The following is a 105,614-nucleotide window of genomic DNA, read 5'->3' on the forward strand; positions in this document are numbered from 1 at the left end:
GCTCCCACTGCGTGCAAGCTGTGAGAATGATCAGAGTAAGCGGGCGCAGGCCCTGTGCTGGCAAAACTCCACTCCTGGTTTTTGCACACACCATCTCGTCTTCCCAGTACCGCTGCGGAGTCGAGTCCAGAGCTGACGCCCTCGAGCGGCCACCGAGCGGAAAACCCGGAGTGGAACTCCACGCCTTTCGGAACGGAGCCAAAGGGCACCTCGGAGGAGGTGGCCGACTCCGCCGCCCTGCCCCATGCGAGGCTCCGGCCAGCTGGGGCACACGGGCAGAGTTGGTCGCGCAGTGCGGAGGGACCCGCGGGCTCAAAGAATCCAGCCGTGGGTCTCTGCAGCCCTCCCCGCGGGGGCCACGGGCGGGCGGGGCGCGCGGGGCGGCGGCCGTGCCCTCGGGGCGGCTCCGGGCGGCGGCGGGCGCGGGCTGCAGTGCGGCGCGCGGCCGGCAGCGGGCGGCAGCGGGCGCAGGCGGTGGCAGTGGCAGCGGCGCTCGGCGTTAGGCGGGCGGCGCCGGCGGTGCCCCGGGCGCGCTCACACACGCGCTCACACACACACATACACACGGCCTCGTACACACTTACATTCGCTCCGGCGCGCACACGCGGCGCGCAGGCCGGAGGGAGGAGGCTCAGCGCGGCTCGGCAGCGGCGGCAGCGTGCTCCGCGGGCGGGCGGGAGGGCTGGCGGGCGGCCCCCGCTCCCCGGCTCCGCGGCTCGGTGCAGCCCGCGCGGCCCCCGCCCTCGGACCCGCCCCCGGGGGTCGCCCGGCCCCATGCCCTGCAGCGGCGGCGGAGCAGCGCTCGGCCGCGGGCGGCTCTGAGGAGCCCGGAGGGAGCCGGCGACGAGGGGACCATGTACCGGGACCCGGAGGCGGCCAGCCCAGGTAAGCGCGGCCCCGCGCGGGCTGGGGCGCCCCGCACCGGCGGGCAGGACGGCGGCAGCGCCAGGCGCCGTCTCGGAGCCTCAGCCTGGGGCTGCTGTCGGCTGGAGCCTTACCGACTGTCCCCCAGGGTCATCCCAGCCCCGGGGGCTCGGGTTCGAGTGGCAGCGGCTCGGACCCCGACCCCCGCAGTCCGGACACTGCCAGGCTTGATGCCTAGGGCCGGCTTCGCAGTGTCCCCACAAGGACCTCCCCCCCACCCCCCAGCAGCCCAAGGACAACGTGTGTGGCGGAGCGAGGAGCCACTGCCCCCGCGGGAGCAGGGCAGTGCCCTCAGGGATACCCCCCGCTCCCCAGCACCAGTGCCCTGGGATGTTAGCGCTGGGGGACCCCAAGGTGAGGATCTGGTTGCTTTGGGCCAAGATCGTGGGCACAGGGGAGCAGAGTGGCATTGGCCGTGCCAACTGTGAATTGAGAGGGTGCCAGGGGGCAAGTGGGAATCTGGTGCAGCAGCAAGGCTGGGAAGCTTCTGGGGGGTGGGGAACCGCAGGAGCGTTGAAAGGGGAGGTAGGGGTACCTGAAGGGAAAGAGCGCAGTGGCCGGTGACAATGGGGGGTGCCCCGGGGAATGTTCTCCCAGGCTTGAGGAGGGGGAAGCAAAGAACCCCAAACTCACTCCAGTTTCGTCGGGGGTGGGAGGGGGAGGGGCGGCACCCCTTTGCATTTCTCCTCAAAGGGAGTGGCCGCGAGCCCACTGTCTGCTTATCATCCTCCAAGCCCAAGCCAGCAGTCCCTTCTCCTTCCTCGGGAAATTGCTCTGCCATTTCCTCCTTGGTTCCTGACGCCTCCTCACGCAGTGCCCACCTGTAGGCAGGTCCCCTGCAGCTCCTGCCCAGGCTCAGTCCCAGCTTCTATCTGGGGTGCTCCCCTGACTCAGGACCCCCGCAGCCTATCAATTCTGGTATCAGGGTCTCTGTTTCTGGGTTGCTGTCCGACACTGAAAGCACCACTCCAATCAAGGACCTAGTCCCAGATGAAGGGTCTGGTGGGCTCTCTGCTGCACCTGGGGTACAGGTGCTGGAGGGAGGAATCAACCCGCAGACCCTCCACAGAGGGCTCCTCCTGAGATTCCTGAGGGCGGGCTGGTCGGAGGACAGGCTGGTCGGAGGACAGGCTGGTGGGCACCGGCTTCGCCTGCTCTTGCCCCAGCCCGTACTTGCTCTTTCTCCTGGAGGAGCAGCCTCAGCCCGCCCCTGCCTCCTGAAGAGCAGGCTCTCACCCTTGTCAGTTCATTCCAGCCCAAGTGGACTGGGGACCACCTACTGGGCGCCAGGTATTGTGCTCACTCAGCACTTGGGTTTGGGGGGAAAGGAGACTCCTCTTCTCTTCTGGAACCTCGTCCCCTTCCATGATTGTCCTCTAGGTAAGGGCTGCAGGGGCATTGCCTTTAGAGAGTCCTCCCTTCTTCTGGACCCAGGTCACAACCCTAGCATCTTTCCCCAAGAAGAGCCAGCTTCCAGCACCAGGCAGCGGGCAGGGGCATTCTCTCGCTTGGTTCACCCTCTCAGAAGGCAGTAGCTTAGTTGAGAGACCAGTTCAGGGTATGAGGCTGGAAGCGGGGATGCATGAGGACCGTCCCCTCCCCTTGCCCTGCCAGGCCCTCTTCCTTTCCAGTTAGGCCACTGGCCTGGGGCCCTGCCTTCCTCCCTCTCCCCCCTCCTCAGCCCTCCCACGCCTGGGCACTATGACATCACCATTCCTCCCTGCACCCCTGCCCTCTCCATGGAGGCCAACTTCGATGGGCTTGGCATCTTCTGGGCAGAGGGCCTGGACTGGCATCCCATTGGCCTCTCCTTCTCCCTCCCTGGTGGAATCTCTCTGTCTGGGGTTGGGACCTGTCCTGCCCCCCTGCAGCTGCAGGGCTCACCAGCACCTCCGGCAGGGGCACTCTGAGGAGGAAGGGGGCTGACCCGACACACTCACTAGGTGGGGCGAGGAGAGGCTGGAGAGGGCAGGGACTGTTTGCATCCTAGTCATCCAGGAATCCCCAGAGGGTCAGAGACCTCCATTTGGCCTCTGTGCCCACCTCCTATAATCCCTAGAGCTCCAGTCAGCTTCCTCTCTCAGCTCACTCAAGGGCCCCTGATGCTGTTCCCCCAGCCAGAGCTCTGTGCCCCGTTTTCTGCCTAACCCCCCCCTCCCCGTTCCCTTTTCTTGGTGCCAGGTGGGAGTGAGAAATGCATATTGATTCCTGTGTGACTCAGGCCAGTCCCTCCTTTCCCCTCTGGTCCCCCAGGAGCCAGAACCTCTTAGATCCTCATCTTCTCCTCCACCCCCCTCAGGAACACCTGCGGCCTGATCCTGCTTTTTAAAACACTTCTTGTCCCCTCCTCCTCCCCCAAAGCCCCAGACTGGATCCAGAGTGTCCCTGGGGTGCCCTCTCCCTCCCTCTACCTACTCATTCTGCAGTTCCCCACAGGGCTCAGTGTAGGGTTAAGACCTTACCTGGCGGGTGCTCTTCCCTCCCCACTTAGGCTCCTGTCCCCAGGCACTACACACTCTGCTCCGGTGTATTATGAAGAAAGGGACTGTGGGAAGAAACGAGATCCCCATGGGGAACAGGAGCGCAGACCTGTCCCCTCCCATGCACACCCATGGCTCCTGCTCTGAACTCTGGTCCAAACCTGCAGCCTCCCCTCCGCCCTCTCCCTACCCTCAGGCTCTATCTCCATGCATCCCGAAACTGACCTGGCTGGACTTCCCTCTGTCCCTCCAATTGCCTGTCCCCAAGCCGGGCAGGGCCTCAACAGGCCTGCAGGGGTCAGCGTTGCAGTGGGCAGGCAGGACGGCAGCAGGGAGGAGGAGGGAGGGAGAGGTGACCTTGCGGTGAGCTGGTGAGCAAGGCCAGAGAGGGGCCTGCTGGGAGAGAGGTCTGCTCCGGGGGCTGCCCCCAGCCCCAGCCCTCTGTGAACTTGTCCCCTCAGGGCCAGCTGTACTCAAAACCTTCATCTGTCCCACCTGTTAGTGGGATCTGTCCCCTACAGACACTCTGTCAGGCAGGTCATTTCCTGGGGGCATGGGCAACAGTGTCCTTCCCCTTGGCATGGCGGGTCTCCTTCCCAAGGCAGAAGGACCCACAGAGGTGGTCCAGGTAACCCTCCACTCACTGGGCACAAGTTAGGGGCAGAGACTGATGAGGCTGTGTGTATGAATCAGGAGTTAGGGGTATGGGCTACAAGGGCAGATTAGGGGTACAGTAGGATGATCCCCAGGGTCAGGGGCCAGGGCTGGGGTGGGTGTGGGATGGTCCAAGGAGGCCTGACTCTGTCCCATCATTTCACTGACAACCTTCTCTCCCGACCTCCCAAGCTCCATGTGCCCAGGTCACCCTGTCTATACCCTGGGCTTAGGCCAGAGTCTGGTCTCTCAAAAGTCATGGCAGGAGAGGGGTCTGGGGCTGAGCAGGTCTCACACCCAGGGTGGGAGAGGATGCCCTCTAGGGGGCGTGGGCCAGAGTCACCACCTCCAAGCTGTAGAGTTGCTGTGGAGACCTGCCCCTCCTTGGCCTTAATCATACTGCTCTGTGGCCTTGTGGGGACAGCTCCACCAACAGTCTAGGTGCTCAAGAACTGGAGGATGGTGGGGACAGAGATGGCCCCAAAGTCCCTCGGAAAGCAGCTAGAGCAGGCTAAAGGGGGATGGGAACATCCAGGCCAGCTGGTGGCAGGTGAGGGGACAGCTGGGAGGCAGAAGTACAGGTGGGCATCAGGTGAGCAGACTGCCTTAGGCCAGCCAGATCCTGACCCCCTAAGCTCAGGCCTCAGGGACAGTGTAGCATGCCAGTGGGGGCTGCTCCTCCCGGCTCCCCAGCACTGCTGTGTGGGGAGCGCAAAGAAGAAGGACATAGTCCCCTTCTCCCCCACCCCTCCTCCTCCCCACCTTTCCCCTCACCCTCACTCTTGCCCATCCCGTTCTCTCAAGGACTCACCCTCCCTCCCTGCTGGGCATGGAACCCAGGGCCTCACGCACACTAGGTAAGCGCGCTACCACCGAGCCACATCCCCGCCCATCCTCTCAGGGACTGCATCCTTATTGAATCTGATGGACCGTTTTCAATAACTGCTTCCGCCAAGCGAGTCAAACTGAGCACAGCAGGGAGGAGCTGGTGAGGGGGCCACGTGGGGAAGGGGACCCAGTGCTGAGCAGAGGACTCTTGACTAGGGGAGGAGTCTCGGCTTCATGGCCTCAGAGGCACTGAGGCATCTCAGGTGGGCAGAGCCAGCCCTGCTTGGAACCTGCGCCCTGCTCCATGGACAGTGCCTGCCAGGTGGTACTTGTAGCCAGTGAGGTCTGCTTTCTCTCCCAGGGAGGTCACTGGTCTGGCCAGGTGCCGGAGTCAGCCTGTGCCAGCCCCAGCCTGGGTGCCCTCCTGCCTTGCCAGGGAAGCCCAGCCAGTGGTGCCAAGCGAATCGTGCCAGTTCCATGGACATGAAGGTCCCTGACCTTCCAGGCAACAGGGCAGCCTTCCTGGGCCCTGTCCAATTTGTGTCTGGAGGGCAGGGTTTTGGTCTCACCCAGCAGAATTCCCCGAGGGCTGGAACAGAGTTGGCAGACGGCGTGGGACCTGTGGAAGGGGCTGGATGGCGCCCAGAGACTGCGCCTGGAATTCCAGACCCGTTGGTGTGAAGGTGGACTGGCGGTCAGGCCTGCTCTGGGGGGCTCTGCAGCCTCTACCTGGAAGGTCCCCTTGCAAGAGGTGTGTGGCCTGTGGGGCCAGGCTGGGAGCCCACTTGTACGGTGAGCTGGGATGTTTGGGGAATTGATCTGTTCATGTGACTGTGCGTGCAGGGCTCCAGCGCGGGTGGCAGAGGAGGCGGGGCGGTGTGCGCTGCACCGGGTCTCTGTGTACCTACGTGCGTGTGCGTGTGCGGGCGGCAGCTGGCCGGCAGTAATAGCTGCGCTCATCTGAGTGCCGTGCCCGCTGTAAACAGCAGCTAATGAGTGTATTTGTAGGGAGGTGCGTTGAGGTGCGCAGGGAGCTGTGGCGGCAAGTGTTGGGGAGGGCTCCTCCCTGCTCCCCCCCAACGCCCTGTGCTTGGCCAGGCGGAGCCAGTGACCTCTAGGGACACTGCCTGCCCCCTGCCACACCCTCCCACCTGCCTGCTTGGCTACCTCCAACACCTCTGTCTGCAGGGAGGGCCTCACCTGGCTGTAAGCGGGCTTGCGTATGGTTGTAGGATGTTCGTGGGAGCTTCCGTGGGTAGGACACAAGCATCGCCGTGACTGTGCGTGTGTGTGTGTGTCTGGCTGGTTGAGCCAAACTCATCTGGCTCTTCTGTGTGTGACCGTAGTCACTCTTGTCCATGGGTGTGTGTACCCCTCCCCCAGAGCCCTAAGAGGAGGGCCGCCCCTGTCTCAGTAGTGACCCTGATAGCCACAAAACCAAAGTTGCTGTCAGAACATGCACATGCCACGGTCCTGCTTCTTCAGTGTCCTTCCTGAAGACCAGGAGACTGGGGACTTCTAGGGCTGCCCAGGGGACAAAAGGGGTGACCCCATTCTGTCCACTGGAAGAGATAGCAGGAGAGGTCTGAACCCCAGGCTCAGTGGATTCCATGGTTTCCTCCTGCACCAGGAGAGCTCTCTGGTGCTCAGGCCCCCAGGAGCTCCAGGAGAGAGTAGAGGGGTGCTGATGGCCAGTCCCGGCTGGTTAGTGGGGCCTGCACCCTGCCCCCAGCCAGGGTCTGGTGGCGTGAAAGGGGAGCCGGCGTGAGGCCCTGCACGAGGGGAGTGAAGGAGAGAGCCGTGTGGCTAATGTGTCCAATTAAATTACTTCAAACCCTGCTGCGCAGCTGCTCCCGGCGGGGCTCTGGGTACAAATTGGATCCGTCTCATTACCATGGGGTGGTGTCAGCGGGACCAGAGAGCTACGGCCAGCACAACCAGCCCACGGTCGGCCTTCTCAGGCTCGGTCCAGCCTGGACCCACACAGCCCCCTCGAGTCGTTGCTCCCTCCAGCAGCCCTCAGGTTCCCCCAAGCCACCATGTCTGAGAGTGGGGCTTCCTGCCCACCTCCTTGCCATTCCTGACCCCATCCCTGGCAGCAAGGGCTCCTTGGAGCTGCTTCTTTCATGAGGAGTCGGGTGGGGGGTCTGGTGCTTAAGCAGTGCCTCTCAGTCACCCAGCATGCCCTGCCCGCTCTCCTGATAACAGCGATAGTCCCCAGACAGCAAGCTCTTTGGTGGAGCACCCAGTGTATGCTAAGCACCTTATATATGTGCTGTCGTGTGAGTTGAGTCCTGGCAGAGGTGTCATCTGCTACGTCCCCGCAGCACTTTGCTCCACCACTGTGACCTCTGGTTTTTCTCCTCTCTTAAATGCGCATGATGACGGCTCCTCCTGGTTGGCTTGAGGATGAAGTGGGGTAAGGCGGGAACAATCTTTCAGGAGGGCCAAGCACGTAGTAAACACTCGGCTGTTATCAACATTATCCGTACCAAGTGATTGATGTGTGGGATGAGGGTTCTGGAAGCTCTGAGGAGGACATGCCTGCTCCTTCCTTGGTGGAGGAGCTGGGGAGGGCTCCAGTGAGCCAGTGCCAGCTAGTTACCATCAGAGTGGCACAGATGTGCTGCCGGCTCTCTGCACGCAGGGTCTCAGAACACCCTGAGAAGTGGGAACTTGGAATTAGAAGTTGGTCCAGAAACCTGGCCCTGCGGTGCATGTTTGTAATCCCAGCGACTCAGAAGGCTAAAGCTGGAAGATCACAAGTTCAGGGCCAGCCTCAGCGACTTAGCAAGACCCTGTTTCAAAAAAAAGAGCTGGGGATGTAGGTCAGTGGTAGAGTGCCTCCGGGTCCAATCTCCAGTACTACAAAAGAAAAAAGGGACTGTCTGGGATCCCAGCCATGCCACTGCCCAAGATCATGAGCTATGGGTGCAGGGCCTTGGATCTTGAAGGAAGGATAAGAGTTTGCAATGTGAGCAACCATAGGTGAGACTTTTGGCAAGGTGGGGCCCAGTGTGCTGAGGGTCTTAGCCCTTTGAGGTAGCAGGGAGTGCTTGAATGTGGTTGGGAGGGTGACCTTGGGGGACTATAGAAGGAGATGAGGATTGGGAAGATAGGTCGGGCCAGATTACAAATGGACTGCCATTCAGAAATAGGAAAACTGGATTTTTGTTTTAAAATCCAAGGCAATAGAGGCTTTGGAGCAGACCTCTAGAAAGAACTTCCATGGCACAGCAGTGGAGCCTGGAGGCAGGCAGGTAGATGCAGCCAGAGTCTCAGCTGTGAGCTACCTGGGCCTGTCTCTGTGTAGCCCCTCCTTTGTCTTTCACTTGGCTGCCAAGGCATTAGTACCAGGAGATCTGTGGCACCGTGCTGGACTGGGGCCCTCCCTGCCTTTGTCAAGCTTGTGGCAGGTAGTGGGCGGTCAAGGTAACCTGACGCATCAATAAACACCCCAAGGAGGCTTGCCCTTGTACCTGAGGCATCAGAGGAGGCCTCTCTGGGAGAGATGTAGAGCCAAGGGGAGCAGATCCAGGGCCCCAGAGACAAGGTTAATGCTCCCGAGGATGGGTTCTGCACCCAGCCCACCCCGCCACGCGCTCCAGGACCAGACCTGGGGAGCCACACAGCTCACACTCCATCCACCAGGCCTGAGCTCCAGAGCCCCACCCGAACAAACCTGTCTCCACGGCAACTAGGCGGGCTGCCTCCCTCTCCATGCCCACAGCCCCTGGCACAGGGGCCCATTCTCAGCAGGGCCTGGGTACATCTTCCCACTCCCATCGGGGGTCATCCAGGGCAAACGCCCCACGCCAAGGCGCTGGAATATGCACACATGTTGACATTTGGTTCCATGTGCACACTTGATGTGTGTGTGTGTGTGCCCTACAGCAAGCAGCAGGAAGGTGGGCTAGGGTGCTCACACCCTGCAGCTGGGGATTCATTCCACTGGAGTGCGGCAGGTGGTCAGACAGTCACCAGAGAGCCTGATGACAGGATCAACTATAAGCCTCTGCTGCAGGGATCACAGAAAGAAAGCCAGCCCAGAGAAGGGGTGGTTGGGACAAAATTAAGGGCCAGGGAAGCAGCCAGGGAGAATCCCATGGTCCACCGTGTTCTTTCTATACATTATTTCATTTCATCTTCATAGCCGTCCTACAAGGGCACTATCCTTACCACTGTTGTACAGATGGGGAGACTGAGTCCCAGAGAGCTGGAGGGTCTTGCCAGACCATTCAGCAGAGCAGGGATAAGGATTTGTGTCAGCCTCACTAGAAAGGCTAGGACTTAACCACTGGGCTGCACTGCCTGGCACCTCTCGTATCCTACTAGGATCCAAGCCAGCCTGTCTCTCAGCCTGTCTCTCAGAAGAGAACACTAGGAGTTGGTATTGGCTGCAGAGCTGGACTCGGAAGGTGTCCCTAGCGCCTCTTTTAGTGCTTGGGCTGTCCTCTGAAGCCTTTGTTCTCAAGTCCCCGAGTGAAACAGAGGCTCCTTCCCACCCGCTCCCTGTTCTCTTCTCCAGGCAAGGTGGAGGGATCTCTCCCCAGGGGAGACTCAGAGAGAAGGGAGGAGCCCCTTACTCCCTGCTTGGCACCTGCCAGCCCTGGAGGAGCCTGGTGAATTGTCTGTGTGCCCCCCCCAACCTCATTCCTCCCTCTCCAGCCCCCGCCTGGTTGGGGAGGTGCGAAGGGAGCGATTTCACAGCCTGTCAGCTGAGGCCTAAAAATACCCAGGACTCTGAGATGCTTGGGCAGGGGGAGGAGAGAGCAGGGACCAGGAATGGGGTGAGGGGTGCAATGGTAAGGAGCCCCAGTGGCACCACAGTCCTGCCCAGACCCTCTGTCCCCAGATCCCCATCTGGCCCCATATCTGGCAATGACCAAGGAGGGCCAGTGTCCCTAGAATCTCAAGAACTCATCTGGGCACTCAGGACTGAGAGAGGGCTCCTCCTCTGATGGGATCTGTGGGCCCCAGGACCCCAGAGCCTCTGGCTGCTCCTGCTTCTCCCTCCCCACCCCCGGGCTGGCTGGCATCCGTGGGCCGTGGGAGCCAGGCTGTGCTCCAGCCTGCTTCCTTCCTGGAGAAGGTGCCCGCTTCTGTGAGGGGAGAGGCGTGAGGAAAGCGGCGGGGATGGGGGTGCGGCAGGTGTGTGATGTGACGTGTCAGCCACCCAGGCACTAGAGGGAAGCAGAGGAGAAGGGTGTGGTGGCCCACGTCACCACCACGTGGCTATGTGCTGCAGAGTGCCATACAGTCCCCACAAATCAACCAGTGCCCAGAGAGGGGGACACGTGCATGTACCTGCTGCAGTTGGCCTGTTTGTTGAGGCTGGGAATCTGGTGGGCATGTGTGACCCAGCGTGGCTGTGCCAGGTGGAAGCATGAGCAGACACGTCACTTCGTGCAGGCACCTGACAGGATGTGCTTCCGTGTGAAAACGTGATGGCACAGGTGCCCACGCAGAGGGCTGTGGACAGACCTCTCAGGCACCCCACAGGGCGGAGAGAGTCCTCAATGAAATAATGCAGAGCGGGAATGAGAGCAGGGCTCAGGGCCAGAGGTGTTGGGGTCCAGATCTTGGGTCCGCCGTGCCTGGGTTGCTTTGTGACCCTGGGCATTGTAGCCTCACGGTGCTCTCTTTCCTGACTATGGAATGGAGATGACTGTCCCAACTTGGGGCCACTGGGAGGACAGGACGAGTTACTGTGTGTGGACCCCCTAGAACTGGGCCTGTCAGCACCACACAGGTAGGGGCTGTCATTATCCAGTCCCACCATTTGATGGTGTAGGTGAGAGCACCAGGGCCCAGAGAGGGCAGATGACCTACCCAGAATCACACGGGAAGCTAGTGGCGGAGCTGAGTCTGGATATCAGACAGCAGTGCCTTAATATAGGGCTGTGCAAGTCTAGTACTGCCTCTACCCCCTTGGGGCCACAAGAAGTCCCCACATACACAACTGCAGTCCTATTGGCTTCTGGGGCCTAGATTCTACTAGAGCTGGGTTCGGATCCTGGGAGCTCACGGACCTCAACATCTTCAGATAATGCCATATCAGAGGGGTTCCTCAGGGCAGTGGCCTCAATGTGGCTAGTGACCTGAGTTCCAGTTAAGCCATTGGCTAGTTCTGTGGACTTGGCTGTCGCTCAACCTTCCGAGGCTCACTTTCTTCCCTCTCTTGGGATAATAGTGATATGTACTTGACAGGGTTGTCTTGGGGCCAAATAGGATCCTGCAGGTTGTGTCTTAAGTAACTGGCACACTGTCCTTGGTAAGCGCTCAGTGAGGTGAGCTGCATAGTCCTCTGCTCCGTGCTCCATAAGTGGCCACTTCCTTTGCTTCCCTTCCAGCCTCTGGCCACCCTTTTCCCTTCCATTTGCCGCCCATACTCCACAGGGCTCTGATCAGGGACCGGCTGCTGGCAATGGAGATCCATCTTACCTCCTGTGTCCCCCAGAGAGAACAGGACCCACCTCTGGGACTCAGCCCTTGAGCCTTCTGCATCTGGCTTCATCGCCCACTTGCTATATGACCTTGGACAAGCACCATTTTCTCTTTGGGCCTTGATCTCTCTAAAATGTAAAGAGGCTGGACAACACAGATGCAGAGGCACCTGGTCACAGTGCTGTGGGACCCAGGAGGGTCCTGGCTTGGCCCACGGGTTGGCAGGGAGGGAGGTCGGCCGTCTGTCCCCAGTGAGTGGAGCATCTGGGGCCTGAGCCGGCTGGTGGCCTGCCATCATGCCCGCCTGCACCTGTGGCTGCGGAGGAGGGTGTGCAGGCCCGGCTGGCTGGGCACTGACATTGGGGGAGGCTCAAGGACAATGACATAGAGAGAGCCCTTCTTGGGACTCTGGGAGCTGCCACTCCAAGCTGTCCTCCCCCATTCTCCTCCCCCTTCTCCCCGGGGTTTTCCTTCAGCAATTCCTCCTTCCTCCCTGTCCTTCCTCTCTCCTTTCCTTCCCTGGAGTCTCCTAGTCTCTCCCCTTCTCTGCCTTTTCCTCTCCTGTAATCATAGCCATTTTCCAGGTACTGTCTTCCTTCCTCTTCCTCTGCAGGGGGAGATCCCCCCTTCTCTCTCTCTCTCTCTGATTCCTGAGATTCTTCCTTTCTTTCTCCCTTGTAGTCCAGATTCTTTGGATCTTCCTGGCGCCCTCTGCTACTTTGGAGCCTCAGTCTCTCTTACTCTGCTTGGGTGTGTCTAGGTGCCTTCAGCTCCTTGTTCCCTGGCTCTCTCCCACTTCAGAGCCCCTCCTTCCCCAGCATCCCCACCTCCCTTCTTCCAGTTCCTTGGAACTCCTTGCCCCCTCACTTCCCCCTTGGCCTGATGTGCCCTGACCCAGGCAGTTTCCGTGGCTGGTGCTATTACCCAGTACCTCCACAACCCCCACTCCTGTGAGTTGAGAAAGGGGTCAACCCAGGGCCCAGGGACTGGCAGCCTTGCTTCCTAATTAGCAGGAGGTAATTGCCTGGAAAAAAATTTCATTTAGAATGAGACTCTAAGACTCCAAGTTAAAGCTGAGCCAGCTGATGGCCCCTAGGGAGCAGGAGGGGAAAGCAGCCCTGGTCATGGCCTCAGGAAGACCCTTAGGAGATGAAGGTCTCTAGAACTCCCTGCCTGGTGTACCCTTAGGACCCCTGCCTTGGACAAGTGGAAAGCGAGCCCTGGGCGGGCACCCTCATGATCTTCAGCTAAGGTTTGGCTGTATTGCTCACTGCAACTTGGGACAAGCCACTTATTCTTTGGGGTCTTAGTTTTCTCTCTAAAATCAGAGCCAGGTCATCTCTACCTGCCTTGCCCCTCAGTAGCATGAGGTTTAATTCAGACAGTGGCTTTGCAAGCATTTCGAGAGCTGTAAGTGCTGCGGAGTGTGAGGCGTATTGTCTTCCTCCATGTGGCTCTCTACTGAGAACTGAGGAGAGTGGAGAAGCGGAGTGGTCCTGGAGATACCTAAGGGATAGTGAGGCTCCAGAACTTGGAAGGATGGTAAGGTGGATCCAACTGAGTTGCAAGATTAAGGCAGGCAGATGCACTTCCCCAGGTCAGTCTCGATACTCACCAGCTGCACCATCTAAGTGGTCACCTCACCTCTCTGAAGCCCACCATCTTCATCCATAGGATGCTGGACATGGTGCTTCCTCCAACGGGGGTTTTGTAAGCGCTCTTACTACAGTGCTTGGCACATAGTAAGTGTTCAGTAAATGATACCAGACAGATCTTACATAATTCAAGGCCATTATCTTTAGTCCCTGCCTGGATCCAGAGAAGCAATGATTCGGGGTATTGTCCTCAGGTGGTTTTATTTGTTTTGCTTTTTGTTTATGGAAAGAGGGGAGTTTCTACACCCACTTAGGCTAATTTTAAGCCTAAAACTACCAAGTATAACTGCTTCTCAAAGAACTCCCACCTGTAGGGCAGGGAAATCGGGGTGTCCTGTGATTGTAGTCTTCTAACCCAGCCCCCCACTTTTTCCTAGGGAGGGGCAGTGGGCAAGGTTCTCTTTGGATGGGCATGAAAATTTGGGGCCTCTGCCCTACGGGGAGACAAGTTACAGGTCTTTGCATTCATCTTGGTAGACTGGCCCTGCAGCAAAGTTGGTATTGTTTCGACAGGTCTACCCCACCCACCAGGGGGAGGGAGCAGAAGGTTTTGTCTGTCCCAGGTCTGCCTGACTGACCGGAGTCTGCTCTGTGACCTGGGCTGCATGGCACCCAAAGAGGCCAGAACGCAGTCGGACAAGTTGGAGCATGCGGGTGTTGGGCAACAGTGCAAGCTCAGAGTGCCAGATTGCCCCAGGAGCGGTGAGGGGGCGGCGGGGGCCGGGCCGTCTGCCATTCCTTCCCTGCCCGCCCAGCACCACCGCTGGGGACCTTCTGTGCTCCTGCTCTGGGTGCAGTGCGGCGCCGGCCACCAGGAGGCAGTGTGGCGGGCTCACGTGGAAGGAAGAGGGTGTGGTCTTTACCTTAGCAGGGTAAAGAACTGAGAGCTGAGGAGAGTAGAGAGGCGGAGTGGTCCTGGAGACACCTAAGGGATAGTGAGGCTCCAGAGCTTGGAAGGATGGTAAGTTGGATCCAGCTGAATTGCAAGATTAAGGCAGGCAGATGCACTTCCCCAGGTCAGTCTCGATACTCACCAGCTGCACCATCTAAGTGGTCACTTCACCTCCCCCAAGCTGGACGTCTCACTGAGGTCCTCGCCATCTGAGGAAGCAGAGCCCTCAAGGTTGGCTAGTCTCTGCTGTGGCTTCAGCTAGGGGTTGACCAGGGAGGAGCTTGCAGATGAAAGTGGAAACACTGCTACAATCGTGAAAAGATTCCAGTCTCTTGGGTTCTGCTCTCCAGGAGCAAACGCAAAGGGCCACCTAGAGGGTCCAGCGGCATCAGGACCGAGATCTGTTTCAGCACCAAGGACAGGGACAGGGCGGCCGGCGTGGGTTTCAGCACCATGGACAGCACTTTGGCTGGCTGGCTGCAGGGCTCTGTCCTAATTGTGGTGTAAAGGATAGTGCCTCCATAATATACTAAAACAGCACCTACTAGAGGGACTCTGACACCCTAAATCTTAGTGAGAAGGCTGAGGACCAGAGAGGTAAGTGAGTAGACCGAGGGCACACAGCCAGTGAGTAATATAACTTGATTCAGATCCCCATTGGTCTGTCTCCAACCGTCTCTCCCACACCTGGATTCCTCTTAGTTACCTCTCTCTTAAACATCTCTGGGAACTCCATCACATTCTGTCGCATCCTCAAGAGCCCTTGAGCTGGCAAAAATTAAGAACACTCCCCTCCCCCGCCAAAAGCCCCGGCTGAGGATTTCAATCCCAGAATGAACAATTCCTTGCTCCTGTGGCCTTCACGGATCCAAGCCTCAGGTGGGAGGGAGCCAGGGAAGGGCAGGTGCCCTGACCTGTTAGCAAGCCTGTGGCCTGGGGAGGTAGAGTTGAGTCATCAATCTGAGGAACTCTACAGCACTCTGAGATCCTCACATGAAACACAGCACACTCTTCCAAACCCAGCTCTTCGCAGCCGTGTATTATTAATAACAATAAGATGCTGATTTAGGCCAAGGCACAACAATGCATTATTCATAGGAGTAACTAGTGGTCAAGGCCTGCACTTAATCATCACACGTCCCCGATCCTGCCTCCGCTCCGCACTCCTGGCGGAGAGGCCCTCCATCTCAGCTCCTCCTTTCTTGGGCTCCTGCTGCTCTGATAGACATGATCATTTTCATGGCTGCCCAGGCATCTCATCAGCTTTGGGATCAAGGTGGGTGGGGAGGGCGGCACATTCCTGGCTAGCTCTTGGCTACATACCCTTCGGCCTGGGCTCCCTGCTCAGAGCTGACACCTGGCCATGTCCATCCTGAATAGCTTTGACCCTGGTGACTTCCGGCTCAGCAGCTCTCTGGGGTCTACAGATGGCCTGCCCCCTCCCTTCCCCCTCTTTGGAGGCTGAATACTGGGGCTGGATGCCTCAGACCTTCCTAAGCCAAGAGCTCTGGATGGTGGAGGTGGCGGGCAGAAGACTCCGCCCCCACCACCTCCATTAAATGTGACAGTGGATGTGAAACCTCGGTAGAGTGTGCGGTGCTTTGCAAACTGTGCGTGGTGCAAATGTGAGACAGTCTTCCCAAGGCCATTCTCTCTGCTGGAGGAGAGAGCAGAGGTAGGGAAGGTGTGACGAGGCCCTCCTGGTTGACCAGGCCTGGCTCCCTGGTGAGGAGCCGGAGTGCTTGTGGATCCCAACATGTCCCCGTCCAATTTCTTGCTGGAAAGACTCCTGGCCCATCCAGATAATCCTTCTTTCGCTGTTTACTCACTTGGCATCTCGTCTGAATTCTAAACCGTCTGCATCCAGCCGGCCTCTGCGGCCCCTGCCAGCAGGCTCTCCCTGGCTCACTCACGCTTTATCTGTTTTTATTACAGTCAAGGTTGAGGAAGCTTGCTCGTGCTAAGCCCCTATTCTCAGCTACTTGTAACTTTCCAAAACAATTCCCCTCGGGGTTCCTCTTTTGCCAGCCTTGCACCCACCCCAGGTGAGGCTGGAGGGGTTGTGGGGACCTCTGCTGCTTTCTGAAGGACACTCAGAGGGAACGTCCCTCGGGCACAGGGGGAGCCTGGGAAAGGAGCGCTGCCCTTCTCTCTGCCTTCCTTTTCTTTTGTCCTTCTTCCCGCCCATCTCATTTTCTTTTTCCTTTTGCAAGAAAAGAGCTGCCCCGTTCCCAAGGTGGGTGGCCCGGAAGGGGCGTTTCAGGGTGGAGAAAGGGCAGAGATTGCTGCATGCTGCCAAGAAGCAGAGCTTTGCCCGGCTGTCCAGGCTTCGGGGTTTGGCTCTGTGGTTTCTGTTCCTTTCTGCCACCTCTGCTTCTCGCTGGCTTTCCTGTGCGTGCTGGGTCGCGGGGGAGAAGGGAGGACGTTCAGGCAACAAAAATGTCCCTTTTCCCATGCCCACGTTGCCCTGGGGCTGGTGGGTTCTGCCCACTTTCAGTGCCCTTGCGTCTTCCCCCTTTCCCATCTGCTCAGCCTGCGTGTGGAGGGTGCTTCCTGTGACAACCTATGACTCCAGTGTACACTTCCTCCACCTTGAACGTCATCTTGGGGGCTGGCGGAGGAGGCGGGCTCAGGATGGGAAGGTGCTGGCAAACGAGCCCCGACTACCCAGGGCACCCTCTGCTCCATCTAAGAGTGACTGGACCCTCGTCAATACCAGAGAGGGGGCCCTGGGCACATCATCGGGCAACGCCATCCTCCTTCCACTCCTAACCTGCCCAGCTCCAGCACCTATCCCCCAACCTGTTCTGGAACCCTCAGGCAGCCTGAGGCTCAATCTCAAAGGACGCTTTACCAAGGCCAGTACCAGGGCTGGTGGAGGGAGAGTTCCAAGAAACGTGTGTGTCCCAGGGGTCTCTGAAGTGCTTGGGGAAACTCAGCCCTGGCTCTCTTGGGAAATCTTCTGGGGCGGGTGAGGGCCATTTCCCTAGCTGCTCTCTAGTTGGTGCGCATCAGTCTCCTCCTCTGGCCTTTGTCTTCCAAGTGAGTTGTTTCAAGGCATCATTCCCCTGGGGTGGAACAAGAGGGACAGCCACAGACGTTAAGTCTCACGACCTCAGGTCCAATCTTGGCTTTGCCTCTCTTCTGCTGTGAGCTCCTGAGAAGTACTGAACCTTTCAAACCTCAGTTTCCCGCACTGTAAAATGGGCATGAGAGGTTTACTTTCAGAGGGGTGCTAAGAACTGTGGACATGATTTGATGCCCAGCACACTTTAGTTACTGTGACAAAAAGCACTTGGTAAGGAGAGCAGAGCTCGGGATCTGGGGGTACCAGCCTGCAGGAAAGGGGACAGTCTACATCGGATGGTTTGGGGAGCCCCCGCTGGGCATAGGGAGTATGCATGTCTCCATCTAAGAGTGAAAAGACAAGTGAATTCTGGGGAAGGGCCATGTACACAGATGACCACTGTGTCCTGAGGCTTCTCTGTACTGTGGTCTGGGCTGCAGGCTACGGAAGACTCAGCAATGGGAAGACAAGGTTTTATCCCACTGGCTGTCTTCAGGGGACAGGTCTCGTCCCAAGAAAAGGGGATTCGTCAGAGGGTCAATTCTCAAATTTGGAAAAGGAAGAGTCTGCTGTGTCTGTCACAGGGGAGGGCCTCCTGAGGGAGGTGGGCTTCTCTGGGGCCTTGAAAAACTCCATGCCTGTGCTGAGCAGATACTCACCTAGCCTCTCCTTTGTACCTGGGGCTGCAGAGATGAAGGCTGAGACTGGGGTCTCAGTCCTCCAGGGGCCCCCAGTGCGGGAAGGACTTAGAAAGAACTAATTATGAACCCAATATAGTTCCTGGGAGGGCAGAAAGGATTGTGGGAGGGAACAAAGGCCATCTTTGGCTAGGTGCCTTGAAGACAGAGAATGTAAGGAAGGAGCACAGGCAGCGGGAACATTCATGCGAGACCCCGAGGTGTGGAGGAGTGGCCTGCTGTGGGAAGGAGGAGAATTGGGTACGGGTGGGTCCTGCCGTGGAGCAAGGTACAGAATGTCGTCACATCGCTCTGCTCAGAGGGAGACCACGGCAGCATGGCAGGAGAGGACAGGCGCAAGTGCCTTTATTTCTCCCTGCCTCTGTCTCTTCCCCTGTGAAATGGGGATGTGAATGACCTGAGGTGCGTATGAACTTCCTGACAGTGTCTGCCACATCGTATGTCCTCAGTTAATGTTAGCTCTCCGTTGGTCCCGGCACCACCCCAGCAGGGGAAGTCAGGACTTACTCTCTGACTTACTGTCATCATTTGAAGGTAAGCACTGAGATCTACTGGGTCACGTAGCTGGCCAGGGACAGAGCCGAGGCTTGAACCCGGGTCATCTGCCCGCATGTCTCCTGCTCATGTTCTGCTTGGCCTTGGAACGAAAGGCAGAATTTGAGTAGACAAATGATGGCAAATTCATGCAGAAGAGAGTTCCAGGCCAGGGGAAGTGTGCGAATGTCCAGATTCATGAATGGCAGAGTGCACTGGATATGTCATGGCCGTGGCCGGGGGTGTGTGGTGCATTATGAGTGTGAATGTGCACACGGGACTGTGCCGGGTGACTGGCACGTGTGTGTGAGAGCCACACTGGTGTCTGTGTCTGTGGCCTGGGCATTTGTACCTGCCTCCCTTCTGGCTCTCCTCCTGTGCCCCCCTGGGCAGCTGGTGCGCTTGCCCTCAGAAGTCCATTCCCTCTCCGGCAGCTCCCTGGGGCATCCCAGCAGCCAGCGGCCCGTTTGATTCTGTTCATCCATAAATCATGGCTTGCTGAGGAGATGAGAAGGAGCTGGGAGTGGGGGCAGAGCCCTGGCAAGGGACCAACTTGGGTCTGCAGTTCACACCTGAGTCCCAGCCTGGCTTCCTGCTGTTGCCTCCACTTTCTGTCCCCATGCCTCCACCTTCCCCTTCCATGTCACAGATGTTCCCTGATCCTTGCTATGGTCCAGTCTTGGGCCCCTGCTGTCCTGGGGAAGGCCAGAATGTTTCCCGCTCTGCACTTCATTTCACTCAGCACTCGGGGGTGCCAGTTCCGTGCCCAGGTTCCCTGGTATAGGCATGGCATGGTAATGCCATGATAATAACCAGCATTCGTTGCCCGCTTACTCCATGAAGGGCTCTGTGCCAAGTGCTTTATGTGTCCACTTTCCTTTAAACTTTCCAGCAGACCCGTGAGAGCTGTACTGTGGTTAGGCCCCATTTACAGATGGGGAAACTGAGTCACACAGAGATCAAAGTCGCCTGGCTGGGAGGAATCTGAGCCAGAAATTGAGCCTAGGCCATCCAGCTCCAGCCTGGTGCTTTTTCACTCTACTCCATGGTTTGGTTTTTTTTTTTTTTTTCTTTCCTTTTATCTGGTGCTGGGGATTGAACCCAGGGGTGCGCTGCCACTGAGCTATATCCCCAGATCTTTTCATTTTTTATTTGACACAGGGTCTCACTAAGTTGTGAGGGGGCTTGTAAAGTTGCCCAGGCTGGCCCCAAACTTTCAATCCCCCTGCCGCAGCCTCCTGAGTGTGCCCCGGCACCCAGCTTCACTGCCCTGTAAAAGCTGGGTGCAGGCACAGTGCGAGGGGAACTCAGGCGGGAGAAGTCAACTCCCATGGGGCAGATCAAGGAGGGCTTCCTGGAGGTGGTGTTTTCATTTGAGTCTAGAAAAATCAGAAGTATGTTGGGCCAAGTGGGACATGGGGAAAAAGTAGAAGGGGTCCTGGTGTCTGTGTGTGTGTGTAAAAGTGGCTTTGAAACTCTGTCATTGATGGCCATCCCATCTCTTCTTTTCATCTTGTGTGAGTGACCAATGCGATGACAAAAGAGCATTGAACATTCATCAAATATTTGCTAAGCAGCTCTGTGTGTCAGACACCGTTCTTCTCACAGTGGTACTGCAGAGAGCAAAGCAGAGATAGCTCCTATGTTCGTGGGCCCCATAGTGTGGTATACTGTAAGTGACTAATAACTGGTAGCCTCCATTGCTATCTTTACTCCCAGAGGGCTGGTTTTCTTCCACATCCATTCTCACAACAAGCATTTATTGAGCACCTGCTATCGGCCAGGCTTTGTCCTCAGTGCTGGGAATACGGTGGCAAGCAAGAAACCAAGCCCTGCCCTCATGGAGCTGACTTGCTGGAGAGGAGGCCTGTGCGTGGCATTTTGTCCACCTTTGGAGTGGGGCTACCTCCTGGGGTTCACAGGCTTGATCTGAGATCTGCTTGGGGAACAGCGCAGCCAGGAGCACCGGCTCCGCCCACAGGACTCAGAGCGTTAATCCTGATCAGCTGACATGCCCACCACAGACCAGGGTGGGGGGCAGCAGCATGGCTGAGCCCACACCGCACTCCCAAGACACCCCTGAGATTAGGCGAGCAGGCTTGCTTCTGCCCAGCTCCTGGCTCACCCGACCTCCCAGGTCTCCCGATGTCATCTGTCTGCCCTTGTCTGCGTCTCACCCTCAGGGACCCAGGATGTCTCCTCTGCCCGAGGATAGGTTGCAGAACTCAGCCCTGTCAGGCTGACTAGGCCGCAATATTTTCTTTCCCAGATGTTAATATGCTGACAATAGGGGACTTGGAACCATGTATGTCATCTGAGGAAGGGATGGAAGGGCCGGGCGGCTGTGCCTGGAGAAGACTTGAAGGGGACATGAAAACTGTCGGCAAGGATTTGGAAGCCCGTCATGCGGCAGAGCAGCCCCGGAGGGCAGGCTTAGGACCACGGCAGAGGGTTCTAGGGAGACAGTCAGCTCAGCGCAAGGCACAGCAGGCCCACCAGCCATCCGGGAGGGCCAGCCTTCTGCAGAAGCAGCTCCCTGTCGGTGCCAGGGCTGTCCAGGGCATCGTGCATCGGTGGGGCCTGACTCATGACTTCCAAGGTCCCTTCCAGCCAGAGACATAGTGACTCCCTGCTCCGGGAGTGGTTGGCTCTGACTGGCAGGCGAGAACACGCTTGCACCCCTTGATGGTGACATCACTTGAGGGCATGCTGGCCAAGGACGCCTTGTCACTTTTGTTCCCAACATCAATGCAATTTGCAGTGGCAAGCGTTTGTTCCACCCTGCCTTCCAGGACTGTCCGAGGGATGCCGAGGGGGCTCGGGGATCTTGGGGAGGGGAAGAGTCAGCTTCCTAGAAGATGATGGCATTCTGTACATTGCAGGGAACCCCAGAGTCACCGTTGGGAGGGTTTCAGCTTCCCTCAGTAACACATCCCCTTCTTCAAATGGAACTTCCTGCACAAGATGCAAAGCTGAGGGAAACGACGTTGCTGTGGCTGGACAGGGTTTGAGCCTTAGCTGCTCAGCATCCATGGCCATGGCCCCTGGGAGATCCCAGGGAACCCTAGGGGTTCCAAGGAGCACACTTTGAGAACCACCAAACATCCACCTCTAATGGATGGGATGTCAAGGCAAAGAGCATACCTCAGAGTTCATGGTAGGTTTGAACTCAGGCTCTCCCACTCACTAGCTGAATGACTTTGAGCATGTATTTGACCCCTTGGCGACTGGGTTTTCCCTGGAAACTCGTAATGTTTACCTACCTGAGTTGTTGTTGTGAGGACCAAGTTACTCTTGCAGTGTGGAGTACCTGGAATTCCTGGCCCATCCTCTGAGCAAGGAAGGGTCAGTTTTTCCACTGATGTCAGCGGCTTGCCCAGGGGGCTGGACTTGGTTGCTGCAGGTTGTCCTGCTCAGAGCCCAAGGTTGCTGTGGGCCTCGACATTGGCAGGGAACCAGGCAAGGGGACTGCCTGTGGTTTGGGGCTGCACACTTACTTGTACAGGAGCAGGCTGTGTGGGTGTGGCGAGTGAATGGGTGGGGGCTGCACAGGTGGCCTTCTCTTATAGCAAGGTGGCTCAGGAAGTTGGGAAGGGAGAGAGGGGACACAGGTGGCATTCTGGAGAGGACAGGTAGCAAATGGACTCCAGGGTCCTGGAGTGGTGGGAGGGAGCCCAGAGAGCCCTGGGAGCTGGGGGCAACCGCTGGGCCTTCCTCATGGCCAAGCAGGAGGCTCCAGGAGAGGAAGGGAGGGCGGAAGCTAAAACCGCGGGAACCAGGACCAAACAGATATTGTCAACTCTTAATTACCACAATCATTGGCACTGAGAAGCCCACGCAGGCGCCTCTGTAAATAAACCACATCTCCTTGACTTCAGGACGCATGGCGGGGTGCTCGTGGTTACCGTGCACGTGTGGGTGTGCCATTCTCTCCACTCGCTCCCCCGCGTGATCATTTTTGGTCAGGGTTTTGCCTTCCTTACACTTGGTTTGGGCTGATGTTTACAAGCACCTGTGAAGAAGGCAGGGGAGGTGGCTTAGTGCAAAGCCACCCAGCGAGGAGAGGCAGGATTCCTTGAAGGGTGCGGCCGAGCTCTTAGAATGGAAGCTGCAGGGTAGCCCGAGAGCATTTAGGACGTTGTAAACAATGTAGATGGGGTTGGAACGCTGGGTGGGAGGGCAGAGGTGAGCTCACAGGCTATGAATGGAGAAGACAGGGGTGAGCAGAGGCCAGCACAGGGGCCTCAAAGAAAACTGAACTAATGTGATCAGAGGGGTCCAGAGGTTTCCCCTTTCGTTACACATGTGGCTGATGAACCTTGGCCAAACCCTTAAGAGGGACTGTAGGAACTAGGCCTTAGGCCATCTCACTGCAGTTGTCACTCAGTGGGGGTGGGGAGAGACTGGGGACTGGACGGGCAGAAAGCCACGAGGATGCAGTGATGCCTGTAGAGGAATTGATGGACCTAGTGCAGACTGGCTGAGCTAAGGGGCACATGTGGCAACTCCCTTTCAGGGTGTCAGGCTTGGAGAATGATATGGAGACACCAAAAAAGATGCCAGCCGGCACAAGCCTCCCATTTTACAGATGAGGAAACTGAGACATGGAGGGGTGAGGGATTTCCTAAATTCCTCCAGTAAGACAAAGGTGGGAGTTGAACCAGGGCTCAGAGCTCAGTGTGGGGGCCAGAAGGTGGAAGGGTGGGTGTTCTGGGGAGCTTTTGGATGAAAAGTGGCTGGCACTGGCCAATGAAGGTCTGACATGTGCCTGTCCTCTCCAGGGGCGCCCACCCGCGATGTCCTGCTGGTCTCTGCCATCATCACCGTCAGCCTTAGCGTCACTGTCGTCCTCTGCGGCCTCTGCCACTGGTGTCAGCGCAAACTGGTGAGGCTCCTGAGGGCCCCTGGGCGGGGGATCTGGCCCTGCACCCCTTCACCCTGCAGCCACAGGCTTGTGCGCTCTCTCAAGTGCACGCCCCAGATGGACCACTTGCCCGTGGAGGCACAGTTCCATGGAAATTCCTACTATACGCACACCCTGTTTGCCTGGGACTTGATCCCATACATCTTTACACTCAGAGCCACACATCTAGGGGCACATTCATGGACAGCCTTTGGTCTCAGTCATCGCACGCTTGCAACTACACACACACACGTGCACTCGTGCGCACGCGCCCCACCTCCCGCATAAAGAACCGCAGACTCACACGCACAGACTGAGAATTGAGGCCCCTCAAACGCCAGCGCCGCGCCGCTCCCTTCTCAGTCCCCCTAGATGGGCGTGGTTGAGCCGAGTCTCCTGGCCAATGAGGAGGCACCGCCCGCCCCGCCCCGCCCCCCAGCAGCCCGCACATCCATCCTGATTCTCCCCGGTTTGTACAAGCACAAACGGCTTCTTTTCATTTTTAACGAGGGCTGGGAAATTAAAGAGCAGGATTAGGCCATCAATAAGTAACGAGATCGTCTGGAGGGACATTCATCACCCAAGGGCGCTGGGAGGGAAGCCGGCTGAGCCACCTTCCCCGCTCACCCACCCGAAGCCCGCAGCTCTGCAAGGGCCACTGCCCGCAGGCCCGGCTCCCTGCCACTCACGTGGTGTTCCACAGCCCTGCCCTGCAGCGTGGTGGGCTGCAGGGGACCACAGGGGGCGCCCTTGATATATGGTGGGCCCAGAGGTGTCCAAGGTGCGGGGCTTTGCAGGCATCCTCCATCCCGAGTGGAGAATGGTGTGAGCAGGGGACAGGGTGCCACATCGGAGACCCCCATTCTCCCCTTGCCCAGTTCCAGAGGGGCCATAAGTACAAAGGGTAAGGGCCATGGCCAGGGGCACTGAGTGGGTGAGGGCTTCGTGCCCCACTACCATGGAGAAAGAGGAGGAGCAGATAGCCTTGGGAAAGGGTTATGGGATCTTGTAAGGGACTATGAGACCCAAGCAGCCCATTACCTAGCATCTCCTTCAAGAAAGGCAAACTCAGGAGCTGGGAGTCTACCTCTCCATCCACCCTGGGCTGTTGAGCACCAGGCAGCTCTGACCCCTGGGCAAGAACCACAGAGGCCAGACCAGCTCCGTGCATACATGTATTCGAGCTTGCATGGCCTGGCCTGCTCCCTGCCTACAGGTGTGTGGTCCTTGGTTGGCTGCCATGCATTGTTCCCAGGTCCCATGTGTCTACCCCTGTCTCAGAATTTCAGGGGAGGTGGCAGAGGGAACTTGGCCACATGCCTTGGTGTGCAAGGATCCTCTGAGGCCATGGGAACCAGCTTACACTGCAGACCTGTGTGTTACATGACTCATTTGGCTGTTTCTGTCAGTGTTTGAAGGTGGGGGAAAGCAGGCACTGTTGGTGACCTTGCGTGTGCATGGGGGCAGGGTATGTGTGTGATTTGTGCAGAGGGTGTTGACTTTAAGGGCACTGGTGCAACGTGTGTGTGTGCGTGTGTTTTTGTGTCTATCCTGATCCGTGAGATGTGGGTTATATCATCAGATCTTTGTGTGGCTGGAGCTGAGGTCTGCCCCCATCCCCCCAACCTCTCCTGCGTGTGGCACAGTGCGCGTGCCTGTGTGTGTGTGTGTGTGCTGAAACATGCCTTCCAGGACCAGGTTACAACAGACCCCACTCTCAGCCCCACTCAGGGCAAAACCTGGGGACAAGAGTTCAAAGATGACAGCTTTAGGAGCTGGAGGAGGCCAGTGTGCAGGGAGAGCTGGGAGATGCAGAGGCAGCCTCTTCCCTGGTCCCAGCATGCCCCCAGCCACCAGCCAGGAACCCTCCCAAGGCTCCAAGGTACAGTCTGTCCTTCTTGACTCAGTAGAGCATTACTTTCTCAGCCCTCCAACCTGCCACCTCCAGCCCTGGCCCCAGGGGTCCCGGGTGTCATGGAGCTTTATACCTTGCTCCATGGACTGAGCTTTAAAATGCTGTCCCCACACACAGTTGCTGGGTTCTCCTTGCCTGCCTGTCCCCTCAGCAGCAGTGACGTGATACCCTGACAGCCCAGATCCCATTTCCAAACATTAATAACTTCCTTAATCTCCAGCTGGCTTTTTCTGGATCAGCCTGGCCAGCCCCCTCCCTGCTAAGCCCGCTGGTGGTATGGGTTTCTTTGCAGCCACCTAATGTCTCCTGAACCTTCCTGGATTTCCTATTGGCTTGGGTTGCCCTATTCAAGTCCCCCCGCCCCCCCATCAAGCCCTGCCTTGGTTCTTCTCCATAGATCCTCCTGCTGCCAGTGATAGCTGCAGCCAGAGGGGAAGGTTCTCTGAGCTGTGGGAGGAAGAGGGACAGACAGAAGCTCCCAGAATGTCCTGGATGAAGCAGGATCACCAACCCAGCCCAGGCCTGCTGCCTTGGAGAAGGGGCAGCCAACTAGCCTGAGGAGAGGGCGTCGACCAGGGCAGGTCCTCCTATAGAGACCAGAAAGATGAACGGGGCGAGGGGAGCGCCGCGGTGCCTGCAGGAGGGCCCACCCTTCCCCAGCTATTGGAGTGCTGCCCAAGAGCAGATGCTGGGCTCCTGCCAAGGGTCCTGCCGGTGACAGCGTGGCCCCTAGGAGTTCCAGTCGGCACTGGGAATAGTGTGAAATTTGAACTTCTGGGTAATGATGGGGGTGACAAGAGATCTGGGAGAGAACAACTTTTATAGACCCAGAGGGTCCAGCAGCTCTGAATTTTAACTCCGGGTTCTGGCTCAGAGGCGCCAGCCGGGTCCAGACCCTGGGGTGGGTGGGTCCATAGAAGAGGCGCGTCTACTCGATGGTTTTTGAGAACTGCCTGGTGAGTGCCAGGCCCCCTCTCAGTACCAGGGGCAGTAAGCTCTGCCTTCGTGCGGCTCCATTCCAGGGAGAGGGAGCTGAAGCGAGCCACCAGAAACAGTGCAGTCTGGGACGGGCGTATCATCCTTTGGGAGTGCGTCTAGTGATATCACACCATTTCGGGAAAGAGGAAAGAGATCAGAGGGGAAGGGACTTGGCCAGAGTGGCACAGGGAACACCTGACATCACGGGGGCCAAGATCAGGAGCTCCAGAGATGTAAGGGTGCTGGCGGTACAGCGAGGGCCCTCCCCTACCCTGTCCTGGGAGCTCCCTGGCCTCTCCCTGGACAGACAGCTCCTGTGGCCGGGCAGGGGCTGCAGCTGGCAGGAACCCGGGGAAGCGCCACTCTGATGACTCTCATTTTGCTTTTGGGAGGATGAAATAATTGACTGTTGTGGCTGTGGTGCCGGTGCACATGACAGAGTGTCGAGGAAGCATGTGGAAGCATGTGTGTCTGTCTGTCCCCACTGTCCCTACTGAGCCAGGCAGGGGCAGGCCAGTGCCAGTGGGCAAGTGGACCTAGCGGGGGAGACAGTCTCCGCCCCGGGCAGCCTCCACCCTCCGCTGCCTGTATCAGCCTGGAGCGCGGTCCAGACCCGGGGCCCACGGGTGCGTGTGAGGACGCTTGGTGGCAGCCAGGAATGTTAATGGGGCCGGGCTCTGCATGAGCTAAATTTAGAAACCCAAACCGAGAAGGTGAATGGTGCTCACCTTCCTGGCAGGCAGGCCCACTGGCCGCTGCAGCGTGGCCCTTCCTCTAGCTGGAGGACCTGGGTGTCCGGCCCCTGCCCTCCCGCAGCCGCCTCCTCCTGCTGGTTTGAGGGACTCGGGGGGATGTCCGGGGGCAGGCTGCCACCCACGCCCATGTCAGAGTCATGCCCACAGCCTCTTCCCACAGCCCCTCTTCAAAAGGCCCTCGCAGCCCCAGGGAGCCCCAGGCAGTGACGGAGGCAGCATGGGCAGGACTGGGCACGCAGCCTTCTCCCCGCCCCCACTGCTCACGTCACTGGCCACTGCCAACCTTGCCCTACAGGGTGCCACCCCCACCATCTGGGGGTGGTGACGTGGACAGTGTGACGTGGCCAGGCGCCTGAGAGCCGTCTGTCCATGGCAGAGGGAACTGTTTCTGGGAGCCAGGCCAAGGCCCAGGAGCCGGGCAGACAGGAGGAGCCTGGTACCTGGGGGTCAGGCTTGAGGTGCAGATGGTGGGTGGCAGGCAGGTCCTAGAGCCCGCTGGGGCCCAGGAGCCACCAGCCAGGGAGCAGGTACTGCTGGGACTGGCACCGCCCGGTGGTGATGCCCACACACAGGCCCTGGACCATGTTGCCAAGGCTGCACTCTGATCTCCTCCCTTTACCTTGGGGTTCCTGTTCTGGGGAGGGGGGAGAGTCCAGTCCTGGCCCCTGAGAGTGACCCTGGTGCTGTCTCCACAGGGCAAACGCTACAAGAACTCCCTGGAGACGGTGGGCACGCCGGACTCAGGGCGTGGGCGCAGTGAGAAGAAGGCCATCAAGTAGGTGCCAGGCTGCCCGCGTGGGGGGCACACAGGCCACCCAGGTGGGAGGAGCCCCTCCCCTCCTCAGACCTGACCCCACACACGATCCACAGCGTCCCACTCACCCCCAGGCCATGCTCAGAGTCCACTATGCACACTCCCGGCACCTTGGGGTGACCCCAGCACCCTCCTCCTCTGCCTGTGTTCCCCAGTCCCTCATGACATTTCAGAGCCCCCAGTTCCTTTTCCTGGCTGTCCCCACCCCAGCACTGTCACGCTCCACCTCAAGTCTGGTTGCTGGTCCCTCCATCCAACCCTCATATCACACCCCTGTCCTACCCCTGGCTGGTCCCCTGAACCTCTAGGCTCCTCCCCAGCCCCTGCAGCTGGGCTGGAAGCCGCCTCCTACTGGGCTCAGGTTGTTTGCTCAGATCCTACCCATGACTGGAGGGTGGGGCAGACAACCTGGGGACCCCGGCTCGTCCCAGAGCCGGGCCTCACTGGAAGCAGAGCCTTGGGGAGAGGCCCCTCCCTCCCCTGTCCCCACCTCAGGTCCTGCTGCCTCTGACCTGCTCTGGGACCCCGTGTGGCAGACAGGGCTGGCTTCCCCCTGCAGACCCATTGGCCAGCCCATTACTGAGGGTCGCTGGGAGACCCGAGAAGGCCCTGCTCTCCTGGTGGGAGTGGGCAAGGCTCTGGCGTGGAGGCCTTCTCCGGAGGCTCCGTGCCCACCAGCCATCCCATCCCAGCCCTTTCCTCCCTATGGAACCCAGGCTTTCCCTGGAAAGCCCAGGGAAGGATGGGTCACCCTCTCTTAGCCCGTCCAAGACCAAACCTGCTGGCTGAGGGGCTCTGCCGGGAAGCCGAGACCCCCAGCCCCTTCCCTCCTTGCCTCCAGGCCTGCTGCCCCACAACCGCCCCCACCCCGCCCGCGTCCCACGCCCTTGCCAAATGTTTCCTTCTCTTCTCTTCCTGCCGCTGTCCCTCTGGGTCCCTCCTTCCCACTTGGAGGGCCCCCTCCCTGCCCCTCCTCCTTTTTCATCTCTTGCTCTGACCCTGTTTGGGCCCTTTATAGAAACCGCGGTGTGTGTCTGGGTGGGGGGAGGGAAGGGTGGGCCACCACGGCTGGGTGGGCGGAAGGCTGGGAGGAGGCCGCGGGGAGTCTTTGAAGCTGGTTTGGTTGCGTGCTCTCTGTCTTCAAAGCCGAGAGCTGCCAGGTCTCAGGGGCTGCTGCAGAGCACAGGCCCCCAGCTTTCCAAAGGTGGGAGGGACAGTGTGAGGGCAACATAGGGCTATCCACAGCCACTGGCGGGGCAGAGAGACTGTCTCTGCCAGGGGAGCAAAACTGCTTGAACAGGGCGCACGTGCAGAGCCAGGAATCCTGGAGGGGCCCTGAGGAGCAGGGTTCCCCAAGACAAGGGGAGACAGCAACACTGTCCAACCCACCTCTGTACCCTGAGCCCCACCATCCACAACCCAAGCCCACCCCCACCCCGCTGGGCTGTTGTACCCCCTGCCCAGGAGAGAGGAAGTCCCTGCTCATGTCCATCTGACCCACGTTCCCGGGCCTGTGCTATATATTTACTGCACAACTCCTGGTGGGCCTAGGACCTGCCCAAGGGATCATCTCGTGAAGGATTCTGGGAAGCTGCATTCCTTATCAGTGTTTCCTTAACTGTGTTCCTTGGAGCACTTGTGCCCCATAAATGATTAATGGTTTACCATGGCTCAGGGGTTCCACGTGCAATCAAGTTTGGGGAACACAGCATACCCTGTCTCCCTTTCGGTGATACTGATAGCCATTGGCACATTAAAGACTCTGACAAGTCCTGCAGGAAAGGAACCAGTGTTCCCCACACTTCTTTAATCGAGATCCTCTTTTCTTGTGCCAAAGTGAAAAACCCGAGGGACCCTGGAGCTCCATGGAACACAGGGCAGGAAACCAGCCTGGCAACGATGACACTGGAGGATCTTTTTCTCTAGGACCCAGTGTTGGACCACTCTTGATTTTGGAGATCTGAAGGGAGAAGGGGAAGGGAGGCCATCTACCTGCTCCATCTCTGTGACATGCCTGATGCAGGGAGGCCCCACCCACACCTTCCTGTGGTGCCCTGTGGCCAAGGTACCCAAAGGACAGCCCTGATGGGGACCGGTCATTTGTCGAGGGAGCAGCTTCCCCCGGGCCTACCCCAGCCCTCACTGACGCCGTGAGCTGGCTCAGGGCTGGCGCTCTGAACGTCGCGCACGCAGCCCCCCAGGAGGCTTTTCCAGTGTGCACTCCGCACAGTCAGACCCTGTCTACACCAGGGAGGCCTAAGGCTGCTGCCTCCTCTGAGCCTAAGTGGCAGCTCAGCGTCTGTCACCTTTTGGGCCCCTGCTCCTGAGTCTGAGATGCAGAACCAAGGCCAAGGTCAAATTCTCAGTGGGGAAAGAAGCAGGTCCCCCAGAACATGTTTGCTTGGTCATCGGGGGCATGCCCCCACAGTGCCCGTCCCCCAACATGCCTGCCCTTGGCCTGCTGCCTCGGCCCCCTCCAGGCACCCTCCCAACTTCTCCCAGAGCCCCTTCCCCTGTGGGTCACACATGGCTCCCTTCCAGAACGGTCATTTGGCCTGGGAGCTACCTCTCTTTTCTCTGTTCCTTGGAAGCCTAGGAGTCTGACAAAGTGGTGGAGACTCTTGTTCTTGACTTCTAGGGTCTTCCGGCCACCCCCTCTGCCCGCCCAGACTTCTGCCACCTTGCTCTCTTGGAAGTCCCCACATTCTGTACGTGCCTAGCATGCTGGCTCCTCCAGCGTGACAAGCAGAGCAGGAGGGGTGGGGACCCCAAGGTGAGAGTCTCCTAGGAGCCCCGCAGCTCCACTTTGGAAAAGGACAGGGGCACAGGGCAGGGCTGTCCTAGCTGGCCAGCCAGGGACTTGAGGCTGAGGCCCCACATCATCCCCATCCAGAGAAGGGCAGCCTCCACGCAGCCCCCAGAACAGGCCCCCTGTGCCGGGCTTTTCTCAGCAAGGCAAAGGTCGAGGGGCATTTCCTTTCCCGGGGGTCTAACCCCAGCACCACGTCTGTCCTGAGTGGAGATGCTCTTCAGCTCACAGAGACCCCCAATCTCACGGACACACTGCACCCCATTCTCGCCAGAGGGGGCGAGAGGGCAGAGGAGGCCAATGCGGGGCTGAGAGACGGGCAGGGGCAGCTCAGTGGAGAGAAGGGGGAAGAGCGCCGCCAGCCTTCTCCTTTGACAGGCAGGGAAACTGAGGCCAGGAGAGGTCATTGGCAGCAGGATCGGATCTACTTTCCATCGCCTCACCTTCTCCCACCCCCAGGCCCCGCCCCCTCGCCTCCTGCCTGCTCTCATTGTCTCTCTCTCTCTCCCACCAGCTTCCCAGGCGCGAGGCTCCCGTCTGCCCATCCGCAGCTTGCCTCCTCCCTGTTCGGCCTCTCCCGGCCGGCCCTCCAGTGTGTGCGTGTGTGCGTGTGTGCGTGTGTGGGCTTGCACACGTGTGTGCGTGAACAGGTGCCCGCTCAGGCTGTGGCGCCCGCCTGCCTTTCTTCCTCCTGCAGGAGCAGACCCTCGAAGCCCCGCCCTCAGGGTGCCCACCCCGTCCCACGTCCCTTCTGCCCCCGCAGGACTTGGCGTTCTTGTTTCTTCTTGTATCTCCCTGTTTTCTCCCCTCTCTCTCTGCCCCTCCAGCGATCTAGACAGAGACTTTTGGAATAACAATGAAAGCACAGTGCAGCAGAAATGGAGTTCCTACCCTCCCAAGGAGTTTATTCTAAACATTTCACCCTACGCCCCTTATGGCGACCCACGACTGTCCCTCAAGTGAGTGACTTTACCTGGTTTGATCATATGTACAGTATCCGCGCACGCCCTCCTCCCCGTCCCTCCGGCCCCCTGACTTCCTCCCCTGCTCCTTGCCCCCCCAGCCCCCCATGGGCAGGCTGGCCATGGAGACGAGCAACCCCTCCTGCCCCGCGCCTGCCTGCCCTGTCCCGCCCCTGCCCCAGGGCCAGCCACGCAGGAGAGCCCCCTCCGCAGCCACCTGGCCCCAGCTGCCCGCCCGCCCGCCCTCTGTGCAGTCAGGATGGGGTTGCCCGTTCGGTCCCTCCCTCTCGGTTGTGGCTCGCTTTTTCCTCCCTGCTGTGTGCTGCTGCCGTGGCTGCTGGTGGTCGGTGGTCGGTGGTCGGTGGTCCGTGGCGGTGGTGGCGGTGATGGTGGTGGTGGTGGTGATGAACTCTGACTAACATGGCTTTCTCTCTCTCCCTGCCTGGGGGCCTCCTGGCCTGGACAGCCCGCTCTTCCTCCGTCGTTAACCCTCCGTTGTCCTGTGGGATAGAGTTGGAGGTGGCTGCCCTCCCCTACCCCCGCCGCCCCTGCCCCAGGCGGTGGGGAGGGGCCCCCCTCCATTGTCGTGGTGCGTTGTTCTCCGACCCCAGCCCACCCGGTGCCCCTTTCTCCTCTGCAGGCTCCACTGTTAACCCATCTGCAGTGCTGATGTCTCTCTCTCTCTCTCTGTCTGTCTCTTGTCCGTCTGTCTCTCTCCTTCTCTCTCGCTGTCTCTTTCTTCCTTTTATCTGTCGTTGTTCTCCTCCTCTTCCACCCCTCCACCCCCACGTGTGGCCTGTCCTCTCTCCCCCACCGCCACCCCCGGTGCCCTCTGGCCGGGCTGCCTCGTGCATGCCTCAGTGGCACCCTCCTGTCGGGCGCCAAAGTGGCCGCCGTGGCGGGGCTGGCGGTGGAGCGGGAAGGCCGGCTGGGGGAGAAGCCGGCGCCGGTGCCACCACCCGGAGAGGACACCTTGAGAAGCGGCGGGGCTGCCCCCAGCGAGCCGGGCAGCGGTGGCAAGGCGGGGAGAGGCCGCTGGCGGACGGTGCAGAGCCACCTGGCCGCAGGGAAGCTCAACTTGTCCAAGTGAGTGATGGCGCCCCATGGCCGCCGGAGCCGCGAGCTCAGGCCTGCCCCCGCCAGGGTGGACAGCGGGACCCCTGGCATGCCCGCTGCTGCCCCCAGAGGTGCCGTCCTCGGCCTCTGGCTCATTCCATTCCTCCGTGAGATCCTCCCATCGCCTTGCCATTGGGCACAACTAACTCAGCCATGCGGCTCCATTTCAGCCTCTGGCGGCTACCCATCCGTCTCTTCCTTTGCCAGCACCAGTCATTCCATTCTCCCTGCCCGGAGCAGCTTCATTTCAGTCCTGGGGCCATCCCACCCTCTTTGACTGGCCACCCCATCTCAGCTGTCAGGCAGCAGGCCCGTGGTAGTGGCACCATGAGACCACCCACCCTGTGGAGCCAGCCCACCTCAGCCGTCTCTGCCATTCATCAGCCCCTGGGCATTTCCTCTTTCAGCCAGCAGATGGCTCTAGACCCAACCTGGAGCCTTTCCATTCTGGACCACCTGGTGACTCCATCAGCCTACCCCAGTCTTGCTTGTACCATGACACCATCCGTTGCAGAGTTTCACCCATGAGTAGCCAGCCGCCCCATTGGCTCATCTCATCTCAGCCATCCCCACTGGCTGTCCCAGTCTTGGTCAGTGAGCTGTCCCACTGTCAGCTGCTGGGATTGGGTGTTCTTGGAGGTTGGGTTGTTGAGCCCCAGCTAGCTTCTCTCCAGACGCCAGAGGATGGTCTGGATGTCAGGCAGAAGAGCTGTCTGAGATTGTCAGTCAGTCCCACTCTCGGGTGATAGACATAGGCTAGGGTTGGTCCCTATGATGATATGCACCCTACCCCCCCGGGGGCAGGGTTTTCTCATCTTGGCTTTTAGGAACGTCCAGTTCCCCACAGTGGAGCCCTTCCAGTCCTAGGTCCCTCCACTGTGGCCATTCTCATGCATGGCATGTGGGCTCCACTTTCAGCTAGTGGAACAGCCCCGCTAGTGGATCAGTCACCCCCTTAGCATGCCAATAGCCGTGACCCCTTCTTAGCCCTGGGCCTTCCTGTTGCGCAATACGGGCCCTCCTGGTTCTCTTTACAAGTCCCACCAGCAGGACCACTGAGGGCCACCAGGCTGAGGCGTCCTTTGCTTGCTGGCTTAAGTGAACCACGTCTACCTCTCCCCTCACATCCGGCCTCAGGAAAGTCCCAGAGGAAAGCCCCACACCCTGCCAGAGTTAGATCCTGTGCCCCACTCTCCCCAGGTCGCCCTGACCAGTCTCGAGGCTGGCTAGGCCGCCATGCCATTTGCTGGCTTCAGGCCTGAAGGAACCAGTTTTAGTTTCCTGTGACTGAGAGGTTGTAAATTGGACTAATTTTGGATGTGATAGGAAACCAAAATGAGGTCAGCAAGGAGGAGGGGGAGGAGGCCGCCAGTGTGCTGTCCTCCCTTTGCCTCTGCCGGCCCCCAGGGAGCCATGGGCCTACCTGGCCAGCCAGACCTGGGCCTGCCCCTGGTGATAGCCCTGATTCCAGGCCTGAGGCAGGCAGGGTTGCTGCCCCTCCAAGACTGCAGCTGAAACCATGTTTTGCTTTCTTCTTTCTCTTTCATTCTCTCTTTACTATACTCTCTCTCTCTCTCTCTCTCTCTCGCTCTCTCGCTCTCGCTCTCTCTTTCTCTCTCTCTCTTTCTCTCAGCCCACAGGGGCAGCCTAACTGTTGTCTTTTGGTTCCCAGGGTAGGTTCAGGGGGTGAGCAAAGCTGAGGTCTGGCTGCCGTGGTGAACGTGGCTCCCAAAGGCCCTGGGACCTCCTCTCAGGTACTCACAGGGGTGCTCAGCTGCCCGGTGGTCCTGGACCAGGGGCCTGTAGACATCTTCAATAAAGGGCCAACTAGGAAACGCTTAGGCTTTGCAAGCCAAGCTGTCTCACACCGTTCAACCCTGCTATTGTAGCCCGAAAGCAGCTACAGACAGTCTGTAAACTCACGCCAGTGACTGTGTTCCAGTAAAACTTTATTTACAAAGCAGTGTTGGGCCGGATTCAGCCCACAGGCTACAGTTTACCAACCCCCGCCCTAAGCACTTGGAGTGGAAGAGGAGGTTTGAACTCTGAAGTGCAGGGAGGAGAAGCAACTGACCTGGAGCTGTTCAGGTCAGGCTGTGGCCCGGTCTCTGGTGCTCTAGTGACAGCCTGCCTCTGGCCCTGCCTGTGGGATGTGCTGAAATCTCTGGTCAGGGCACAAAGCAAGCAGGTTATGTCCAGGGAAACCACAGACTCCTGACTTCAGACTCTGGCCTGGGAGTGTTCACAGATACAGCACTTCCCCTCACCTCTGTGATGGAGGTGACTCAAGTTGTACCATTGTTCTGAACTCCCATCGTACAGATGAAGAAACTGAGGCCCAGAGGGGCGAAACTTTCCCAAAATCTTGCAGTGAGTAAGTGGCAGAGATGGCTTTGATCCCAGGTCTCTGACCCTACACTGCCTCTGACCTGCCAGGTCCAATTTCCTGCCCAGCTTCCCAGTGTTCTCCAGAGATGCTGGTGGACCTCATGAATAAGACAAGATAGTTCCCCCAGTGCACTGTCAGAACTGGGAGAAGTGGCCGATAAGTGGTTCCTGGGACTTCCCCTCATCTGTCCTCTTTCCTTGGTCCCCTCTTCTTGACCGGGAGTCATTCCCAAGCTACCAGGAGAGGATGCTGGGCAAAGCTACGCCCCAGAGCCTGACTCCTGAGGCAGCCTGGACCTCAGAGCAGAGGTCTGCGGGCCCAGGACTCCTCCCTCCCCTCCAGGGACAGATTCTGAGGCTGGCTGGCCACTCCACCTTACCAGGCATTACTAGGCCAGCCGGGACGCTGGCCTGGATTTCCTCACGTCTCCAAAGGGCAGCAGTACGTAGTATACAGAGACAGGCTGTCCTGGTGCCCCTGTGAGACAGCACAGGGAGCAGCAGCAGCTCCATTCCAAGCCCACAGGCAGCCTCGGGCCCAGGGACCTGCCTTCACCACGCAGCCGCCGCCCTCAGGTGGGCAGAGAGGCCGGCCCAGACAGGAGGTGTCAGGGCGCTAGCCGAGCGGGGCCAGAGGGCAGAGCGGTGGGGCCGACCTGGGGGCCTCAGGGCGGGCACGCGGGCCGTGTGGCCTCCTGGGTGAGGCAGTAGCAGCGATGGCGGCAGCGACAACTCGGATGGCGGCTCGGCGAGGTCCGGCTGAGCGCGCCCTGCGGCCCTCGGCTTCTTTCTCCTGCACTGTGATCCCTTCACCTGCTTCTCCTTTCTCTCCTCTCCTCCACCCGCCCCAAGTTTCGAGGACTCCACCCTGTCCACGGCCACTACCCTTGAGTCTATCCCCAGCTCCGCGGGAGAGCCGAGATGCCAGCGACCCCACACCCTGATGCGGCAGCAGAGCCTGCAGCAGCCCCTGAGCCAGCACCAGCGGGGCCGGCAGCCCAGCCAGCCCACCACCAGCCAGAGCCTGGGCCAGCTGCAGGCCCACGCGGCCTCGGCACCGGGCTCCAACCCCCGGGCCTATGGCCGGGGCCAGGCTCGGCAGGGCACCTCGGCCGGCTCCAAGTACCGGGCGGCCGGGGGCCGCAGCCGCTCCAACCCAGGCAGCTGGGACCACGTGGTGGGGCAGATTCGAAACCGAGGCTTGGACATGAAATCCTTCCTGTAAGTCCTCCCCTTGAGCGGGCCAGCCCCCGACCTTCCCCTTCCAGCCTCCTTCCCCCCAAATCTCCTTGGGAGCCGCTGGTCACGTGCCATCCTTGGGCCTCATATCCTTGGCCGAGTGCCAAGCAATCTCAGGGGTCCCCTCGGCAGCCTCCGCGGCTGGTGCCCGAGCATCCCTGTAACCTGAGCTACCTCCACTCTGAAGACCCCAGAACCTGCTCGGGGCTCAGAGAAAGTACCCACCCCTCCAGAGTTAAATGGAGACGTTAGACATGTCACAGAAGTCCCTGAGCCCCGTCTCCTCCCGGTCAGTCCCGGGCTGCTCTGGGCCTCCCCGCCAGCCTCACCTCTGCCACGGTCCCATCTACCCCTCTCCACCCTGAGGCCACTCCAGCTCCAGAGCCCTGCCCTCCTCTCTGTAACCTGACTCTGCCCCACACTTCCTCCCTCCCTCCCACTTCCCCTGTCCCTGCCATCAGCCTTGTCCCCTATCTCTTCGACCTTCTCTAGTCACCTGTCCTCCAGCGCCTGCCATGGCTTCCCAGGGTTGCTTCTTCCCCATAATGCCCCATCCCCTGAGGACAAACCTGAGATGCTCCCAGCGCTTCTGGATGTGTAAACCGCAGCCTTCTCTCGAGCGCACAGGCCCAGAAGGAACCCGCCACCAGCATCCATCCGACCTTAGCCACTTGCCCGGCTGTTAGCACCCCTGCTGCCTGCCCTAACCCGTGGGCCCCTGCCCAGCAGCCTTCTGGGCACCTGTACTCACTCTCAGCCCAAGGCCGGTGCGGCTGTAGTGCCCAGCATCACACCCTCCAGCCTAACATGGGCTTCCTTCCAGGCTCTGGGGTCACTCTGGGGTCTCCCCTGAGAGCCCTTTTCAGGAGCTGGTGACCAGCACAGTAAGCCTGGGAGAGGAGAAAGGGGGGAAGAATGGTAAGCCCAAGACAAAGGCCCAGCTCACTGGGGCAAGATACTGGGATCTGGAAGGCGTACAAACTCCTCAGAGCATCTGTCTATCCAGCTCAGAGTCCAGCCAGAGCTTCCAGGATGGACGGGAGCCATGCCCCTGGAAAAGGCCCTTGGACAGAAGAACCAGCTTTCCAGGCTCATGCAAGAGCCCTGTGGCCCCAGCCTAGCCAGGTGCTGGCTAGTCTCTCCTTGACAAATCAGAGTGGCCTATTTGCTGACCCTTCAGAATCCCCTGGATCCCTGAAGCAGACAAGATGCCTGGCAAAGTCTCCTGCCTGGGATGGATGTGGTGGCCCTGACGTGGACCTGGAAGACTCAAGGAATTGGTCTACAGGCCCGCTGGGGCCCCACGTCCCTCTGCTCCTGCTTCCTATCCTTACAGCCTCAGGCTGTGTTCAGGATCTCCCCAGCTGCAGGAAGAGCCCTGAGTACCAAGTTCTCCTTGCCTCACCTTCCTTGTCACCCAGGACCTGATGAGTGTCACTCTCCTGCCAAGATCTGTGCCTGCACTTCTGCCACACAGCAGCGCTCCTTCCCCTTACCTGCCTCCAAGCTCACCCCACCTCTCAGCCCCACCTCCTCTACTTGCCCATTACGGTAGCGGTCAGGACTCGTGTAGCCTCCATCACATGTTCCTTTTTCCTTTCTTCTTTTTTACCCTAGCCCTTTAAAAATATAAAAAGCAGCCAGGCATGGTGATGCATGCCTATAATCCCAGTCACTCGAGAGGCTGAGGCAGGAGGATCGCAAGTTCAAAGCCAGCCTCAGCAATTTAGTGAAGCCCTAAACAATTCAGCGAGACCCTGTCTCAAAATAAAAATATTCAAAAGGGCTGAGGATGTGGCTCAGTGGTTAAGCATCCCTGGGTTCAATCCCCAGTACCAAAACTAAATGAATGAATGGATAAATAAATAACAAATAAATAAATAAAATATACAAAGCATTAGCTTGTGGACTGTATACAAACAGGCCATGCACCACCATTTGCTGACCTGTGCCATGCAGTTCAGGTGGCCCATTTCTGAGACTCTGCCCTTGCTCCCAATACTGAGGCCCCTTCAGAGTGTCAGATTGGGAGGGCTGTCCACACCCTGCAGGACCCCACCCTTTTGTCAATGAGTACAGCTCCCTCCAACATGGCCAGCTTCTCTCCCAACTGTCTGGCTCCTGCCCCTTGTCCCACCCTTGTGGCCCACAAAACTGCAGAGAATGACAAATTGGGTATTTATGCAGAGGCCGCTCTGTTTTTTAAGAAGAGCAAAAGGAGTATCTGAAAAATGCATTAACCGGGGAAAAACATGTTGTTTTCGCTGGGTTTGCCTTCCCCCAGCTCACCAGCTCCTGAGCAGCCAAATGGAATTTTACCAACTCTGAAAGTGGACCGGTGAGCAGAACAAAGGAAACAGGGTTCATCCTTAGGGAAGTGGCAGAGTCGCTCCCCAAAAGTTAAATGCAAGAACAAGTGTCAGCCTGCAGATCTGTGCCCAGGACAAAGACACAAAGACAAAGAAGGATCCTGCAGCTCCTCAGCTTCCTCCGGGTGCTCAGTCCCTGCGGAATCTTCCTTTCTCCACAACCCCTGTGCTCTGGTCACTTGTGGCAGAGACCATTTCTCACCTGTTGGAGTGCCCTTTTGGGGAATAATACCAGCAAGCTCTTGCCTTCCTTCAGTGGTTGAAGTGGTAGATTCCTGACCCAGGATCTTCTCCCTTCCAGAACATTCCATCCATCTTGTCATCTTTCCTTTGACCCTTCCTGTGACTGGCTTTCCTGCTTGCCCCATCCGAGAACGCCTCTTCCTTTGTTTTCATGAAAGACATAAAGCCAGGTGAGCTCCACAAAGCAACCAGAAAGTGCTCACAGACTCCAATGGTTTTGAGAGGCAGCGGCCACCTACGCTTCCTTTTCTTCCCAGGAAAATGCAGGTGACCCCAGCAAAGATCTTGGGCAGTTGTCCAGTGGTTCTCAGAGAATGCACCATACCCAAAGTGTGCAGCGTGATCTCCGACCTCGGACTGCTGTCCACTCCAAGATACTTGACCTTCTCCTTGCCTGCCCACCCATTCTGCCCTGTGTGCCTCTCTCAAAGCACAATCGCTCGCTGCAGGTGCTCCAACAGTCCCGCCAGGCTTCTCCGCATCTTGCCAAGTTCCTGCACCTTCTCTCTGCCCTTGCTTTTCCGTGCCTTCTGGACTGCTTCTCCAGTGAAAGGCCCCCAAACAGGACCCACATTCCCTGGCGGGCATTCCCTGGATCTCTAGAAGGGGAACACAGGAAAGGGTCTGCTGTGCCCAGTATACTACATGCCGGAAGGGACTTCCATTCTCCTCTGATGGGTTATGTATCTGGAAACCTGGGGCTTTGTGTCCTTAGGCCCCTCCTGGCTTCAAAGACATCTGGTTGACCATGACCCAGAGAGGTCTGTGATGGGCTTCCATGAGCACAGGGTATTGTGCTCATTGGATTTCAAGTTTCTAAGATGCTGCCCGCTGAGAACCTGAACCCGCATGCACAATCCTAGATCAAAATGGTGACAGCCCCTCCCCCTTCCCCCAGGGACCCAGGTGGTCAGAGCAACGTCAGCCAGGGATGCATTTGCCTTTAAAAATCTGCCATGTCCCAGGACCTGAGCTCCACCCCCAGCTACCTCTACTTGTTCCCTTGGAACTGACCTGCCACCGACAATCTTCATCAGCCCTCTGTCCAGCCCCTTCCCCCTGTCACCCCCGACAGTCTTGCTCTTGGCCCGAGGCAAGTGGGGTCCCAGGCTGCGGACAGCTTCCCTCCGGGCCCCCTCCCGCCTCCCTACTCTGTCCTACCACTGTTGACAGTACTGAAGTTTTTTCCTCCTTGCAGGGCAGTTTCTTACGCTTTTTTCTTCTCTCTCTTTGTCTCTGTCTCTGTCTCTCCTTCCCCCCTGCCCCTGCCCGTGGGGCCTCCTGGTCTCGCCCCGGCTGGTGGGCTGCCTGCCGGGCAGGGAAGGCCGGATGGTGGTGCTATCCTTGGTCTTAGGGCTTTCGGAACAGGATGACTTTGCCAATATCCCTGACCTGCAAAACCCAGGAACCCAGCAGAACCAGAACGCTCAGGGGGACAAGAGGTACGAGCACGGGCGAGGCCCACGGCGGCGGTGGCGGCAGAGAAGGAGGCACCGAGAGGCCGCCCGCCTTGACCGGCCCCGGCTGCTGGACCAGGCGGTGGTGCCTTCAGTGGACGCTGGAGCAGGAGGACGAGCCCCCTCCCCAGCTGGTGCCCCCTCACAGCCACCTTGGTGGTGTCCCTGAGGCTATGAAGGGACCATTCTGGATCAAGCCTGCTCCCCAGCATGCTTGCCCGGGCGGGCCGGGAGCAAGCCCAGCCTTCTCTGCCCCATCTCCCTGCTTGGCTCCCCTCTGCTGCCCCCTCCATCTTTCATCTCTGCCCCACCCCCGACCCTGAAACCCCGTTTCCCTGGTGGTTGATGGACTGCGGAGGGGATGTGAGACCAGCCTGGTCTCCCTCATCCCCGCCACCTCAACCCCCCTGCTGGGCTGCTCAGCCACGGAAGGGGGCCCTGGTGAGGAGGGCAAGGGGCGTGGGAGAGGTCTGGTAACCAGAAGGAACCAGAAGGGCCGTCCTTGAGCCCGGGTATCAGGAGGAGGGAGTGGGGTGCGGGGCCAAGAGCAGCTGAGGCAGCTGCTGGCGCAAGAAGAGGCCTGGCTGTCGGGCCCCAGGGTCGCTGCTGCCTGCAGAGGCTGCGCATTTACACCTCCACAGCCTGGGCCATCAGGAATTCAGGGAAGCGGCTCCTACGGGCCCCTGTCTCCAGGAGGCGGTGGGCACTGCTTCGTGGGAGGGGGAAGGTGGGAGGTCTCAGAGTGGAGGAGGCAGCCCCCAGTCCGAACCATCCTGCACCTGGTCCAGCCTCCTCCCCACACCTGGCCTTAGGCTGAGCTGATCACACACCTGTGGTCCCAGGGATGAGAGGAGGGCTCGTCACCTTGGTTAGGTTTGCTTCCCTTGAGATCAAAATCCTGTGGGAGGACAGAGGCCCAGCAGCCATGACACCTGCCCAAACTGCTGGTTCGGCCAGAGCTTCTCTCTACAATGGTGGGCAAGTCACAGCCCTTTCTGTGACAGCTTCTGCAGCTGTCAAGTCAAGGACCAGCAGGGTGACCTCTGGGGAGCAGCCCTCTGGCTCAGACATGCTGAGCTTCTAATGAGGAAATGGGCCTTGGGCCGGAGCACTTGCCAGATCCTGTGAGCTGGACAGGGACTGTTTGGACAGGTGACCCTGAGCTTACTAAGAGGCCTTTAGGGGCAGGAAGGGACTGGCCCAGGCTGCTGCCAGGGGCCGGTGGGTCAGGGAAGAGTGGATAGCCCGAGACTGCTGGCTGGCCGTCCCTCCCGAGGCTTCTGGAGACCAGCCCTCTCATCTCCTTCCCACCGAGTCCATGTCGCATGTCTGTGGTGGGCCGCAAGCCCCTGGAGAGTGGGAGGGGCGAGTGGGGACTGTCCTTTGGCTCCGTGGCACCGATGATGTCGGGCTTTGGGCCCACGTCTGGGGTGCTGGGAGAGGCAGAACCTGCCACTCCCAACCCACTGGGTCCTCCAGGAGCTGGGGCTTCCCAGTGCTGGGCTGCAGGCAGGCCAGAGGGCCACGGGAGAGGGGCAGGGTCACGGACGAGAGGACGCAGGGGTGCTAGAGCCCTCTGGCAGCCTGCTGAGAACCTGAGCCTCTGGCTGGGGAGAGGTGGGAAGCGTGAGGGAGCAGCAGGCTGGAAACGAGATCCCCCCACCGTGCTGATCGGCAGGCGCCATTGTCGCCCGCGGCCTATTTTTACCTCCTCGCCACTTAGGTCTCACTCCATATTTTAACGCACCCATCCCTTCTGATCATGACATCAGCTTGTCCTCTGCCTTCCTGGGAAAGGGGGCTGTGGAGGTGGAAGCCACCGGCTCTCGCCCCACCCGACCTGACTTTCCGAGTGGACACCTGCCATTCCCACCTGGTCATGCCCACCCATCCTGGGAACTCATTTCTCACGGCCCATGGAGCGTTTCCCCAGTGGTGGGCCACCACAGGGGGGCCGCAGAGTCAAGTGCCTCCCCCAGCAGGCTCTCCCCATCCCAAAGCTTGGCGTGGCCACCCTTGCCGGGGCCGGGCATCTTAGGTCCCCATCCTCTGGGCTCCAGTAACCTTGACCTTGCAGTATGGCTGGACACCTGTCCCTCTTCAGCTTTCCCCTCCAGACCCAGAGTCCGCCCTTCTGCCCCCACCCCACCCTGCCCAGCCCAGCGACCCCATGGCTCTTGTTTGGGAGAACATGCTCCTTTGGCCTCTAGCAACAGGCTCATAGGAGACAGGACCCAATGAGAAGGAGGAGCCTCTGTAGGTCCCAGACAAGGTGGCAGTGTGGCCATCCAACCACAGGAAGATGGGAGGGCAGTCCCTACCTCCCATCCCTTCAATTCCAGGTGGCCCCCACACCAGGGTCCACAAACCCCTGCTCCTCTAGGAAGGACCTGGAAGCCTCTTGGGCCTGGGAGGGGAGTGGCCGCTGGCCCCAGGCGCACAGCCGGCCTCACTCATTCTGCACCACCCACCCACCCACCCACCTCATGCGCTCAGCCATCCTCTCCATTGCTCCTGGGATCCAAATGGTTTCCACGTGGCCCCGCCCCCCGCCCAGTGGGGGCAGGGCGGGCCAGGCCACCCCCATTGCTCGCCTCCTCCGAAGCCACCATGTTCCTCTGCCCCTGTGTGTCCCCTGCCTCCTCTCTGCCTCTCCTGTTGGCCGCCTCGCTCCTCCTTGTCCCTGTCCACCCAGCAGCCTTCTCCACATGTCTCTGACTAACCTTTCTTGGCCTCTCTCTCTCTCTTCTCTTCCTCTCTTTCTCTCTCTGCCTCCTTCCTCCCATCTGCTCCTCACAGGGATGTCCCTGGGCCAGTGACGGGCCCCTCGGCCTCTCCCTCTGCCTCTCCCTGTGCCTTTTGTCTCTCTGTCTCTCTGTCCTGTGACCTCCGACAGCTTGGGTGGCGCTGACCATCTTTCCCAGGCTGCTTTGCAGCTGTGCTGCCGCTGTGGCGTGGCCAAAATAACTCGACTTCTCATACCTTCAGCAGTCAACCTCGCACTCTCCTCCTCTCCTGCTCTATTTTTAACCTGACTTTACCTCTCCAGCTATTTCAGTCTCCTCTTCCTCCCCGCGCCTGTCTGCGTGAGCACATGTCCACGCGTGTGTGTGTGTCCGTGGGGGGGGGCCGCACGTGCGCCCCGCGCTGCGTGCGCTGCTGTGTCCGCGCCTCTGGAAGGGGTGTCCAGCCTGTCAAGGGCCGGGTGGGGGTCTCCGTGTTGTCGCAGCAAGGCCAGGTTCTTACAGCAGGTGTATCAGCACCTGACCTTCGGGGTGTCTCTGTGTCTGCTCCCTCCTCCTTTCTGTTTCAGTCTGTCCCAATTCATGTGCGCTCCTTGGCATGCCTGGGTGTCCCTGAATGGGTTTCCTCTGGGGATCTAAGTGTGCCCATCACTGTTGTGTCCTCACGGCTGCTCTGGTTGACCTGCCCGACGCCCATGCCATTCTCTCCCTGTCCCCCGGGTGTCTGCCAGCCTTGTGTGTTTCCGTGTGTCTGTGTGTCTGTGTGCACGTGTGTGACTGTGTGCACACCCTGCTATTGGGTCCTGGCCCCTCCCCTCCAGGGCCTGGCATATTCCGTGCATGTCTATCTGTGCCTGTCGTGGCCGCCTGTGTGCTGGTGGCCGGTCTGTACTAGAGGGCTGTGGCTTGTGTCCAGCCTGTGTGGCTGAGTCTGTGACTCTGCTCTGAAAGCTGTTCGACTTTAGCCTGCCCCAAGCCCCCTGCTGCCAGTCCCCCATCACCTCCTCGCTGCCGACCCCCACCTCTCTTCCTCCTCATGGGACAGTCCAGCCTGGTCCCCGGGCAGGCTTTTAGTAACCCTTCCCAAGTCCCAGCTGAATGGAGCCCAGGTGCCAGGCCCGGCCACTGAACAGAGACGGGAGCCTCCTGGGAACGGCATGGAGTGGGGTGCACTCAGGGTTGCCTGGGGGTCCCTGTCTTTCTTTGATTCCGGGTGAGAGGCTCCTCAGATGTGCAGACGTCCCAGTAGGGGCAGGGTGGGGACTGGGGAGCACAGGGGCATCAGCTCGTCCTGCCCAGTAGGTGCCATCCAGTCTAAATTCGCTTCCGTTGGATAAAATCAGAACCTCAGTGCTCAGTCGCACTGGCCTGATTGCAAATGCCCCCTTGCCTTGTGTGGCCAGCGGCTACTGCCTCAGACAGTGCAGACAGAATGCTTCGTTTGTGATAGAAATTCTGCCCGAGAGCTGTGTGGACAGTGGTGGTGACCTCACCTGGTCTGGAGGGTGGAAGAGCACCTGTACTCTGAATAGCCTGAGCAAACAGGTGGGGCACCTGGTGACAGACACTGACCTGTTTGCAGAGGGTAATGACGCATAGAGGCACCTGGCCTCCACCCGGAGCCTCCCCAGTGAGCCTTTCAGGCTGGGGGGACAGGGCAGAGCAGCCCTCAGCAGAGGGGTACAGGCTCAGAGACCAACCATGCAAGTCAGTGACTGGGCGCTAGAAGGTTTCTGGGGAACACAAAGAGTGGGATCTCCACCCCAAACAGCCCCCCAGGGTCAGTGAAGGCAGAGTCACTGGGACAGAGGCTGCAGGGCGGAAGGGCCCTGAGCACGAGGCTAGGGAAAACCAGGCCTGCTGATGGACAAGAGCTCTGCTCCTGCCTGCCTGCAGAAGGTGGCAGGGGCTCCGGAGAAGGTCCGAGAAGGTGCTGCTGCGGGTCCAGGCCCATGGCGCCCAGCCCAGCCCAGCTCCGGCCTGCCCTCATAGGGATTCCCTCTCCCAGGTTGCCGGCAGGAGGGAAGGCGGTGAACACAACCCCAGTGCCAGGACAGACGCCCCACGACGAGTCTGACCGCCGGACCGAGCCCCGCTCCTCCGTCTCGGACCTCGTCAACTCCCTCACCAGCGAGATGCTCATGGTGAGAAGCGGGCGCCTGTGCCCCTCGGAAGGGCTGGGCGGGGAGGCAGGTGTGCGTGGGAATCTGAGGACCTGGAGTGGGCAAGGGACCCAGCCTGAGAGCCAGGCACAGTGCGGTGACCGTGGGACCTGAGGGAGCAAGGCCTGGGGTCTCTTCCCGGCTCTTTCACCCAACAACCTCTCTGGGCTCAGGTTCCTCACCTGTCAAGTGAAAGTAAGAAGGCCGACCCTCGGTGGTGCCCCTTCCAGACTGAGAAGGGGCCTAGGAAAGCCTGCTCCTGGGACACGTTTTGATGTCCCTGGAAGGAAAGGCTGGGGGGTGGCCCTTGGGGCAGAAGATGTCCCCTGCCTTGGAGTGGCATCCCTGGAGGGAAGGTCTGGGGTGGTGCACCCAGCCGAGGCCATCTCGTACCCCCACGCCAGCCACCTCCCCCGCTTCCCATTGCTGGGAGGCTCAGAGAGAAGAGGAGAGCGGAGCCCACCGGTCCTGGTTCTTGGGAGGGCCCGCTGTGCTGGGGCGTCTCCACTCCGCGCTGTGCGATGCAGATCCTAGAGCTTCACCAAGGCCAGGTGTGAGTCACAGGGCGCCCCCTGGTGGCAGCAGCGAGACCACTTGTCCCTCCTGTACGTTCCAGAGAGCCCCTAAATTCGGCCGCAGGGGTTTACAGCAGGCATCAGTTAAAGCTCTGGCAGCTCAGAAGTCCCAGGAACCAGTGCCCGCTCCCGTCCTGCTGGACACAACCGGGGCAGATCATTTCCTTGGTCGCCTTCCCTCCGTAGAGACAGGGAAGTGGGCTTGGGGGACTCTGGCCCCTGCCAGTCCTGACATCAGTTCAGAGTGCCCTCACCCGCTACGCTGGCCCCACAGGTGCCACCCTTCCTGAGGCCCTCAAAGCCTCCAGCCCCACCCCTTCTGCCGTCTAGGTCACAGCCAGCTCTAGCCACGCCCCCACACTGCCCCTGGCTAGGCTGGCATTTCTCAAGTTCGGGTTATAGACCCCAGGCTGCCTGTGAGAGGCAGCCTTCCAGCGGAGATTGGCAGAGAGTCCACCTTTCTGTCGGAGCCGGGTTAGGGCAGCCGATCTTCCCCATCCCAGATCTCCCCTCGCCTACAGCCCCCACGGCCTGGCCTGCATTGCCTCCCATCTAGGCGGTCCTGGCCAGCCTCTGCCCTGGACGCCCCTGGCCACCCCACCTGCCTCTCTCACAGCCCCGCAATCGGTTATGTTTTCCAGTAGCCAGGTTCCCAGGAGAGACGGCCCTTTCCCAGCCAGCTTGCCTGCCCCTTGCTGCCCCAGGGAGGGGCTGACAGGCGTGGCGGTGGAAGGCAGGGCAGGCCCACCTCCCTCTTGTGGTCAGCAGATGCCCGGGGTGGAGGGCAGAGTCTAATAGCCCAGCCTTATGGCAGAGCCGGGTCTTCAGCATTAACAGTGACGGTAAAGATAAGCAGGCCGAATAAGCCCGGACTCCCACCTGCAGAGGCCGGGAGTCAGAAGACAGGAGTCAGGCACCCAGAGCTGACCAGCACGGGGGAGAGGGTGTCAGGACCACCCAGACACCGGAGGTGCCCACGCCCTGGCCCAGGACCTGGTGCTGTGAGGGACTAACTTCTACTGGGGGCGGGGCTTGGGCGGCACCTGCCGGGGCTGGATGGGGGCGGCCGGCCTGGTGCCGTGGAGAGAGCTTGTCGGGGCTCAGGGCTGTGGCTGAGGAAGGCTGGGCGCGGGTGCAGAGGCACTGCCTCTTTCCACAGTGAGACCCCCCTGGCCAGCCCAGGACTGCCCTAGACCAAGTGACCCAGGACCTCAGGTGGGGCTGGGGCCACCGGGGCTCTAGTCACCCACAACTCCACCCCCACTTCAGAAGGAAAGGGGAAGGCTAGTGGCCCTGCCTACTCATGCAGTGTCCTAGGCTCTTGGTCCCTGGGCCAGGGGACCAGGCTGCAGAGCAGGACAGTGGAAGGAACATGGACTCATTTAAACCTCCCGGGAGCCACGCAAGTCCTGCCCCCTGGTACCCATTCTGCAGATGCAGAAGCTAAGCTCAGGGTGCAGAGGAGCAGATGGAAAGAGCACAGGGAGAGCAGAGCCTGGGTGGGGGGTCATCCTCGAGGGCAAGCCTCCCACTGTGAGGGAGGGCAGCAGGGGCCGCTTGGCACCCCACCCACGGTTGGAACCAGGGGAAAAGCTCCAGGTCTGGGCAGGACCCGGAGCCAGGTGCAGGGTCCTCAGGACGGCTGGCACCTCCCGGGTGCAGGTTCAGTTCGCCTTCAGTCAAGGTGACTTGAGGCAAGTTACCCACCCTCTCTGTGCTCCAAACCCAAACTGGGAGTAAGGAGTAAGGGTGGAGCCCCTGGCACAGGGCAGGGTGGCAGGCGACTGGCCTGTACCTCTAGTGACCATCATTTGTTGTGATTTGGATGCTTCTCGCCTGGCACAGGGAAGGCTTTGCTGGTTGGGGGGAGTCTCGTATCACCCTGGGGTGTGAGCCTGCTCTGGTGGAAGGAGCAGGCCTTCAAGTCAGAGAGGGTTCATACTGCTGTGCCATCTTGGACATGTGACTTAACCTCTCTGAGCCAGTCTCCTCAACTAGAGAGCGGTGACAACTGCCTGGCCTGGCAGTAAGAAGGTGACATAAGAGTCGTCTGCCATGGTAGGTGTACCCTGTCTGCATCAATATTACCTGTATCATGAAGCACGTCAGAGCCTCTGGCCACCACTGTAGCCAGGAAGAGGGGGACATGGAGAAGGTTTCTGCAGGGGAGAGAAGACAGCCACCTGGAGCTTTGTCTGACCTGTGGTACCCTGGGTCCCACTCCTGCTCCCATCTAATCAGCAGAGACAGGGATGCGGGGGCCAGCGGACTGTCCGATGGGTCTGGACCCCAGCAGCTGGAGGTGGCAGGGCTTAGGGCCCAGGGGTCCCCGCTGACCCTAGACTGGGAGACCTCCCCCAACTGCTGCCGACTTTTCCATGTCAGGATGGGAACCCGATTCCCGCCTCACCCTCCGCGCTGAGCAGATAGGGACTGGGTGCCTTCCCGGGTCCCGAGCCGGGCACACAGTCCAGCCATCTGAGGCACTTTGGAGACAGTATCCATGCCCAGACCCACCCCAGCAGGATCCAGTCAGACTCCCTGGGGACGGGGACAGGCAGGTCTGAGTTTCTCATTTCCCTGGTGACTCTGCCTCACAGAGACGTCACCCTAGGGACGCTTGCCTTTCTCGTTTTGCGAATTGCATCACCCAGCACCCCAGGGAGTGGCTTGCATCAGGTACACGGCGGCACCTCTTGAAGCTGGAGCCGCCCCCTCTGCCTTGCAGCCCAGGCTTGGGCCACGTGTCTGCGGGGCCCACAGGGCTAGGGACAGAGGAGACCCAGGGACCTCACATGCACCAAGGCTGGGCGGCCCGGCCTGGGGAGGTGAAGGCAGCTGTGGTGGGCAGGCAGGATGATCCTGGACTGTGACAGGAAGTGGGAGAACACGTGTCCACCCGCAGATCGGGGTTCAGAAGAGGGGGCCGTTTCCGGCTCTGCCTCCCTCCCTCCCTCCCCAGGAGACCTTGGCCAAGGCACTTGCTTGCTGGCCTGAACATCTTCCTCCAGCCCTGAGTGCTGATGGGCCACGCCTCCAGCCGGCCCCGCACGTGGCCATCGGGAAAGGGCAGCTCGTGGTAGCTGGACCCGCCTCCAGTGCAGAGAGGCCTCGCAACCCTGCTGGGTTTCAGGGGGTCCTGGGCAGCAGGACTCTCCCCAACCTGCTGCCTCTTGCCCACCCCCAGCTGTCCCCGGGCTCGGAGGAGGACGAGGCCCACGAGGGCTGCAGCCGAGAGAACCTGGGCCGCATCCAGTTCAGCGTCGGCTACAACTTCCAGGAGTCCACGCTCACCGTGAAGATCATGAAGGCCCAGGAGCTGCCGGCCAAGGACTTCAGCGGCACCAGCGACCCCTTTGTCAAGATCTACCTGCTGCCAGACAAGAAGCACAAGCTGGAGACCAAGGTGAAGCGGAAGAACCTGAACCCCCACTGGAACGAGACCTTCCTCTTTGAAGGTGAGACGGCGCCGCCCTCCCTACCCTGGTCACCTCGCGCCCCACCCCACCGCACACGCGTGGCCCTGGGCACAGGCACGGGCGCATAGGCACGCTTGGGGGCACACAGGTGCACAAACCTGCAAGCCGGTACAGGTGTGGGCACACGGACAGATACGTGTGCACGTGAGTGTGCTTGCACACGCCCAGGGTACGTCTTGGCCCAGTCAACCTGACGCGTTTTGTATGTAGCTGGGTCAGGTCTCAGGAGCCAGGAGGAGCCAGCGGCACATCCAGAGGCCAAGGCGGGCAGCTGGCGCCCCTGGCTTCAGCACCGGCACAGCACTCATCCTGAGGAGGGTCGGACAGGCAGGAGGCACCCACAGCATTCAGCAATGGAGTGCCCTGGGGCAACCGGAGTGCATTGTTAAGAGCACAGGCTGTGGCCAGGCGGTCTGGGTTCAAATCCCAGCTCTTCCACTTACTAGCTGTGTGGCCTTGGGCAATTCCCTAACCGTCTCTGTACCCTGGTTTCCTCATCTGCAAAACAGAAATAATAATGGTGAGGATTAAACAAACTGTTAACTCTTGCAAAGCACTTAGAACTGGGCCCTGCACTCAGAAAATGCTGATAGCAGTTTGTTAAACACATTCTGTTGTTGGTCTCCAACCCCCACTCTCGCCCCCTACCCCAAGCTGGGACAGGAATAAGGGCGCTGAGCCATGTCCTCTGGCTCCAGGAGGCCACTGAGGCAAAAGTCCTTCCCCTCTCCTGAAGGCCTGTCTTTATGTTTTAGGTCTGAGGAATTAATGTGACCCGGAAGCTGGGTGCATGCTGAGGAGCAGTTTCTATCCCAGGGCCCTGCTTAGAGAGGCCATAATTCTTTCCCAGGAGCCTGGTTTTGACCAGTGAGAATAACCCCCTGTGATTTCCACTGCCTGGTCTCCTGATTTCCAGAACCTGCAGTGTGCACCCCAGGGACTCTTACCCAATTGGTGTCTTTCGGCACCCCTCTGATTCTGCAAAAAATGACCTCGCTGAGTAAGTGAGGGTGAGCTCACGTGTTTCCAGGTCTCCTCCCTGTTCAGTGCGGGGGCCCGGCAAGCGGTCTGACCATCTGGAGGTATACGTGGCCAGCTGATGGGGGGAGGATGATGGACAGAGCCGCAGTCGCCCAGTCCCTTCCACAGACATGTACCCAGCATCAGTTCCCAGCTAGGAACTGGGAGTTCAGAAAAGAACGAGGCCCCCTTATGGCCCTCAACATTACTGCTCTAATGGAGGACGTAGATGGGTTGGTACTTGAACCTCACACAGCATGACAGCTGCTGCAGGACCCCAGTGGAGGCTTCCCTTGGTGGTGCTGAAGGAAATTTCCCCAAAGAGGGGCCATTCGAGGTGGGTCCTGATGGAAGAGTAGGAGTTCGCCAGATAGGAGCCTGCCTCCTCTGGCGTTGAAGTCAGCTGACTCAGGTGCACAGACCTCTTGGGGCTGCCAGTGTTCCCGGAACGCTGTCCACATGCATTCCACCTGAATAGATGCCAAGGGGCACCTGAGCAAGATCCCTTAGGGCCTCCAAGAGAAGCAAGACCCAGTCCTCCTTAACAGGAAGAAAGGGACCCCATATGATTTTGGAGGATTTCCTCTTCCCTGCTCCTGTCAGGGGCTTCTTTTATGCTTCTCTTGCTTCTGGGTGAAGGTGCTGGAACCCTCCAGAGCTCTTGCCTTCAGCTTCTCCACCGGTCGGGCTGGGGCATTAGAGACCCTCTCCTCCCTGCTCACCCCTCATCCAGGATCTCAGCCCCCCGAGGCCTCCAGGTGGCCTGTGCCCCTTCCACCCCCAGAGCCAGCCCCACCTCTCTAAGTCTCCCAGGGGACAATGCCTCCTGACCTGCCCTGGCTCCTTCTCCCCTTCTCCACCCCACCCTCCCTCCCTGCAGCCTCGGCTCCTGCTGCTCCATCAGACCACTTCTTTCCCTGGCACTCATTCGTTTGTTCAATTATTTATTCTCTTAACAAATATTTATCGAGTGCCTACTACGTGCCAGGAACAGTGTTAGACGCTGGGGTCTGGTGGGTGATGACAGGAATGCCTTTCTGGAAATCCTATAGCCCCACGTGCAAGTCAGATAGTCCTTAAGGAAACGGAGGAATAAACCTCCTTTCGCGGTGCTTGTCGCCAAAGCAGGGTGCCCGGTTTCGCGGGGCACCCCCCCCCCCGCCGCAGCTGCTGCCGGTGGGGGCCAGCCTGAGCCGGGCAGAGGCACAAAGAGACCAGGAAGGAGGCTGCGGCCTGTCGTCGTTGAGTGGTCAGGAGACGGGCAGGGGCTGCCAGGTTGTGGCAGGACCGTGCCAAGGCAGGGTGCCTAGCTTTTATTCTAAGTGCACCGGGAACCATTGAAAGGCTCTAGCAGGAGAGGGCCAGGATGCGCTGCTATTTTTAAAAGCTCACTCTGGCCACTGCCTTGAGAATGGACCAGGAGGAAGCGTGGAAGTGGGGAGGGCAATCTGGAGACTCTTGCGGCTGTCTAGGCAGGAGGTGCCCGCTGGTGGCTGGACCAGGGAGGTGGCGTGGAGGAGGGGTGGGCTGCAGGATCTGCTCAGGAAGAACGGAAGGACAGGCCACCTTGGAAGGGGAAGGAGGAGTCCCAGGGCGCCAGTCCATCCCTACTTCTCCGCCCCCGACCTCAGTCCCCCCAAGGGACTTGCTGGCAGCCTGGTCCACCTCCAACAGAGCCACTTGTCCAGACTTGCCTCAGGATGATGGGCCGTGGCAGCTCAGAGATGCCCCTCACTGGGATAGACACCTGGTGAACGAATGGATGACCCCAATTCTGCCCTTTATAAGCCATGAGACTTTGGCAGGTAATTTAAGCCATTCGAGCCTCAGTTTCCTCATCTGTGAAATGAACAAGACAGTCCAACCAAGGAAAACCATTAGAGGTTCGTATGGACAGTGGCAGTTCCTCCTAGCACTTCGGGAAGCCCTGACTGCAGCCAGGTGTCACCTGCTGTCCTGGGTGTCAGGGTAGCAGGAGGCCACGGGGCCAGTCTCCCCGCCATGGAGTCTCCCTCCTGGGCCCTGGGTGACCCCACTGTGCCCTTCTTCACCTCACATGTCTGTCCCCCAGGTTTTCCCTATGAGAAGGTGGTACAGAGGGTCCTCTACCTCCAAGTCCTGGACTACGACCGTTTCAGCCGCAATGACCCCATCGGGGAGGTGTCCATCCCCCTCAACAAGGTGGACCTGACCCAGATGCAGACCTTCTGGAAGGATCTGAAGCCATGCAGCGATGGGAGTGTAAGGCCTCACCTGTGGGCCTCTGGCCGGAGGGGGCTGCCCTGTCAGGGCCAGCAGATCCTCCTTGTCCCCTAGCGGCCTTAGGAATGAGAGGGGTCAGGTGCCCAAGGAGGCACCTCCCACCAGTGGTCCGAGCACTGGCCCTGGGCACTTGAGTGACTCGCCTGAGCTGTGGAAAAGAACTTGGGGCTCTGTTCAGGAAGTGGGGGTCCTTGGGTGGGGGTGCAGAGCTTCCAGAGGCGGGGATACAGTGCGACCGCAATGACAGACAGAAGGGAAGGGTAGGCACCAGGCCAGGCCAGAGGGGCCCCGGAGGCAGTCGGGAGGGGAGCCCCACGCCCCTCCCTGTGGCCCTGTCTCATCCCTGACGCGGTCCCTCCCAGGGGAGCCGAGGGGAGCTGCTCCTGTCCCTCTGCTACAACCCCTCTGCCAACTCCATCATCGTGAACATCATCAAAGCCCGGAACCTCAAAGCCATGGACATCGGGGGCACCTCAGGTGCGGGGCTCTTGGAGGCAGCGGGCAGGCCAGGGGAGGCGCTGGCGGGGGTCACTCTGGATGCAGAGGGCAGGGTCCGTACTGTGGCCCTCGTCCCCGATCCCCGCACCTGCATTTCGGGTCCTCTACCCTAGAGATGTTGGGGACCCCCTGTGGGTGATCCTATGGGACAGCAACATCTTGGACCCTGTCCTTCATGGAATCGGGAAGAAAGGGACTGTCACTGCACTGAGGAGACCTGCGTTCAAGTGCTGATGCCACTTGTCTCTGACCTTGGGCAGCTGGCCTCTCTGGGGCTTGGTTTCCTCACTGATGCTAGCAGGTGGCTCCAGGTACTGATGGCCGAGGTCCCCTCTGACCCTTCCATCAGACCTTCCCCAGATCTTTCCGGTCCTTCCTTGGGCCTTTCCCCGCCCTCTGGGGAAAGCGCACAGCCAGCCCTGCCACCTTGGCTTCCACGGCCGGAAGGGGGCAAGGATCCCAGGCGGTCCCCCCGCGCCATCCCTCTAACCCCTCCCCTCCTCCCCAGACCCCTACGTGAAGGTGTGGCTGATGTACAAGGACAAGCGGGTGGAGAAGAAGAAGACGGTGACAATGAAGAGGAACCTGAACCCCATCTTCAACGAGTCCTTTGCCTTCGACATCCCCACGGAGAAGCTGAGGGAGACCACCATCGTCATCACCGTCATGGACAAGGACAAGCTCAGCCGCAACGACGTCATAGGCAAGGTAGGGTCAGGCTGCGGGGGCCTGTTCCTCCAAGGAGGTGGCAGGGGTGGGTGAGTACAGGACTGGACACCAAGAGAGACGACAGGTCAGTGTCTTCCTGTCGCGGGTCATTTCTTTATCTGAAAAATGAGGGCACAGGCGAGACCTTGATGAAGGTCCCTCCCCGGGCATCCTCTGAGGGCACGCTCAGCTCAGGACAGACCACTGGAAGGGAAGGGGAAGAGGGACGTGAGAGGGGAAAGTGCCTTGGTTCACAAAACCAGGATTTTCTGGACAGGATCCTCAGGCCCTGGATTTCTCTGAAGGGTCAGTGTCAAGTGCAACCACCAGACTCCAAGGACCTACTGCAGGTCCCACCTGACCTGCCCACTGAGAGCTGGGTGACCTTGAGCACACCACCTGGTCTCTCCGAGCTTCAGTGTATAAGATGGGGCTACAGAACTTTCCAGGGTGAGAGAAGATTGCCCAAGATATGTAGAGGTCCTCCTTACCGAAGGTGACCTTCTCTTCTCACCTGTTCACCTACACGTCCATTCCCAGCCTTGAGTTTTTCTAGGACGTGACTCTGTGACGTAGACCCTTCCATTTTTCTACTTTGAAATGTCTGTTCTTGGGTTCGTATATGGCTCAGTGTGGACGGGCGGCCTCCGGAGTCGGCCTACCTGAGTCCAGTTCCCAGCCTCACCTCTTGTTTCTCTTTGGGGCTCAAACCCAGGGCTTCCCACAGGTAGATGCTACACCCCCAGCTCTGCAGCTTCACCTTTAACAGCTGTCCCCTCTCTAAGCCTCGTTTTCTCCTCTGAAAACGAGTGGGGACGATCCTAACCACACAGTGGGCTGGGAGAATTGAATGAGGTGACACAGGCCAGGTGCTTGGCATAGGCCTTAGAGCACGCCTGTGCTACTGTTAGGATAAAGGTTATCTTTGGGCTTGTGCAGTTTGCCCAGGAGCCAATGGAGGAGCCAATGACAAGGACAGGCAGAGTGAGCGAGGGCGAAACAGACTGCCTAGGCCATCGCGTTGTCTGGGAAACACAGGGAAGAATGTTCTGGGCACCTGCAGGGGCGGGGACTGAGCTGGGGGCGTCCCTCTGCTAGGAACGGGGAACACGGCTGTGCTACTGGGAGTGAGGGAGGCAGTCTGGCCTCACAGAGGACAGCTGGCCCTGCCTGCCATGAGCATGACCAGCCAGCTTGTCACAGGACCCGCCACCCCTATTCCAGGGAGAACGTGTTTTCTGGGCAGAGCCTGCTGAGTCTCCCGTGCCCAGCTCAGGCCACGGGCCTTGGAAACCCTCTGTGTCTAGGTTCTTCCGAAGCTTCTCCTCTGGGAATTGCGTGTTCCTTAGACAGCACGGATAGGTCCTTTCGCAACAGACCTACCTTCTGACCCTGAACCGAGGCGGAGGCAGATCTGTTTTTGCTCTGGCCTGGGGAGGTTAGGCACCCCTCTGAGTCCCAGACCCTGCTCAGCCCTTGTATCAGTCCAGCACAACTGGACTCAGGTTGCAAATGAGGACCTTTCCCAGAGTGGCCCTAAGGCTCTGTGACCCTATGGGAGTGGACAGCCAGCCAGCTGCAGAGACAGACCCATACGGAGAAAGTTCGCTATGTGCAAGTATACCTCGTGCCCCCTGAGCCACAACACTCGCCATACCAAGCCGGAGGCCGAGGGGGGCCTCTCTAACCTACATGGCAGAGCTGGAGTTTGCCTCCTCTTTTTTTTTTTTTTAATCTCTCCCCTCCCCTCCACCATTATTCCTTCTCCTCCTCTTCCTCCTCCTCTTCCTTCTTCTCTCTCTCTCTCTCCCTCCCTCCCTCCCCAGTACTGGAGACTGAACCCAAGGGGGCTCTACCACTGAGCTACATCCCCAATCCTTTTTATTTTATTGTGCAATACAGTCTTGCTAAGTTGCCCAGGTTGGCCTCAAACTTTTGATCCTCCTGCCTCAGCCTCCCGAGTCGCTGGCATTTACAGGCGTGCCCCAGCATGCCCTGCTTTTTATTTTTTTCCATTAAAATACTTTTTATTTGGATAATTTTAGGTTTATAGAGAAGGTAGTACTGATAGTCCCCACGTCCGCCTCACCTTGACTCCTCAGTAGTCTGTCTGTCACGTGAAGATGGTACATTTGTCACAGCCTGAGGCTTTTACTAGGAACTAAAGTTCAGACTTTGTATTTCACCAGTTTTTCCATCAATATCCTCTCTCTATTCTAGGATCCAATTTAGGGTGTCACCTGGCACTGGGTTGTCATGTCCCCGTCTCCTCTGACAGTTTCTCAGTCTCCTGTATTGTCTGTGACCTTAACACCCTTGGGGGGTACTGGCCAGGTGTACTATAGCACCCACTCCTCTTCCCACACTCTGGCCCCCTCTCCAGGCTGTGGTCAGCTAGGTCCACCCTGGGGGGTTCTGGAGATCTGTGCACACAGCCCCACTAGGCTGGGAAGGCCCTAATACAGGGCCAAGCAGGATGGGGCAGGACGGGGCCAGTAGTCTAGGGCCCCAAAGACCCGTGTTAAACACCTCTGCACCCTTTTAAATCTGTGTCTGTGGACTAGGAAGGTAATTATGCCTTGCTCCCAGCCGTAAGGACGCGGCCATCTACTGATAAACAGTCCTAGCTTAGTGCCTGGCGTGTAAGTACCCGGGAGGTGGGAGCGCCTGCCACCACGGTGAGCTAGACAGCGTCCCACAGTAGGGCAGGGAAGGCCATGGACACAAACTGCCTCCACAGCTGCCTTTGCCAAATAGGTCACAGGCTAATTTCAAAGGGCCAGGCAGGCCCAGGCTCCTGCGGGGGTGGGGCGGCATCACCAAGAACGTCCTCTGTGGGCTTGGGAGTCACTATCAGCGGGGCAGGGGCAGAGCCGGAGACGGCCCTAATGCATCTTCCTCCCTCTCTCCCCAGATCTACCTGTCCTGGAAGAGCGGGCCAGGGGAGGTGAAACACTGGAAGGACATGATTGCCCGACCCCGCCAGCCTGTGGCCCAGTGGCACCAGCTAAAGGCCTGAGTGGGGCCGAGGGAGGCCCAGGGGGCCGAGGCCCAGGTCCCCATCATGGCCTCACCACTTTATGCACAATGCCAGGCCTGCCCCTCTGCCGCCACGGGTGAGGGGAGGGCCCTGAGGGCTCAGCCAGGGAGGGGTCCCAGGACTCAGCTGGGCCCCATTCTAGGAAGTACCAGCCCCACCCGCATCGGTCCAGCTCAGGGTGGGGCTCTGGGAGCCATTTTCCTGCTTTGCCCCTTTCCTTCCTGACTTGCTGATACTAAAGAAGTGGGGGAGAGCTCGAAAGCCAGCCGGGCAGACGGGCAGATCCCTCCAGAGGCCCGCCAGGTGGGCATGGCCCCCCGTTTTCTTTAAGGCAGTGCCTGGAGTGGAGAGAAGCCGCCCCTTCTGCAGCCGTGGTTGTGGGCCCGAGCGGGGAGACCGGGGCGTTTGGCCCTGGCCTAGCCGAGACAGGCCGTCCAGGGCAGTTTCAGGTGCCGCCTGGGCCCTGAATGCTGAGGACAGTACATAGCCCGCTCCCGGGTCCTGGAGCCCGGGCCCTGTGCACTTGTGTTGTGTCCACTGTGTGTGTGTGTCTGTGTGTGTGTGTGAGAGAGAGAGGGGGCACTTGCTCCCTGTCCCCCTGGGGCCAGCAGTGCTATGGACTGTGGGAAAGCAAGGCTTCGTGAAGGCAGGGTGGGGCTGGAGGCCTGGAGAGGTCCAGGCTGGGGTCAGGGCCAGTAGAGGTGGGACGAGGGACAGGGCCATCCCCCTGTCCTCGCCCTGCCCCTCAGGGCCCCCCTCTGCTCAGAGTCCCCCAGGAGCTCCTCCCCCAGTGACTTCATCTCTTGGACATGTGCTGACAACTCCGAGGCACCTCTGTGTGCACAGCTTTCACAGGACGCACCTGCTCCCCTCCTGCTCAGGGGTCCCCAGCCCCCACTAGCTCTTCCCTGACTCCCCCTCCTTCCAGATCTCGGGTTCCAGCCGAGTTGGCACTATGCTCCATGCTCTCCAGCTTCCCGGCCCTTCCTCCCCTCTCTCCGCCTGTGCAGACCCCGCCCCATTCCTCACTCCCCACCCCTCACCCCACTGGTAGGCAGACACCTTCCCTTTCCTTCCCTCTCCTCTGCGTGGTTTCTGATCTTCCATCACCTGTCTTCTCACTCTCCCCACCCCTCCCTGGGCCTCCAGAACAGCTCCTTCTGCCCCTCCCACCACCGGGCAGGCAGAGAAAGCAGGGACCATTCTAGGAACTCTGAGGTGGCCCCACACAAAGAAGCTGTGGTTTCTCCTCCCCAGCTACTGCTGAGACTAGAACTGGCTTCTCCTTGGAGACAGCAGACTTCAGGATGATCCCTGCTTAAGTCCTGTCATCCCTACACTGGGCCTGGTACTGATACAAGACCCAGCTGGTGACAAGTCTCAAATCCAGGGGTTCCACGTGCCTGGGCCGAACATTCCCAGAACACACCGCCAGGTGGCGCGAGAACACCACATCTGTGGTCGCGCTTTTGCACCACATTCTACCCGGAATGGGCCTGCCACCCCGAGGGGAGCCCGCACAGGGTCCCCACATCCAGAGCACAGCGAAAGCATAGTCGTTCGGGAACCAGTTTCCTTTAGCGGGCTTTCCCTTGAGCCTTCCTTCTATGCCATTGTCAGGTCACCTTTTGCCCATATTAAAATGCTCTTCAGTTGAATTTCGCACCGCGGTCCCCCCCGCCCCACCCGTCTGCCTGCCCCCCACCTGTCCCTGGGATCTGGAGGAATATCATCCGTAGTAGGTGAACCGTTCTGTAGAGTGAAGAATGCTAATTATGTAAAGCAAATAGTCACCCACATTCTTTGTAAACCCAAATGTTTCTATAGCGTAGCTTTGCTTTAAATGGGGTGGCCTGGGGAGCGGTCCCCAGGGGACCCCGGAGGCCTTGTGGAAGTAGGAAGGCAGAAGTCTTGAGAGGCCGAGGGAACTCGCAAGTCTCCATCCCTCCCTCGGATCCGCTTGGGTTTCCGATGCAACGCCCCCACGACCGGCGGGAGGCGGCGAGTCCACGAGCCCCACCCCAGGCCCCCTGGCCTGCCTGCGAGCCCTCGGGACCCAGTTCCCACCGAGGCGGTGAAGCTGCTGCATCCCCCTCCGAGCCCCGCCCACGGAACTCTTAGCCAATCACATGCAGGGAGCCTCCCGCAGAGTCTGCCTGGTCAGACCCCCTCCTGGCACGCAGATGCCCCGCCTGGATTCCCCAGCACACCGGCGCCGCAGGAGCTCGCTCCTGGATGCAGGCGGGGGGCTGCAGGTGGTGGTCTGAGGGCCAGGTGGGCTGGCACGAGAGGCCGCAGGTGATCTGGCGTGGGGACGGGACAGTCTAGGGCGATCAGCGAGCAAGGAATGGGGGAACTTGAGGGCGGGGGAGGGCTCCGGAGCCCTGCCACCGTCCCAGGATCTTGGGCAAGTCACCCACACTCCCTGGGCCTCAGTTTCCCTTTCTGTAAAATGATGGTAATAATACTTCACCTACCTCATAGGGGAGGTTGTGAGGCCATCACCTGACCTGGGGGTCCAAGCAGGAGGACTCTGAAGGTGCTACCCGGGAGCAAAGTATTATTGCCGCAGCCTGAGAGCAAGGCCCACCTGCCCTTCCCCCAGAGAGCCTCCAGGGACAGCGAGGCCACCAGGGCCATCTGTCTCTTCACTGTGTTCCAGCCCCCCCATGAGTGTCATCTACCACTTTTGTGGGCACCCTCGACTTAGTTGTTACTTTGTTCCGGTATCCTTTCTTGTGACCATCTCTTCTGCATAATTGCTGTACAAATTCCACCTGCCCCAGGACCTGCCTTCAGGCACCAGAGGCCAGGAAAGGGACAAAGGAAAACAGCCACAAAAATAGCCACGGGGGATGCCCAGCCCAGCTGGGGCCCCAGGGGTGGGGATTGGTGGCCCTGTTTGTATTGTGTTTGAGTCCTTGAGCGCAAGTGTTTTATAAAAAATAAAACAAAAACCCAGTACCACAAAAAAATTTTGCAGCAAAGAGAAATGAAGAAAAAACTGGAGAAGAAAAAAAAAAAAAAAAAAAAAAAGGAAAAAAATACAAAAATTTTCCACCACATGCACCCTCTAAGCCAGCAAGATTTCCTCTTTGCAAAATCATATTTTTGTGGGAACCGGCCCTGCTTTTTGTGGCAAGGCCTGTTCTGATTAATAAAGGATCGTGAAAAAGCAGGGCCTTGGCTCTTTCCTCTGTGGGTCCCAGCCCGCTCCCTCACCAGGGAGAAGCAGCTGGGTGAGGGGATGGGGAGCCTGGGGCTGAGTCTCCCCTCACTCAGCTCATCACTTCTGGGACTTCACTGGTGACCTGGCCCTTTCTGAGCTTCCGGCCCATCCTCAGATCCAGGCTATGATCCCACCTGCTGCCTAGAAAGCAGGGGCAGCTCCCTCCCATCTCAGGTGGGAGGCTTATTGGGAGTGGAGTCTCCTGGAGGCCTTAGGGGGCCCCTTGGATCTCCACCCCACTGGACATCCCTTCCCTTGGTTCCCAGGGGATGCTTGCTACCCTCCAAGGTAGGTTAGAAAACCAAAGGAGGACCCTTCACCTTCCACTACCACCTAAGGAGCTGCTGTGGTTTTGGGCCAGTATCCCCTTCCTGGTTCCTGTGGGGTAAAGGACAGGAGAGCTCTGGGTCTGTTGGCTAGACCTGTGGCTTCTCTCCACCATTTTCTCTAGTTTAATTTTTTAGGATTAGAAAAATCTCTCCAACCCAAAAGCCCATGGCAAGTCCCAGCCTAGGAGCCTGGGAAGCTAGGTCCCATCTGGCTCCAGCCTGTGTGGCCTTGTACGCTTCCTCCCTCTGCCCTTAGAGTCCTCTGTCCACAAAGAAGCAATAACCCCGCCTCCCCACGCCGCCCAGGGGCAGCAGGCCCGCTAGATCTCAGGGCACTTCAGGAGGGAGGCGTTACATCTGTTTCAGACATAGGACAAAAGGAATGCTGGCATCTTTGGTCACCTGCCCACCTGCTAGCCCCCACCCTACTCCGGGGCGAAGGGGGCCACACATTTCCTGCTCCCCAGCACCTGGGTCTGGCAGCTGTCTCCTTGAGTTGCACTAAGGTACCCTCACCAACAAAGCTGCCCATCTTCTCCCTTTCTGCCCCCTCAATTTCCTAGGCCCTCGTTTTAATGTTCATTTTTAAAGGTGGTTGTGGGCTGGGGGTGCAGCTCAGGTGTAGAGAGATTGCCTAGCACCAGAGGCCTTGTGTTCCACCTCCAGCACCACAAAAAAAAAAAAAAAAAGAAGAAGAAAGAAAGGAAAGTGGTTTCTCCTTTTGGCTTCAGATCTCTGTTTCTGGAGGGAGCCCTGGGGTCAGGTAAGTAGCCTCGGGGGCACTCCCTTGGAGGAAGGAGCCTCTGTTGAGGCGCTCTGAAAACAGCCAATGGCAGAGTCGGCTCAGCCCCAGCCACGGCTCAGGGCCTCTTCCCTGGACTGTCTGTCCTCGCCTTCCACTTCTTTGGTACATGTACAAGCACCGCCTTCACTTCATCGGATCCGTCTTCGTCCATGCTGCCCTGAGCTAGCTGCCCGCCCCTCTCTGTACCTGGAACCGCTGCTCTCCAGTGTTTTCTTTCTCCTGCAAGTCCCTCCTTGTCCACCGCTGCTTCTGGGAAGGCCATGTCCTACACACCTCTCCCTCCCCAACAAAGACAGCCAGAAGGACCGCAGCCCGTGGCTCCCCTGAACGTGTTTCTCGTGAAGACACTGCACTCCCCCTGTCTCTGTCCCTGCATGTGTGTGTGCATGTATGTGCACATGTGTGTATGTGTGTGTGTGTTGTGTCTTGTTTAGATTGTGCGCCCCCCTGGGCAAGATCCCTGTCTGAACACATGTTCTATGTAGCACGCCTGGGTGTGCTAATAAATGTCCATCTTCAGAACAACAGTGTCTTGAGGAAGCTTTGGGACAAATGGCTGAGAAAGCTGGCTGGTGGCATCAGAGGCAGGAGCCCTGACTCCCAGGTACCCTGTTCTTCCCCCTTTCCCAAGCCCCTGGGTGTGGGGGTGCCAGGGAAATGATCCTCCCCACCCCTCATCTGTGCACCGCTCTGCTGGCCAGGAAGCTCCCTTGTCTGAAGGCTTGGGGGCAGTGGCCGGCGTGGGGTGGGTGGCGACAGGCTAGAGCTGACTGCCAATCAAGGCCAGAGCAGCCCTGGAGTGGTGTGGAGTGAGCACTGATTGGGAGTCCACACACACGTTGGTGGGCAAGTCACTTACCACCTGCACCTGTTCCTGCCACTTCTTTTCTCCTCGCAGGTCCCACAGCCTGCCTTCCTGCTCTGACTGCCAGATGCCTTTGGCCTCGTCCCCTGAATCCCTCGCATAAACACAACTCTTCAGGGCTTCCCTGCCCTGCTCCCTACCCACCTCTGACTGCTCCAGGATGCCCTTTTCCCTGCTCCCCAGAGGCCAAGGTGGAAGTCAAAGGAAGCTGCGGGGTGAGGGGTGCTAGGACCCCTCCTACAGTGCTCTCTCCATACTAAGGGGAACCGTGATGCCCAGATGGACCCCGCAATAGCTCCCTCCCAGAAGGAGGTCTCCCTCATTTTCTTGTGGAAATAGAGACCCTCGATAGTGCTCTCAAGTCAGGCATTGGCACCTGCTTTAACCAGACTAACTTTCCAGAAGGAACTGGCTCCTGCTATGGAGAGCAAGTGAAGAGCAAAGCAGGCCCTGGCACATTTCTCCTCTCTCCTGAGAGAAACAGCCTGGCAGCCCTGTTTGGGGAACAAACAGTCATAGATAAGGGCCCTATGTAAAAAGGGAGAGCTCTGTGTGCCTCCGGATAGCCCAGGGGAACCCATGGCAGGGTCTTTGCTCTGACCTAGAGGGTGGGGGGCTCAGCAGAGAGGAAGTACAGGGAAACAGAGCAGAGAGAGGAAGGAAACTTGATTCTGCATGAAAAGGAGGTAGATGAACACCAGGATGTACGGAGTATCGAATTGTAGACTCGCTCAGCTCTAAATAAGACGGAGAAAAAGAGACTGCAGGTCACTTAACTGATAGCAAAACTAGGACTGGAATTTCCCCCGTGTAAGACAAGTTACTGGTCAGCTGCATCTCCTACCCCACCTCACTGATCCCCACCCTTCCAAACACCTTCCTTCAAGTTCCCAGATCCCAGAATGTTCCCAGGCCCTGATGAAACCTCAGTGGGACAAGGTCTGCAGCCAAGCCCCACACCCCTCTTCCTGCAATCTTCCCCACCTCGCCACCTCTTTCTGTGCCCTCATGGCTGTGATTCTCACTTGCAAGCTGCCTGCTCCAGACCCAGGTCCAGACTCCTCCTTAATCAGGGCTCAGCCCAGTGTGCCAGCCAAGCTGCTGGGCAGGATCTGACCTTTTGGCCCCATATGACATCAGTCCCTGTTGCCATGGTGATGGAGGCCTGCAGGATCTTCTCATGGGAGATGGGCCTGTAGGTTTGAGATTTTCATTTTCTTCCTTTCTTTAAATATTTTCCCCCTGAACGACAAGGGGAGAGAGAAATGTCAAAACTAAGCAAAAGGAGACTATCGGGGAGAGAAAGGGAGAGGTAAATGGAGGAGGAGACGGAGACAAGTGTAGTCACAGAGCAGGAGGAGAGAAGCATGGCTGAGGGAATACAGAAAGGTCAGCCCTCTGGTGGGAGATCCAGGAACCAGGAACCTGAGAATTAAGCTCCACAAAATCCGGCGGCCTGAGACGGGGTGAGCCCAGCGGCGAAAAGGAATGAAGACACCCGGGGTTTCACCCAGGGTTTCGAGGGAAACCAGCCTCGCGTGGCCGGCCCAAGACGTTTCTGTCTGGGCCCTTGTTCCCCACACTCAGGACACCACTTTTTGCCAGGGTCGGCCTGACACACAGGCCGCGGATGGGGGCAGTGTGCCCACAGAAGTGGGACCCGGTGCTCCCAGGGCTTATAAATAAACAGGCATGTGGGAAATGCACATTCTTTCTCCAAGAAATATAATTTATGTTTACAGCCAGTTTTTTTTTTTTCTTCTTCTTCTTCCTAAAGAAAACACTATCATGTGGAGCCACTGCCCCTGACAGTGTCCCTGAGTGTCCTTGGCCCTGGCCCCCTCCTCCTGTTATTGCTTGGATGGGAAAGAGCTGGCCCTGGGAATTGCAGAGCAAGGCCCGTCTCCTCACCCCCTTGAGGCTGGCCCTGGTGACGGAGTAGAGGCACACAGTGCCCATCCCGTGCCCCATGCCGTGCCAGCCACACTGGCTGTGCCCATGTAAGGGAATGGAGAGTGCAGGCAGCAGGAGAGGCCTGGAGCAGCCTCTCAGAGCGCAGAGCCCCTCTCTTCAGGGCAGGCAGCCCTGGAGGCACAGTGGCTTCTTTTCAAACTTGACAGCTGAAGGCTCAGGCTGTGGGGAAGGGAGGGAGAGCTCTCTTTGCCCAGCAAGAGTCCACGTACATGATGGGAGAAGAGACCAGAAGGAAAGCAGCGGGGAAGGAGACCCTGACTTCTGGGTCCCATACAAGTATCATGGGGCCTGAGGAGGGAGCTATGCATGAGGAGCCCTGGCCAGCTATGGTCTTAGGCCTCAATCTGTCTCCTACTTCTGTCATGGGCACAGGCCAAGGGTCCCAGGCCTGGCCCCTGGGCAGTACCCCCCCACCAAGGGCAGTTCTATTCTAACACAGTTTACCCCAGAGGTAGCAGCTCTGGCACCGGAAAAGGTGGCCTAGGAGATACAAACCCCAGGAGGAGGATGTGGGTGCCCTGGGCATCCAGATTCAGTGACTGGTATGATTCTGTGGACAGTGGTGACCCTGGTTCCAGGAGGAAACTGGCACGTTTTGTTGTTAGTGGCTCTATCAGGGAGGAGACAGAGCTCAAACTTGTTGGTCTGAAGACTGTCCAGAGATCCACGAGGGGGCACTCTTCTTATTCCCCAGGAGAGTCTGAAGATGGCCCCCAGGCCTGCCTGTGCCCAGAAGCTAGCCCAAAGAGACTTCTTCATTGCCCCAGGTAGGCTCCCACCCGTCCTACAGACCCAGGAAGACACAGTCTTCCGAAGGCCATCCTTCCTGAGTGGCCGAAGACCATCACCCTGTGCAGAGGTTCAGGTGCCCAGACCTGGAGGGCCTTCCAGGGCACAGAGGTTGCCCCCCGGGTGTCCAAGGGCCCGGGAGCCAGCGCCCCCTATGAGCAGATCTTCTTCCTCCTCATCCTCAAAGGCCCGTGCTGGGCGCCTGGGGAGCGGCCGCGGCGTAGGTTCATCGCGCTCCGCCATGCGCTCCACGGCGCCTTCACCCACGAGGAAGACCGTGTCCGCGACGCGCGGGGGTCCGGTGACCGGATTGTGGTCGTAGGAGAAGACGCGCAGCGCGCGCAACGGGTGTAAGTCGGGGAAGCCTCCCAGGCGGTTGCGGTCGAGGTCGAGGATATGCAGGCGGCCCATGCGCAGCAGCGCTGGCGGGAACTCCTCGAAGCGGTTACCGTAGAGCCAGAGGCCGCGCAAGCCCGTCATGCGCGGCAGCTCCGCGGGCAGCGCGCGCAACCGGTTGTCGCCCATCTGCAGCGATTGCAGCGCCACTAGGCGCAGCAGCGGCCGCGGAAAACGCCGCAGGAAGTTGCCCTCGATCCAAAGACAGCGAAGGCTCTGCAGCTGCGCGAAGTCAGCGGGCAGCGACAGCAACCGGTTGCTGCCCAGGTAGAGGCGCGTGAGGCGCGGCAGGCGACACAGGCCGTCGGGCAGGCGCTCGAGTTTGTTGAAGTCGAGAGCCAGGATGCGCAGCTCGCGCAGCTCCTCGATCTCTTCGGGCAGCTCGCGCAGCCCGGTGCCGCTCACGTACAGCTTCTGCAGGCGGCTCAGCGCGCACACCGCGCTGGGCAGACGCCGCAGCCGTCGTCCGCTCAACTCCAGCTGTTGCTCGCCGCTGCGCAACTGCTCCTCCGCGTCCGACGGCAGCTCATCCGGTGTGGACTCCGCGATGCCCATGGTCACGGGCCCCGGCCGGGGCCGCTGTCACCACCGCCGCCCGGCATCGCCCCGCCCCGGCCGCCCCCCGGCCGCCCCGACGGGGCCGGGACCGCGCCGGCTTCGGGGCCCCCCGCCCCGGCCTGCCTCTGCGCCGGGAGGGGGGCCGTGCCGGGCCGGGAGGAGGCGCCCGCTTGGGGCCGAGCGCTGCGCTCAGCCACCCGCCCTCCGGCCTCCCCCGCTGCCTCTGCCAGAGGCCGACTGGCTAGAGTTCGCACTGACTCGCAGCTTAGCGACCCGTCGCCCTGGCAACCCCCGACGCGCGTGTGGCTGCCAATGAGGCGGAGGGAGGGCGGGGAGGGGCGGGGCCAAGGCGCCGCCCGTGTGGGGTCCCGGTGTCCGAGCCCGCCCCTTGCCAGCCAATCCCGCCCACCTGCCGCAGGCGCCAGCCAAGGGATCCCCTCCCAGCGAGCCCAGCGCTGTGCCGGCGCGGATATGCGACATCCGACGCCGCCGCTAGCTGTTTGGAGGGAGGTTTTGTGCTCTCCGGGGCCCCGGGTTCTGAAGAAAAAGTCCGGACCAAGAAACGCGACACCCACGGCTGGGAACAGAGAGCTCTCCAGGAGGTACTGTGGAGCGCGGTTACTGCCGGTCACTCACATCCGGCGACGTGCGACCAGCCTCCTTGTGGGGTCACTTCAGGATAGTAACTCCGAACGGTGTTGCTTTCTGTCCCTTTTCACATCTGAGGATTTGCAGGAACTCGCCGCTTGACTCCGCCCCCGCTCCGTACAGTCCACTGCCCAGCAGCTTCCTGGCTAGTGCACTCACACGCCTGTTTCCTGCCTCATTCGATGCCCAAGGTCTGTGTGTGGCTACGGAGGTCAGAGGGCTGGGACAGGTGAACGCCTGAGAACCCCCAACCAGGGCCACCCTCATTCTGAAACTCCTTGCGCATGCTCCCACCAACAGCTATTTACCCTGCCTTCTCCCCTCCCATGGGGGCCCTCCCTGCCAGAGCAGACTCGCGTTCCCATTTACTGCGAGGCTACCATGTACCCAGCACAGTGATAAAAGCTTTGCACTGAATCCTTGCCACAGCCATTACCCAGTTCGAAAGATTGAGAAACTGAGGCTCAGAGAGGTTTGACTTGAGCTGGTTGACTAAGCTGGGTGACTCGCCCAAGGTCACCCAGCTGGTGAGCTGCTGGGTTTTGAAGTGAGGCAGTGTGACTCAACAACCTGGGCTTTTAACCACACACTACCGCCAGCAAATGGAACAATGTCACTCCAGATGAACCCCCCCCCCCCATAAAGCCTCTTATTCTCAATGCAAAACTACAAGGAAGGTATTATTAATCCCAAGGGAAGCAACCTGCTGGAGGTCACACAGTGAAGAGAGGTTGCTTCGGAGGGAGCAGATTCCATGCCTCCTCCACGCCGCCCTCTCTGGAACCTGTGACCCATGTGGACTGACTGCACCATAGACCTCAGGGCAGCTCCCTGCCCTCCAGCCTACCCCACCCACTTCCTTGCCCACCGCAATGAAAATGTTTAACATTTAAGAAAATGGAAACTGGACACGTGGCATTGCCTATAACCACCTCCAGTCAGAAGGCTGAGGCAGGAGGTTGGCCTGAGCCCAGGAGTTCAAGACCAGCCTGGACAAGATAGTAAGACTCCATCTCAAAAAGAAAAAGAAAAAAGGAAAGAAAAGGAAGAGAAAAAAAGAAAAGCAAGGCAACTTTACATACAGTGAAATGCGTAGCTTCTAAGGGTACAACTGGATGCACTTGACAAATGTACTCATCCATTCACGTTTCATCACCCAAGAGTTAGTTCCCTTGCACCTCTTTCACCTCCCACAGGCAACTGTGATCATGACCTGTATCATCCGGGACTAGTTTTGCCTGTTCTTGAACATCACATAAATGAAATTATTCAACACATACTTTTTTTTTTTCTGTTGACTTCTTTTGTTCCAATTATTGACATGTGTTTGTTGGGTGGAGAGATGAACAGAGCAACAGCAGTTGTAATTGGGCAAAGGATGTCTTGGTGTGAGAAAGCAGATGTTGGGGAACACAGGGGCAGGTATTGGTCTAAGCCAGGAACCAGCCGTGGACCCTCATCCTGGCAGAGACTGCAAAGATGAAGTTAGGACCCGAGCGGAGGTAGGGGACCCAGACCAAGAAAGAGCAGAGCCCAGACCCCAGACCTGGGATGGACGAGGATTCTCAGGTCCAGCAGGAGGGGTCCAAGCTCCTGCCAGACCTCCTTAAGCCCCAGTCCAACTCTTTCCGTTCTGCTCTTTTGAAGGAGGCGGGGGAACCAGAAAGTTGGGGGAAACCCAGCCAGACTGATGGGATGAACATGAGTACTCCCCACCCCCTGCCCCCCAAGCGGTTTGAGCAAGGGAACATTCGCTGTGGAGGAGGAAGCTCAGCCAGCCCACCCTCGCCACCTGCTCAGGGCTGCCACTCCAGCACCAAGCAGCCCTCTTGGGCGCAGGCAGCAGCCCGCATGAGCCCCTGCCCTCTGGCACCAGCCTGGCATAGCATCCCTGGGCCGGGAGCGCGCCTGCCCGGCCTTCTTTCTCTGAGTCTTTGTCTTGCTCTGGGTAGATCCTGTACCTTCGCCCCCCACCAGGCCCTTCTCAGTGGGTGAAGGTAAAATGTGCTGGCGTTCGGGCCCACGCAGGCTGGCAGCGGGGCAATCATCCTGATGAATCACACTGGCTCCGCAGGCGCCCGGTCCCTGCCGAGGCGGCACTAATGAATTAGCTTCACCCTCAGTGCGGGGCCTCTCAGCCTTTCCCTACTCCCCGGGAAGGCAGGAAACCAGACCAGCAAAGGCAGCGCGAGGGGAACAAGTCTCCCACAGCTCCAGATAGGGTCCCGGGCCGGCCGTGCCCTCTGCCCACGCACCGCAAAAATAACCAAGGTGTGGGGCCTCCAGGCCCCGGAAGCCGCCTCTCTGTTCCTAGTCATGCCCACCCCCAAATCCATGTTTTTAAAGGAATTTTTTGAAATACAGGAAAGGCACAAAGCTCTCTGTGATAAACACCCCTGTTCTGGGTCCCCAGTGGTCACAATTGCTCACATTTTGTCATACGCGCTTTAAATCTCTTTCCTGTTAAATAAAAGAAAGAAAACAGCAGCGTAACATAGAAGGCTCCTCGCGTGTCTCCTCCACGTCCCCACAGGCCCCTCTGCCTCCTCCCCACTGACTTTGCCAAGGCCACTGGGATTCTCCCTCCCTGCTCGGGGCCCAGGACAGCTGGCTGCTGAGGCTCGAGGAAGAACCAGGCAACATTTGCCTGGCGTCTTAGAGAGCGAAGACTTGAGCCGACGAGAGGCAATCACTCCATGTCAGAGCAGGGAGCGGGCTTAGCTCTTCCAGGAGGCCACTGATTTAAATGTCTGTAAGAAGCGGGGGACCCTCGTCCCAGAGAAGTGCGCGGAGGCACGTGCTCACCCAGTGGCGGACCGTTTCCACGGGGTCATGGTCTCCTGGGAGTCTTAGTCCAGTCCCCTCAGTTGGCAAAAAGAAAAGCGACGATGTCTTTTATGCCGTGGCGTGCTCCCCTCCTCTGCCCCGTCAGAACTTGAGTGCCTTGAATCTTTCAAGTATTCAGTCAACAAACATTTAGCACCTGCTTCTAAGCCTAGGCTCTGGGAATTAACTATAAAAGTGAAAAACTCCTGCCTTTGTGGATTCATATTCTCGCCAGTGGAGATAATTAACAAAACCCACAAGTCTAGCGCTAATAAGGCTGTGGGGGAAGTAAGGCAAGGAGGAGAAAGGAGGCTGGGAGAGCTACCATTTAACACCAGCGGAGTGACCAGCGGAGGCTCCTTTGAGAGGATGGCATTGAGCCAAGAGGAGAGAGTGGAGGTGAGGGGCCAGTGAAGGAGTCTTGAGAGGGTGTGTTCCTGACACAGGGGACTGCAGCCCGCAGGGCAGCTCAGGGTGGCCGGAACCCATGCGGCAAGAGGGAAGGTGGTAGCAGCTGAGGTCAGAGAGGGAAAGTGAGGATGCAGAGGAGGAGGAGGTGGTACCTGGAGGCCCGTGGCCTTCCTGAAGACTTCAGGTGAGAGGGACTTTGAGCAGAGTCCCCGTCCTAACAAGAGCCTTGGGCTGCAGCTGCAGGAAAGGATGCAGGAGGTGTCTGCCCCCTCGCCTTGTGGCCTCCCACGCGGTAATGATAGTTGTCACTTACTGAGCACCTCCAGGCTGCCTCATTTACCCTTCCTCTCGGCTCCATCCCCACACTCCCACTCCACAGATGAGGAAACAGATTCAGAGGTTAAGCCACTGCATCGGCACCCAGCTGGTAGGAGGCAAAGCCACGATTCAAACCCAGACCATCCTGTTGCAAATCCAGGGTTTTTTCAACTCTGTCTCGACCACCCTCCCAAACGGGAGAAATTAGAGAAACCGCCCGGGGTGCCCCTGTCCTGCAAATAGCACCCGTGTCCAGGGTGCCCTGCTTGGAGCTTTGGATGTTGCCAGACAAGTTAAGGATGGCCGAGAGCCCATGCCCCTCCTAAGCCCCAGGCCTCAGTGTGTTTGCCCACCTGGGGGGTGGGGGATCCTGAAACCTGCAGGGCAAGCCTAGGAACCCCCAAGCAGGTTCAAGAGGACAGAACAAAAAGGCCCCCAAGTCCAAGGTCACCCTAGGCCTGTGAGCGGGGCTCAGGGTTCACCCGGTTACAAATTCCAGGCACTCTCGGGCCCACCCTTAGCCCAGGGCCCTTCAGTGGGCAGGAAACTCGCTGGCTGGCTCAGCCCCTGGCAGCCTGCTCCTCCAACGCCCCCGCTGGAACCCGAGCCCACGAACGGCCTGGGATCACATTCCGCTGGAACCCGAGCTGGGGAACGTGAGGCCAAGGGAGAGTGAGGAAGGGGAGAGGCCGAGCCAGCACCCAAGGCCAAGCTGCCATGCCACCCTCCTAATGGATCCGGTGAGCCGCCTGCTGCTAACTGGGTTCCGGGCATGATGGCCCCTTCCTCCCAGGAAGATTAGCAGTGGCCATTGCTGGCAGCTGGCCTTACGTTGGTACCTTCTGACTCAGTGGCCAAGTACGATCAGATAGGATTGTTCATCCAAAGAATACAGACCCAGGTCCCAACCATGATGGCCAAGGACACCCCTGGCCTAGTCCCCTTCTCTGTGGCGGGAGATGCTGACTTCTGTTTTCTATCTTCCCTTCCCGAACACTGAGCAAAACTACCTTTCCCAGGCCCTGCGGGGTGAGGCCTTGGGAGGAGCCCTGAGCCAACAGACTCTAGCAGAAGTGAGACCGGTCACTGCGTCACCTTCCGTGTTCTTTTACCTTCTGCCATTTTAACAATGGAAAGGAACCTGGGCCCTGAGTCATCACTTGGATATGAGTTACCCAACCCACCTTAGACTGTGACAAGAATAAGAAATAAATGTTAAATGTGTTTCCGTGTTTAGACTCCAGGGCTGTTTGTTATAGAATCAGCCTGGACTATCTAACATGATTCCTCCCAGTTCATCAGGTTCTTCCCACCCCAGGACCTTTGCATATGCCAGTCCCTCTGCTGGGCTCACACTATCATCTTTAGTGTCTTCTTCTAGAAAACTCCTCATCTCTGAGAATCCTTCCAGGGTCCTTCAAAGCATGTCAAATCTCCATGGAATAAAAACTTGAGTGCCTATTTCTTTCAAAGTATTTTAGTTATAATTAAATAATTAACAGTGAATTCTCTAATTGAAGGCTGTTTCCCCTGTAGATGTGAATCGAGAGTAGAGAGCCTTCTGTCCCACATGTTCCCCTGGAGCCACGTGGCCACTTGAGCAGCTCGCCTTCTCTGTGGTTTTGTTTTTTGGGGTTTTTTCCGGGAGACGGGTATTGATGGTCTTTTTTTTTCTTTTCTTTTCTTTTTTTTTGGCAGTACTAAGGATTGAACCTAGGGGTGCTCTACCATGGAGCTACATCTCCAGCCCTTTTTATTTTTGATTTTGAGACAGGGACTCACTAAGTTGCCCAGGCTGGCCTGGAACTTGCCGTCCTTCTGCTTCAGCCTCCCAAGTGACTGGGATTAAAGGCGTGCGCTACTGCTCCTGGCTTTTTCAAAATTCGAAATTAATCTAAAAAATTTCATGATCGACAAAATATTAAGATTTGAAATAAAGGTCAGATCAAGACAATGCTACGTGGAGCCCTTTTTGAGCATGGGTTAAAAAGAAAAAGCAGTAGTACTAATCTTGTCTTCCTTTAAAATGTTGGTGTCTTGTTCGTCGCGGAGTTTCAGCATTCATTTTTATTTTTAAAATGACTGAAGCAAGTGCTGGGGATGTAGTTCAGTGGTAAAGCATTCACCTAGCACATGAGGGGCCCCAGAATCAAGTCTCAGCACCACACACACACACACACACACACACACACACACACTATTACCATCAAACTATAACTTGATTATGAAGTTGTTGTTTGCACTTTAAATATCGTACCTGGGGGCAAGCGCCTTGTTCCCTTCACCTCAATGCCAGGTCTGCTGTGGGCATGATCGCCATGCCCTGATGGATTAGCACGAAGCGTCAGGGAGATAACATCATGATCATTTGGGGGTATTAACCGCTGTTCTCCAGTAGACAATTTCCTTCTATCCATTCCCATCCATTCAGATGCTAAGTTGGCTCTCTCTGATTCCTGCTCTTCATGGGAAAACCAGAACAAAGAATCAAATCCTTGGCTCTGAGTTGCAAAAGAGGCTTTGAAACCCAGAGCCCAGACTATAGCCTTACAAGAGCCGGGTTTTGAAAGCAAAATCTTTTTTGTAGGTCCAGAAGCCTGGCTTTGAACTTGAAGAGCAGAGAGCTGATGCCCAGCCCTGGAGAGGAGAAGCCTGCGTCATCACAGAAGCAAAGATCCCACCCAGAAGCAGATTGAGGCTCGAGCTGCAGGTGGGAGAGAAGGGACAGTGCCACAACCCGCACACAGATGTGGGCCAAAATGGGTTGGGGCAGCCTGAGAGAAGGCTCTCAGTACACTTGAGGGACGCCAAGACAGATGGGACCAACCTGCACTTCCCACAGCCGTTGTGGTCTGAGGATGCCATGAACCTCCCACCAGTCCTCTTGCCTGTTTGGAGAGGCCTCAGTAGAGGAGACAGGAGGTGAGCCAGTCCTCTCCTCTGGATCCTTCCACACCAGTGTCACAGGGGGAGAACCTAGAATTTTGTTTTGTTCTGTCCTGGGGATTGAACCTAGGGGTGCTCAACCACTGAGCCACATCCCAGCCCTTTTTTATTTTTTATTTTGAGACAGAGTCTCTAAGTTGCTTAGGGTCTTGCTAAGTTGCTGAGGCTGGTTTCGAACTTGCAATCCTCCTGCCTCAACCTTCTGCGCTGCTGGGATTACAAGTATGTACCACAGCACCTGGTGAGAACCCAGAAGTTTCTATTCCTCCAAAACGGATGCAGGTACGGCCAGAAGCAGGCTAGTAGATCCAAAGAGGTGCAGTGTTCGGGTAAGGGAGCTGCAGAGATGATTGCATAACCCTGGCAAACAGAGCCAGAAGTCACAGTGGCTTCTGGGCAGGTACAGGGAGGACAGGTGTGAATGACCCAAGGCCACAAAGATCACACATGCGCGGGTGCAGCCTCCACGGAAGGCGTGCCTCTTCCTGGGGAGAAGGGACTCAACTCCTGGACTGACTGGCTTTGAGTCCTTAGTGGCAGGGCTGTCGTTCAGAGGAGCCCAAGTTGGACCAGAAGCGTCTAGATTGATGACTTTGTTCAGTCACGAGTGGACCCAGGTGTCGGGAACTCACAACTGAGTCCAGCCTCCTAAGGACAGCTAACCTTTCCATGTCTCACAAAGGGTCCTTCCAGATCAGCAGCCCCGCCAGGTGTGCACAGCTCTGGACTCACGGAAGGCCCTCCAGGGCTCATTCCCTTCGTGGTGATGACCCCTGTGTGTGAAGGACCTTTGCACTATTTGGGGCCCCCCAGGATCTGAAGCCCCTTCTTATACTGGAGAATCCCACCTGCCTGTGTGGACACGGAAAACACTGGAAACTCACTTTCCCAGCATCCCTTGCAAGCTGGGTGCAGGCATGTGACCTGGGAGTCACCACCCTCAATTCTGAATGGGAAATGAGCAGAAGGACCACCTGGATTTCCTTCTGAGGGCGAGTGGAAAGGGTGGCAGCGGGGACCCACAGAGGGGCAGGCCCTGGCAGCTTCACCAGCCCCGGGCCCTGGGGCGATTTGGGCCATGTTCCTGGCTTGGGTAGCCTCTAAGCTTTGTCCTTGGGGCCACCTGAAGACTATGTAAGTACCCAAAGTCCTTTAATAAATTCCTTCTGCTTAAATTAACCAAAACTGGTTTCTGTGGCTTACAAGGAGCTCTGGTACCCAAGCCACCATCATCAGGCAGCCACGTGCTCGCCCCCGCCCACCCCCAGCCTTGGCTCCTCCGCTGTCCTGGGGAACAAGTTTGCGTTCAGCAGCAGCAGTGTCCTGTCCCAGGTGCCAGGGCTCCATAAAAGAGGCTGCGCGGCCACACGCTGTCACTGCGCCCAGAGGCTCCTAGAGCTTTCCTGACACGGCGCCACCCAGTCTGAGGTCAGGTGGCCAGACGGGTGCCTCTCTGACCTGTTTACCTGGGGACTTCTGAAGACACATCCACACACACACACACACACACACACACACACTCTCTCTCTCTCTCTCTCTCTCACACAAAGCTCACACACATACACACACACACTCGCACACACACACACACTCGCACACACATTCACACACACACAAGCTCACACACACATACACACTCACACACTCTCTCACACACAAGCTCACACACACACTTGCACACATACAAGCTCACACACACATACACATTCACACATATACACACACACAAGCTCATACACACACACACTCACTCACACACATACACATTCACTCACACACATACACACACATACACACACACTCTCTCTCACACACACACAAGCTCACACACATACACACACACAAGCTCACACACACTCGCACACATACAAGCTCACACACACATACACATTCACACATATACACACACACAAGCTCACACACACACACTCACTCACACACATACACACACACAAGCTCACACACACATACACGTTCACACACACATTCTCTCACACACACAAGCTCACACACACATACACATTCACACACACACTCACACACATACACATTCACACACACACACACACACACACACAAGCTCACACACTCCTTCTTTAACAAAAGAAAACAAAGCCCCCTTTTTACCGCGGGCTGCCCGTGGGAAGATTCCAGGCCCCATTGCTGCCCACCCCAGTCCCCCAGGCAAGCAAGGTCGGGGGAGAGTCCTCAAGTTCAGAACAGAGAGTGACGACGTGCACTCACTAAGCAGAGTGGCTTTGGCCGAGTGGCTTCACCTCTCTGGCCTGGTCATCTCTCAGGATGACCGGGTTGTCACCGAGGTCCTTCTAGGGGAAAGACTTTCTCGTCAGAGCCTGCCTGCCACACTGCCTCAAGGAAGCAAGGGGTGGGACAACCCCCAGGCCCTGTGAGGCCCGGGGCCCTTCCTCAGAGGCCCTGGCTGGGGGCTTCTGGGTCTGATTCCTCCTCTGTCTTTGCCTGCTCGGTTGTTCGGGGAACAGTTCCTCAGGAACGGGTGGCTCTCCAGATGGTCAGAGAGGAAATGGAAGAAGCGGCTCAGAGTTTCACCCACTCCATCTGTCTGTGTACCAGGCCCACCAGCCTCTGCCTCCCCAGGCAGGGCTTCCCGCCACCCCACCCGCCTCTGGTTCCCACACACAGATGCCTTTAAACACCCCCACCACCCCCCCAGCCCCTGGGCGCCCTGTTCTCCCAGCTGGACAGCTGGCCAGCCCATGAGCTGGTGGTTCTGTGTCATCACGTGACCCAGGACAGATGGTACCTGTCAACATCAGCTGCCACGGTACCATGACGAGCAGCAGCCTCATGCATGTCCCCGTGCGTCAGAGGTGGGTGCTGCCCGTGTAGCACCCAGCACGAGTCCCCACGCTGCTGCCCCCCTTCCTCCTGGACCCCACACCCCTCCTGCCTGCCGTCAGCACCCACCCACCTGCGTCCCCAACCCTCCCCCAGAGGGAGGCCCTCCGTGTTCTCACTGAAAGAGGTGAAGGCCCACGGAGCTTCTTGGCACCTGGCAGGCTGTGGGCGCTTCGGGAGGGTTAATCATCCTCTCCGCATACCTAGAAAGCTCTCTGAAATGTCTGTGGGGAGGAGGCAGCCCTCAGCACCCGCCAGAAGGGATGACTCCAACCAACACTCCGAGCCTGGTTTCCAGGTGAAGGGACAGCCAGGCAGCTGCCAACAGGGCCTGGCAGAGTGGGCTTAGGGACAGGTGGCAGGGGCCGCCTGCTCAGGCTGTGCGACTGATCACCCACCCGCCATCAAGGGGGGCCTGCTCCCCAAGAAGGGATGGAGGGACCCATTCAGGGCCACACAGGAGACAGAGGCCAGATCCTGCACATAGCAGTGTGGCCTGGTCAAGTCCCATCCCATCCGGGCCGATTCCTGGGCTCCTGCCATAAAACAACTACTACTGTCAGTACTCTGAGTGTGTCATCTCATGTCACCCACCAGGCAGGGGCTGCGATTCACCAAAAAAGCTCAGGATGGAGGTCCTGCTGCTGGTGGTAGGAACTACCCTCAGGCAGTGTGGCTCTGGCATTTGGACCCGGGCAGTCTGACCCCAGAGCTCAGGCCTGGGACACCATGCCCTGCCACCCGCCTGGGCCTGAGGGGAGAGCACCCCGGGCGGACGCTGGCGGGGGCCAGGCTGCAGGCTCAGACCTCTGAGGGCCGATGGGACGAGGCCACACTCCACACCCCTCAGCGGCTCCTCTCTAGAGCTGTCCCAAGGGGCTTGCTGCTCCACTTCTCTCTGAAATGCCTGTCACTCATCTCTGAGCATCACACCCCCCATAGGCCTGCTGAGGGGCAGGAGCTCTCCCACACTCTCCAGAGCACACAGGGCGAGAGGGTGACACGGCAAAGCCCATGCAGCCAGCCGTCCCTTGGCCTGGGGCTCAGTAGCCTGAAGAGCCCGGGTTGGCAGAGGACGCCTGCGGGGTCCAGACTGGAATGTGAAGGCCCTTAGGCCACCTCAGGGAGCAGGGAGACCAGGAGGGCTGGTGCAGAGAAAAGGCAGGTCTGAAGGGCCGCAGCAGGGGCAGCTGGGCAAAGCGCTGGGCATGGCGGGCTTCACTGCCAGCGGCACAGATGCAGGGAGCCTGGTTGACTGACATCCGTGTTCAGGGCAGGTAGTGGTCAGAGCCCACTGGGGGCCCCTCCACTGCAGGCGGGTTTGTGGTTCCTCCAGCTAACTTCCACTCATTCCAAAGGTGCCGGGCGCCGTCCTGGGCTTTGGGGTTTCGGCTGTGAGCAAGACCCACTCTGTGTGTCCCACTGAGCTCCCTCCTCAGGAGCGGGCACAGAAGAGCTCCCCAACATGGTCCTCAAGGCTTCCTGGGACTGGAACCACCTGCCTTCCCCAGGGGGCACCCGTCCAGCTCCCTATTCCCCCGCACCTGCCATGCCTGAGCTCGTCGCCTCCACTGTCCTCACCCACAGGCCTCCCCTCCAGGGCTGCCCCGCCACGAGCCCATTCAGTTCAGGCCCAGCCCTTCCCCCCCCATGTGGACGGCCCTAGTAACGGGGTGCACAGCGGCTCCAGCAGAGGTCAGGGCATCTTGGAGGTGAACGATGCCCTCCCAGCTGCTGCCACTCTGGACTTCCGGTCCTCTCCTTGCCAGCAGGCCCCCGTTCCCCCTTCCATGTCTGCCTCCGAGATGGGGAAGCCGACACCCTGCCTCCAGCAGGGGCTCCAGAACCACCTAGTCTTGGCCTTGGCCCCTCCTGGACCCTCTTCCTGCCAGCTCATGCCTTGGGCCACCCTGTCCTCACACAGCCCCTTGCCCTGGGCCTAGGAGCCGATGAAGTCAGAGGCAGGTTACAGTCCCCTGCTCTGGGTTGGGGGCAGGGCTGAGCGGAGCACCTGGGGCACCTGCCCCTCGCCTCGGGGGCCACAGCTCCCACCTGACCCTGAGGTGGCCCAGCTCACATGTCCTGGAAACTGGGTGCAGGGCCATAGGAGAGGGAGAAGCTGGGGAGGGTGTAACCAGGCTCCAGTGTCCCAACAGGGACACCCTATCCCCTTTTGGGCGGGGTAGAAGTTGAATGAATAGGAAACTCGAGCTGAGAGGAAGCCTCACGGAGGAGAGGGGCCGGGGTGGGGGGTGTCTATGCTTCTGTTTTGTGTGTCTGTGCCGGTGTCCATGCCGTCTGCGGGTCTGCGTGTCTGCGTGCACGGGTGTGTTCGCGTGAACATCTGCGTGTCCACATACACGTTTGCGTTTCTGTGTGTGGTTGTGTATTTGTCTGTGGACATAAATGTGCCTGTGCATTTGCGGGAGCTGTCTTTGGGGGTCTGTGTCATTTTTATTTGTGTTTGTGTGTTTACAGTGACAGTGTGGACTAGTAGGTTAGTATCTGTGGGAGCTCCTAACTCTCACTCGCCCACTCTGCCATGGCCAAGTCATGACTGGGGCCCAGCTCAGTCCCAGGGCTGGTGACTCACCCTCAGTGTTGGGGGTATGGGCCAGCAGATCCCCACCCACAGCCTAGGGGGCTGTCGCTGGGTCCTGAATCTGCCTGGGTTTATAGCCCAGAGACTCTGTGTCCTCGAATCCCCTCCTCCAGTGCTGGAGCCAGCTGGGGCCGCCCACAGCCCACATGGAGCCCCAGCCCGGCTGCGGACAGCCCCCAGGCCTGCCACTCAGGACCAGGCCGGGCACAGCCAGGATCCAGGGCCAGCAGCGCTGCTCCACGGATACCCATGAAGGAGCAGTGTGGGTGCAGGGACCCCGAGCGCCCTCTGCACACTGGGCTGGGCTGCAAGGCAGAGCAGACGGCCCTGGGCCGGTGTCGTATGGCTCCGCAGCTCATGGACCCCGTCTGAGGGACTGGTGCTGGCAGGGCCACAGCACACAATGGTACAGTGGTGCACTGCACAAAGGCACCTGGTTAAGGGGACAAAAGAGCTGAGAGCAGCCCAGATTATGCCTTCGGGTCTGGGGACCCTGATGCCAGGCTGCAGCCTGTGGAGGAAGCCTGTGCTCGGGCAGGACCTCTCTAGTGGACACCTTGGTCTCTTTCTCACAAAGAAGCTGCCTTGCTCTGGTCACTTGCCTGGAAGGAAAGAGGCCCCAGGCCTTGGGATCAGCACCCTACCCAGTGCCCATTCCTTCCAGACTCGCCTCCACCTCTGGAGACAGGCCTCTGCCCCTCTCCCAGGTCTGCTATGTCTTCTTCTGAAGCGATCCCATGAAACCGAGGAAGGACCTGGAAGTCCTTCCCAATCGCCACCCCCATTTCGTAGAAGAGGTAACTGAGACCTGGAGAAGGACAGCGACCTGCCTCTGGACACCCCTCCCTCTCGCCCTCCCCTGGGGTTCTGCCATCCGCACCTAACCAAGCCCAATCCAAGGCAGCACAGAATGAAGCGCACTGTCTGTAGGATCAGGTGACTCAAGTTCCAACTGAGCCCCTGACTCCAAATCCGGCCCCAGCCCCCAGCCTGCACCCACTGCCCCCCGCTCACCCCTCCTTTCCAGCCACCCTGACAGTGACCGTTACACTTCTCTGTTCAGTGTTCTTTATTTCATCAGGAAAGTAGCTCGGGAGGCACTGTGGGGGAGGGGTGGGAATGGGGACAGAGACTTGGCTTCTGTCCTGTGGGGTCCGTAAACCTGGGAGGAAAGAGCAGGCGTGGCCCCAGTGAGGGCCTGGGTGTTCTCAGCGAGGCCTGTCCCCTGGGAGGCCCCTGACTGCCCACCCCATCAGGGCTCTGGTCCCAGGAAGGTTGCTTGACCCAGGCTTGGGTGGTGGGCTGGCCTGCAGGGCCCCCCTCGCAGGGAGAGGTGCAGGTAGCTCCGCCCCTTACCTGGGCCTCTGGCTCAGCTGGAAGCCATGTAGCGGCTGCTGTGAGGTGTGTCGCGATAGAAGGGGTCAACTGAGGTCAAGGTTCTGTAGGGAGAGAGGACAGTGGGGGAGAGGGGCCAGCGGGGCCTGGACCTTCTCTTTGCCGGCTCCTCCCTGGGAGCCCGCGAGCAACGCCAGGCCTGAGTCAGGGCAGCCAAGCCACAAACACTCCTCGCCTGCCAAGCCCGGCCTTTGTTGCGAAAGCATGGGTTTTGAGGAACTGAGCAAAGAGGAGTCAGGGAGAGGCAGATCCACAGTCCATCCATCTTTGGATCCATCCTCTGCTGCCTCCAAGGGGAAGGCAGGGGCGGTGGGGAGCAGAGCAAGTCACTGGGCAGGAGCAGCCCGGGGGGGCAGGAAGACAGAGGCCAGAGAAGCTGGGATAGAGGCCAGTCCAAGGAAACGGCCTCTCAGAGGGACAGACAGACGACAGAGCAGGGGTAGGCCTGGAGCTGCCCGCGGCTGGCTGGGATGTGAGGAGGGGAAGAGGTGATAGAACTGGGATTGGGGTGCTACCTTCCCACATGGGGGTGCAGGCGCCGCAGGCTCTCTGTGGGGCTGGGAGTGGCCTCCATGCGGGAGACTGACTGGTTGAGGGCATAGCCTCCCATCTTCTGGGGCTGGATGCCACCTCGAGTCCAGCCTTCCCGGTCCAGCCCCTTGGGGATGTTTTCAAAGTACCTAGAAGGCAGGGGGTCGTTGGCCTTCCGCTGGCCTCTACCCGCTTCCACAGCCTCTCTTCAGGAATCTTGGCCCTCAGATCCCTCTGGCCTCCTTGCCTTTGCCTGTGTCCCCTGTGCCTGGTCACTCAAAGCCCTTGTCTCCTTGGACAACTCTCACTCAGGAAGCCTGCCCTCCCAATCTGGGGTGGGGATGGCCTGCTCTCCTTCCCTTGGTGTCCTGCTCTCCTTCCACCAGAGCTCTGAGGGGATCAGGCCCTGCCCCTGAGCTCACGAAGAGGGGGTGCAGACAGGTCAACGTGGAAATCAATGATGACCGCCTTGCAGGAGGGGGAGGGACTCCAGGCACACCAGTGTGGACTGGCAGGTGCTCAGGAAGTGGCCAGGCAGGTGGACAGGGGAAGGGCCCAGCCCCAGCGGGTGTGGCTGGGGGCTGCTGGGTCCTCGGGAGGGGGATGTTCACCTCAGGACAGGCAGGGACATAGTGGTCTCGCGATACCCTGTGTGAACCTCTGCCCCTCCCGCTGGACTCCTTGGGAACTAAAGCAGCCATTTGCTCCAAATCTGAGCTCAGGGTCTGGTCCCTAAGGGCGGGTTTAGCCAGAGCTTGCAGCTCGGTCTCTGGTCTGCGTGCAGGGTTGTCCGCTCAGCGCCCATACTTGCTGAAGCTGCCCGCGGCCCTCACCTCTTTGCAGCTGGCAGTGCCCGGTCCCCCACCCCTCCTGACCCTCCTCCTCCTGCTCCCACCCTAACAAGGACGTTGCCTGGCACCCAGGGCTCCGGAAGAATCTGAAATGAATGGATTCCGAGAGGTGTCCCGAGCAGGAGGCAGGAGAGGTGGGTTGAGGAGCGGGGAAGAGGGGGACTTGGGAGTGGAGCAGGGGTCCGGAGAGGGGAGCCCGAGAGGACAGGGAAGGTCAAGGCACCTTGGAATACTGAGGAGTTCGGGGGACAGTAAGAATCTGGACACCGTGAGGGACTCAGATTTCCGGGCTCGGAGGATTTTGTCCCCTAAATTACACTTCCTTTATTCCACGCCTGCAAATGCCCTCCATGTCCAGTGCTGGCCCTGAGGCTCCCCATAGCGCCAGGACCACCTCCTCTCCTGGACGCCCCTGCTGATGCCTCTCTCCGGGACAACGCAGAGCTTACCTGCCCCGGGGGCCCAAGCCCACCTGCCAGGCACTGGATGTAGGTGCTGCTCTTCCTGCTGACCCCTCCCATGCCCACCAGCCAGCCCTCCACGGTCCTGCTCTACAGCTCTCAGGGAGCTACCCTCGTGTTGCTAGAACCGCTTCACCTGAACAAGGAGACATCTAGTGTCTGACGTTCCCGCTGCCTTAACAAGGGACCCGTAGACGTGGGGTGCAAACACCCCCACTCTCTTGCCCTTTGGCTGGGAAAATTCTGAGCCGTGTGCTTTATGCTGTTTTCTAGAGTTTCGCCATGGGACAGCCGGCCTCATGACATCCCCGTTACAGGCTGCCAGTCCCCCCACCCCACTGCCCCTCCCCACCCCAGCTCCTGAATGCTTGGCTCAGGGCGTGCGTCTAGCAGAGCCTGCGCTAATTCAGTGTTGGTCTTCTCCCCAAGGCTGTGAGCTCACTGCCTGTCCCAGCCCCAGTCTTCCAGTCTGTCAAATGGGTTTCTGCTTTGGGCTGGGAGGGGGGCCTCACCCTTGGTTGTAGGTGGTCAGGTACCGGTTATCCCTGTCTGGGTCATAGGAGCTCCGGACATAGGCGGGGTTGTTAAGGCTGTACCCCGTGGGCTCCTGAACAAGAGGGGGAGACGGGGAGCTGTCAGGTCTGGAGAGCTGGGGTGGGGACGGGGACTGGGAGGGCGTGGGCTGGGGAGCCAGCCTCACCTTGTTCCCCACAGTCTCGCGGCCAAGCAGGGCAACGTTGGTCTGTTGCAGCCGCTGCGGGGGCTGGAATTGGCGGTGGCTCATGCTGCTGGGTTCTGGGCTGGGTGGGGGCACCTGCAGAGGGCAGGGCCACAGAAGGGAGACTGGGGTGGCCAGCTGGGGCAGCAAGGCGGGAGGGAGGGTGGGCCCTAGCCTCCGCCCCCGAGGCCCTTCCTCTGCTCTCTAAAGAGCCCAGTTCTTCCCATTCTCCACCGCCTGGCCCAAGCGGCGGCTCCTCCGAGAAACCGCCCTGCCTGTCACTCACTCTGGGGTTCAGAGTCCTCTCATTCACTCTGCTGTAGCCCGTCTCGCGCTCAGAACCTCTGGACAGCACCGGCAGGTACTCACTTCCCTGGAGAGAGCAGAGCAGCTGTGGGCACGGCGGAGTGTGACTGTCCCTCCGCACCTCCCTGGAGCCACACCTAACTGTCCCCACAGGTGTCCCTGAACTCCCTCAGCGCCGCTTACGTGAGGGTGAGTCATTGGGAGGAAGTCCGACTTGGTGACACTCCGGTTTGGGAGGAGGACCTGGAGGGGCCACAGGAGGAGCGTCAGCCCAGCACAGGAAGCCGGCCCTGTCCCCACCCACTCAGCCTCCTCGTCCCCACTGTGCCAAACATACAGGAAGACTCGACACCAACGGGGATCACTGGGACAACCGAGGAAAGGCAAAAGTTTGGGGAGGGAGAAAAAGGGGGAGTGCGCGTCCCTGGGCCAGGTTCTTGTCTGAACTGAGTGGCCCTGGCTGTGCCCTTTCACCTGGGACCTCAGTCTCCTCATGTATGAGCTGGGGGTTGGACCGGGCGGAGGATTCCACCCAGGCTCCTGCGCCTTGGGTTGGAACAGAGGGCTGCGGCTCACGTTTTTTGACAAACTAGAAACCCAAGGACGGGTGGGCTTCCATCACCCCGAGACCCTGGCGGGGGCCCAGGGAACTCACAGGGTCCCCAGGGACCACCTGGGAGGGTGGCTGGAAGACTATAGGGCTTTTGATGGAGTCCTCTGTGAAGCCAGTCTCCTCCTTGGCACCGATTGATTTCTTCTGCAAGAGATCTGGAAAGACAGGTCCCCATGCTGCCCGGGCCACCTTCTCCACCCACGTGGTCTCTGAGGTTCAAATTCCAGCAGAAGGAGGCTGAGGACGGAGGAAGCTGAGGTCCATGACCTCTGGGGTCCATCCAGAGACCAAGAGAGGAGGGCAGAGGGAAGGGACTGCGCTGAGGCCAGGAGCCAGCTCTGGTCAGGCCCAGGACACTGAGGTCAGCCTCGGGGGGACCTGCTCAAGCCACCTGTATTTCTTCTTTCTTCTACTGGTGACTTCTGAGACCTAAGCCCAGGTCCCCCTGGGAGGGTGTCTCCTGGAGGTGGGGGATGGAGGTGGGTTGGGGACAGTTTGGTTCAGACACAGGCATACCTGGCTGGATGGACGGCTCCTTGAGGTACTTGGAATTGTACTCAGAAGTCATGAAGCGTGGGCCCTGGAACACAGGGTGGGACAATGGGGGACACAAGGAAGACCAGGGCACGGTGGCATGGGGCGGTGATGGCGGTAGCTCTTGGGTTATCTGTGCTCCCAGTGGGCCTGGGAGGGGAGGGCATGTATCGCTCATGGGACACAAATCTCCCTGGCAGCACATCATGGTGTCCGAGAGTCCCCCTGCTGCAGTGAATACTAAGTCACACACCACCCTGGACTCCTGCAATGAGCCCCGGGACACCCAGAGGCAGGGAGGCTGTTTGGGGAGGAGGGTGGCTGAAGGGCTCAGTGGGGAGAGAAGGGAAGCCGGGGTCATAACTGTGATGCCGTTTTGGAGTCACTCATCCTTTGTCTCTTGGTGCCTGAGCCCACATTGTGCCCGGTCTGTGGGTGACCAGAGAGCGCTCCTCTGCAGCGGGCAGGAGGGACGCCACCTCCTCCCCCGCCCCTTGCCCGAGGCGGGCCGTCCACTCACGTAGCGAGAGTTCTCCCACTCTGGCGAGCCCTTGGCTTGCTGCTGGTGGAGCAAGGGAATGTCCCTGGGCTCCAGCCCCGTGATAGACTGGGCTCCGTGATCCTGGGTGTCAAAATGGACCTTCCTGACCTGGAGGAGGGGGCACCAATGACCTTCCTGGGCAGGTGAAGGGATGGCCACCACCTTCCTGACCCTGATTCTGCCTCTGACACCTGCAGAGTTCCTGCCCGCAACCGGAAGGGCCCCTTGACAATGAGCCAGATGCCCTTCCTTGGCTCAGAGCCCTCAGAATGACTATCACACTCACTGAGTCCCGCACTCCGACAGCAGCCCACAGGGCCTTTGCCCCTGCTTTGGCACTGCCCGGAACACTTCCCGCAGATGGCTGCAACTGGAGAAGCACTAGCGTCCCTCAGGTCTTTCCCGGGTCAGGTACTACGCTCTTTCCCAACTCCTTCCCTCCTGCTTCCTCCCTACTCCCCTGCTGGATCCCCCACATACCCCAATCTTATCACCTTCAAATAAGAAGAGATGCTCAGGGCTGGAGGTGTGGCTCGGGGGCAGAGGCTTGCCTCCCACAAGGGAGGCCGGTGCTCCATGCGCGCGCGCGCGCGCACACACACACACACACACACACACATACACGCGCACACACGCACGCCATAGCGATGACGGGGATGGATTGGTGGATGGATGAGTGGATAAGTGTCTGCTCGGGTGTAGGTGGCCTTGCTGGTGACAAGAACAGTGGTACCGTGACTCTAGACACAAAGCATGTGGGCGAAGATGACGAGGTGGTGATGGGGCTTGGACGTGTGGAGGGGCTGCTGGAGGTGACAGGATAGAGGTGGGATGGGGAGAGGGACAGGCAGGGAGGTGGAGGTGGAGGTGTGGTGGGCTGGCGGGGCTGGGGCTGGGGACCCTCCCTCCCCTGGCTCCTCCATGCCCCACAGTTCAGCCTTGACCAAGCCTTGGCGTGCTGTCCCTGCCTTCTGGAAGGCCTCCGGGGTCCAGCTGCCCAGCCCTGTGGGGGTCTCCGCTGGGAGCTCCGCCCTCCCCTGGCCTCGGCCTGGCACTGACCTCCTTAGTGAGGAGGCCCTCGCTGGGCTTCTCGCGCCCGTAGCTGGAGGTGGTCTGGTACATGTTCCAGGGTAGCGGCTGCGTGCCGTCGGGCACCTCCAGGGGACCGTAACTCTGACTGGTCACGGACTGGAAATTGTTCCGGACTTGTTCCCTGACAGGGGGACAGGAGCAGAAGCTAGGACCCCCAAGGCCACCTGCTTTCATCCTTCGGAGGCTGCGTTGCTTATGCCCAGAAGCTTCCCCCCTCCTCCACCCACCCCAAGCTGGGCACCGGGTTTTGGCCAGGCAAGCCCAAGTTCCGTCCTCCGAGCCCAGAGTTGGTCCGGTTTGCTCTGACATTCCCAAGAGCTCAGGTCCAATGGGGCAGGAATGGGAGCGAGGGAGTCGGGCAGACGCACCCCATGGCCGAGTTGTCCAGGGCATCCAGGTGGGGCTGGTAGGAGACCGGAGGCCGGTAGTTTGATTTGTAACCTGTGCCTACATGGCTGCCCATCCGGGGCTTGAATTCCTCCCGACCTGCGAGGGGACAGGACTACAGGTGAGCAGGGCCGCTCTGACGGGGAAGCCTGGCCCTTCGGGTCTGTGAGGGCAGCAGAAGGAGCAGACGGGGTGTGGCCAGGCCAGTGTGGCAGAATCACAGAATGACAAGGCTAAACCAGGAAGGGTCCTCGGAGGGTTCCGGAAGTGGACCAGTTCAGGGTGGAGGGCTCTGCAGTGCGACCCGCCCACAGGGCTGTTCCTCTCTGAGGGCCTCTGACTTCCTGCCCAATGTCCGGGAGAGGCTCCTGCTCACCGTAGGCTGTGCAGTAGCTGGTGGCGTAGAATTTCAGGGGGTCCGTGCAGCCCCCCGAGCTCATCTTCACATAAGGAGACACAACCCCCAAAGGGAGTTTCCCCATCATGATGCTGTAGGGCAGGGCCCCCGGGGGCCTAGGAAGGAAGCAGGCGCCCTCGTCAGTCCCAAGTCCAGATGGGAAGACAGTTGCGCCCCACAGAGCCGACCCCTTCCCCCGGGCCTCCGTCCATTCCCGAAACCCATACCCCAAATGGAGGAAAAGATGCGTCTTCCCAACGCCTAATTATCAACTCTTCCTATTCCCATTTCACAAGCCAGGAAACAGGTCCTAAGTAATGAAGGACTGGCACATCATAGGTGGTCGAGCCAGGAGTCAGACCTGGGGCCTGTGACTCGGGGCCCCGATCTGAACCACTACCCAGAGCTCCCACCAGGGAACCCTGGGCCACCCCAGCTCCGAGACTCACTCCCAGACCCACCTACCTCCTGGTCTCCCCTTCAGCTCCCTGGCCTTGCCCACCATCCACTGGAAGTTGGCCCTGCTCTCCTGGCGCAAGCAGCAGCGGGCCCCACCCTCACCTGCCCTTCGCAGTGGTTCTGAGGTCCACAGAGGCCACAGGAGGCAGGAGCCGCTCTGGAGAGGCCGGGCCCTCCTAGCGTTGGCCAAGCCAGGAGTAACAGAGGGTTTCCTAGCAACCAGCGCCTAGCAACAGTGTTCCCAGCCTCTGAAGCCCTTCTAGGGCCAGGGCCCACTGAGGGGCTGACTGGGCCAGGAGGAGAAGGCCAGGGGCTGCCCAGGCCGGGTCCCACCTCCTTAGGACAAGGCCCCATCTCCAGCCTCCTGCACCAGGCCAGGAAGAGTTTGACAAGAAATAAAAGATAATCCCAAACAATCACTCCCATTATTGAGTGCCCACTTCTTGCCAGACACTTTACATCCTTTATCTCCATCCTCCACACGGCTCCTCCAGGTAGCTATTATTATCCCTGTTTTCACAGGGAGAACACGGATCGTAGACGGGCAGAGTGGCTTGGCGGGCCAGAGATCTCGCCATCAGAAAATAACCCAGCTGAGAGGCAGGCGTGGGCGTGCCTGGATCCCACTCTTAGGCTTCGCGGTAAATTAATGTTTACTACGTTCCGCTGGGAGCCAGATCTGGGCTAAGCCCTTTTACACACATTACCTCGTGCAGTCCCCCAAACCGCCCTGTGAACTGGGTACTTACCGTCAGGCCCACAAACCACAGCAGCCATTTAAAAGCGTGGTTCAAACCCGATCTGTCAACTTTGATGAGGTGCTTATTATCTTCCCGACGCCCCCACTTCCCCATCTTAACCAAGGATGTGACTGCACCCACTTCCCTGGGGCTGTTGGCAGATTAACGAGGCCGAGGTGAGTGGAGGTGATTGCAGAACCTTCCTGCAGGCTGTGGTTCCAAGATCGCCACAGCCTTTGCCTCAAGTTGGCTTGCAGGCTTATAAATGCAACAATTAGATCTCTGGGAGGCGAGGGGGGCCCTGATTTGTAGCAGGTGCTAATAATTTCTGGGGTGTCAATACTCCCACTGAGGCTAATTTCATTGAACAGGGGCTTGTGAAGCTGACTTGACCGGATATAGTATTTTGGCTGTACTGATCCAACAGACATGAGCAACCTCGAAGGCACTATAAATACTAGAAAATGTACTAATGTAATTAGGAGACCCGGAGTCTTAAATATGTCCTTCCTTTATTTTTAGTATAACTGATTATATTGTCACTTTAATTTCTATCAGTGGAGTGTGGGTACAGATTGTACCTCCATTTCCCATCCTGGAGACAGAGAGTAATGATGGGATCTACCCTCTGGTTGCAGCCCAAAGGAAGCATCTAGCCCAGCACCCGGCATGCACCTGAGTGCCATCTAAGAGTTAGGGACAGGCGCCCTGAGGATCCCTGCCTGCTAGGCAGAGTGGGGCCCGGGGGTGACAGACAGGGCCCTGGCCTCAGGGAGCTCACAGGCTCAGGGGATCCCAGACACAGCTGGGGGGGGGGGGAGTGTGCTGAAAGAAAGCGCTCAGAACCTGCTTGTGCTGCGGGGTATTTTTGTCTCTGGGCACGTGTAGACAGGGAGTAACAAGCCTACTTGGCAGGGTCACTGACGGCTTTGAAATACCCTGTGCAGGACAGGGAGAGCCAGCAAGGGGCAAGATGGGGGCCCGAGCATGGTCCTATGAAGGCTGTAGTGGGGAGAGGCAGGCTTTGCAGGGAGAAGCAGCCCCCAGGAGGCTGTGGCCATGTTCCCTGTTAGCGGGGCTGAAGGGGCAGAGAAGAAATTTTTCTTGGGCTGCTGGAGCTGACAAGCGCTTGGGCGGGAGTTCAAGGAGCGGCCTGCCCGCCCAGTCTAAGCTCTCAGAGGTCCGGCCGCAACCTGGGTTTTTTTGCTGTGTGGCGACACCCAGTGGCCATAATTGGGAACTGCAGGATATGCCTCAGATGCTGTCTTGATAAGGCGGGGCAGGCGACTCGGTGGCCCCACTCAACCCCGCACACCCACAAACCCACTCTCCAGAGCAGAAGGCGCAAGGCCCGCAGGGAGCAGGAGCCCAGGGGCTGCCCACTTGGATGCCCATCCCCGGTATCCAAATGCTGGGTAACTTTCAGGCTTCTCACCGTGGGCCTCAGTTCGGGCAGCGAAGGAAGACTACACACGGTCCTTCCAGACTTGAGGGTACGCTGGAAAATCAGGGCCCACCCCACTCCACTGTCCCTTAACTGTCCCCGTTTATCAAACACTTCCTCTGTGCGGGGTGTCATTTTGACCTTTGACCTATGAGGAGACTGCCTGGGCCTCACAGGCCGGAAGAAGTGGAGCTGGGATCCCATCCCAGCTCGGCTCCGGCATCTGCTCTGCCTGCTGGAACATGCTGTTAAGCTCTCTGTCAGGTGCGGGGACAGCAGCAGAGAGCTCCAACGCCACTTGGTCCATTTTTCAAAGGGATGGCCTGTCCTGACCAGACAGGTGACTTCCTTCTCCTTTCTAGATCTTCCCAGTCCAGTGAGCCGGACTCATTTCCCTCCTGTAAGGAGATGGGCTAACACACCAGTACCTGCCTCCCCTCTGGAGCCTAGGGTCAAAGCTTAGGGACGCAGTGAGGGGACACCTTAGCCCGGACCAATGGGGTCAGGTCCCCGAAGGCCAGAATGCATCACCCTGAGTCCTGAACTGACCCAGGCGTCCGGGCTCTGGGCTGTGTGGGCTGCAGCTTCCTGGAGCAGGTGAGCGAGCACGCCCTGAGTGGATGTTGATCTGTTTGGCTGACTATCTTTTTATTTTTATCTTTATTTATTTTTTTGGTACCAGGGGTTGAACCCAGGGGTGCTTTACCACTGAGACGCATCCCCAGCCCTTTTTTGTATTTTATTTAGAGACAGGACCTCACTGAGTTGCTTGGCACCTCGCTTTTGCTGAGGCTGGCTTTGAACTCGTGATCCTCCTGCCTCAGCCTCCTGAGCCATTGGGATTACAGGCGTGCACCACAATGCTCTCTTGATGTCTATCTTTATGGCCATCTCAGAGGGCAGACTGGGGCTCTTGTCCGGAAGAGACAGATCAGCTTAATGGAGGGAAAAGCTGCCTAACACACCAAACAGAAAATAGGCTGCCCTTGGGGAGTGAGTTCCCTGTCCCAAGAAGCATTCAAGCGAAGCTTCACAGGATGTTAATAATAGCAGGCTCACTAGGGGCTCACCGGGTGCCAGGCACTGTCTAAGCCCTCCCCCGTTTAAATCTCATCACACTCCCATGTGGTGGGTAGGACCAGCATCTCCATTTTACAAATGAAGGAAATAAGACACAGAGAGAGGGTGTGACTTGCCCAGAGTCACACAGCTAGTAAGAGGAGGGCCCGCTATTTGAACCAGGCAGTCTGGCTCCAAAGCCCATGCTGCTGACCACTTCGATATGGCTTCATAGGTTAAGCTGAAGTTTCTCCTAGTTGTTTTCAAAATCTGACCTTCAGTGGCAGTTTTTTAAATCCTTTTTAAAAACCCATCCTTCCCGTGATCTCTCCCATGCCCAGCTCCTTGGTCTGTGCCAGGCACTGCTGGGCAAAAATCCCATAGAAGAAAAGACTTGAAATCCTCCAGATTGGCTGAGATGCTTGAGACCGGGAAGCAGGCCCCTGGGATGCAGCTGGCGGGTGGAGACTGGGAGGCCGCTGCTGTCAGAGTGGGGACTTTCTTATACTCTTGAGATTGAGGCAAGCACAAGGAGGAATGTTTCCTGGCTGGCCTGGAGGCAAGGAGGTAGTCGGGGGATGAGATGGCGGTTGGATAGGATCGGGTGTTGACCCAGGAAAGGCCTAGATGCTCGTGTTGGGCGAGCTGAAGTCACCTTTTGGTTTGAGGTCTGATCCTGGCACAGAGTGCTGTGTGACCTTTCTTAACTAACAGCCCCTCTCTGGTCCTGCTATTTGTTAAGAGAGTCAGTTGAGCCAGAATAGGATTTGGCTTGTTTGCTTTTAGTTTGGGTTGTGTTGTTTGGCCTTGAGGCCTTGAGACTCCTTCTTCAAACAAGTACTGAAGTGAGGGCTGGCTCCTGGCCTCTTCTCCCCTCCCCACACAGCCTGTGAGATAGCAGGACCCAGCCCACCCCTTCCCAGGTCCTTCCCTGGGCCTGTTACGGAGGAGTGTGGAGGGGCATCCGCGGGGCGTCCGCTGACCCAGCCCACACTCGGCCTGGCCCTCTGGGACCCGCTGCACGGGCAGTGTCTCCCAGCCAGGCCAGCTTGTACCCCTGGAGGACACAGCGTCCTTGGGACAGAGTACATCGGCCCCTCGTTCTGCCGATGGGGACACTGATTCTTCTGAGGTCGCCTGACACCCTCGCCCCCTCAGGCACCTCTGGGCTGTGACCACCCAGCTATCCGTGGTGGCCGGCCCGAGGGGCTCCTGCGGGAGGGGCTGACTGGGGCCCCCAGAGTCGGGTGGCCAGGGGGGAGGCCTGGCTCCCTGGCACCTCCCTTCCTCCCCGTAATGAGGACGGGGGCTCCCTGGGCCGGGGTGGGAGTGGACTGAGGAGATGCTCAGGGTCGCGTCTGCACGTGGGCACTGGGGGCCACGGGCAGCCGGATGAGGCTGGGAGGGCAGATCAGGTCCAGGGAGCCAGCGACAGGGCCACTGTTGTTTTGCACTGTGACTAGCTTAGTGGGCCTCAGCGAGGCCTGGCACCTCTAGGAAGCACTTCGGGGGCTCTGTTCACTGTGATGTCACCACCCCGCATCAGTCTAAGGCCTAAGTCCACTCTCCCTCCGGCCACCCTCCCTCTGTCTCCCTCTCCCCCTCCCTCCCTATCTCTCCCTCTCCCTCTCCCTCCCTCCACCTCTCCCTCTCCCTCTCCCTCTCCCTCTCCCTCCCTCCACCTCTCCCTCTCCCTCTCCCTCTCCCTCTCCCTCCCTCCACCTCTCCCTCTCCTCTCCCCCTCCCTCTCCCTCTCCCTCTCCCTCTCTCTCCCTCCACCTCTCCCTCTCCCTCCCCTCTCCCTCTCCCTCTCCCTCCCTCTCTCTCCCTCTCCCTCCACCTCTCCCTCTCCCTCTCCCTCCCTCCACTTCTCCCTCTCCCTCTCCCTCCCTCTCTCTCCCTCTCCCTCTCTCTCCCTCTCTCTCTCTCCCTCTCTCTCCCTCTCCCTCTCCCCCTCCCTCTCCCTCTCCCTCTCCCTCTCCCTCCCTCTCCCTCTCCCTCTCCCCCTCCCTCTCCCTCTCCCTCTCCCTCTCTCTCCCTCTCTCTCTCTCCCTCTCTCTCCCTCTCCCTCTCCCTCTCCCCCTCCCTCTCCCTCTCCCCCCCACCTTCCACCGTCCAGGCTGGCTGCTCCCCCCGTGGACACTCCCACTGTACTGGGCTGGCTCCCTGGCTGTTCTGCCTCTGCCCGTTCTGTTCTTTCACTGTCTCCTCCGGGTGAACTTGTTGATCTTGCACAAGATTTAAAAATTCACGACTCCTGCAGAAGAGGGCGTGAGATGGGGCAGAAAACAAAACTCACCCCACCCTCAGGTGACTCGGGGACTCTCAGCAGAGAGCAGCCAGAAGCCCAGGACAGAGGGGCCACGGGGCAGGTTCTGGCCCATGTACCGAGACAGGAATTGCAGAGAGAGGTCGTGGGACGGGCATGAGGTTCCCACTCTGCGGGCAGAGACCCCCTGGAGGGATGGAAGGGATGATGGCCTGGCCACCTCTGTGCGGAGCGGGGCTCCCTGGAGGGCCCCGTGCCTGCAACGGTTGGCGTGCAGCTGCTGCTGATGCCCCTGAGGTCGGTTTTGGGGTTTTGTTTGTTACTGTGGAGTAAGCAGAGCAACGAGGAGTTTAGAACCTCTTGGGAATGAAATTAGGATGTGGCTTTTTATATTAGCAGCCTTCTGAGAAATATCGATTGCTGTGCACACGCGCGCTCACGCTCACGCACACACGCTGACTGGTTGATCGTAAGGAATTGACTCGTACTGTTCTGGAGGCTGGCAAGTCCCAAGAGCTTCATGACCTTCAGAGTGAATCGGCTGGCAAGCTGGAAGCCAGGGGAGCTGATGGCTTAGTTCAAGTCTAGTCCAAAGGCCTGAGAATCGGGTGGGCTGAGAGCGTAGCCCTCCAGACCAGAAGAGCTCAGCTTTCAGCTTGCATCTGAAGGCAGGGAAAGAACCAACGTCCCCGCCAGAGGCAGATAGGTGAGCCAGGCGCAATGGCACCTGCCGCCTGTAATCCCAGCAGCTCTGGAGGCTGAGGCAGGAGGATAGCAAGTCCAAAGCCAGCCTCAGCAACTTAGTAAGACCTGTCTCAAAATAAAAAATATATAAAAAATAAAAAAGGCTGGTTATATGGCTCAGTGGTTAAGCACCCTTGAGTTCAATCCCTGGTACCAAAAAAAAAAAAAAAAAAAAATGAAGAAGCCCAATGGGAGAATTCCCTCTCAGAGAGCAAGTTCAGCCTTTCGCCTCTATTCAGGCCCTGCACTGATTGGATGAGCCCCACCACATTAGGGAAGGCAATGTGCTTTATTCTGTTTACCAATTTAAATGTTAACCTCGTCTTAATATACCCTCGCAGAAATACCTGAGTAACAGTCAATCAAATATCTGGGCACCCCATGCCCAGGCAAGTTGACACATAAAATTAACTATCACACTCTGGCATAGGGAACTTACTGGAAGCAGATGAGGAGACTACCAAAGTTTTGAGAACAGTAATGGAAAGAAAATGATGAGCCTGGTCTTTTAAAGTCTGTGACTCTGAGACTTAAAACTTTCAGGGGCAGGAAGTGGACTGAGCTGTCCACACAGCTCTCCTGGAGGCAGAGCACACAATCCACACTTCAGGTGTGAGCAGGGAGCATCATGGGAAGGAAGCACCTCTGGGTGGTGGAGCACTCCTCGAGCAGACGGACCTCCCCACCCCCACCAAGCGGCCGGCGGGATGCCTTTGCTGGGGTTACCCTGTCTCTGCCTGGGTGTGCTGAGTGTGTGGGCAGAATTGATGACTTGCCTTTTAAGTCCATCCATCTCTGAATCAAGAGGGGCACATCTGGCCAGGCGCAGTGGCGCGCACCTGCAATCCCAGTAGCTCGGGAGGCTGAGGCAGGAGGATCGAGAGTTCAAAGTCAGCCTCGGCGAAAACGAGGTGCTAAGCAACTCAGTGAAACCCTATCTCTAAATAAAATACAAAATAGGGCTGGGGATGTGGCTCGGTGGTCCAGTGCCCCTGAGTTCAATCCCCGGTTAAACTGCCCCCCAAATAAAAGTGGGGACACATCTGGACCTGCTAGAGAGACCTCCGTGCACTCACAACTGAGAGTGATCAGCCTTGCTTCTTAAGCCCCTGAGACCCAGGAGACCCTGGGCTGGAGGCTGGGGCTGCCCATCACCCCTGCTCTCCTCAGGTCGGAAGCAGAAGGAACCAAAGGCAGGATTTGGAGACCAGGAGAGCAGGCTGTGGCGACTTCCAGGGCTCAGCCAGATCAGATTCCCTCTTCCCGGACAAGGGCCAGCGAGACCCGTGCTTCCCAGGGCCCCTGCAGTTCAGCAAGGCCACACGGCCAGCTCTGGCCAAAGGGCTGTGCGAAATGGCACACGTCACAGTCTCACCCCCGTGGGTGGCAGCTGCCGAGGCTGCCGAGTCCCCGAGTCCCCAGGTGCGGGAGCTGTCCTCGGGAGCCGCCCGGCTCACCCCGGACTTGGCGCAGCGAGAGGCTAACCTCGTTCTGTTGCCGCTGAGACTTGGGGTGTCGTCCTGGCCATCGTCTGGTCTGGCCGACGATGCATCTGTCTAGGAGAAAGACAGAAGCCATATCGCACGTAGCAGGGAGAAGAAGCTTCCAGAAAGCGTGGTGAGTGTGGGATGTCAGAGGAAATCCCATAAAACACTCACGACACTCCCCTTTGCTTGCTGGGCCTCCTGAATGGCCTCCTTTAGAAACAGACTGGCCTGGTCTGGGACCCGGCAGAGGCAGCCCTGGGAAAAACCTCCACATACGTCACCCCGCTGGCCCATGAGGCACTCAGTTAGCATTTAGGGGCATTTAGGGGATCCGTGCTGAAGCAGGGGACGGAGCGGAATGCCCCACACAGCCCTCTCCCAAACGGAGCTTGCAGTAGGAGCATGGAGGACATAAATAATCTCGCCACGCTGGCCCGGGGACCCGGGAAGGTGACAGTCTGTACAAGCCTGTTCATGAGAGAGAACTGGCCTCAGCTCCAATTCCCGTTCATGCTACGTAATGTCTGCTTAGCACACGTGGTCAGTGCTTCGCGCCCAACCGCCCCCACCTGCTCCGGACCACAGGGGCCAAAAAAAAAGAAAAAAAGCAGCAGACCAAGATTCAAACCCAGGACTGGCTGATTCTGAAACCTGCACGCTTGGCTCCCATATGATGCCAGGTCAGTTTTACGGGCTTCGTGGAAAAGGTGTGCTGAGAGTAGTGTCTTTGTTTTATAAATGTAGACACAGGAGCTCAGAGACGCGTAGATACTTGCTTAGGGCCACACAGCACGTTAGCGATGGGGCCAAAGCTCAGTGCTGGGGTCTCAGTCTTACCCATCATGGCGCTTCACTTCTGGTCAGGCAGATCTCTGACCAGGCCATTTCCTCATTTAAAACCTGGTTGGTGCCCAGTGCCTGGCCCACGGGAGCATGCAGGGCAGTGCCTGCATTTGGGACAGGTTCAGAAATACTTGTCCTTGCGGTGGTGGAAATCAGCACCCTGTCTCCACGTCTCTACCAGGGGCTGGGGGTGGCCTGTGCTTCCTGGCTTCCTTGGGGCGGGGTCCCTGGCCCTGGCCAGTCAGTAGTGAGTGAAAGGTGTCACTTGTAAGCCGAGCACGTCCTTGCTAGGGAATGACCCTCCAGAACTCCACCCCACAGCCAGTGGAGGCGTGGCAGCCCCGGCCGCCAGCGGGACTGTCCCAGAGGGTCTTTGTGGAGCTGATTTTGATCAAATGAAGTCGTAAGGGTGACGGGGCTGCGTCCTTATGAAAGAGGAAGAGACAGCAGAGGCCTCCCTCGTTCTCCCTCTCCATCTCGGGGGGACAGCAGAAGGTCCCTCTGCAAGCCAGGAGGAGAGCCCTCAGCAGGAACCAAGCCCGCAGCAGCCCTGCCGTTGGACTTGTGGCAAAGTCAACTCTGTTGAAAACGTGGTCCCCAAGTGCCTCTCTTGGTGGCGCTTGGAGGCGGGGCCTTTGGGAGCAAGCAGGGCTGGGTGAGGGGCGAGGCGGGGCCCTAGTGGCTTCTAGCTGACGTGCTCCTCCCTGTCCCCAGCGCTCACCTGCCCCGCCGTGGCATGACCCAGCGCCGTGGGCCTCGCCAGGAGCTGGCTCCTCAGTCCCCAGAGCCGCGAGCCAGGTGGACTTCCGATATTTATGACCCGCTCAGACCGTGGCGGTCCGACTTTGCCTCGGAAGAGACCAGGGGCTGAGATCCAGGCCGAACGGACTGACGGCTGCTCCCGGCGTCGCTGCTCCGCCAGGGCGAGGCCTGCAGTGGGGCCGCGAGGTGTCAATCAGCCCCCATGAGACGCGTGGGAAAGAAAGAGACTTGTGGTGGCCACAGGCCGACTGAGCCATTTCTGACTTTTGTGTATAGTTTAACTTACTTATTTATGTACTGACTGATGGATTGAGCGGTACTGGGGATCGAACCCCGGGCCTGGCGAACGCTAGGCGAGCGCTCTGCCACGGAGCTACGCCTCCGCCCTGGGCATCGCAAGCTTTAAATATCATTATCACTACAGTGTGCGTGCTGAAAGCCCCCGAAATGTCCCTGTGTTAAGACCCTGGTCCCCGGAGTGCGTCTACTGGGAGGCACTAGGGACCTTTAGGAAGAGGGACTTTGTGAGTCCTGAGGTCATTGAGGGCGTGTCCTTGAGGGGGACTGTGGAACCCTGACCTCTTCCTCATTCTTTTTTGCTTCCTGACCACGAGGTGAGCAGTGTGCTCCAGCACTCGTTCCTGCCATTGCCACCCAGCTCCCCCATCGGACAATGGGTCTCCTGACCTTGGACTGGAACCTCTGAAACTGTGAGCCAAAATAACCTTTTCTCTTTATAAGTAATGATCACAGTTATTTTGTTATAGCAATGGAAAACTGACTAACAGAAGTATTTTATTTTAGCATGAAGTGCAAAAGTCAGCACAACCCATGAAATCTGCCATCTCCTCTTCCAAGCCGCAACCTAACCTTTCCCACCAGATACCCCGCTCTGGCCTCATCAGCCCAACAGTTTGACTCTCCAGGAGCCCTGAACGTCTCCCCTCCTTGCCTTTGCCTGTACACCTCCCTCCACCGGGAATGCCTTTCCCAGAAGCCTGCCAGACACGCTTGCTAAGGAACAGATCTGAAAAAGTCGCTTCCTGCTTCTGTCTCTGATAGTTCTTGGAGGAAATGCCCAGGGATGCTCACCCTCCAGCTGCACCCGTTTTGGTTTGATAGCCGAAGGCCAGATTTAATAAGTGGTAGCATTGCTACCACCACTAGGGACAGTGAGGGGCTGGCCCTGCGGTCCAGCAGGAGCACAGAGATCAGAGGGCGCTGGCTGCTGTGGCCTGGGGTGGGGGCCTGAGGAAAGGCTGATGGCAGGATGCAGGTCGCAGGCCCCAGAGAGCAGCGCAGTGCACCCAAAGGGGGCGTGGGCCCCGCTGTCCGAAGAGGGGATAGGAAAACAACTTTTAAAAATGTTGAAGATATATATTTGAATAGCTGCATGATGGACACGGTCATCTCAACTAACCGGCACACAAAGCCCTCTTCTTACGAGGAGGCAACGGAGTGAGGGTCTGGAGGGTGGCCACGGAGCCTCTGGCTCGTCCCACCCCCGCTGGCCACCTTGGACAAGCCACACCACTTGTCCACTCCCTGGTCCCTCTGTTGCTCCGTTAAAGTGGAGATGACAAGCGGGCTTCTATCTTTCACCATGAGAAGCAAACGGGATAAATCAGCAGCATGCTCCACACCGCAATCGGTGTCGGGAAGGGAGGCCTCCTTGGGCAAAAGCGGGAGAAGGAGGTGTCGTCTTGGCCTCCTTCCTGTCACTGACCAGAGCACCAGAGCCCCACGCGACCCAGGATCCCAGCCCCCCAGCCTCCTGCCACGCTGTCAGCGGACGAAGTGGACCACAGGGATCTCTGGTATGCATTTTCCATCAATGAATCGACATACTAATCATTGAAACAAAACATTACTTTTAGACATTGACGCTGACCACTGATCTGCACCCCAGCCCTTTTTATTTTTGAGACAGTGTCTCCCTAAGTTGCCCAGGCAGGCCTCAAATGAGCGATCCTCCTGCCTCGGCCTCCCGAGTAGCTCGGATTATAGGTGTGTGCTGCTGCTCCTGGCTTTGACAACCATTTTTATGCGGCAAATGGATTAATACTTGTATTAAAGCAGGCAATTAAAATCTTGTGCTTTTTCCACCTACATGCATATGGCTTTGGCCTTGCCAACGCTTGCTAATATCAGGATTTAAAAAGAGAATTGCATTTCGACGGAGAATTTTATCTTCACTTTAGATGTAAATAATATTAATGGAGTCTCCTTTTATTTTTTGTTACATGTACTTATTATTTTACATCATCACAAGGATAAACATTCATGCCATTTGATAACAAGTGTAGTGACATCCTAAAGGGGATGCACGTCACTATAGGACTTTCCTTGCTCAGTTACATTTTCATCTATAGCAAACCACTCAAAACCTTGTGGCTTAAAACATAAATGTTTCTTATTTTTCCCACTTCTGTGTGTTGACTGGTTTGTTCTTAGGGTTTGGGCACATTCCTGGGGCTTGGTGGTCTACCAGGTCCTCATTCACATCTGAGTCCTTAGCTGGTGGGGCCCCTATAGCTTGGGACATGGGTGGCCTCTGTCTTCTCTCCATGTGCCCTCTGGTCCTTCAAAGTGTGGCCTCACGTCGCTGAGAAGCAGCACCCAGCTGCTTGAATCCCAAGCCACGGAGAGACTAGGAATGTAGCCTTCCTCTACTCCACCATCCTGAATGTCCCCGGAGTCTCCTTGGATGTACACGATCCACCAGCAGCCCCACTTTCCTCCCTGAGGAATTTTTTGTTTTTGTGAGATGGGGGTCTTCCTATGTTGTCCAGACTGACCTTGGACTCTGGATTCAAGTGATCCTCCTGCCCTGACTCCCAGGCAGGTGGGACTACAGGTGCACATCGACTCTAGGAACTCACTTTTATATGCACATTTTTGTAACTCAACTAGATTATTTTTATTCACACTTAATGTTCATGGAAACATTTTATTTTAATTTTATTTCAATTTCATAACATTGTTTTTGCTACTTTATGTTTGTTTTTACAATGTCAGATATAGTTTTTGACAAAGATGCCGAGGAACCCAATGTGAAAAGAAGTTTTTAAACTAAATGATGTTGGAATAACTGGGCATCTATATCAGGAAAAAAAAAGAATCTCAACCAAACCCCACACAATATCCAAAAATTCACTTGAGTTATAAAGATATCTTCATAACTTGGGTCACAAAAAGCAACAAACAAGAAAAAAAGCAACAGATGGACTTTATCAAGGTTTAAAACTTTGGCTCTTCAAAAGCTATTGTTAAGGGCTGGAGTTGTAGCTCAGTGGTAGAACCGATTCACAAAAAGAGTTACTTGTAACCCCAAATTAGAAACAGCTCAGTTATCCATCAGTAGGAGAATGGAGAGCGAACGTAGCGGTGTCATACAATGGAACGTGTACCACTCAATAATAAACAAATTACTGATGCATGCAGGGACATGATTCAGTCTCAAAAACATTTCTCCATGTGGAAGCAGGCAAACATGAAAGAGTATATACTGTCAGGGGTGGTGGCGTATGCCTGTAATCCCAGCAGCTCCGGAGGCTGAGACAGGAGGATCCAAAGTTCCAAACCAGCCTCAGCAAAAGCGAGGCACTAAGCAACTCAGTGAGACTCTGTCTCTAAATTTAAAAAACTATGAAATAGGACTGAAGATGTGACTCAGTGGTTGAGTGCCCTTGAGTTCAATCCCTGGTATCAAAAAAAAAAAAAGAGTACATAGTGTACAGTTCTATCTGTCTGCAATTCTAGACAAAAGTCATTCATGGGGGCAAAAAATCAGAGAATGGCTGCCTAGGGCTGGGACAGGCATGGTATGGGAATTCATTAAGCAGGAGCATGAGGAAACTTCCAGAGGTGATGATAATTTCTGGTTTTTTTTTTTTTTTTTTGAACAAGGGATTAGATCCAGGAGCACTTAACCTCTGAGCATCTGTCAAAAGTCAGCAAACATTCGCTTGGGAGTCTAAGGCAGGGAGATCTCAAGTTCAAAGCCAGCCTCAGCAACTTAATGAGACTCTGTCTCCAAATAAAATATAAAAAGTGTTGGGGATGTGACTCAGTGGTTAAGTGTCCCTGGGTTCAATCCCCACCACAAAAAACAAACTAACAAACAAAAACCCCAGCAAACATGTATGTAAGATTTGTAGATTTGTGGATTCCAGGGCTGGGGGAACAGCTCAGTGGTGGAGTAGTTGCCTATCACAGACAAGGCCCTGGTTCCATCTCTGATACCACAAGAAAGAAAGAAGAAGAAAAGGAAAGAAAGAAAAGAAAGTGCATTTCATTGTATATACATTTTATAGTAAAAGAAGAAACTTTAAATAAATATCAAAGTCAAGTTAATAGTATGCAATTCAAAACATTTAGGGTAAGAATTCTGGTGTATGTAATTTGCTTTGGAATTCACCAAAAAGTAGGCAGAGGAGATGGGCCAATGAGGGGAGAGGAGGATGGAAAGATGGACTGACAGGAGTTTGCACCAATGGAGTAGAAAGTTAAGGGTGGAATCTAGATGGTAGCTCGACAAGTGTTTCTCTGGAAAACAACTTTGCTATATGTTTGATATTTTACAATAAAATGCTACAAAAACTTCAAAAACATTTGTATTTGGAGTTATCTTTCTAATGTAGGAGACACTATTGATGTGATTTTTCCATTAACAGTTGTATATAAAGTTTCCTTTTAAATGTATTCATTTAAATAAAAAAGGAACTTAATTTTAAATAGGTAAGTAGCCAGGTACAGTGGCACACGCCTGTACATCTAGTGACTCATGAGGCTGAGGCAGGAGGATCTCAAGTTTGAGGCCAGCCTCTGCAATTTAGCCAGATCCTGTCTCAAAATAAAATTTGAAAAGAGCCGGGCATGAAGCTCAGTTGTAGAGTAGCCGCCTCCCGAGGCATGGGAGGAAGGAAGGAGGAAGGAAGGATTAGTACAGACGGGAACAAGGTGACAAATGAGCTGGGTAAGCGTGGGAAAGAGGAGATTGGCAAGAACGAGTTCTACTGAAGCTGGATTGAAGTCCGGATCCCGATCCCTCCTAGCTGCGTGACCTGGGACAAGCCCCTCTGAGACTCCAAGGGTGGAAATGGGTTGATACAATTTCCTGTGAAGGGAGGCCTTGAGTCTGAATGGGGTCAAGCAGGGGGAACGTGCTGGGGGCCTCCGGAAGTGGCACCTGCTTCCCTGAGGAGGGCCCGGAATACTCCTAGTCCGGAGGCCAGAGCTGGGGCAGGAAGTCTGCGACCGAGTTGGGGCGGGGCAGCAGGTGAGGCCTAAGGAGGCCCCTGTCATTGAATGGGGAGTCCGAGGCAGAGGGAGCCAGAACACGCTCCCCCAGACACAGCGCCCGGCTATTTTGGTTCTCCTGCCATCCTCCTCCTGAGAAATGTCACGCCCACCCTCAGCAGGGCTGGACAGACCCCCAAGCCCGGGGCCCCAGGCCCAGTGAGGCAGCAACAATTTCCCATAGTGCACCTGGGGCTGGGAGTTGGCTTTTCTTAGCATCCTGGGTCTTTGGAAGCCTGGACAGACCAGGAACCCTGCCCTTTGCTGAGCAATGCAGGTCTAATGATGAAAAGCCTTCTCCTGGGTGGGGGGCATCCAGCCACCTGGAAAGCTGGGGTCCTTCAGGCACACTGAACCCTTGTAACTGGAGAGGGGAAAAATAAGCTCATCCCAGCAGGAAGCCCAACAGGCCCCTGAGACCTGCAGGCCCATAGCCCAGCTATCAGAAAGGTTTCCTCCGAGCTCTGAAATCAGACTGATCCACCAGCTGACTGATTTTTTATTAGTTATTAGGAGCACATTTTAGGCATTATGTGATGTCACTAGGCACTAGGGACAAAATGAAAAATAAAAAGGGATGGGGATGTGACTTGGTGGTTAACTGCCTGGGTTCAATCCCTAGTACCCAAAAAAAAAAAAAAAAAAATTAAGAAGGGAGGTTCACCTGTCTAGGGGTTGAATATTCATTCATCCTGGCCAGTAAATGACTTTTCTCCTCTATAAGCAATTCTACATGGGAAACCCCGTTACCATCTGTATCAGTTACCAATTGCTACAATGATGCTGTGTAACAAATTATCCCAAAACTTGGTGGCATAAAATAACAACCTGAATCTGTGTGTTGGCAATTTGGACAGAGTTTGGCTGCTTCTCTTGGTCTTGGCCAGGCCTGCTTACTTGTTGGCCGTCTTTGGTTGAGGGAATTGAGTTGACTTGGATGTGGCTCTCATTCTTCAGATGTGGAGCCTAAGCAGGTTTACAGGTGGTGGCAGAGATACAAGAGCTAGGGCCAGCACTTCATGATCACTGCCACCCTGCGGGACAATGCAAGGTCACAGCTGACCCCAGCAAAGATCTGAGGCAAAGGGCGTGGACATGGGGTGAGAATCTGTCAGAGGACCGGGCTGAGTGCTCGCTTAGCTCATGCGAGGCTCTGGGTTTATCCCCAACACTGCAAAAAACCCACAGAGAATCTACTAGACCACTATCAAATTGCCTGGTGAGGGTAAATTAAGGACAAGAGAAGTTACTTCTATGAGACTAAAGGTAGACGGCTCAGCGCTCCATGGCCTGGTAGCTACATTCCCACAGGCCTCCCTGCCAAGGCTAGATGTCCTTCTGCCGTCTCTCCGGGCTCCGCGTCTAAGACACGTGGACAAATCCTCCCTTGCCTTCCATTCACTTACCCCGTCTTCAGCGTCCCTGGGGCATGAGCCGAATCTCATTGATCTGTCTGCTGCGTCTGGCACAGGGTGGAGCACTGGCTTGGCAATCAATGAAATAAAGCACGGAAGACTAAGCAGCGAGTGCCTCAAGGACAGACAGAGGCGATCTCCCTCCCCAGCGTCTAGCGAAAGCCATTACAGCCTATCTTTCAAATTAGATTTCGGAGCAGCACTTTTCCTGTTTGGACCTAGCCCACGGCCTGTTTCTGCTTAACCTGGAAACGCAGCATCTAATGCGCCATCTATTAAAACCTCTGCGGACCCTGCAGAGGGATGGGAGTCAAGACAAACGGGTCACGAGGGTCCTGCTCATGGGGCGGGTGACCTCAGAACCTTGGGCCTCAGAGGAACCAGTGCTGAGTGTCGGCAAAAGTGTCAGCTCAAGGCTGCAGGAAGGATGAGCAGACTGAGGAACCCAGGAGCAAGGTTCCTACGCTCCCATGCACACGTCTGACAGCCAGCCTCCTCCCGCTCCGAGGGACAGTCAGCAAGCGACAGGAAGACCCCGAAGGCACCAGGCCTCGTCTCTGCTGCCTGGGGTGAGGAAGAAGCATGGTAGGATTTGAACCCTTCCCTCTGGCTTCCCCCAGATCCAAAGGAAGTCTGAACTTCAACCACCCCTGGGGGAGCTCAGCTGCACGTGTCCTCCTTGGACGGTTCCAGGAGTGAAGTCGGGAGTCACTGAGACTGTGACACTGTCTGTGAAGGTCGTGGCCCTGCGGTCCTACAGGAAGGCACGAGGTGGTTTGTGAGTCACCTGCACCAGCAGCCTCCCAGGGACCAAGACGAGATCCGGGGTGAGAGGGCCTGGGCCAAAGAGGGTAGGGGGTGTTCACAGGCAGTGCGGCGCGTGCGCCTAGTGCAGGGCCCTGGAGGCCACTGCCTGCCTTCACGCTGTCCCACCACATCCTTCCTGTGTCTGGCAAGCAGCCCAATGCCACCAGCCTCCTTTTCCAGCAAGTATAAGGGGAATAATAATTGGCCCAATCTCCTAGGACTGTGGTCAGCACTAGAGGACCCATGTAAGCTCTTAGTGTTGGGCACGTGGTGAGCAGTAACTGTCAGCCCTTTCTTACCATCTAGTGCTTTTTATTTTTTGGTGCTGGGGATTGAACCCAGGGGCACTTAACCACTGAGCCACATCCCCAGGCCTTTTTATTTTTTTACTTTGGGACAGGGTTTCGCTAAATTGCGTATGGCCTCACTAAGTTGTTGAGGCTGAAACTGAACTGTCAATCCTTCTGCCTCAGCCTCCAGAGTTGCTGGGATTACAGGTGTGTGCCACCGCACCTGGCCTCCCGAGTGCTTTTACGGTGCCAGGTACTGTATCAAGCACTTTACTGGCTTTACTTCAGTCCTTACACACACAGGGAGGCTGGCTTCCTTTCACTGATGAGAAACAAGTGTCTGGAGAGGTTAAATAATGTGTCCAAGGTCATCTAGGTCATCAATGGTCATAGAATCCTCTAGGATTCTGATGGAGGTCTGACTCCCGAATAGCTGCTCTTTGCTTCTTTCCTGTTTTTGGAGGACCTCGTGCATGGAAGACCAGTGCTGTGCCACTGAGCTCCACCCCAGCCCCCAGACAGCTGCTCTGAAGTTAGGTGCGGTGGCGTATACCTGCGACCCCAGCAACTCAGGAAGCCAAGGCAGGAGGACTGCAAATTCAAGACCAGCCTGAGCAACTTCGTGAGATTCTGTCTCAAAATTTAAAAATAAATAAATAAATAAAATAAAAAAGAAAGACTGGAGATGTAGCTCAGTGGAAGTGTGCCCCTGTAGCCAAACCCAGTACCAGAAAACAAGAAAGCCCCACTGTGAACAACCCTTGCTCTTTCCCCTAAACACGTGTTTCAGGCATAATCAGAGGTGAGTATTTAAATACTAACGAACTGAAATCCACTGGGAAACGCATGCATACCTTAACTTCATTTACTTTCTAAAATCACATGCTGTGGTGCTTAGTTATATAAAATGATGTGTCTACCACACCCTTTGTAAAAGCACACTCTCCTGGGCAGGAGTATTTGGAGTCAGGAGAGACCTGGTAAAAGGCTTCAATTCTTCTTTCATTATGGAATAGAGGCAGTAGATTCTTCTTGACGTGTCTTTTTATTTTTATTTTTTTAGCACTGGGAATGGAACCCAGCACCTCCCGCGTGTTAGGCAAGTGGTCTACCACTGAGCCACATTGACCTACAGTCTCGGCCTTATTTCTGTTTTTCATTTTGATACAGGGTCTCACTAAGTTGCCAAGGCTGGCCTTGAACTTATAACCTCCTGCCTCAACCTCCCCAGTAGCTGGGGTTACAAGGTGTCTCGCCCCACCCAGCCTGTCTTCTGTTTAAAGTCTGATAATATCTTCAACAGCTTGAGCTTTTCTACACTCCCCCTAATGCCCCAATAACTACCGCCAGGCTTTTTTTTTTTTTTTTTTTCTTTTTCTTTTTTTGAGACAAGGTCTTGCTGTGTTGTCCTGGTTGGCCCCATACTCCTGGACTCCTCCTCCCTCAGCTTCCTGAGTAGCTGGGACTACGGGAGCAAGCCACCATGCCTGGGAAACATTTGTTTCCCCAAGCCACCAAGAGTACCAGTCGCCTTCAGCCATGTTCATTTACTGGGCTGGGGAAGATGGTAACATTGCCCTTGACCCCAGAGGGCTCACTGGGAACCTGAAGGGTCATGAGGCAGTTCGGTCAGTGCCATCAATGGAGAGCTGCAGGGCAGAGAGCCCAGCATCCTGGTGTTACAGGGGGTGCCGCCTGGGGACCGCCAGCTCCAGTCTCACTGACCTGCTTGCCCGGTGCAGCTGCTGGAGCTCACCAAGCGTGGGGCCTTGCTCTCCCTGCCTAGCCACGAAGCAGCAGATGGACTCTCAACCACCTCAGTGAATCACGCTCCCTGATGATGTTCAAAAATATGAACCAGGTCGTTCGGGTGCCGCCCTGGCTGGAGCGGAAAAGACAGACCAGATGGCCTCCAGATGTGCTCCACGCCAGGGAGAGAAGGACCTGTCCCGTGGCCCCCAAGAGAGAGATTGCACCTAC

The 105,614-nt window shown here is 58.0% G+C and overlaps 3 protein-coding genes across 12 annotated transcripts; 1 reads left to right on the forward strand and 2 right to left on the reverse strand.

Moving 5' to 3' along the window:
• The first annotated feature begins 525 nt into the window (after window positions 1-525).
• On the forward strand, window positions 526-61,493 carry Syt7 (synaptotagmin 7). Of its 8 annotated transcripts, none has more exons than XM_047516784.1 (13): window positions 526-885; window positions 22,961-23,064; window positions 27,426-27,505; window positions 31,181-31,312; window positions 32,177-32,401; window positions 35,672-36,040; window positions 39,990-40,112; window positions 44,880-45,015; window positions 48,796-49,066; window positions 52,179-52,348; window positions 52,732-52,846; window positions 53,376-53,575; window positions 56,490-61,493. In XM_047516784.1, the coding sequence occupies exons 1-13, from the start codon at window positions 855-857 to the stop codon at window positions 56,592-56,594; spliced, it is 2,061 nt and encodes a 686-aa protein (XP_047372740.1). In that variant the 5' UTR covers window positions 526-854; the 3' UTR covers window positions 56,595-61,493. The 8 variants fall into 8 exon arrangements, with proteins under 8 accessions (XP_047372740.1, XP_047372742.1, XP_047372741.1 ...); XM_047516786.1 differs by having other exon boundaries at window positions 48,889-49,066; XM_047516785.1 differs by having other exon boundaries at window positions 35,723-36,040.
• A 2,064-nt stretch (window positions 61,494-63,557) lies between these two features.
• Lrrc10b (leucine rich repeat containing 10B) lies at window positions 63,558-66,041 on the reverse strand. Its single transcript, XM_047517431.1, has one exon. It carries the CDS (start codon window positions 65,555-65,557, stop codon window positions 64,679-64,681), a length of 879 nt encoding a protein of 292 aa, XP_047373387.1. The 5' UTR covers window positions 65,558-66,041; the 3' UTR covers window positions 63,558-64,678.
• Window positions 66,042-79,245: 13,204 nt separating this feature from the next.
• On the reverse strand, window positions 79,246-86,669 carry Ppp1r32 (protein phosphatase 1 regulatory subunit 32). Of its 3 annotated transcripts, none has more exons than XM_047518516.1 (14): window positions 86,576-86,669; window positions 85,994-86,130; window positions 85,599-85,716; window positions 85,198-85,351; window positions 84,118-84,246; window positions 83,580-83,643; window positions 83,106-83,218; window positions 82,634-82,693; window positions 82,431-82,517; window positions 82,127-82,240; window positions 81,939-82,033; window positions 80,099-80,263; window positions 79,545-79,627; window positions 79,246-79,350 (listed from the first exon to the last, which is right to left on the reverse strand). In XM_047518516.1, the coding sequence occupies exons 2-13, from the start codon at window positions 86,100-86,102 to the stop codon at window positions 79,558-79,560; spliced, it is 1,278 nt and encodes a 425-aa protein (XP_047374472.1). In that variant the 5' UTR covers window positions 86,103-86,130; window positions 86,576-86,669; the 3' UTR covers window positions 79,246-79,350; window positions 79,545-79,557. The 3 variants fall into 3 exon arrangements, with proteins under 3 accessions (XP_047374472.1, XP_047374471.1, XP_047374470.1); XM_047518515.1 differs by having other exon boundaries at window positions 86,480-86,613; XM_047518514.1 differs by lacking the exon at window positions 86,576-86,669 and adding an exon at window positions 86,476-86,564.
• Between the last annotated feature and the right edge of the window lie 18,945 nt (window positions 86,670-105,614).

Source organism: Sciurus carolinensis, chromosome 11 (genome assembly GCF_902686445.1).
Source record: "Sciurus carolinensis chromosome 11, mSciCar1.2, whole genome shotgun sequence".
Classification (NCBI taxonomy): domain Eukaryota; kingdom Metazoa; phylum Chordata; class Mammalia; order Rodentia; family Sciuridae; genus Sciurus; species Sciurus carolinensis.

Coding starts and splice junctions, on each gene's coding strand:
- Syt7 (XM_047516784.1), top strand. CDS start 855: ATGTACCGGGACCCGGAGGCGGCCAGCCCAG. Junction 32,402..35,671: donor GGGAAGCTCAACTTGTCCAA/GTGAGTGATGGC, acceptor ACCCGCCCCAAG/TTTCGAGGACTCCACCCTGT. Junction 52,847..53,375: donor GGACATCGGGGGCACCTCAG/GTGCGGGGCTCT, acceptor CCTCCTCCCCAG/ACCCCTACGTGAAGGTGTGG.
- Lrrc10b (XM_047517431.1), bottom strand. CDS start 65,557: ATGGGCATCGCGGAGTCCACACCGGATGAGCTGCCGTCGGACGCGGAG.
- Ppp1r32 (XM_047518514.1), bottom strand. CDS start 86,519: ATGGTGGGCAAGGCCAGGGAGCTGAAGGGGAGACCAGGAGGTAG. Junction 80,264..81,938: donor CTGACCACCTACAACCAAGG/GTGAGGCCCCCC, acceptor CCTGCCTTCTAG/GTACTTTGAAAACATCCCCA. Junction 79,628..80,098: donor CTGCACCCCCATGTGGGAAG/GTAGCACCCCAA, acceptor CTCTCCCTACAG/AACCTTGACCTCAGTTGACC.